The 144179-nt window shown below is 45.8% G+C and overlaps 10 protein-coding genes, 1 long non-coding RNA gene and 3 other non-coding genes across 14 annotated transcripts; 8 read left to right on the top strand and 6 right to left on the bottom strand.

The window, feature by feature from the left end:
* The first annotated feature begins 2600 nt into the window (after positions 1 to 2600).
* LOC140717600 (histone H1-like) lies at positions 2601 to 3314 on the top strand. The gene has a single exon (XM_073031172.1). It carries the CDS (start codon positions 2632 to 2634, stop codon positions 3268 to 3270), a length of 639 nt encoding a protein of 212 aa, XP_072887273.1. The 5' UTR covers positions 2601 to 2631; the 3' UTR covers positions 3271 to 3314.
* Positions 3315 to 4100: 786 nt separating this feature from the next.
* Positions 4101 to 4539, bottom strand: LOC140717868 (histone H3). The gene has a single exon (XM_073031588.1). The coding sequence runs from the start codon at positions 4537 to 4539 to the stop codon at positions 4129 to 4131; it is 411 nt and encodes a 136-aa protein (XP_072887689.1). The 3' UTR covers positions 4101 to 4128.
* A 679-nt stretch (positions 4540 to 5218) lies between these two features.
* LOC140717867 (histone H4-like) lies at positions 5219 to 5530 on the bottom strand. The gene has a single exon (XM_073031587.1). It carries the CDS (start codon positions 5528 to 5530, stop codon positions 5219 to 5221), a length of 312 nt encoding a protein of 103 aa, XP_072887688.1.
* A 24471-nt stretch (positions 5531 to 30001) lies between these two features.
* trnag-ucc (transfer RNA glycine (anticodon UCC)) lies at positions 30002 to 30073 on the top strand. Its single transcript has one exon. It is a non-coding gene; the product is annotated as a tRNA-Gly (tRNA).
* Positions 30074 to 36250: 6177 nt separating this feature from the next.
* On the bottom strand, positions 36251 to 36324 carry trnan-guu (transfer RNA asparagine (anticodon GUU)). Its single transcript has one exon. It is a non-coding gene; the product is annotated as a tRNA-Asn (tRNA).
* Positions 36325 to 56068: 19744 nt separating this feature from the next.
* On the top strand, positions 56069 to 56514 carry LOC140717599 (histone H2B-like). The gene has a single exon (XM_073031171.1). It carries the CDS (start codon positions 56090 to 56092, stop codon positions 56462 to 56464), a length of 375 nt encoding a protein of 124 aa, XP_072887272.1. The 5' UTR covers positions 56069 to 56089; the 3' UTR covers positions 56465 to 56514.
* Positions 56515 to 62778: 6264 nt separating this feature from the next.
* LOC140717598 (histone H2B 1/2-like) lies at positions 62779 to 63479 on the top strand. Its single transcript, XM_073031170.1, has one exon. It carries the CDS (start codon positions 62779 to 62781, stop codon positions 63151 to 63153), a length of 375 nt encoding a protein of 124 aa, XP_072887271.1. The 3' UTR covers positions 63154 to 63479.
* Positions 63480 to 64155: 676 nt separating this feature from the next.
* LOC140717596 (uncharacterized) lies at positions 64156 to 120416 on the top strand. Its single transcript, XM_073031169.1, has 3 exons — positions 64156 to 64549; positions 84470 to 84478; positions 119963 to 120416. Exons 1-3 carry the CDS (start codon positions 64170 to 64172, stop codon positions 120360 to 120362), a joined length of 789 nt encoding a protein of 262 aa, XP_072887270.1. The 5' UTR covers positions 64156 to 64169; the 3' UTR covers positions 120363 to 120416.
* On the top strand, positions 69991 to 70747 carry LOC140717595 (histone H1-like). Its single transcript, XM_073031168.1, has one exon. It carries the CDS (start codon positions 70006 to 70008, stop codon positions 70666 to 70668), a length of 663 nt encoding a protein of 220 aa, XP_072887269.1. The 5' UTR covers positions 69991 to 70005; the 3' UTR covers positions 70669 to 70747.
* LOC140717578 (histone H3) lies at positions 71769 to 72188 on the bottom strand. The gene has a single exon (XM_073031149.1). It carries the CDS (start codon positions 72186 to 72188, stop codon positions 71778 to 71780), a length of 411 nt encoding a protein of 136 aa, XP_072887250.1. The 3' UTR covers positions 71769 to 71777.
* Positions 72846 to 73182, bottom strand: LOC140717594 (histone H4). Its single transcript, XM_073031167.1, has one exon. It carries the CDS (start codon positions 73180 to 73182, stop codon positions 72871 to 72873), a length of 312 nt encoding a protein of 103 aa, XP_072887268.1. The 3' UTR covers positions 72846 to 72870.
* Positions 86026 to 99998, bottom strand: LOC140717597 (uncharacterized). The gene is made up of 2 exons (XR_012096577.1): positions 99837 to 99998; positions 86026 to 86496 (listed from the first exon to the last, which is right to left on the bottom strand). It is a non-coding gene; the product is annotated as an uncharacterized lncRNA (long non-coding RNA).
* Positions 106427 to 106498, top strand: trnad-guc (transfer RNA aspartic acid (anticodon GUC)). Its single transcript has one exon. It is a non-coding gene; the product is annotated as a tRNA-Asp (tRNA).
* LOC140717593 (histone H2B-like) lies at positions 118605 to 119041 on the top strand. The gene has a single exon (XM_073031166.1). It carries the CDS (start codon positions 118667 to 118669, stop codon positions 119039 to 119041), a length of 375 nt encoding a protein of 124 aa, XP_072887267.1. The 5' UTR covers positions 118605 to 118666.
* Positions 120417 to 144179: the final 23763 nt, after the last annotated feature.

Raw genomic sequence — 144179 nt, 5'->3', positions numbered from 1 at the left:
GAAACCCATTGATTGATCACCTTCTGACTAAAGAAATTACTCGTCTATTCTAGAGGGGCATCATGTATTGGGGGTGTAGTCTGGTTCTAGATTCTTCCATTATTGGAAACATCCTCTCATATCAACGCTACCTAGGCCTTTCAACATTCAATGTGTTTCTATACGATGCTCCCTCATTCTTCTAGACTGCAGTGAGTACAGGCCCAGATCATCAAATGATTGTTATATTCTAACTCTTTCAGACTTGGGATCATTCTCGTGAATTTCCCCTGCAGCCTCTGCAATGTCAGCACAACCTTTCTTAGAAAAGTGACCCAAACCTGCTCATGATACTCCAAATAAGGTCTGACTAAAGCTTCAGCATTAGATGCTTGCTTTTATATTCTAGTTCTCTTGGAATGAATGCAAATATTGCATTTGCCTTCCTTACTACATCTAAACGTGCACATTAACCTTTAGGGAATCCTGCACTCGGACCCCCAAAGTCCCTTTACACATCTGATATCTGTTCTCTCCCTGATTAGATGGAGTCTATGCCTTTATTCCTCCTCCCAGAGTACATGACCACACACTTCCTTACACTGTATATTGTCTGGCACTTCTTTGTCCATTCTCTAAATCTGTCCAAGTGCAGATTCCCTGCTTCCATAACACTGCCTGCCTCTCTGTCTATTTTTGATTTATCCACAAACTTGGCCTCAAAACTGTCAATTCCACATTAATCACTCTCCAATCATGTCTAACCTCAAATGGTGCCTGTGATGGAGCAACAATTTCTCCCGTGGCCTCCACAGTGTATTCTCTAACTTCTCACAAAGTACAAGAATGTACCTGATAAGGCCCTGGAGATTCAACAACCTTAATCCATCTTAAGGCTTCCAATATAGTTCCCTGCTAATTTGAATGTGGTCTAAGATATCACAGCTGATTCCTGCCATTTTGGTAACTCCATCACTTTCCATAATTTTCTCAATGGTGAAATAAACGTCAGAAACATTCATGGAAAGCCTCTCCCATTTCCTTCAGTTCCACACACAGATGGCCATCCTCATCTCCAAGCAGAACAATTCTGTCCAAATTCCCTTTTCCTCTGAATGTACCGAGAGAATCTCAGGGGATTTTGTTCACTTTTCCTTCCAAATCCTGATATATTGTCCTTTTACACTTCTAATTTTTATGAGAGATCCTACGGCTAATAATATTCTCAAACAATTTCCTGAGCATTGATCCAAGCCTCATCAGTCAATAATTTCCTGGTTTGACTGTATTGCCTGAGGAACAACATGCCCTGGAATATCAGCAATCCCTTCTCTGATCTCACTATCCTCTATGACCACATTGATGAATACTTATGTGAAGTACTGGTTCAGTCCTTCACCCACTTCAGACATACACTCTCACCTTTGTCCTTTTGTTGTTGTACCCTCTCCATAGTGCCCCTTCTCCCCACAGTCATTTCTTGTCCCCATTTGAAACTTCTGATCCTGTTTATCTTCTCTCTTGCTTGCTTCATATTGCCAGAGGCCATCTCCAATTTATACACCTGAAACATTCTTTATCTTTTTCTTTCAGACTGAATTCATGACATCTCTTACCATGCCCGTCTGCCAGACTTTACCATCCTTGTCTTTCCTCCACACATAGAAACAGTCTGAATTCTGACCTGATTGCCTTTAATAAATAGTCACATGTCAATCACAAAATACTCTGCAGATGCTGAGGTCAAAGCCACACGCACAACACAGGGTGTCGGCCCGAAACAATGTCTTCTATGACCACCTTCCCTGGTTAGACTATCCACTTCTATGTTAAGAAACATCCCAGTATTCAAGGAATCTGTCATTTTATTTTGACGGCAGTACAATGCGATGAAGGTGCAGATGTGGACATTGTGTCAGCAGAACGCCAAGAGATTCTGGGAATCGCGAACAACGCGGACAAAATGCTGGAGGAACCCAGTAAGTCAGGCAACATCTCCCACCAGAGTCCTGATGAAGGGTCTCAGCCCGAAATGTCGGCTGTTTATTCCCACCATTGATGCTGCCTGACTTGCTGATTTCCGCCAGCATTGAGTGTGTATTGTGTCAGAGAGAGTGAGTTAAAGGAGCGGGCGGCTTAGACCAGTGTCACTGTGTTTGTGGGTCCGAACACATCGTAGGATTTCTCAGCGCCTCCTGTAGAAAATGAAAAGATTTTTCTGTTACGGAAGCGCCCCACTCCCCAGCTCAGTCCCGAAGAGGAAATTAACCGCAAAGTTTTAATTAGATTAAATATTTCAGCCATAAAACAGAGAACAGGTCAACGATCGGGAGAGAGAACGCGGGCAATGCAGTAATGAAACGGGTTAAAATAGAAAGCGCTGCCTTTAATCCCGATTAAACTTTCTTTCCAGCGAACATTCCGGTCTCAGGGACGGACAGGGACTAGTCCGAGTCTCCGTAGCGTCCGATTTGAATTGGAATCGGCGAATTTTTGAGGAAAGAGAAACACAGAAAAATGAAGCCGCCGGGAGCTGACAGCAGGATGTCTCCGCCCCGTCCGCTCGCTGTCTTTAAATTGCTCTGTGCCGCCGCCTTTCGCTTCATTTCTCATTCGTTCTGATTGTGAGAAGGATTTACCAGAGTCGCCGACATGACTGAGACAGCACCCGCCGAAACGGCTCCTCCAGCCGCACCCGCCGCCGCAAAGAAGACTCCCAAGAAGAAGGCGGCTGCCCGGAGCAAACCAACCGGTCCCTCGCTGGGCGAACAGATCGTTAAGATCGTGGTGGGTTGTCGCGATAGGAAGGGTATGTCCGGTACGGCCATCATTAAGGCTCTGGCCGGCAGCGGTGTCGATGTGGTGAAACTTCGCCCCCAGATCAAGATGAGCATCAAGAGGAAAGTGGAAAGCGGCTCCTTGGTTCAGGCCAAGGGCTCGGGTATTTCGGGATCCTTTAAATCCGGTAAAGGAAAAACTGCCGTGAAGGTGGTGAAGAAAGCGAACAAGCCAGCGGCAAAGAAATCTCCCAGTAAGAAGCTTGGCGCCAAGAAACCAGCGGCTAAGAAAGTGGGAGGTAAGAAACCAGCGGCTAAGAAAGTGGGAGGTAAGAAACCCGCGGCTAAGAAACCAGCAGCTAAGAAACCCGCGGCTAAAAAAGCGGCAGCTAAGAAACCCGCGGCTAAGAAAGCGGCGCCGAAGCCCAAGAAAGCCGCAGCCCCGAAGACGAAGGCGGCCAAGAAGCCGAAGTCGAAATCTGCGAAACCCAAGAAGACAGCAGTCAAAAAGTGAATTGAGAATACACCATTTGTGTGTATCTGAACCCAACGGCTCTTCTCAGAGCCACCCACATCTCAGAAAAGAGCTGATTCAGAGTGTTGTGATTCCCGCGCCGGGTCCGATTGAGTTTTCCGGGGGAACTTCTCACATGGAACCCGAGATTACCGGTACCTCTGACATTTGGTGCGGCCGTGCCGTCTCAGTGTCTGAAATGAGACGTGGATGCCCGAGCTGAGATTGGGAGATATGGGATGTGGGCAGTTTCAGGCCCAATTCCTTCTCCGATCCGGGAGAGAGTGACTGAGACATTGACACCAGCGGAGATTCAGCTGAGTTGATTGGGAACTGCTGAAACCTATGCGAGAGGGGAGGGGGCGTGTTGAGAGAGGGATCCGTCTCTGGGGACGGACTGCAGCGGGAGGATATGTGATAAACTACCCGGTGGCATTGCCGACGGACCTTCATTCAGGCCCCAGCTACAAAACTACATAGTTAATTTACACAAAACACCAATACCAAAAATGTACAAGAGAGTGAAATCTAATGTAAAAAATCACTATTTCCTGGTAGTCACCACCCCCCGAAATCCCCCACTGTACCCCTCGCGTCGGCATGCTCCCACTCCAAGCACAGCGGGCACGAACGTATCCCCATGTCCAAAGCAAACAAAACGGTAACAGCCGCACCAGCTGTACATGACAGGTTTGTGGGAGAAGTGAAGGGCCAGATGAGACCCTGACGGGGAGCACGGGGCAATTAGTACAAAACCGATCGCTACTACAATAATGATCAGCAAGCTATAGTCCTTTCCTTTGCCGAAGTATTGGCTCTTAAAAGAGCCGTTTCTGGTGTTCGGTGTGTAGACTGGGCTTAGGCGCGCTCCCCGCGGATGCGGCGGGCCAACTGGATGTCCTTGGGCATAATGGTGACTCGCTTGGCGTGGATGGCGCACAGGTTAGTATCCTCAAAGAGCCCGACCAGGTAAGCCTCACTTGCCTCCTGCAGGGCCATGACGGCCGAGCTCTGGAAACGCAGATCGGTTTTGAAGTCCTGAGCGATCTCCCGGACCAGGCGCTGGAAGGGAAGTTTGCGGATGAGCAGCTCGGTGGATTTCTGGTAGCGCCGGATCTCCCTCAGAGCCACGGTGCCGGGCCGGTAGCGATGAGGCTTCTTCACTCCGCCGGTGGCAGGAGCGCTCTTCCGCGCCGCTTTGGTCGCCAACTGTTTGCGAGGAGCTTTTCCGCCAGTCGATTTACGCGCTGTCTGCTTGGTGCGGGCCATTCTGCTTCAGGACTGAGAACACAGGCTGAAATACAGGAATAAGATAGACGAAACGGGCTCCAGAACAGGCTTTTATACAGCTGGGAAGGCCGTCCCATCGATTGTGATTGGCTGAACAACAACTGTCTATTAAAGGATCTAGTTGCTGCGATTGGTTAATTATTTCATGCAGGCTGGCAGCGAATAACAATTTACGATAAAATGGGAAAATGTTAATTGGCGGTCGGACTTCATCCAATCAGAATGCGATGTTATTGGCGCCCGATTAATTTCAAATCGCCCGCCAATTTCAGAGCACCCAGGAATGGTGTTTGATAACTTTTTATTTACAATTAATTCTATCAGGGATCATACATTTTCAGTTTCATTTAATTCCCTCAGTTAAGATTTTCAATGCATAATTACGGAATCGATTCTCTAAACGAGTCAATTCAGTTATGTCCGAGACGGATAGGATTAAGATCGATCTAAATGCATCCAGGATTTACGGTAATCACCGTCTGGAAAGGCAGAATGGCAGCAATATACATTTCAAGGGGAAACTATTAATCTATTTCAAATGGAACCAGATGAATATATCGATAAAAACAATTAAAAGGTTGTGGACACGGCTCCGTCTGTGAGGCGGTGGGTGGCTCTTAGAAGAGCCTTTGTGTTCTCGGGAGGAAGTGGGGGGTTTTCAGCCGCCGAAGCCATAGAGAGTGCGGCCCTGGCGTTTCAGAGCGTACACCACATCCATGGCAGTGACCGTCTTGCGCTTGGCGTGTTCAGTGTAGGTGACCGCATCCCGGATTACATTCTCCAGGAAAACCTTCAGTACCCCGCGGGTCTCCTCGTAGATCAGACCTGAGATCCGCTTGACGCCGCCACGGCGAGCCAGACGGCGGATGACCGGTTTGGTGATGCCCTGGATGTTATCACGGAGCACTTTGCGGTGCCGCTTGGCTCCGCCTTTGCCCAGTCCTTTGCCTCCTTTCCCTCTGCCAGACATGATGCTGCTTCACTCAGGTCGCTGCTCAGTGACAAACCGGCTGCTGTTGTCTCCTTTTATACACAGCGCCCGGACCTGCCCGAGAAAGGCGCAGAGAGACAGAGGCGGGGAGGGGAGGAGACAGAGTCAGAGTGACGGACAGAGCCGAGAGCGGCCTCTCATCGTCCAGCCCCGCCTTCACTTTACCACACCCGCCAATTTCCAACGGTCTATCCGACACAAAGCGCTCCAGCGAGAAAAGCTCCCTCACACACCACGTACATAGGGGGATTTCTGGAAATTTGCTGATCAGCCAGAAAAAGCGGCACACCTGAGGACTGGGAGAAATTCAGAGTCCAGCAGAGGAGGACGAAGGGCTTAATTAGGAAAGGGAAAAAAGATTATGAGAGAAAGCTGGCTGGGAACACAAAAACTGACAGTAAAAGCTTTTATAGATATGTGAAAAGAGAAAAAAAAATTGGTTGAGACAAATGTGGGTCCCTTACAGTTAGAAACTGGTGAATTGATCATGGGGAACAAGGACATGGCAGACCAATTGAATAACCACTTTGGTTCTGTCTTCACTAAGGAGGACATAAATAATCTTCTGGAAGTAGTAGGGGACCGAGGGTTTAGTGAGATGGAGGAACTGAGGGAAATACATGTTAGTAGGGAAGTGGTGTTAGGTAAATTGAAGGGATTAAAGGCAGATAAATCCCCAGGGCCAGATGGTCTTCATCCCAGAGTGTTTAAGGAAGTAGCCCAAGAAATATTGGATGCATTAGTGGTAATTTTTCAAAACTCTTTAGATTCTATATTGGTTCCTGAGGATTGGAGAGTGGCTAATATAACCCAATTTTTAAAAAAAGGAGGGAGAGAGAAACCGGGGAATTATAGACCGGTTAGCCTGACATCGGTGGTGCGGAAAATGCTAGAGTCAGTTATCAAAGATGTGATAACAGCACATTTGGAAAGTGGTGAAATCATCGGACAAAGCCAGCATGGATTTGTGAAAGGACAATCATGTCTGACGAATCTTATAGAATTTTTTGAGGATGTATCTAGTAGAGTGGATAGGGGAGAACCAGTGGATGTGGTATATTTCGATTTTCAAAAGGCTTTTGATAAGGTCCCACACAGGAGATTAGTGTGCAAACTTAAAGCATACGCTATACGGGGTATGGTATTGATGTGGATAGAGAATTGGTTGGTAGACAGGAAGCAAAGAGTGGGAATAAACGGGACCTTTTCAGAATGGCAGGCAGTGACTAGTGGGGTACTGCAAGGCTCAGTGCTGGGACCCCAGTTCTTTACAATAATGATTTAGACGAGGGAATTAAATGCAGCATATCCAAGTTTGCGGATGACATGAAGCTGAGTGGCAGTGTTAGCTGTGAGGAGGATGCTGAGAGGATGCAGGGTGACTTGGATAGGTTAGGTGAGTGGGCAAATTCATGGCAGATGCAATTTAATGTGGATAAATGCGAGGTTATCCACTTTGGTGGCAAGAACAGGAAAACAGATTATTATCTGAATGGCGGCCGATTAGGAAAAGGGGAGGTGCAGCGAGACCTGGGTGTCATTCTACACCAGTCATTGAAAGTGAGCATGCAGGTACAGTAGGCGGTGAAAAAGGCAAATGGTATGTTAGCATTCATAGCAAGAGGATTCCAGTACAGGAGCAGGGAGGTTCTACTGCAGTTGTACAAGGCCTTGGTGAGACCACACCTGGATTATTGTGTGCAGTTTTGGTCCCCTAATCTGAGGAAGGATATTCTTGCCATAGAGGGAGTACAAAGATGGTTCTCCAGATTTATTCCTGGAATGGCAGGACTTTCATATGAAGAAAGACTGGATTGACTAGGCTTATACGCACTGGAATTTAGAAGATTGAGAGGGTATCTTATTGAAACGTATAAAATTCTAAAGGAATTGGGCAGGCTAAATGCTGGAAGATTGTTCCCAATGTTAGGGAAGTCCAGAACGAGGGGTCACAGTTTAAGGATAAAGGACCTTTTAGGACCGACATGAGGAGAAACTACTTCACACAGAGAGTGGTGAATCTGTGGAATTCTCTGCCACAGGAAACAGTTCATTGGCTAAATTTAAGAGTAAGTTAGATATGGCCCTTGTGGCTAAAGGGATCAGGGGGTATGGAGAGAAGGCAGGTACAGGGTTCTGAGTTGGCTGATCAGCCATGATCATACTGAATGGCGGTGCAGGCTGGAAGGGCCAAATGGCCTACTCCTGCACCTATTTTCTATGTTTCTAGGTTTAAATTACAAATACAAATACTTTATTGTCACCAAAGAATTGATACTAGAGCGTACCATCATCACAGTGATATTTGTTTGTGCGCTTCGCGCTCCCTGAAGTACAAATCAAAGTAAATATAATAAAAATTTAAATTATAAATCATAATTAGAAAAGGGAAAGTACAGTAGTGCAAGTCAGGTCCGGATATTTGGAAGGTATGGCCAGGATCTGTTCAGCAGTCTTATCACAGTTGGAAAGAAGCTGTTCCCAAATCTGGCCGTACGAATCTTCAAGATCCTGAACCTTCTCCCAGAGGGAAGAGGGACAAAAAGTATGTTGGCTGGGTGGGTCGTGTCCTTGATTATCCTGGCAGCATTGCTCCGACAGCGTGTGGTGTAAAGTGAGTCCAAGGATGGAAGATTGGTTTGTGTGATGTGCTGGGCTATGTTCACGATCTTCTGCAGCTTCTTCCGTCTTGGACAGGACAACTTCCATACCAGGTTGTGATGCACCCTAGAAGAATGCTTTCTATGGTGCACCTATAAAAATTAGTGAGGGTTTTAGGGGACAGGCCAAATTTCTTCAGCTTTCTCAGGAAGTAAAGGCGCTGGTGGGCCTTCTTGGCAGTGGACTCTGCTTGGTTAGACCAAGTCAGGTCATTTCAACCACCGACTGCGACTCCAGCCTTGAACTTCAGGCCGGGTCTTCACACGCTGCGATTGTGTCTCCTGTCTCCCCTTCCCCCACCACACTCTGCCATCCCCTTTCCCTCAGATCCCATCGTCAGCTCTTCGGCCCTCAGAGGCTCCATCTTCCTCTCAAACAATTGATACTAGAGCGTACAATCATCACAGTGATACCTTCCCTCTCCACTGACACTACCAGCCTCCCTCCCCCCTCTGATCCCATCTCTCATCTGTGCCGGGTATTTACTATTCCCTCCGACCTTCAACTCTTTGAGGCAGAGCACTCTGTCCTCAGTAAGGGCCTCAGCTTTGTCCCCCTTCGCCCACACCTCAGCGAGTTCCGCGTACGCCATGACGCTGAACTCTTCTTCCGCCGGCTCCATCTCCGACCTTACTTCTTTGACAAGGACTCTCCTACCCCTACCGATGAACACTTCTCCCATCTTCAACCCTCCTCCTCTTCATGGACACCCCGCTCTGGTCTTCTGCCTGCTCTGGATCTCTTTATTGCTAATTGCCGATGGGACATCAACCGTCTCGACTTCACTGCACCCTGTTCCAATTCAAACCTAACTCCTTCCAAACGCTCTGCTGTCCGCTCACTCCGCACCAGTCCCAACCTCACTATAAATCCTGCTGATAAGGGGGGAGCTGTTGTTGTCTGGCGTACTGACCTCTACCTGGCCGAGGGACATCGACAACTCTCTGATACCTCCTCTTATTTACCCCTTGATCATGATCCCACTAAGGATCACCAGGCCATTGTCTCCTATACCATCACCAACCTTATCAGCTCTGAGGATCTCCCATCCACTGCCACCAACCTCATAGTTCCCACACCCCGCACTTCCCGTTTCTACCTCCTACCCAAGATCCACAAACCTGCCTGTCCAGGTAGACCTATTGTCTCAGCTTGCTCCTGCCCCACTGAACTCATTTCTGCATACCTTGACACTGTCTTATCACCCCTTGTTCAATCTCTTTCCACCTATGTTTGTGACACTTCTCATGCTTTGAATTTTTTCAGTGATTTTAATTTCTCTGACCCCCACCGTCTTATTTTCACCATGGACGTCCAGTCCCTATATACCTCCATTCCCCACCAGGACGGTCTCAAAGCTCTTCGCTTCTTTTTGGATTCCAGACCTAACCAATTCCCCTCTACCACCACTCTCCTCCGTCTAGCGGAATTAGTTCTTACTCTCAATAATTTCTCCTTTGGCTCCTCCCACTTCCTCCAAACCAAAGGTGTAGTCATGGGCACCTGCGTGGGGCCCAGTTATGCCTGCCTTTTTGTTGGCTTTGTGGAACAGTCCATGTTCCAAGTCTATACGGGTATCCATCCCCCTCTTTTCCTTCACTACATCGACGACTACATTGGTGCTGCCTCCTGCACGCATGCTGAGCTCGTTGACTTCATTAACTTTGTTTCCAACTTTCACCCTGCCCTCAAATTTACCTGGTCCATTTCCGACACATCCCTCCCCTTTCTTGATCTTTCTGTCTCCATCTCTGGAGACGGCTTATCTACTGATATCTACTATAAGCCTACAGACTCTCACAGCTACCTGGACTATTCCTCTTCCCACTCTGTCTCTTGCAAAAATGCTATCCCCTTCTCACAATTGCTCCAGGCTTTTCATTCCAGGACGAAGATGACTTCCTTTTTTAAACAAAGGGGCTTCCCTTCTTCCACCATCAACTCTGCTCTCAAACGCATCTCTCCCATTTTCCACACATCTGCCCCCACCCCATCCGCCCACCACCCCACTCGGAATAGGGCTCCCCTTGTCTTCACCTACCACCCCACCAGCCTCCAGCTCCAACGTATAATTCTCCGTAACTTCTGCCACCTCCAAAGGGATCCCACTACCAAGCACATCTTTCCCTACCCCCCTCTTTCTGCTTTCCGCAGTGATCGCTCCCTATGCGACTCCCTTGTCCACTCGTCCCCCCATCCCTTCCCACCGATCCCCCTCCTGGCACTTATCCTTGTAAGCAGAACAAGTGCTACACCTGCCCTTACACTTCCTCCCTCACCACCATTCAGGGCCCCAGACAGTCCTTCCAGGTGAGGCAACACTTCACCTGTGAGTCGGCTGGTGTGATACACTGCGTCCGGTGCTCCCGGTGTGGCCTTTTATATATTGGTGAGACCCAACGGACTGGGAGACCGTTTTGCTGAACACCTACGCTTGGTCCGCCAGAGAAAGCAGGATCTCCCAGTGGCCACACATTTTAAATCCACGTCCCATTACCACTCTGATATGTCTATCCATGGCCTCCTCTATCGCCAATATGAATCCAAACTCAAGTTGGAGGAACAACACCTTATATACCGGCTGGGTAGCCTCCAACCTGATGGCATGAACATTGACTTCTCTAACTTCCGTTAATGCCCCTCCTCCCCTTCTTACCCCATCTCTGACATATTTAGTAGTTTGCCTGTTCTCCATCTCCCTCTGGTGCTCCCTCCTCCCGTTTTCTCCTGAGGCCTCCCGTCCCATGATCCTTTTCCTTCTCCAGCTCGGTATCACTTTCGCCGATCACCTTTCCAGCTCTTAGCTTCATCCCACCCCCTCCGGTCTTCTCCTATCATTTCGCATTTCCCCCTCCCCCCACTACTTTCAAATCTCTTACTATCTTTCCTTTCGGTTAGTCCTGACGAAGGGTCTCGGCCCGAAACGTCGACAGTGCTTCTCCTTATAGATGCTGCCTAGCATGCTGTGTTCCACCAGTATTTTGTGTGTGTTGTTTGAATTTCCAGCATCTGTAGATTTCCTCGTGTTTGCTCATTAAATTATAGGAAGTGCTTTGCAAATACCCGAGGAGCTCGGTCTGTCCCTCCCCAGTCCCATGACAAGGTAAACAGGCAGAATGATTTTGCCATGGTAGAAATATCAAATATGAGAAGGCGCAGCTTTAAAATGACTGGGTGAGAATTTAAAGGGGGATGTTAGGGCAGGTAAGATTTCTGTTTCCGTACAGAGAGTGGTGAGGGCTGGGTTTGGGCTGCCATGGGGAGTGGTGGAAGCAGATATGATAATAACAGTTAACAGGGTTTTAGATAAACACATGAATATTCAGAGAATTGAAGCACATGAATTATACGCAGGCTGAAGGGATTTAGTTCCATTTGACATTGTGTTCAGCACAGACATCATGGGAAGAAGGGCCTGTTCCTGTGCTGTACTGTTCTGCGTTCTCGGCGAGCCTCAGTGACGGGTGAGTCTTTAGCCGGGGTCACAGACAGGTGTATCTGTGGCAAGGAGAGAGACTGCAGGATGGTGCATTACCTCCCTGGTACCAGGGCCAAGGATGTAACTGAACAAGTACAGGCCATTCTGAAAGGGCAGGGTGAGCAGCCAGAGGTCATGTCCAGATTGGTTCTAACAAAAGAGACAAAGTCCTGCAAAGAGACTGAGGGAGTTGGGGAAAAATTTAAGTAGAAACTCTGTGTTGGGGGGGGGGGGGGTAATCCCAGTGTCACCTGCTAGCGAGGGAAGAAAGAAAAAGGTGGTACAGTTATATGTGTGGCTCACAAGCTGGTGCAGGACGGAGGGTTTTTGTTACATGGATCATTGGGCTCTCTTTCAGGAGAGGAGATGGGAAGAGTGAAAGGTCAGTAGTGCAGTTGATGGATGTGGATTAACACAGAAAGTAAGTCCAAATAGATAAATTAGAGTGTCTCAGTAGTACTACGTGCACAGATAACAAATATTAGAAATAAGAGAAAGAATAAAAAGTAAGTCTAGTCTGACGGGGGTGGGGGTGTCATCACTTCCCCGGCTACAGGTTGACTCATTACAGAGCCTAATGGCCCAGTGTAAGGATGACTTCATACAGCGCTCCTCGGAGCAGCACAGTTGTCTTAGTCTGTTACTGAAGATGCTCCTCTGTTCAGCCAAGGAGGCATGCAGATGGTGAGAAACATTGTCCAGTCCGTAGGGTCCTTTGTTCTACCACAGCCTCCAGTGTGTCCAGTTTCACTCCTATAACAGAGCCAGCCTTTCTAATCAGTTTATTCTCGGAAGGCATCACCCGTGTTGATGCCATTTGCCCAGTACACCACTGCATAGTTAATGAGCACAGTGGCATTGAGGGGCTGAAGTGTGTTTGTATCAGTGCCGGGTGTGGAACAGTTAATGCAGACGTACTTACAGCCTGGATTAGTACATGGCACAGTGATTCAGCCATTACAGAAGGGCAGGGCAGGACTGGTAGCTAACCATTCCAGGATTCAGATTCAGACAGTCCAGAGGGAGGTGAATGAGGATTGGGGAGCTGTACTGCTGATCAGGCAGAATGTCACAAATTCAAGGTCATCCCGGAGGCTCATCCAGTGAGACAATGCGGGTAGAACTCAGGAATAAGAAGAGTGCAATCACTGTGATGGGATTATACTGTAGGCCTCCAAATAGCCAGTGTGAGAGAGGAACAGATATGTCGGCATGTTGTGGATTGATATAAAAATCTACAGTAGCTCCAGTGGGTGAATAATCTCCCCAGAATGACTGGGACTCCCTAACCACCTGAGGCTTGGATGTGGCATTATGTGTGTTCAGGAAGGTTTCCTGAAACAGTATGTAGATGGTCCACCAGGGAGGGAGACATTCTTGACTTCACCTTGGGAAATATGAGACTCACCACAGTGGTGGCGGGGAAACCAGTGTTCAAAGAGGAATTAGACAGGTCCTTCAGAGAAAATAACCTGCAGAGCTGTGGGGACAGAGTGGGGAATGGGACTGTGGAAATGTTGTAGCAGGAGTTGATATAAACTTGATGGGTCAGAGTCTAGATCATCCCAGAATGATCCTGTGACTAATAATAGTCTGAAAAAATTATTCTGGTCTCCAGTGAATTTTCCAAGCTCCAGGGTGGACAAGATCAATTGTGTAATAAGGACACACTTCTGTAAAAACACTGACACTGTATTCCAAGCACACTGAGCTGCCAGAGCACAGCACCGGCCAGTGAGGACACAGACCAGTACAACACCCGGCTCTCTACTACAAAGTTCAAAGCTGAAAGTAAATGTATTATCAAAATACATTTCTGTCACCATAAGCAACCCTGAGATTATTTTTCTTGTGGGCATACTGCTGGTTTGTTAGAGCAGTTGGGGAGGGTTTAATCTAATTTGGTAGGGGCGTGGGAACTGGAGTGAAATGACTCAGGCAGGGACAGATGGTAAAACTGCAAAGATAGCATGCAGCCACACTGTCAGGAAGGGCAGGCAGATGACAGGACATAACTGCAGCCAGCAGGGTGAGTATCAGTGCATGAGGGATGCAGACTCAGTAAGGGTAGCAAATGCAGTACTCAGTGGTTTTTCACAATGCACAGAGTATAAGAAATAAGGTGGATAATCTTATTGCCCTATTATGGATTGTCATGTATAATGTGACCATCACTGAATCACAGCTGAAGAATATTTGTAGTTGGGAGCTAAATGCCCAAGTTTTTCTTTCCAATATCATTATTAGTTTCTATATAGAAGAATACAGAGTATAAGAAAGTGTATATAAAAGGTCAAAAAGGATTTTTAAAAAACTAAATTCATCTGTCCATAACAACAATCTCATTACCCCATATTCATGAAAGTTAATCAATATTTATATTGAAATATACTAATTTATTACAAAAGAGAAAGAATCTAACCCCTACCAGGACCAAAGCTGTTCATTAAGGAATAAAGGTGGTAAAATACCTTCTCATATAATAAAAAATAATAATAGCCAACATCTGAGTTTAAACAACAAATTGAAGGTTTTGAAAATAATTCAGAAAAGATCCCCACAATGTTTGAAAGTCTTGACGAGATTTTGGCTTTCTTTGTTTTATGACAACCTGTTTGAAACAAACCTCAAAGTTGTAGAATGTATACGTACTGATAATAAATTTACTTTGAATTTTGGTTCAAAATCCTGATGGTTGAGGGATAAAATAAGGACAAAAATTTAACAAAACTCAAAACTGATGCTCTTTTAATTACAGGCCAGGATACAGAAGAGTATAAAATGACAAATATTCTTCCCCTTTTTAAGAACTGCAATAGGGACCTGCTGAATCTTGCATTTATAGGCATCTGTTAGTCCTGTGAGACCATTGATTTGCGCTTTGGAAGGTTTCCAGGACACAGGCCTGGGCAGGGTTGTATGGGAGACCGGCAGTTGCCCAAGCTGCAAGCCTTCCCCTCTCCACGCCATCGATGTCCCAAGGGAAGGGCACTAGGACCCAAGCAGCTTGGTCCCGGTGTCGTCGCAGAGCAGTGTGTTGTTAAGTGCTTTGCTGAAGGACACAACACGCTGCCTCAGCTGAGGCTCGAACCAGTGACCTTCAGATCACTAGACCTGATGCCTTCTACACTAGGCCACGCACCAACACATCTTCCATTAGTGGTAGGGATATTATTGGCAAAGATTTTTAACACTGGGATCAACTTGTACCTGAGAAAGCATAAACACTTTCAAAGTAGCCAATATCACTTTTCAAGTCTTGCAAACTTGGTTGAACGTTTTAAGTGACAAATTCCACTGATGAGAGCTGGGTAGTGGGTATAGGAACAAGGACTTTGGCAAAGCTTTCAACAAGCGTCCCCATGGTGGGCTGATCCGGAGCATAGAGCCACGTGGGCTGAATACAAACTTGGTGTAATACATTCTAAACGTAGCTTGGTCAGAGAACACAGGGGAACAGAGGGATGCGATGCTGAACGGAGACCTGTGAACAGCGGTGCCCTACAAGGATCAGTGCTGGGAACTCTGCTCTTTGTGAAATGATCTGGACCAAAATGAAGGAGGGCTGATTTGTAGTTCTGCAGAGACACACAAACTGGTGCAGTTGCTTATAGAGGGGAAAGTTGCCAAAGGATTCAGCAGAACATAGACCTGCTGGAAATGCTGGCAGAGAAATGGGAGATAGGTCGGTGTACTCTGGGAAGTCAAATGCCAGAGGATTTCTTTGGAATTCTTCTCCCTGTTGAAGCAGCTGGAATTACAGTAATGCCATTGACATGCTCCATCACAGGATGTGGGAGGTCAGGGAGTCAGTCAGTGTCCCTGATAACTTCACATGTCAGAAGTGCTCCAGTTGCAGCTCCTGACTGACTGTGTTAAGGAAATGGACGGACCGAGAGTTTCCAGGATGCTGAGACCGGGGATTCAGTGAGTTGGTCACACTTGAGGTCAGGCTGCAGATTGTTGGGTGACCACCATGACGGAAAGGGGAAGAGACACACGGTGCAATGTCTCCCTGTGGCCGTGACCCTCAGCAACAAGTACACTCCTTTGGATACCCCTGGGATGACGACCCAGAGACAGCAGCCCGTCAGGTTGGTGGTACTGAGACCCCAGACCGATGCTCCACGGGAGGAAAGGTCAAGCAGAGCAGTGATGACAGCAGACTCACAGTACAGGGGATGTGCAGGAGATTCTGTGGCAGCAACAGAGATGACACGATGGTGTGTCGCCTCTTGGGTACTGGGGTCAGGTCCGTCTCAGAGGTGCAGGATTTCCTAAAGATAAACTTGCCAGTCGAGTCTATGGTAAGGAAACCAAATGTCGGCATTCATTGTGAGAGGACTACAATACAAAAGCAAGGATGTAAGCATTGGTCCGATCCCACTTGGAGTATTGTGAACTGTTTTGGGCCCCTTGTCTAAAAAGCTACATGCTCGCATCGGAGAGGGTCCAGAGGAAGTTCACAAAAATGATCCTGGCAATAAAAGGGTTAATGCACGAGGATTGTTTGATGGCTCTGGGCCTGTACTCTCTGGACTTTAGAAGAATGAGGGAATCTCATTGAAACCGATCAAATATTGAAAGGCCTAGAATGGAGTGGGGAGGGTGTTTCTGATAGTGGGGCCGTCCAGGACCACAGGGCACAGCCTCACAATACTAGGACATACTGTTAGAACAAAGTTAAGGAATTATTTTCTTAGTAAAGGACAGTGAATCTGTCCTGCCTATGTCAGGATGTTGTTCACTGACTAGAGCTCAGTGTTTAACATCACCATTCCCACAGACCTGATCAATAATCTACGGAACCTGGTCCCTCTGCAATTGGATCCTTGACTTCCTAACTGGGAGACCACAATCTGTGCGGATTAATGGAGATGGGCTAACCCCTATTGACATCAATGGATCTGGGGTTGAGAGGGTAAACAGCTTTAAGTTCCTCTGCATCAACATACCTGAGGATCTCACGTGGTCTTCACGTACCTGCTTTGTGGTGAAAAAGGCACAACAGCGCCTCTTTCACCTCAAACGGTTGATCTTCCTGGTGCTGGATGCATTGCTGTTTTCCACCTGTATTAACGATCTGGATGAGAATGTGGTAAACTGGATCAGCAAGTTTGCAGATGACACCAAGATTAGGGATGCAGTGGACAGTGAGGAATACTAGCAAATCTTGATCTGGGATGTGGACCAGCTGGAAAAATGGCAGATGGAATTTAATGCACACAAGTATGAGGTGTCTGCAACATCAATTTAACAAGAGAAATGTGTGGTTTAAAGAGGATAGGAGGAAAACTGTCCTCTCTCTCCAGAAGGTGGTTACAATCGGGAACACACTGCCTATGGGGGTGGTGCAGGCTGGTATTTAAGGACCATCTGACTGAGCATTTGAATCACCAAGGCAGGGTAGGAGACAGACCAAGTGCTAGTTTTTTTTAGTTTTTTCATTTGGGCTGATTTTAAACTACAAAAATGTCTGCTATGTCATCACTTCCGGGTCCGCCCCTTATTTTTGTTCCTCTTCCCGGTGCATGAGTTCATAATTTGTTTAACCCTTTATATACCAAAGGGTTGATTTCGGAAATATGGCTCAGACTATTAATTTTGTCTCTTGGAATACTAATGGCTTAAACCAGGGGTGTCAAACTCATTTTAGGTCACGGGCCGGATTGAGCAAAATGCAGCTTCATGCGGGCCAGATCAGTCGGACGCGTGCGAACGCAGTTTTCGTTGCCTCCGTTTTTTCAGCCTGCTCTCATGTGTCTCAGTCTCTGCTGTAACTACAAAGTGTTTCACTTTACAAATTCCGTTTCTTATGAAGAAGACTGCCGAATAAACACTAAAAACCCTGAAAACCTGGTACCTGAATAAACTCAGCATTAGCCATATCATACGCCATAGGCGCTTCGATTACTGGGGCCAGCTTTAATAGTAATTAGATATTATCTCGCGGGCCAAAGATAATTCCACCGCGGGCCGAATTTGGCCCGCGGGCCTTTAGTTTGACATATATGGCTTAAACCATCCGATTAAACGGAAAAAGATTTTCAAAGTATTCCAATGACTTAATGCTAATATTATTTTTGTACAAGAAACTCATGTGAGGAAAGAGGATAATTATCGCTTTTTTAGGTTTTGGAGGGATCAACTGTTTCATTCAAATTCGAATGCCAAAGTAAAGGGAGTTTCAATTTTTATTGACTCCTCTATTGCATTTGTCCAACATGATATCTTTTCGGATCTGAATGGTAGATTTTTGTTAATTACTGGCTTACTTTTTAACAAAAAGGTTGCTATGGTTAATGTTTATGCTCCAAATGTGGATTGTCCCGACTTTTTTAAGTCCTTATTTACTTCTTTACCTAATCTAAATGAATATAAGTTAATAATGGGTGGTGACTTCATAAGTCCTTGTGAGAGGTAATTACGTTATTAAGATGTGCAGTGACCCAAAGGAGTTAAATATTGAGCTTCTGCTAAACTGCTAACACAAGGATGACTAAGGGGGATGGTGGGGGGGGGGGAGTAGTCGCTAAAGCTGCAAATGTGTAACCATGGAGACTGTGAAATAAGCTACTGATAATAACATGGAGGATGTAACGGTGGACTGCAGGTTGTAAAAGAAAGACACCTCCAATTAGGGAATGGAAAAGTACTGAGTACTAAGCTCAAGAATGTGCACTTCCCAGCTCTTCTGAGCTGGGAGGGGAGGAGTTAAGAGAGACATATAAAAGTTGGAACTGTGTAAGGCTCGGGGTCCTTTGTTTAAAGGCACCCAGCTCTGCAGACCTGTTCTAATAAACTTTGTTTCCTTGAATTTGTCCTTTGCCATTATTCAGGGGCAGGACGTTTCTGACAGTCCTTATTTACTTCCTTACCTAATCTAAATGAATATAAGTTAATAATGGGTGGTGACTTAAATTGTTGTTTAAATCCTTTGATGGACAAATCTATATCTACTCAGACTTTACCTAATAAGTCGGCCACTTGTATTAACTCTTTTTTGACTGATAATGGAATTTTTGATATTTGGAGATTTCGGCATTCTAAGGACAAAGAGTTTTCATTTTTCTCACATGTTTATCATTCCTACTCGAGAATTGATTATTTTTTTATTGACTCTTGTTTTATTCCATCGGTAATCGGTTGTAATTATGATATTATAGCCATCTCTGACCATGCTCCATTAAAACTTTCTATTAAATTTACGGATACAGCTTCTAGTGCTAGACAATGGCGATTTGATTCTACCTTATTGCAAGATCTGGATTTTATTAAATTTATGAAGGAACAGATCGATTTCTTCTTTTCAACTAATTCCACGGATGATATTTCTTGCGGAACACTTTGGGACACTTTTAAAGCATATATACGTGGACAGATTATCTTCTATTCTGTTGGTCTGAGAAAACGCATTAAGATGAAAACTCTTTTATTGGTTGATAAAATTAAAGAGATTGACAAGAAATATTCGATTACTCCTAGCAAGGAGCTTTACAAACAAAGGGTTGAACTTCAAATGGAAATGAAAACCAGTTCTGATTTTTATATACATAGTGATAAATCGGGTAAACAGTTAGCTAGTCAATTGAAGAATGCTTTGGTTAAACGTCAAATTACTAAGATCCGTTAGCAGAAATGGGATCTGACAGTTAACCATTATGAGATAAATAAATCATTTCAAGATTTTTATACCTCCCTGTATCATTCCGAATTCCCTAATGATCGTAATACCATGTGTGATTTTCTTGGGAAATTGAATTTTCCAAAATTATCATCAGATGATCTTTCTGATCCTATTACGGATGCAGAAATTAAAGGGGTTATTTCCTCTATGAATTCTGGGAAAGCACCAGGTCCAGATGGGTATACAGTAGAATTTTTAAAATGTTTTTCCGCTACTCTTTCTCCTTGGTTATGCAGGGTTTTTGAAGAAGCAATTAGATTGGGCAATCTGCCACAATCTTTTTATAGAGCTTCCATTTCTTTAGTACAGAAGAAAGATAAAGACCCTACTGACTGTGCATCCTATAGACCAATATCTTTATTGAATGTAGATTCCAAGATCTTTTCCAAGTTACTGGCATCCAGGCTGGAGAAGGTATTACCCCAAATTATTTCGGAAGATCAAACCGGTTTTATTAAACATCGCTATTCTTTTTTCAATGTTAGGAGATTATTGAATATTGTTTATACTCTTTCACATAGCACTTCAGAATGTGTTATTTCATTAGATGCGGAGAAAGCATTTGATAGAGTTGAATTGCCATACTTATTTTATGTGCTTGAGAAGTTTAATTTTAGTCGGACATTCATTTCTTAGATTAAACTGATATATCATACTCCAGTAGCCTTGGTGCTTACTAACAACCTAAGATCTCCCTTTTTTTGTTTATTTCGGGGTACTAGACAAGGTTGTCCTCTTAGTCCATTATTATTTGATATTGCTTTAGAACTCTTGGCAATTGCTATCAGAGAATCACAGAACATTATTGGCATTAATCGTGGGACAGATATACATAAGTTATCATTATATGCAGATAATTTATTATTATTTGTTTCTGATCCTGAGAAATCCATTCCTGCAGTTTTATCATTGTTGGTTCAATTTAGTGATTTTTCTGGGTATAAATTAAATCTTAATAAGAGTGAATTGTTTCCTTTAAATAGACAGGTTCCAATTTATGGAAATTTACCTTTTAAATTAGTTAATGACTCTTTTATTTACTTAGGGATTAAAATCACAAAAAAACTATAAAGACTTATTTAAGGTTAATTTTTTACCCTTAATTGATCAAATTAAATGTTTGTTTACTAAATGGTCACCACTATCTTTATCTCTGATAGGTCGGATTAATGCTATTAAGATGGTTATTTTACCCAAGTTTTTATATATATTTCAAGCGGTACCAATTTTTATTCCGAAATCTTTTTTTTGCTAATGTTGATTCAAAAATTTCCTCATATATATGGCAGAATAAAAATCCTAGGTTAGGTAAAATATATTTACAGAAGGCAAGGAAGGAAGGTGGATTGGCATTGCCTAATTTTAGATTTTATTATTGGGCAGTTAATATCCGATATTTGATATGTTGGTTAGGGGATTGGGATATATCTTTTAGCCCTCATTGGGTGAACCTGGAAATTAAATCTGTACAAGGATTTTCATTGGGTTCTATTTTAGGGACTTCTCTTCGCTTTGCTCTTTCTAAATTGCCGAAACGAATTGACAACCCGATAGTTAAACATACTTTACATATATGGTTTCAATTTCGGAAATTTTTTGGGTTGACTCAGTTTGTTTTAAATATTCCTATTGTATCCAATTGCATTTTTATCCTTCTATTATAGACCAAGCTTATTCAGCTTGGAAGACTAAAGGATTATTACGATTTTCCGATTTATTTTTGGATAATTGTTTTATGTCTTTTGAGCAATTATCTAATAAATATAATTTGCCTAGATTTCATTTTTTTTTAGATATTTACAGATTAGGAATTTCTTAAATACTGTACTTCCTACTTTTCCAAATTTTGTGTCTTCAGGTATTTTGGAGAATTTGTTTGAACTAAATCCTTTTCAGAAAGGGCTAATATCAAAACTTTACAATATCATTATGAAGATACATTCAGAGCCCTTTTATAAGACTAAAAATGATTAGGAAAGAGAACTTAACCTTATTATCCCTATTGAGAATTGGGATAAAATTCTTCAATTAGTTAATACATCATCTATATGTGCTAAACATTCATTAATACAGTTTGAAGTTGTGCACAGGGCTCATATGTCCAAGGATAAATTGGCTCGTTTTTATTCCTATATAAATCCTATTTGTGACAGATATCATTCTGAGATAGCGTCTTTAACTCATATGTTTTGGTTGTGTCCGTTTTTGAAAAAATATTGGAAAGATATTTTTGATATTATTTCTGCGGTATTGAACATTGATTTACAACCTCATCCTATTACTGCAATTTTTGGTTTACCAATGATGGACTCACTCCATTTATCCTCTTCCGCTTGTCGAATGATTGTATCTCTTACATTAATGGCTAGAAGATCTATTTTATTGAATTGGAAAGAAATTAATCCTCCTACCGTATTTCATTGGTTTTCTCAAACTATGTTATGTTTAAATTTAGAAAAAATTAGGTGTTGTATTTGATACTTCTATTAAATTTGAAAAGATATGGAGACCATTTATTCAATATTTTCATATGATGTAATATGACCCTGTTCCAAGCCTATTTGTTTTTCCAGTTTTGATTGTATATATGTTGAGAGGATCGGAGTTGACGACACTGATGATTTTCTATTGTTTTGAGATATTATAAACAGCCCTTTTTTCTATTTTTTTCTTTTTCTCTTCCTTCTTTTTTTGTTTTTTTTCTCTATTAGCTATTAGATTATTAGATTAGTTTATTGCATAATTTTTTTTCTTTTTTCTGTTTTTAAAAAAATATATATTATGATATACCTAGGTTTGAATTGTTTATTTGTATATTGTATCGTTCATGATTTGGGAATACTCATTTATACTGTAATCATTGCTTATGTATTCTCTCATGTTTAGTTGGAAAGTGTATGTTTGTAATCCCATTATCTATGTATCATTTTATTTTGTTGATATTAATAACAATAATAAAAAGATTGAAAAAGAAAGGTTTGGGCAGTCATGACGATGACAAGCCGGCCAGAGAGTGCTGTGGCCCCGCCCCTAGATTCCAAGATCTATCCCGCATGCGCGGTCACTCGCAGCATGTCGAGAGAGGCAGCTGAGAGCGAGAGCAGTTTAAATCTGGCCAGTTTCGATTTGGCCGAGACGTTTTTACCGACCCTGTACCACGAGGGTTTAGAAGGTGGTAAAATGAAGAGTAGTAAAGTGAAAGAGGGTAAGGGAGAGGAGGTAGATCTCCCCTTTAGCGAGGAGAAAGGTTCTAGAGGCAGAAAATAAAGATGAGGAACCGTTAGAGCGGTTAAGAGGTCCAGAGTTGGACAGGGATGATCTGTCTGGTTTGGCAGAACTGTTTGAAGAAGATGAAAATTCTAAAGGTGTTCCCGATAATGAAATGAGGGCAATCCTAGATGAAAAGGGTGCCCTTGCCTTGAAGAGGTCTGCTGGGTTGGCAGATGAGGTTGTTTCAGCCCGCGGGGTTGAGTTTACTCCGGAAGGGAGTTGCCCAGAGAGTAACTGGGAGGATCGGGGGAATTTAGAATTTGAAAAGGGTACGGGTATTGAAAGCCTGGAAGAGGCCAATGTCCCATTTGAGTGTGTCCAAGATGGGGATGCAGGTGGCACTGAACCTAGTAACGGAGCTCAGAAAAAGTCTGAGGTATTGGATTCAGTTGAACGAGACGGCCGTCCTTGTGGGTCAGATAGACTTGGTTCAGTGAAGAAAGGGTTAACCTTGATAATAGTGGGAAGTGAGAGTTCCCAGGTGTTTGTGCCGGAAGGTGTGTTAAAAGTTAATGCGGAGCTCAAAAATGGGAAGATAAATATTATTATTGAAGGAAACGGGAAATCTGTAGTTCCCAGATCGAATGAAGAAATTTTAAACCCTGCAGATCGCTTACAGATTAAGCCGGGAGATGACGGGGCCCCCCGTACTATTGTTATTTTAGAGTGTGGTGTGAAAAGGCAGAATTTGAAATGCTGCTTGAACAAAGAGTTCGACCTGAAAACACATAGCCTGAAGGGTCCTGACGAGAAGGCTAGCCTCCTGTGTAAAATTAAAGAATTGGGTGGAAATTCAGAAGGTGGTCTAAGTTTGGGACACGGTGTTGATAAAATAATTCCTATGGAAAAAGCGGGCGAGAGTTTATTTCGCCAAAATACCCAGGCTCCCCACGTGGGAACTAACCGGAAAAGAGGTGACTGTTAATGGGGACGCCATTTTTAAATAGCAAAGCCGGTTGTACGGGATTTCGACAAAGCATGTGAATAATAAAGACAAACCCAATGGAAGCCTGCCTGTTAAGTTTGAAAACGACCGAAAGATTAGTATTTACATAAACTTTTGTAAATGCACGTAAGCTAAGATCACACCTCCTTAGTTTTGTTGCTGAGGGGAGGAAATAAAAATAGGTGGTTATTAGATTGAAGTCTGATGCTACAAGACTTTAGTAAGGTACAAGACGTTAAGATATTAAAGGAAGTGACACTGGAATCATTAACTGTTTAGATGCTGAATTGACTGTATAACTGTATTCCTCTGTAGTGAAAAGGAAAAGCTTTTGTATTGTGGTAGATTCCACAATCCTGTAAAACTCTGTACTACTTCGTTTTAACCGCTGGTAAAAACGCGTTGAAGAAAGGGGGTGTTATGCCTGCAGCCCCCTCCTTTGTGAGAATCGCAGGGTCACTGTTGGGTTGGGTCAGGGGGCCCAGAAAATGAGAGAGAGACGTGCGGAATGTCTCGTTCCCCCGGCGATGTAAAGCTACGGGACATGGCCACTGTCTCCGGAAGGCGAATTTGTGGATTGGAGACTATGCTACGTGAACGCCCTCAGGCAAAGTGGGCTGGTTGAGGGAGGGATTGCATCACCCCCAACCTGATTGACATCTGCGGCCCTGCGAGTCAGGATAAAAGAGGGTGTGGGGGAACAGCCCCTCAGACGCACCAGAAGAAATGCTAGCGATCCTGTAATAGCGAAAGCCGGTGGAAGGCCACGTGCCTCCGCTTCCATTTGCCCGGAATCGGTGACCTTTGCCACGGAAAAACGGTTTTTAGCTAACAACGGGGAACTCAACTCTCAACGACTCTCGAAGGATTGACATCATAAACGGAATGGGCAAGTTTTAACCCGTCTCTATCCCTCTCCAACAATTGCCACACAGGGTCCCCAACAGCTGCAGCCTGTATGAACCGAACGAACTATATATTTCCATCGGACAATTCATTATCCCCTAGACAACGATACAGCTTATTTCTTATTGATTATTATTATACCCGCGCTTTTAGATTTAGTATTGACGACATATATTATCTGTGTGTTTGCATTGATATTATTTTTGTATATTTCTATCAATAAATACTGTTAAAAATAGTACCATCAGACTTCAACGGACCTCTCTATCTTTGCTGGTAAGTGACCCAGTTTCGGGCTACGTAACACCGCCCAAACAATAAAAAACGATACCCATTTGAAAACCTCCCACCAATAGCAAACTTACTGAGTCTAATCAAAAGCCTTTCCCTCCATAGAATATCATAAATTGTTTCAATGTCCAAAAACACTGCAACTACTGATTCTTTCAGCGTAAAATGATTTCCAAATATCATTCCCTGTAGTACAGGGGCATCATAGATCTCCCTTTACGAAACCCACATTGGGAGTGATGAAGTAATTCTCTCCTCTCCAAAACAATCATCAGCCTAATTGCTGCCATTTTTGTCATTATTTTACACAGTGAAGATGTGACAGCAACAGGGCTGTCACAACTGGACAGCATCGGATCCTTCCCAGATTTTACAATTGACTTCACCACAGACCTCTTCCAGTCTCCTGCAAACATTCCTTGCTTCCAGACCTTCTTATAAAACTCAAGCAACTTCTTTTAGGCTGCCTCAGGGAGATACTGGAGTATATGATAGCTTCCCATATCCTGTCCTGGGCTGTAGTACTTGTCCTATTGACAGCAAGTTTCAATTCAGCAAACGTAAAGTTATCATCCATGGCAATCTCAAACGCCTCTTGTTTGTCAAAAATCTTCCCACAGTTCATCAAAATACACTCTCATTTCTTAATATACTCATCCCCTAAATTGTCTGGTCTGTGTCTCTTTATAAATGTATTTTGCAGAAATTCTGCCTTTTCTTTGTCTATTGCAGCCAAATTTCCATTTTCCACCAATACTGGAATCTGGTTATAACCGCTGACACCATTCATTTTCTTCAGCATTCTCCACACCACTCCCAGGCCAGTTTCCTTCCCAATTGTTCAGTAAAATCCCTTCCAAGCTGCTTTTTCAGCATTCCTAATAACTCTCCTTGCTATTGCTCTTCTCCTCACAAATGCTTCAGCAAAGCTTCTTGCGTTGACCTGCGTGGCAAAACACAAAACGCCCCTCTCCAGTCTCTGATGGCCTCTGATCATTCCTGTGTCCAACAAGGAATATGTTCTTACCAGTTCTGCTGGACAACTGCTTGATGGGCAGGTCCACACAATCCAGAAATTACACTCTGTTAGTCTTCTTGCATGGTACTGCCTAGAGACAATTGATCAAATTATTTCTCACACCCAAAAGAATTTTCCCGTTTCCTCTCTTAAAACAACTTTTAGTACCACGACTCAATTTTGATACCTCCATGTGGATAAAATAATTCAATAATTGTGCATTCATTGTTTTTTGGAGAAGGCAGAATTCTTTACAATAAACCTTCACAATGGTAACACCCCTCCCCCACTGCTCTGTGTTTAGCCCACGAACTCATAACCCGGAATATTAAACTATAAATGTGATTGCAACAAGTTTCTGGTACACAGATAACACCCAAGGGAACACCAAAACTGATTCTTAAAATTCCTCTCCGTTGAATAAGATACTTCATGCATTCCAATGAAAAACTGTAATTTGATTGGAAAATATCAATGTCTAGCACCCTGTGTAGAATTATCTTCCACCACCAGCCCATTCCCTCTATAATCATCCCCCAATTACCCTCCACCACCAGCCCATTCCCTCTACAATCATCCCCCAATTACCCTCCACCAGCCCATTCCCTCTACTATCATTCCCCAATTACCCTCCACCACCAGCCCATTCCCTCTACTATCATTCCCCAATTACCCTCCACCACCAGCCCATTCCCTCTACTATCATCCCAATTACCCTCCACCACCAGCCCATTCCCTCTACTATCATCCCCCAATTACCCTCCACCACCAGCCCATTCCCTCTACTATCATCCCCCAATTACCCTCCACCACCAGCCCATTCCCTCTACTATCATCCTCCAATTACCCTCCACCACCAGCCCATTCCCTCTACTATCATCCTCCAATTACCCTCCACCACCAGCCCATTCCCTCTGCTATCATCCTCCAATTACACTCCACCACCAGCCCATTCCCTCTGCTAACATCCGCCAATTACCCTCCACCACCAGCCTATTCCCTCTACTATCATCCCCAATTACCCTCCACCACCAGCCCATTCCCTCTACTATCATCCCCAATTACCCTCCACCGCCAGCCCATTCCCTCTGCTAACATCCGCCAATTACCCTCCACCACTAGCCTATTCCCTCTACTATCATCCTCCAATTACCCTCCACCACCAGCCCATTCCCTCTGCTATCATCCTCCAATTATCCTCCACCACCAGCCCATTCCCTCTACTATCATCCTCCAATTACCCTCCACCACCAGCCCATTCCCTCTGCTATCATCCTCCAATTACCCTCCACCACCAGCCCATTCCCAATCACCCTCCAGCAGACTATTTACCAATCACTCTCAACAGGGAGTTTCCCTCTACTATCATTCTCTGAATCTACTCTCTAAAGTACTTCATGCACCTGTTGTGCAGTAATCCCCGCTAATCCCAAATACCTTCATGCCGTATCCGTCACTATTCTGAATCTATCAGATTTCATTCCCACCTACACTGTTCCATTAACCACAGCACGTAGAGCCACAATTTTTTTTTATTAAATCAACACCTCACTAGATGTCACATCTGCCACATTCCCCTGCACAACTTCTCTCCATCTGAATCCCAGTAGTTGTCTGTAGAAACCCGACATCCATCAGATGTGGACGAATCGCAGCTTCTCTCAGCTTCGGCATGAGAAATGCTGATCGCCGTTTTCACCTTCCGAGCTCCTTGAGCCTTTTGTAAAAACGGACAACCGAAGTAAATCCGCTTCCTCGAGTGTTACGTACGGTCAGTGCTGAGGTGTGGATCAGAAACATGGACCCCGGAGAAAGCTGACATGACAGAATTAATGCTTTTGAAATGTGGTGCTATCGACGACTGTTGGAGATCAGCTGGGTGGAGAAGGTTTCACATGAGAGGGTTTTGTCCGAAGCTGATAGACCACGGATACTGCTGGAGAAGAGCATGAAGGTAAAAGTTGCTTATTCTGGACACGTTACGCGGAGAGATAACATCTTGTCGGACTTGCTAGATGGAAAGTGGAGGGAAAGAAACGAAGAGGAGGACAAAGAACAACGTGGCTGGATAACATCAAGGATTGGACCAAGCTAGACAAGACTGGGGATGTTGTGGACAAGTGTCGGGACAGAGCGGCGTGGAGGGAAATCGTCCGCCAACTGGGAATTCCAGATGCGACCTAACGAGGACGACGGGCAACCTGGATAAGCAGCTCTCTGAGCATGCGCACAGTTGCAGCATCTCGCCTCAGCACCGACATCGCAATCCGAATATTCCTGTTCACCTCCGCATTTTGCATATCGCTATTTCCCGCCACGAGCAGCAGAAACACGCCCCACCCTTTGGCATTTGAAAACCCGCAACGGTGGAGGGTCAACCCGTCTGACAGATTAACTAATGCAGCCCAAATATACTTTTCAACGGTAGCCATTCACCAGAAAAGCACAACATAACAGGGAAACCCCTTCCCTTTCTCTCCGTCTGTAATCTCTTAGCCAAAGCTCTCTCTCTCACACACACACACACACACACACAGACACACACACACACACACACACACACACACACACACACACACACACACACACACACACACACACACACACACACACACACACACACACACACACACACACACACACACACACACAATGATTCCGAACCTCGTTTTCCCCACCAATGTACTGACAATTTTGCTTCCGTCCAGAGTCTGCATTTTCAGTATTTTCTCCTGTTGTTTCAAATCAGCACACGTAGCCTACTCCCGCTCATTGCTCAGACATATTGCTGACGTTACCAATATCCTTCTGAATACCCTTAGTTAATTTACCGGGATGAAGACGCTTATCACAAAAAAGATATAAAATTAATCATTACCGTGAAATCGACAGCATCTTCTACCCCAATCCTTCTTCCCTTACCGGGCGATCCTCCTCATCCAAACCCGTCCCTCCCGACTCATTATCCTTTTATTTCTTGCCAAAATCCATTCCATTCTATCACTGAACTCCCCATCTGAATTTCCCTGTCATCGGCTCCTCTCAGTCATTACAGGTGGTCAAACCGCCAGCAACCGTCACTGTCGCCCCAACACTCTCCGGTTGTCTCCCCCTCCCCCTGTCTCCGGTCTTCCAGAACCCAGTTCCGATTGCCGGGCCGAGGTGTCCCCCGGATCTCCCCGGCTCACCTCCTCAATTTACCGCTTCGGGCCCGGGTACTCCCCACTCACGGCTGATTCCAAGGCGCCGCTGCCGGTGGGCGAGGGAATGGGACTGCGCATGTCTTCAGCTGTGCACTGTCAATCAGGTCTAGGGGCGGAGCCTCACTGCGCATGCGTTCGAGCAATTCCTATGTCCACTTGGATTGTTCTGTGCCAAGTGTCTCAAGTGTCCCTTTGCCTGTCTTCTCCACACAGTCATGCAGACGTACTGAAGGAGACGTGCTCACAGCAACAGCCCCGGTTTAATGTGTTCGGACTGACGGATTCGGGACACTGAGTGTAACTCGGAACGGCGCTTAGATACCGACTCGCTGAGAGAATGTCTGAGGAAAGAGGTTGAACCCAACGGCCCATGTTCTCGGGAAACTCTCCCGTCCCATAGTCTCAATGATCACTTCAACACCTTATATTTGAAGCAGGAAACGGTGTCCCGATCGGGTGTCTCTCACATGACGGGCGGGGATTCTAACCACTGTACTGACGAGGAATATACGAGAATATGGAATCTGCCGCACGTTTTCAGGGTACAGAGTCACCCTGACGTTTGTTTGTTGAGTGTGGATCTGGCGCTTTTCACACATCCCCTTCTCACTGTGTAACTGGAGGGGTGTCGGGATTCTTTAGCGATCCCGTCACTTACTGTGTTCAAGGGCTCCCATCAGCGTGTGGTTTGAAAGGACAATTCCAATCAGGATTTGTTTATCCATTTGGTGATGCGTGAGGTAGGGAAGGATCCCATTAGTAGGGTCTACGACTCATTCAGGACTCGGTTCTAACTCAGTCTCATTCTTGGAGTATGCCCGCTGTGGGTTGCATAACTCCGGTTTGTTGGTGATGGTGACATTAATTTACCGGAACAGGACCTGCAGCAGAGTGAGGAATGTCCCGACAGACAGCAGCTTGGAGACTGATGGAGTCACACGGAACTATGGAAGACGCCTCACCACCTCAAATCCTTTGCAACATCATTGAGCGATGGTGGTATAGTGGTGAGCATAGCTGCCTTCCAAGCAGTTGACCCGGGTTCGATTCCCGGCCATCGCAGGTTGTACAGTTTTAGACTACAGAACAACTAAACCTCTTACATAGACACGGTCTACGCGGAACTCCAAGGGCCGAGTAATGACTCACGCTAATTGACGCTGCGAGTTTAAGATTGGTTCATTAGTTATCATCCACTGTGTCGTGGATCAGAGTTGGAATTAACGTCGCTCAAGAGTTTCCCGTTAAATCCTGTTTTGACTCTATTCCAGATTCAGCAAGAATGGACACTTCACAGGAAGGATTTATAAAGCGTTGCCCGGACGTTGCCTGATCAAAGTGTTTGAGCTTTCATTGGGATGTCAGAGCCTGAGAGGAAACTTGATCGAATTATGAGGTAGAAAATTATGAGAGACATGGGCAACACGAGTGAATCTGCAGATGCTGGAAATGAATAAAAACACAAAATGCTGGCAGAACTCAGCAGGCCAGACAGCATCTATGGGAGGAGGTAGTGACGTGGTCTGCCAGCATTTTGTGTTTTTATGAGAGTCATAGATTGGGCAGAGTCAGAATTGGTTCCCAGGGTAAGGATTTGAAATTCTAGCGGGAATGAATGTAAGGTCGGAGTGGGAGAGAGTTTAAAGAAGATGTGCGGCTCACGTTTTCAGACGGAGTGGGGTGGGTGCTTGGAACGGGCTGCCAGGTTCAGAGACGGAAGGGTGTACGATGTTCTTAGATCGGCACATGAATATGTGAGTGTGCAACGACATGGATAGAGGCACAAAGAGAAAATCGCAGGTGATGGAAAACCAAGCAACACAGAAAATGTTGGAGGAAGTCAGCAGGCCAGGTAGCACCTGTGGGAAAAATACAGAGGACGTTTCGGGCCGAGTCCCTTCATCCCGGCTGGAGAAAAAAACGACGAGGAATCAGAGCCAGACGGTGGGGAGGGAGGAAGAAACATGAGGTGACAGGTGAATCCGGCGGGGGGGGGGGGGGTGTCTGGTAAATTAAAGACCTGAAAATTTGATTGGTGAGAGAGATACTGGGCTGGATAACAGGGAAGGGGAGAAGGCCATGGAAGAAAGAAAAGAGGGAGGATCACCAGGGGGAGGTGACGGACAGGTAACGGATGTCAGAGATGGAAAAGAGAATGGGGCTTCGTGAAGGAGGGGGCATTACCGGACATTTGAGAAATCGATGTTCATGCCATCAGGTTGGAGGCTACCCAGACGGAATATAATGTCTTCCACCCTGGGTGTAGCCTCATCACGACAATACAGGAGGCCATGGGCTAATGGGCTGTTTTGTCGGAATTGGAATGGGAAGTGGAATTAAAATGGGTGGCCACTGGGAGATCTGGCTTGTTCTGGTGGACGGAGTGTAAGGTGCTCGCTGAAGTGGACTCCTAATCTGTGTCAGGTCTCACCGATATACAGGAGGCAACACTGGACAAACTGGACCTGGTAGATGATCCTGAAAGACTCACAGCTGAGGTGTCCCCTTACTTGGAAGGATTTCTTGGGGCCCTGAATGGTGATGAGGGCAGATGTGTAGGGGCACTTGTTTCACTTGCAAGGATGAGTGCCAGGAGAGAGATCAGTGGGAGGGACGAACGCACATGGGATTCACATGGGATCCCTGCAGAAAGTAGAGGGGGGAGGGAAAATGTGTTTCGTGGTGGGATCCCGCCGGAGATGGCGGAAGTTACCGAGAATTGTGTGCTGGAGGCGCAGGCTGTTGGGAGGGGGAGGTAGGTGACCACAAGACGAACCCTATCCTGGTGGAGGGCGCGAGGATGGGGTGAGGGCAGACGTGAGCAAAATGGGAGAGATTCTGTTGAGGGCAGCTTTGAAAAAAAAAATGATATCTCCTTTGCTCTTAAATGAATCTCCTGCGGACACGGAGGAATTGAGAGAAGGGGCTGGCATTTTTACAAGTAACGGGGTGGGGAGAGGTATAGTCCAGGTTGCTGTGGGAGTCTGTGTGGTTATAATAGGCATCAGTAGACAAGCTGTCTGCAGAGATAGAGACAGAGAGATCGAGAAAAGGGAGGGAGGTGTCGGATAGGGACCAGGTAAACTTTTGGGCTGGGTGGAAGTTACAAGCAAAGCTGATGAAGTGGACGAGTTCCACGCGGGTGCAGAAAGAACCGGCAATGCTGCCGTTTATGTATGTAGTACAGGAAAAGTGAGGGAGCGATACCAGTGATGGCTTGGAACAGAGACTGTTCCACGTAACCGACAAACAGGAAAGCACAGCTGGGACCCATGACAGCGTCCGTGGCTACACCGTGTGTTTAAAGGAAGTGGGAGGCCAAGTTCGGCCGGAAGAGGTGAATGGTGGTAGAGGGGAGCTGGCTGGGTTTGTTATACAGATGGAAGCGGAGAGCTTTGAGACCTTCCTGGTGCGGGGGGTGTGGAGTTGCTGGACGTGTATAGGGTTTGGACATCCATAGTGAAAATAAGATGGTCTAGGACCGATGTGGGATGAAACCAATTAGACTCCAACTGAATGACCAAATTAAATCAAAACCAAGACATTAGACCCGGCAAGTCGGTTAGTTCCAAGGATGTCGCTCGAGGCAACGCACACTTATGCACAAAGAGAAGCGGATCTTACACACTCATAGAACCATAGAACATTACAGCACAGAAACAGGCCTTTTGGCCCTTCGTGGCTGTGCTGAACCATTTTTCTGCCTAGTCCCACTGACCTGCACCTGGGCCATATCCCTCCAAACCCCTCTCATCCATGTACCTGTCCAAGTTTTTCTTAAATATCAAAGTGATCCCGCATTCACCACTTCATCTGGCAGCTCATTCCACACTCCGACCAGTCTCTGTGTGAAGAAGCTCCACCCCCCCATGTTCCCTTTAAACTTTTCCCCCTTCACCCTTAACCCATGACCTCTGTTTTTTTTCTACACTGGCCTCAGTGGAAAAAGCCTGCTTGCATTCACTCTATCTATACCCATCATAATTTTATACACCTCTGTCAAATCACCCCTCATTCTCCCACGCTCCAGGAATAGAGTCCTAACCTATTCAACCTTTCTCTGTAATTCAGTTTCTCAAGTCCCGGCAACATCCTTGTAAACTTTCTTTGCACTCTTTCAACCTTATTAATATCCTTCCTGTAATTAGGTGACCAAAACCGCACACAATACTCCAAATACGGTCCCACCAATGTCTTATACAACCTCACCATTACATTCCAACTCTCATACTCAATACTTTGATTTATAAAGGCCAATGTACCAAAAGCTCTCTTTACAGCTCTATCTACTTGTGACGCCACTTTTAGGGAATTATGTATCTGTACTCCCAGATCCCTCTGTTCTACTGCACTCCTCGGTGTCCTACCATTTTCCTGACAGAAAGATATCATGCACCCCGGGTATTATCTGTTTTCCCTTCTTCTATCCGGCTGAAGGTACAAACTCATGGGTAGCTTCAACTCCGCTGTTCTGTCGGTTGAATGGTGTCCGAGTACAATAAGATGGACCCTTGACCTCAGAATCTACCCGTTATGATGCGACACCTGATTATTTACCCGCACTGTGCTTTCTCTGTCGCAGTGACATTTTATTCTGCATTCTGTTATTGCTTAACATTGTTCTCTCTCTTTTCTTTTTACAATATTTTTATTCAGAAGAAAAAAACAAGATTTACATAGTGCAACACATAGATACATCTCAACAAAACTTGTGTACATTCATATATTGTAATAAAATTGATCAAAATGTTATAGTATAAGACATAAAGGTATACCACTCTGTAATCAAAAATTTAAAGATAGGTTATACATCATAAAATATTTTTTTATATAAAAAACACAGTCAACCCCCTACCAACCCTACTACCAAAGAAAAAAGCTGATGGATGATAATGGATAATTAGAAAAAAAACATATTCGCTTAAGAAGAGAAGATAAAAATATACATAAAAGTCTGTGGACTGTTAAACTTTATAAATTGGAAAAGTAATTTAGGAAAGGTCCCCAGATATCATAAAAAGATTGTTTCGAATTTAAGACTGAGCTGCGGATCTTTTCTAAATTTAAATAAGTCATAATATCACGTAGCCATTGAAGATGTGTAGGAGGGGTAGACTCCATCCATTTAAGCAAGATTGCTCTTCTTGCTAAAAGAGAAGTAAAAACTAAAACCTGTAGGTTAGGAGTATTTAAAGTTATATCTTCATTTGCAATAATACCAAACAAGGCAGTAAGGCATATGTGTCAAACTCAAGGCCCGCGGGCCAAATCCGGCCCGCGGTGGAATTATCTTTGGCCCGCGAGATAATATCTAATTACTATTAAAGCTGGCCCCAGTAATCGAAGCGCCTATGGCGTATGATATGGCTAATGCTGAGTTTATTCAGGTACCAGGTTTTCAGGGTTTTTAGTGTTTATTCGGCAGTCTTCTTCATAAAAAACGGAATTTGTAGAGTGAAACACTTCGTAGTTATAGCAGAGACTGAGACACATGAGAGCAGGCTGAAAAAACGGAGGCAACGAAAGCTGCGTTCGCACGCGTCCGACTGATCCGGTCCACATGAAGCTGCATTTTGCTCAATCTGGCCCGTGACCTAAAATGAGTTTGACACCCCTGCTGAGTAAGGGGATTTGGGTCAAATTGGACCCTATACTTCCCGCCAAAACTTTTCAATTTTAGGGCAAAACCAAAACATATGAATTAAAGAGGCATCAGCAGAGTTGCATTTATTACAAAGTGGAGAAACATTCGGATAAAAACTGTACAGCTTCTATTTAGAAATGTAAGCTCTCTGAACCACTTTAAAGTGTAGAAGAGAATGACGAGTACAGAAGGATGATTTATTAACCCGTTGAAGAATTTTATTCCATCTATCATCAGAAATCTGACAATTTAGGTCATCCTCCCAAGAAATAAAGAGATGGGTGGATTAGCCCTACCCAATTTTAGGTTTTACTATTGGGCTGCCAATATAAGGAATATTACTTTCTGGTCCTATTATATTTATCGTAAAGATTGCCCATCATGGGTCTCCTTAGAAGTTAATTCTGTAAAAAATTCCTCTATTGTCTTTCTTCTTGGATCATACTCTTCTTTTTCAGCAAATGAAATAACAGATAACATAATTGTTAAGCAAACTTTAAGGATTTGGTCTCAATTTAGGACATTTTTTGGTTTAGCGAATTTTTCATTATCATCTCCCATTCTCCTTAATTATTTTTTTTATCCCTTCCATGACTGACTAAGTCTTTAAGGATTGGGATGAACTAGGTATTAAGTGATTTTGGGACCTGTTTATCTCAGGATCTCTTGCTTCATTTGACCAATTGTCAACTAAATTTGCACTCCCAAAAACACATTTTTACAGATACCTTCAAATTAGAGATTTCTTATGTTCCCAATTAACTACTTTTCCTATAGGTCCTGATAAAAATTTACTGGACGATCTTTTAAATTTTAAACCTTTTGTTAATGGTTCTAATATGGAGCCAGTGATCATTAATGGAGAATGTGTGGAGCAGGTTAAGACCTACAAGTATCTGGGAGTACAGTTAGACGAGAAGCTAGACTGGACTGCCAACACAGATGCCTTGTGCAGGAAGGCACAGAGTCGACTGTACTTCCTTAGAAGGTTGGCGTCATTCAATGTCTGTAGTGAGATGCTGAAGATGTTCTATAGGTCAGTTGTGGAGAGCGCCCTCTTCTTTGTGGTGGCGTGTTGGGGAGGAAGCATTAAGAAGAGGGACGCCTCACGTCTTAATAAGCTGGTAAGGAAGGCGGGCTCTGTCGTGAGCAAAGTACTGGAGAGTTTAACATCAAAAAAAGTTGAATTTCCCCATGGGGATGAATAAAGTATCTATCTATCTATCTATCTATCTATCTATCTATCTATCTATCTATCTATCTATCTATCTATCTATCTATCTATCTATCTATCTATCTATCTATCTATCTATCTAATACTGGTATCTATAACTTGCTGATTGATTCTAGACAATCTTTTTAGATAAAATTAAAAAAAGCTTGGGAGGAGAACATTGTTCTCTCTCAATACACTGTGGAATGATCTGATCTCTCGGAACAGCGTGAAAGCGAAGCTTTCTGTATCTCGGTACGCGACAACAAACATTTTAAATGCCACTGAACGTGGTGAGGCAGTAGCAGGAACGCCGATCTCCGGACAGCTCAGGGTTTCCCAGCGGGCAATACAACGCACGGCAAAAGCTGCTGGACACCAGCGTCCCTGGGTGGGCTCGAACCACCAACCTTTCGGTTAACAGCCGAACGCGCTCACCGATTGCGCCACAGAGACTATCCAGAAAAGGCTTCTATAAATGGTCCACTCCAGCGTTGCAAGATGGTGACTAACAATTGATGCTGTGACCCGGCTTTTCACGGTCTACATGAATGGTTTGCACCAGAGGGTGACGGACGACATAAAACTGAAAACGCTGAAACCACATATGTTTTGAGAGGCAGGTGTTGAAGCAAATCAGCTCTTGTCTGAATGGTGACTTGGATCCTCTGCAATTCACCTACTGAAGCAACAGCAGATGTGTCTCGTTGGCTCTTCACACAACTCTGGAACATCTGGACACCAAAGATGCAAACATCTGGATGCCCTTTATTGACTACAGCTCAGCATTTAACACCATCATGCCCTCAGAACTAATCCGCACACTGCAAGACATGGGCTTCAATACCCACTTGTGCGATTGGTTCCTGGATTTCCTCAGTTGCAAACCGCAGTCAGTTCGGATTGGCAAACACATCTCCTCCACAATCTCTGTCAGCACAGGAGCATCACAGGGACGTGAGCTTAGCCCCCAGCTCCACTCGCTTTCGACCTATAACTGTGTGGCTAAGTACAGCTCCAACACAATATACAAGTTTGCAAACATGCAGGATCTCCCAGTGGCCACACATTTTAATTCCACGTCCCATTCCCATTCTGATATGTCAATCTATGGCCTCCTCTACCGTCGAGATGAAGCCACATTCAGGTTGGAGGAACAACACCTTATATTCTGTCTGGGTGGCCTCCAACCTGATGGCATGAAGACTGATTTCTCTAACTTCCGTTAATGCCCCTCCTCACCTTCTTACCCCATCACCTATCTATTTATTTATTTATTGTTTGCTTATTCATTCATCCATCCATCGACTTATTTATTTATTTATTATTTATTTTCGCCCTTTTCCCTCTTTTTCCTTTTTTTCCCCCTCTGTCCCTTTCACAATCACTCCTTGCCTGCTGTCCAGCTCCCTCTGGTGCTCCCCTACCCCTTTCTTTCCCTCAGCCTCCCATCCCATGATCCTTTCCCTTCTCCAGCTGTGTATCCCTTTTGCCAATCAACTTTCCAGCTCTTAGCTTCATCCCTCCCTCTCCGGTCTTCTCCTATCATTTCAGTTCTCCCCCTCTCCCTCCCACTTTCAAATCTCCTACTATCTCTTCTTTCAGTCAGTCTTGACGAAGGGTCTCGGCCCGAAACGTCGTCTGTACTTCTTCCTATAGATATTGCCTGGCCTGCTGCGTTCCACCAGCATTTTGTCTGTGTTACCATATACAAGTTTACTGATTACACTACTGTTGTGGGCTGTATCAAAGGGAGTTATGAATTATCATACAGGAGGGAGATCGAAAATCTGGCTGATTGACATAATAACAACAACCACTTACTCAATGACAGTAAACCAAGGGACTGATTGTGGACTTTAGGAGAGGAAACTGGAGATACCGGAGCCAGTACTCAAAGGACGAACTGAGTTGGAGAGAGTAAGTAACTTTAAATTCCTGACCTGTCCTGGACCTTATACAATGAAAGCACAACAGCACCTGTACTTGCTCAGGACTCTGCGGAGGTTCAGCATGTCATTGAAAACCTTGGCAAGCTTCTATAAATGTGTGGTGGAAAGTGTGCTGACTGGCTGTAATACAGCCTGGTATAGGAACATAGTGGAACATAGTGGAACATAGGCCTTTGAGTGGAAAATACCACGAAGGGTAGTGGATCCAGCCCAGGTATATCACAGTTAAAACATTCATTACCACTGAGCCCTTCCACATGAAATATTGCTGTAGGAAAGCAACATAAATCATCATAGATCCTCACCACCCAGACAATGCTCTTTTCTCACTGCTACCATCAGGCAGAAGGTACAGATACCTCAGGACTCGCAGCACCAGGTTCAAGAACGGTTACTACCCCTCAACCATCAGGGGCTTGAACAAAAGTGGATAGTTACATTCATTTCAGGATTGTGTTATATCATTAATTCCTGCTCGATATTTATTGCTATTTATTTTTCTGCATTTGCACAGTTTGATAACAGTTTATAGTTCCTCATATTTACAGTTCACAGTTACTGTTCTATAGTTTTGCTAATAATACCCGCAGAAAAAGAATCTCAGCGTTGTATCTGGTGACACGTCTGTATTGTGAGAATAAATTTTACCTTGTACTTTGGACTATATGGTGACATATGCGTATTGTGATAACAACTTACTTTGGATTAAATTTTTGGTTTTGCAATATTTTTCCGTAACTTTCTTTTTTCATGAAATGTTCAGTGATCTTGTTCCAATGTTTTTTACCCAAAATTATAAAAGATCATCGAAACAAAAATATACAAAATACAAACATTAAGTATTTATAAGACCGGAGTCAAATGAAAATATGAATATTACTGTCTATAACACACTGAAGTCCCAAGGGAGGGAGAGGGGTCACCATTCACCGAAATCCCCCACTATTCCCACTCTGTCACAATTCTCACTAGTTTTTCAGCGGCTCCACTGATTGACAGCTTCCTCTGCCCCGCCCCCGGGCTGCTGACTCACGTCACGTGTCACACGATATTGCTCCCCGTGACGCGCTGACGTCACAGTGTTTTTTACCGACGTCGTTTCCAGGGGAACGGTCCGGAATGGCGGTCACGGGGTTGTAGTAAAGTGGAGTCGATCTTGTTGGGGTTTCGGCTCCACTGTGGGAATCGGCCTCTCCTCTTCCTGCCCACGGAACAGTGAGTGTCTGTCAGCGCCTCACCGCACCGGCTCTCTGCCTCAGGTACAATATTTCAACCATATTTGCACAGTTACATGGATAGGAAAGGTTGAGAGGGACACGGGCCTAATGCAGGCGGATGGGACGAGTTCAGGTCGACAACTTGGTCGGCGTGGATGAGTTTTACCGAAGGGACGGTTTCAGTTCTGTATAAATCACTGACTCTGTTTTGGGAGGTTAATTCCGGATGCCAGCTATTCTCTGTGTGAAATATTTACCCCTCAGATCCCCTTTAAATGTGTCTTTTACAGTTCTGTACAATTCTAATAGACAATATACAATAGACAATAGGTGCAGAAGTAGACTATTCGGCCCTTCGAGCCTGCACCGCCATTTTGAGATCATGGCTGATCATCTACTATCAATACCCGGTTCCTGCCTTGTCCCCATATCACTTGATTCCCCTATCCATAAGATACCTATCTAGCTCCTTCTTGAAAGCATCCAGAGAATTGGCCTCCACTGCCTTCCGAGGCAGTGCATTCCAGACCCCCACAACTCTCTGGGAGAAGAAGTTTTTCCTTAACTCTGTCCTAAATGACCTACCCCTTATTCTCAAACCATGCCCTCTGGTACTGGACTCTCCCAGCATCTGGAACATATTTCCTGCCTCTATCTTATCCAATCCCTTAATAATCTTATATGTTTCAATCAGATCCCCTCTCAATCTCCTTAATTCCAGCATGTACAAGCCCAGTCTCTCTAACCTCTCTGCGTAAGACAGTCCGGACGTCCCAGGAATTAACCTCGTGAATCTACGCTGCACTTCCTCCACAGCCAGGATGTCCTTCCTTAACCCTGGAGACCAAATCTGTACACAATACTCCAGGTGTGGTCTCACCAGGGCTCTGTACAAATGCAAGAGGATTTCCTTGCTCTTGTACTCAATTCCCTTTGTTATAAAGGCCAACATTCCATTAGCCTTCTTCACTGCCTGCTGCACTTGCTCATTCACCTTCGGTGACTGATGAACAAGGACTCCTAGATCTCTTTGTATTACTCCCTTACCTAACTCTACACTGTTCAGATAATAATCTGCCTTCCTGTTCTTACTCCCAAAGGGGATAACCTCACACTTATTCACATTAAACGTCATCTGCCAAGTATCTGCCCACTCACCCAGCCTATCCAAGTCACCCTGAATTCTCCGAACATCCTCATCACATGTCACACTGCCACCCAGCTTAGTATCATCAGCAAATTTGCTGATGTTATTCTCAATGCCTTCATCTAAATCGTTGACGTAAATCGTAAACAGCTGTGGTCCCAATACCGAGCCCTGTGGCACCCCACCAGTCACCACCTGACATTCCGAGAAACACCCATTCACCGTTACCCTTTGCTTTCTATCTGCCAACCAGTTGTCTATCCATGTGAATGTCTTCCCCCCCCCCCCCCCCAATGCCATGAGCTCTGATTTTACCCACCAATCTCCTATGTGGGACCTTATCAAATGCCTTCTGAAAATCGAGGTACACTACATCCACTGGATCTCCTTTGTCTAATGAGAGGCAGTTCTTTGGCTGATAAGGCAAGTAGAACACACAACCCTGTCTACCTGTGATGCCACATACAGGGAACTGTGTAACAATATTAGAGACACATGCACAGGTACTTCAGTGAGCAAGGCTTGGAGGGATATGAAATTAATGCAGGAAAGTGCGATTAGTATAGCTGTGCGTGATGAGGAGCATAAATGTGATGGGCCAGAGGGTCTGTTTCTATCCTGGACAACCCTGGGAACAGCAGTCCTCCACTGCAGTGGGGTTTGTTACCTTCATTCTCAGCTGTGGGCTTGTTCCACTGAACCCCTTATCCTCTGAGAAGATATTTGCACCCTCCCACTTTGACCAAGCTGTTAGCCAGCTCCTAATATTACCCAGAGCTCCTCACCAAATTCCCATATAAAAGTCCTGTTACTGGTGCACAGGGAGTGGGAGCATTTTGGTAGCTTTTTGAGGGGGTTGGTTCACTATTTGACCATTAATACCTTTGTCCAACAGAAATCCATTGTCCTGGGTTCTGAGTGTTTTAGGTAAGTCCATCCTGAAGTTCTGTGTTCCAGGTTCCCACTAAACCAGTCTGCTTCTGATTAAATCTCTCATGACAATCACAGCTCCATTCTCATCTCTCTTTGATATTTCCCCTTTTGTGCTTTATCCCATCGGGAGGAACACCTGAGGATCTTGAGACCACTCCTCACTGTGTCTTCTTTCCCTTCGCTTTCACCATCACTGTCCCTACGTGTATAGTGCCTATGAAAAGTATTCATGCCCCATGTTTTATTGTTTTACGATATTGAATCACAGTGGATTACATTTGGCTTTTTTTAACTGATCAGCAGAAAAAGACTCTTGTGTCAAAGTGAAAACAGATCTCTACAAAGTGCTCTAAATTAATTACAGATAGAAGTCACAAAATAATTGTCTGTATAAGTATTCACCTCCTTTAATATAACACACCAAATCATCACTGGTGCAGCCAATTGGTTTTAGGAGTTACATTATCAGTTAAATGGAGATCACCATGTGCAGTCAAGGTGTTTCAATTGATTGTAGTAAAAATACACGACTGTTGGTAGTCAGTATCCTGGCAAAGACTACACCATGAAGACAAAAGAACACTCCAAGAAGCTCTGCAAAACGCTTATTGAAAAGCACAAGTCAGGAGACTGATACAAGAAAATTTCCAAGTCACTGAATACCCTTGGAGTCCAGTTTAGTCATAGAAACATAGAAAACCTACAGCACCATACAGGCCCTTCGGCCCACAAAGTTGTGCCGAACATGTCCCTATCTTAAAAATTACCAGGCTCACCTATAGCCCTCTATTTTTCGAAGCTCCATGGACCTATCGAAAAGCCTCTTAAAAGACCCTATCGTATCTGCTTCTACCACTGTTGCCGGCAGTCCATTCCATGCACTCACCACTCTCTGAGTAAAAAAACTTACCTCTGACATCTCTGTACCTACTCCCCAGTACCTTCAACCTGTGTCCGCTTGTGGCAGCCATTTCAGCCCTGGGAAAAAGCCTCTGACTATCCACACTATCAATGCCTCTCATCATCTTGTACACCTCTATCAGTTCACCTCTCATCCTCCTTTGCTCCAAAGAGAATAGGCTGAGTTCATTCAACCTATTCTCATAAAGTATGCTACCCAATCCAGGCAACGTCTTTGTAAATCTCCTCTGCACCCTTTCTATGGCTTCCACATCCTTCCTGTAGAGAGGTGACCAAAACTGAGCACAGTACTCCAAGTGGGTTCTGACCAGGGTTGTGTATAGCTGCAACATTACCTCTCGGCTCCTAAATTCAATTCCACGATTGATGAAGGCCAATACACCCTATGCCTTTTCAACCACTGAGTCAACCTGCGCAGCTGTTTTGAGCGTCTATGGACTCAGACCCCAAGATCACTCTGATCCTTCACACTGCAAAGAGTCTTACCATTAATACTATATCCTGCCATCATATTTGACCTATCAAAATGAACCACTTCGGACTTAACTGGGTTGAACTCCATCTGCCTCTTCTCAGCCCAGTTTTGCATCCTATCAATGTTCCGCTGTAACCTCTGACAGCCGTCCACACTATCCACTACTCCTCCAACCTTTGTGTCATCAGCAAACTTACTAACCCATCCTTCCACTTCCTCATCCAGGTCATTTATAAAGATCACGAAGGGTCCCAGAACTGGTGACCGACCTCCATGCAGAGTATGACCCGTCTACAACCATTCTTTTCCTTCTGTGGGCAGGCCAGTTCTGGATCCACAAAGCAATGTCCCCTTGGATCCCATGCTTCCTTACTTTCTCAGTAAGCCTTGCATGGGGTACCTTATCAAGTGCCTTGCATGGGGTACCTTATCAAATGCCTTGCTGAAATCCATATGCACTATATCTACTGCTCATCCTTCATGAATGTGTTTAGTCACATCCTCAAAAAATCCAATCAGGCTTGTAAGGCACATCCTGCCCTTTACAAAGCCATGCTGACTACTCCTAATCATATTATAGCTCTCCAAATGTTCATAAATCCTGCCTCTCAGGATCTTCTCCATCATCTTACCAACCACTGAGGTAAGACTCACTGGTCTGTAATTTCCTGGGCTATCTCTACTCCCGTTCTTGAATAAAGGAACAACATCCACAATCCTCCAGAACCTCTCCCGTCCCCATTGATGATGCAAAGAGCATCGCCAGAGGCTCGGCAATCTCCACCCCTTGCCTACCCCATGTAGCCTGGGGTACATTTCGTCCGGTCCCAGTGACTTATCCAACTTTCCAAAAGTTCCAGCACATCCTCTTTCTTAATATCTATATGCCCAAGCTTTTCAGTCTGCTGCAAGTCATCACGACAATCACTAAGATCCTTTTCCATAGTGAACACTGAAGTAAAGTATTCATTAGGTACCTCTGCTATTTCCTCCTGTTGCATACACGCTTTCCCACTGTCACGCTTGATAAGTCCTATTCTGTCATGTCTTATCCTCTTGCTCTTCACATACTTGTAGAATGCCTTGGGGTTTTGCTTAATCCTGCCCGCCAAGGCCTTCTGGCTCTCCTAATTTCCTCCTTAAGCACCTTCCTAGTAGCCTTATAATCTTCTAGATCTCTATCATCCAGAAGTGGAAAGAATATGGCACAGCTGTAAATCTACCTCGAGCAGACAGTGTTCAAAAATTGAGCAGCTGTGCAAGAAGAGAACTAGAGAGAGAGGCTACCAAAACACCTTTGATAACTCTAGATAACTCAACCTTTGATAACTCAAGCTTCCATGGCTAAAATGGGAGAGATTTTGCATACAATGATAGTTGCCCAGGTGTTTCACCTGTCACAGGTTTATCAGGGAGTGGCAAAGAGAAAGCCACTGTTGAAAAAAGCTCTCATGAAATCTCACCTGGAGTTTGTCAGAGGACAAGAGGGACTCTGAAGCCAGCTGGAAGAAGGTTCTATGGTCTGAAAGTAAAATAGAACTTTTTTTGCAATCAGACTGATCTCGTAAGTTTGATGTAAGCCAAACACTGCACATCATCAAAAACACACCATCCCTACTGTGGAGCATGGTGCATTGTGCTTCACTGCAGCAAGCCCTGGAAAGCTTGTGAAGGTAGAGGGTAAAATGAATGCAGCAAAATACAGGGAAATCCTGGAGGAAAACGTAACACAGTCTGCAAGAAAACTGAGAGTTGGGAGAAGATTTGTTTTCCAGCAAGACAATGACCACGAGCTTAAAACCAAAGCTGCATAGGAATGCATTAAAACAGCAAAGTTAATGTCCCGGAGTGGCCAAGTCAGAGTCCAGACTTCAATCTGTAGCTGGATTTGAAAAGAGCTTTTCACTCACAAACTGTATGCATTCTGACAGATCTTGAGTAGTTTTGTAAGGAAGAATGGGGAAAAATTGCAGTGTCCAGATGTGCAAAGCTGATAGAGACCTATCCACACAGACTCAAGGCTGTAATTGCTGCCAATGGTGCATCAAAAGTACTGGAGAGTTTAACATCGGTAGCTGAGCGAAGGGCGCTGAGTAGGCTACGGTCAATTATGGATAACTCTGAACATCCTCTACATAGCACCATCCAGAGACAGAGAAGCAGTTTCAGCGACAGGTTACTATCGATGCAATGCTCCTCAGACAGGATGAAGAGGTCAATACTCCCCAATACCATTAGGCTTTACAATTCTACCGCCAGGACTTAAGAACTTTTTAAAAGCTATTATTAATGCTTTTTGAGATAGTGATTTAGATGTATATCATATGTTTTACTGAGTTAAGTATTGTATGTAATTAGTTTTGCTACAACAAGTGTATGGGACATTGGAAAAAAGTTGAATTTCCCCATGGGGATGAATAAAGTATCTATCTATCTATCTATCAACTAAATACTGACTTGAAGGAGCTGAACACGCCTACCTGGACATGGTCCATTCCCTGTACGTTTGTGTGCCTGTCTTAATACATGACTCCCTTACTCAACACCCTGACTAGTCGGGACCAGCGTTCTGTACACCTTATCCCATTGTGCAGCCACGTTCAGTGAACTATGTGCCTGGATCCCAAGATCACTCTTTACACCAATGCTGGGAAGGAGTCAATCATTAACATTATACTTTCTTCTTTCATTTGACCTCCCAAAGTGCAAAACCGCATTCCCTCCCAGATTAAATTCCTTCTGCAACTTCTCTGCATATCTGTTTGTGATCTATATCCCATTGTGTGCATTGATCAATGTTTACACTGTCCACAATTCCACCAATCTTGCTGTCACCTGTAAACTTGTAAACCACCCATCAACATTTTCATCCAAACATCGATATATATCACAATCAGCATAATTCCCAGCTTCAATCCTTGTGGATCACCACTGTTCATGGACTTCCAGCACTACTTAGCTTTCTATGAGGAATCCATTTCTGAATTGAAATAGCAATTTATATTGAATCCCACGGGTCTTTTTCAAATGCCTTACTAAGCTCTATAGAGATCATGTCCACAGTCTTGCCCTCATCAAGCACCAAGATGTTGGGACTGATTCTTTTTACGTTATATGTCAATGATTTGAATGATGGAGTTGATGGATTTGTTGCAAAATATGCAGATGATATGAAGAGACAGGTGGATGCACAGGTATTTTTGAGGAAATAGGGAAAGACAGACAGATGAAGCGAATGGGCAAATAAGTGGCAGATGGAATACAGAATTGGGAAGTGTATGGTCATGCACTTCGGTTGAAGAGATATTAGGGTTGACTATTTTCTAAAGGGAGAAAAGATACAGAAAAAAGCCCACTTTTAGCAGCGGGCAGTGTTGGTGTGGGCAGCGGAGCGGGAGTAAGGAGTGCTGGAGGTCGACAGACGACTGGAGATCAGAGGATCGGAGTATCAGCCGTTGTAGGTAGGCCAAAACCGTCTGACCTCCCTGGGCAGTACCTGAGGAGGAAGGTAAAACTGCGCAGGTGCGGGTGACATCAGCAGCGAGCGCGGGGTTTAAAAAGAGGCCCACTTTTAGCAGCAGGCAGTGGAGTTCGTGGGAGTAGAGTGCTGGGCTTTAGCTCAGCAGGCTTCGGTGCAAGTGGACTTTGGTGAGAGGAAATCAGTGAGCCTGAGTACGTGCTTGCTGAGGTTAAAAAGGTAAGGTCAGTAGGTACTTTTTTCATCTATTCTGACTAATCTGGGATCAGGTAATGGGGGAGACAGTTAGAGCAGTGGTGTGCTCCGTATGCAGTATGTGGGAGGTCAGGGTCAACACAGTTGTCCCTGATGACCACACCTGCAAAAGGTTCATCCAGCTGCAGCTCCTATCAGACCGAGTTAGGGAATTGGAGCAGGAGCTGGATGAACTACGGATCATTCGGGAGGCAGAGGCAGAGATATATAAGAGTCATCGGGAGGTAGTCACACTGAAAAGACAGGAGGTAGGCAAATGGGTGACAGTCAAGAGAGGCAGGGGGAGCAGACAGAGAGAGCAGAGCACCCCTGTGGCCGTTCCCATCAACAATAAGTATACCGTTTTGGATACTGTTGGTGGGGATGACCTACCAGGAACAAGTTGCAGTGGTCCTGTCTCTGGCACTGAGGTTGGACCCTCGACTAGGAAGGGGAGGAGGGAAGAGAAGAGAGCGGTAGTGATAGGGGATTCTATCGTCGGGGGGCGGATAGGAGATTTTGTGGGGAAGATCGGGAGTCTCGGATGGTATGTTGCCTCCCTGGTGCCGGGGTCCGGGACATCTCAGATCAGGTGCAGGTTATTCTCGACAGGGAGGGCAAGAACCCAGATGTTGTGGTCCATGTAGGGACCAACGACGTGGGTAGGGGTAGTGAGGGGGTCCTGCGTAGTGAGTTCAGGGAGTTAGGTGTGAAGCTGAAGGGCAGGACCTCCAGGGTAACAATCTCAGGATTGCTACCTGTGCCACGTGTGAGTGAGGCAAGGAACAGAAGGATTATACAGATTAATACGTGGCTGAGAGGATGGTGCAGGAGGAAGGGCTTCAGGTTTTTAGATAATTGGGCTTTGTTCCAGGGAAGGTGGGATCTGTTCCGAAGGGACGGTTTACACCTGAACTGGAGTGGTACTAACATTCTTGCAGGAAAGTTTGCTAGTGCTTCTCGGGGGGGTTTAAACTAAATTTGCAGGGGGCAGGGATCCAGAATGTGAGAGAGGATAGCGAGATGAAGAATAAAGGGCAGGTGGGGGCTACATGGTTCCGGAATATTAAGTGTGTGGTAGAGAAAGGTGAGGCGGAACAAGTGATAAGGAGGACACATGTACAGGAGGATGGTCTGACGGAACATGGAGTTAAATGTGCAGTAAGAATAAGTAAATTTAGGAAGGACAACAAAATTCAAGGGGCGTATAGCCCGATGGGAGTTTGGGGAGCTGGGTTAAGCACAATAGGCAGCGATTTAAACAGAGAGAGGAGAAATGGGCTAAAAATTCTATATCTGAATGCACGGTGTCAGAAACAAGGTGGATGAGCTTGAAGCTCAGGTGCGAATGGGTAACTATGATGTTGTTGGGATAATGGAGACATGGCTGCAGGGAGATCAGACCTGGGAAATGAATGTACAAGGGTATACGTGCTATCGTAGGGACAGAAATGTGGGCAGAGGGGGTGAGGTGGCCCTGTTGGTGAGGAATGAGGTTCAGTCCTTTGCAAGGGGGGGGACATAGGATCAGGAGAAGTAGAGTCTGTGTGGATAGAACTGAGGAACAGTAAGGGCAAAAAGACCCTAATGGGTGTTGTCTACAGGCCACCAAACAGTAGCATTGATATTGGGTGCAAGTTGAATAGGGAGTTAACATTGGCATGTGGCAAAGGTAATGTTGCAGTAGTTATGGGGGATTTCAACATGCAGGTGAATTGGGACAATCAGGTTGGTGCTGGACCCCAGGATAGGGAGTTTGTAGAGTGCCTACGGGATGCATTCTTGGAACAGCTTGTACGAGAGCTGACCAGGGACAAGGCTGTTCTGGATTTAGACTTGTGTAATGAACAGGATTTGATAAGCGATCTTGAAGTAAAGGAGCCATTAGGAGGTAGTGACCATAATATGGTAAGTTTTTATCTGCAATTTGAGAGGGCAGATCGGAGGTGTCAGTGTTGCAGTTGAACAGGGGAGACTATGGAGCCATGGGGGAGGAGCTGGCCAAAGTTAACTGGACGGATATCCTAGCAGAGAAGACAGTGGAACAGCAATGGCGGGTATTCTTGGGAATAATGCACAAGGTGCAAAATCAGTTCATCCTCTGGAGAACGGAGGATTCAAAGGGGGGGAAGGGGCCACAGTGGTTGACAAAGGAAGTCAGAGTTTGCATAGCATTAAAAAAAAGGAAGTATGACAGAGCTAAGGTGAGTGGGAGGACAGATGATTGGGAAATTTTTAAGGAACAACAGAACTTAACTAAAAAGGCAATACGGGGAGAAAAAATGGGGTACGAATGCTAGCTAGCCAGGAATATAAAGGAGGATAGCAAAAGCTTTTTTAGGTATGTGAAGAGAAAGAAGACAGTTAAGAACAATGTTGGGCCCTTGAAGAATGAATTGGGTGAAATTGTTATGGGAAACAGAGAAATGGCAGAAGAATTTAATAAGTACTTTAGATCTGTCTTCACTAGGGAAGACACAAGCAATCTCCCAGATGTATGGATGGGCCAAGGACATAGGGTAACAGAGGAAATGAAACAGATTGACATTAGGAAGGAAACGGTGATGAGTAGACTGATGGGACTGAAGGCTGACAAATCCCCAGGTCCAGATGGTCTGCATCCTAGGGTACTAAAGGAGGTGGCCCTGGAAATTGCAGATGCATTGGTAATCATTTTCCAATGTTCCTTAGATTCAGGATCAGTTCCTGAGGATTGGAGAATGGTTAATGTTATCCCACTTTTTAAGAAAGGAGGGAGGGAGAAAACAGAGAACTTTCATTCTGTCAGCCTAACATCAGTAGTGGGGAAGATGCTAGAGTCCATTATTAAAGATGAAATAGTGGCATATCTGGATAGCAGTGATAGGATTGGGCCGAGCCAGCATGGATTTACCAAGGGCAAATCATGCTTGACTAATCTATTGGAGTTTTCCGAGGATGTAACCAGGAAGTTAGACAAGGGAGATCCAGTGGATGTAGTGTACCTCGATTTTCAGAAGGCACTTGTAATGTCCCACATAGGAGATTGGTGGGTAAAATCAGAGCTCGTGGCATTGGGGGGAAGATATTGACATGGATAGAAAACTGGTTGGCAGATAGAAAGCAAAGGGTAGCGGTGAATGGGTGTTTCTCGGAATGGCAGGTGGTGAATAGTGGGGTGCCACAGAGCTCGGTATGTTTTTCAGCCGCCAAAGCCATAGAGAGTGCGGCCCTGGCATTTCAGAGCGTACACCACATCCATGGCAGTGATATTCCATGTTCTCATCCTGATGAAGGTTCTCAGCCCGAAATGAAGGCATTGAGAATAACATCAGCAAATTTGCTGATGATACTAAGCTGGGTGGCAGTGTGACGTGATGAGGATGTTAGGAGAATTCAGGGTGACTTGGATAGGCTGGGTGAGTGGGCAGATACTTGGCAGATGACGTTTAATGTGAATAAGTGTGAGGTTATCCACTTTGGGAGTAAGAACAGGAAGGCAGATTATTATCTGAAAGGTGTAGAGTTAGGTAAGGGAGAAACACAAAGAGATCTAGGAGTCCTTGTTCATCAGTCACTGAAGGTGAATGAGCAAGTGCAGCAGGCAGTGAAGAAGGCTAATGGAATGTTGGCCTTTATTACAAAGGGAATTGAGTACAAGAGCAAGGAAATCCTCTTGCATTTGTACAGAGCCCTGGTGAGACCACACCTGGAGTATTGTGTACAGTTTTGGTCTCCAGGGTTAAGGAAGGACATCCTGGCTATAGAGGAAGTGCAGCGTAGATTCACAAGGTTAATCCCCGGGATGTCCGGACTGTCTTACGCAGAGAGGTTAGAGAGACTGGGCTTGTACAGGCTGGAATTAAGGAGATTGAGAGGGGATCTGATTGCAACATATAAGATTATTAAGGGATTAGACAAGATAGAGACAGGAAATATGTTCCAGATGCTGGGAGAGTCCAGTACCAGAGGGCATGGTTTGAGAATAATGAGTAGGTCATTTAGGACAGAGTTAAGGAAAAACTTCTTCTCCCAGAGAGTTGTGGGGGTCTGGAATGCACTGCCTCGGAAGGCAGTGGAGGCCAATTCTCTGGATGCTTTCAAGAAGGAGCTAGATAGGTATCTTATGGATAGGGGAATCAAGGGATATGGGGACAAGGCAGGAACCGGGTATTGATAGTAGATGATCAGCCATGATCTCAAATGGCGGTGCAGGCTCGAAGGGCCGAATGGTCTACTTCTGCACCTATTGTCTAAAGTGAGGTGCAAAGGGATTTGGGAGTCATTGTGCTGGTTCTCAAGATTAATTTGCAGGTGGAGTCTGTGGTGAGGAAGTCAAATATGTTAGCATTCATTTCAAGAGGACTAGAATATAAGAGCAAGGATGCAATGTTGAGACTTTATAAAGTACTGGGGTCTCACTTGGAGTATTGGGAGCAGTTTTGGGCCCTTTATCTTCAGAAGGATGAGCTGAAACTGGATGGGTTTCAAACGAGATTCTCAAAAATGATTCCAGGATTAAACAGCTTGTCATATGAAGAGTGTTTGATGGCTCTGGGCCCTTATTCCCTGGAAGTTAGAACAATGAGGGATGACGAATTGAAACCTATCGAATGGTGAAAGGCCTTGATAAAGTTGATGTGGAGAGGATGGGAGTGTCTAAGACCAGAGGACACATCCTCAGAAGAGAGTGGCATCCTTTTAGAATGAAGATGAGGAAGTATTTCTTCAGAGAGTGGTGAATCTGTGGAATTCATTGCCACAGGTGGCAGCTGTGGAGGCCAAGACTTTAGGTATTTAAGGTGGAGGTTGATTGGTTCTTGATTGGTCAGTGCATGAAGGGATACAGGGAGAAGTTCAGGAGATTGGGGCTCAGAGGAAAGATGTATCAGCCATGATGAAATGACAGAGCAGACTTGATGGGCCAAATGGCCTAATTCTACTCCTGTATCTTATAACCTGTATCACCACCACCAAACCCTCGATCAATGTTGCGTGATCTGCCCACACAAAACCATGCTGATTGTCCCTAAGCCTTTTCAAATGTGGATAAATCCTGTACCTCAATATCAAACTCGGATCTGCTGGTCTTTAAACAACTCCCACATGTCAGGCCTGGACTTGTCTAACAGTGGCTGCTCCCAATCAATGCCCCTTGGCTTCTGTCTTACTGCATTCTAACTTGCCCTTCATTTAGTACTAGATTTAGTACCTTCATACAAGATCTAATTTTATTCCTACTCATAAGTAAGAGAAATATAAGATCCTAAAAAATTTTCACTGACTCTCAGCTGTCAGCTGGCCTGGTTCATTTCTGAAAAACTAATTCCCGTCTGTTCTGAACTCTGATTGGGCTCTACATAATGTTTCAAACACTCCTCAGATTCGCTGAACCAGTCTGGAATATCTTAGCAATAAGCAAGTTGCAGTCAATTCTGTGGAAGATAAAGTCCCCCACTTGTTACTGCGGAGGGGCATTTCAATAATCCCGTCAGTGTAACTGAAGTTTGCCTTTGTAAATGAACCCTCCAGTTTGCTGTGACATTCCCAGTTGTGTAATCTTTGCACTTTTTAACCCCCTCACATGTAAAACAATCAAACCCAGGAATGTTGAGCTGCCAGCCCTGTCCATCTGACACATATTCCTAATGTTTAAATAAACTCATTTCATCCCATCAGTCCCACCATTGGCCTGACATTGGCTCTCGTTCTTTGCAGACTGTCTTGTCACACATACATTCTCCCACTTGCTACTCCAGTTCAAACTCCGCCAAGTGACACCAACAAACCTCCTGGTTAGGATAAACCGTTGGAAATTGGCGGGTGTGGTAAAGTGAAGGCGGGGCTGGACGATGAGAGGCCGCTCTCGGCTCTGTCCGTCACTCTGACTCTGTCCCCTCACCTCCCCGCCTCTGTCTCTCTGCGCGTTTCTCGTGTAGGAGTAGTGGCAGAGGATTGGAGGATGGGTTATGTTATCCATTCACGAAGGAAAACCAAACAAGACATTGTTCAGATTCTGGAGGGTCTCGGCCTGAAACGTCGGCTGTTTACTGTTTCTCACAGATGCTGCCTGGCCTGCTGAGTTCCTCCAGCACTGTGCGTGTATCGCTGCAAGGAAAAGCCTGCGAGCTGAGTCAGGTCTGCTGCTGCAGTTCATTCATTACAGACTCGGCTGACAATGTCAATGCCCGGCTCAGCAAATATGCAGATATCACTAAAGTGTGAAAAAATGTAACCAGCAATACAACAGGACGGTGATCAATGAGGTCACTGATTTGAGTAATGACAGGTAAATGTGAGATAGAAAATAGGTGCAGGAGTAGTCCATTCGGCCCTTCGAGTCTGCAAACAAGAACAAGAGTTGTTCCATTGTCATTGACGAACCAGGGCAGAACTGCCGTGGGGAATGGTCAGTCCCTGGGAGTGTTGTAAAACAGAGAGATATCGGGGTGCAGATATCGAATTCCTTCAAAGTGTAAACACAGGTAGGCAGGACGGTGAAGAAGGTGTTTGCCACACTTGCATTCATCGGGAGAGTATTGGACACTGGACCGTGACGTCACATTACAGCTCTACCAGCCTTGGGGAAACTACTCTTGGAGCACGGCGTACAGTTATAGTTGCCCTGTGATGAGAGGGTGACATTAAACTGGAGAGGGTGCAAAAGAGATTTAACAGGAGGCTGTATAGGCTGGAACATTCTCATCAGAGTGTATGTGACATTAGAGAGGCCGATAAAATAACGGCAGGCATTGATACGGTCAATAGTGAATCTGTTATCTCCAGGGTCATGGAGTTGGAAGCTAGAGATTACAGGTATAAAGTCAGAGAGGAAAAATTTAACTGGGACCCTGAGGAGCAGGTTTTGTTCACAGAATGTGCTGTTTACATGGAACAAACTACCTCCAGTGATGGTATGGGGGGCAGAGTTGCAATATCTCTTGGACTGTGGAGAGGGAAGTTTCACAGGGACATGGGCCAAATTCAGGTAACTGACAATGGTTTTGTTTGGCCGCTTGGTCAGCATGGATGTGTTGGGCTGAAGGGTCTGTTTCTGTGCTGCATAACTCAGTGACTAGGTCTGTTGCTGTGGCAGAGCAGGAGGGACAGGGTCAGTAGTGAGAAGGTTTGGGAGATGTAGACAGGAGAGTGAATGGTTTAGGATGGGGCAGATGGAACAGAATGTGGGGAAATGTGAGATCACCCATCCCCAGGAACAAACTGTAAGAGTTATTTCCACACGGGATGTTCAGAGGGACCTGGGCATCCTTGTAAACAAATCACTTGAGTTAACATGCAGATACAACAAGTAATGAGAGAGGCAAACAGTATTTTGTCCTGTGATCCAGGAGGAGTGCAGAAGAGGGGTACAGATGTCTCACTGGGAGTCTATAGGGCCCTGGTGAGAGCACACCTTGAATATAGTGTCCGGGTTTGGTCACACTTCCTCAGGAAGGATATCCCTGCAATAGAGGGAGTTCAGTGACTGTTCCCCACACTGATCGGGCTGGTGGCTGGTTCCAGGGATGGAGGGTTGGTTATGTGAGAGGAGAGTGAGTAGGCTGGGTCTGTATTCCTGCAGTTAATGAGAAAATGAGGAAATCTGTTAGATTCTTTCAGGATGTGACAGACAGCAGGCAAGGAGGATCTTTCCCCTGAATGAGAGCTCCATTACTGAGGAAAATACCCTCAGAATGAGGCGTAAATTACAAACACCAGAGAATCTGCTGATGCTGGAAATCCAAAGCAACACATACAAAATGCTGGAGGAACTCAGCAGGACAGGCAGCCTTTCTGGAAAAGAGTAAACAGTCGACACTTTGGCCCGAGACCCTTCCAGCAGATCTCTCCCTGGTGAACGTTCTCAGCCTGAAGCATCGACTCGTTACTCTTTCCCATAGATGCTGCCCGGCCTGCTGACTTCCTCCAGCATTTTGTGTCTGTTGATCAGAGTGAGTTGACAAGCATTCAGGATGGAAATGAGATCATATTTATTTAATCAGAGGACAAAGAACATCTGTATTCCTTATATAAGTAATCTGGAGCCTCAGGTGCTAGGTTGTGTCAAAGCTGAGGGAGAATTTTAGTCACTAAGTAAGACCATCAGATTTAGGAGCAGAATTCGGCCATTTGGCCCATTGAGCCTGCTCTGCCATTTCATCATCACTGATCAATCTTTCCTGTTAGCACCAATCTCTGCCTATATCCAGTGATTTGGCCTCCACAGCTGCCTGTGGCAAAAAATTTCACTGATTCACCACTCTCTTGCTGAAGAAATTCCTCCTCATCTCCATTCTAAAAGGATGCCCTTCTATTTTGAAGCTGTGTGGTCTGGTTTTAGACACTCCCACAACAGGAAAAGTCCTCTCCACATCCACTCACTCAAGCCCTTACACTATTTGATAGATTTTAATTTGGTAACCCTTCTTTCTTCGAAATTCCAGTGAATAGAGGCCCAGAGCCATGAAACGCTCTTCATTAGACAAGCCATTTAATTCTGGGTAAAATTCTCCATTTGTGATGTCATGTCAGCACAAAAACTTCTGGATTTCAGAGATTTTTGCGTTTTGGAATCATGGATCAATCTGCCCAACATTAATCACTAGTTTGTACTGCAGTAAAATCTGTTAATTTAACCCACGCAATCCCAGGCACACAGATGCAAAATAAAGACAGGTGTAAATTTAGAGTAGGGAAGTTGAACCGTACTTGGAGGAAAAGCCTGATTACTAGGCCTCAGAACATTCTACTCCCCAAATGGTCAAAATAATGCCAAGTAACAAGGTCTAAAATCATACAACATGCAGAATTACATGCTTCTCGTTATCTTGCTCCCTGGGATAAACACAAACCGGGCCTGATCCACCCTGGCTGGGTCGCCTGGGCGAGATGGTCTCATGATTAAAGACCCGAAACACCCAATGACCCTAAGTTGTATTATTGATGATGTGTCACTTTGCACACCCGGTTCCCTCAGCCAAGTGGTGTTGAACCACGATAATGAAAGGCATCAGCCACTGTGTGGCTCCACTACACTACCCCATCCACCGTAGCCCCACATATCTCACCATACTAAACTCTACAGCCTTATCTCTCCCAGCATATATACATCCACCAGGCCTACCCTCAAACCTAATCCAGAGGTCCAAGGGGACACACAGCCCCACAAACCCGATGACTAGTGTCAGGAGGAGGAAGACCAATAAAGGCAAGTGTTGGACCTGGTGAATGAAGGCATGGGCCAGATCAAAGTGGCAGCGTTGCGTGACACTGAATCGAGAGTGACGAGATGAAGAAGCACAAGAGGGGCGATTCTCCCACTGCCCGCATAATCTCTTTGTTATTTTGATTTTGTTCTTATAGTCCTCTGTCTATTTGAATATGTTGGTATAATTCATATTTAATTCCAGTGTTTCTGGTCAATGTTGTGTCTGATGCAATGTGTCTGTGATGCTGCTACAAATCCGTTGTTCCTTTCACCTGTGCATAAATAAACTCGATTTGAACTTTACATTGAAATGTCCAAATCTCTCCTTCGCTCTCCTGCTGCCCTGTGTCATGAACTGAACGTCTTATTGTTTAATTTTACAATATTTCATCTGATTTTATTTTCATTCTGCTTTTGAAATTTGCGTTTCCGTTTTCAATGTCAGCCCGCACCCCCGCCTGTCTCTGCCCTTCTGTACTTCCTCCCGCATTAAACGACAGCGGTAACCGCCACACATTGGCGCCGCTTCCCATCCTCCAGCGTTCTGATTGGTGATTCATTTCTCCAAACAGCCAATGGGAATGCCATCCTCATTAACATACCACTTTGGGCGCTGCCTATTTAATCCGCGCTCCGGACAGCTTCTGCTTATTATTGTGTTTGAAACCGACGAGGAAATGCCTGATCCACCGAAACCCGCTCCCAAGAAGGGCGCCAAGAAAACTCTGGCCAAACCGGCGAGCAAGTCTGGCAAGAAGCGCAAGAGGTCGAGGAAGGAGAGTTACGCCATCTACATCTACAAAGTGATGAAGCAGGTTCACCCCGACACCGGCATCTCCTCCAAGGCCATGAGCATCATGAATTCATTCGTGAACGATATTTTCGAGCGCATCGCGGGTGAGGCTTCCCGCCTGGCCCACTACAACAAGCGGTCTACCATCAGCTCCCGGGAGATCCAGACCGCCGTGCGCCTGCTGCTGCCCGGGGAGCTGGCCAAGCACGCCGTGTCCGAAGGGACAAAGGCGGTGACCAAGTACACCAGCTCCAAGTGAAGACAAGTTTGCTGACAAAACAAACCCGAAAATCAAAGGCTCTTTTAAGAGCCACTCACGGTTTCATGAAAAGAGTTACTAAATATTGAAACATGGATTTGAGGTAAAGTTGGACATTTCTTGTTGATGAGCTCATTCAGAATCTTATCTCCGTCAATCAGAACTTGCTGTCCGCTGCTCAGTATAATCCCGATTTCTCTGTTACATTCCTGTGTACCGGCACGGAATCGTTAAGCACCCCTTCCCCATCATTTCCCTCTCTGTCATCAGATTTCTCTGACGTGACACTAATTATTGTTTCTGGTATAATTACTGTGGGGAATGCGGATCATTAGCTTTGCCACATTTTGGTTACTTCTCTTAACCCCATTCCAACGCGAGAGCTGAACACTCACGGTTCGTTCAGAGTATTGTTTAAAGCTCCACTTTCTGAAGGGTAAACTGACAGTTTACACAATGACCGATCGCGAACAGAAGCTGAGAATCTGTTTTATTCCAATCGTTCATCAATTGAATGAAATCGGTGAACTAAATTCCCAGACACCATCGCAATATTAACTACACTTGGTTTAAATGTGTTGGACTTCATTAACGGGGGTAAAGGGTCGACAAACAAACCTGTTGTAGTTTAATTTCAGCAACAAAGGCTCTTTGGCGGTCTTTTACAAATTTCAGTTTATTTCGGCGGTTGGACAGTTATTTTCCGCGCTTCTGCCGTTTCTGTCTCTTGATTGGTGAAAAAGCAGCTCTCTGATTGGAATATTTGCTGTCCAATCAGATAAGGCACTGTGTCACCAATCATAAACGCCCCGCTACATTACTGCAGACGGTACAAGAAGGGCTACTGCGCGCATTTCCAGAAGCCTGATTTCTAATGATCAAGACTTCAAGTTGATTTCTGATTTATCAAATTTATCTGAAGTTGTATGTATTCAGGAAACCTGTTGTTAACACATTTAATTTCTTCCTTCCAGAATTATATCGTTATTAGGCGTGATTTATTTATAAGTCTGTGTTTAGATTTATATCGGGGTCAAGAGGCCACTTTCAGTAGGTGGAACTTTGGTAAAGCAAATCGGGAGAAGTTTTAACGTTTTATGTGATGAACAGAACGTCTGTCTGGACTGAATGGTGAGGATGATGTGGATTTATTCAAAGAAAGGTCACATTAATCATCAAACGATGGTGGAAGAGATTCATATTAAGAAGTGGATTAATAGGAGAAAGGCTGTACCATGGTGTATGGAGGAGTGTGCAGAGGCAATTATTGAGAGAAATGTGGCATTTTGGAAAGTTATGAAGTATCACTCTCCGCCTGATCTTATTAAGAGAAACAGGTCACAGGCCGTGGTGAGGAAAGTAGTGAAGCTTGTGAAAAAGATTTACTAGAGGTCATATTGTGAGAGTATTGGAAGGACTATTAAACTTGGAGATATTTGGGGAATGATTAAGAAAATGGGGGTGTGGGATTCATAGGGTACCCAGTATTGATGGAAGAAGGTAATATAATTGTTACTGAAAGAGAGAAGGCTGAGTACTGGCTCGGTCATTTGCTGCAATTTATTATCAAAATAATGAAGAGACTCAACAATGTAGAGATAAAGCTTTAAGAGAATAACTCAATGTGTTGGAAACCAGCTGTAGCAATGATAGCGATGTAAGGTTTGCTTTGTGTGAATTTAAGAAAACTATTAATAGTACAGGCCAGATGGCTCCAGGACAGGATGATCCATGTTACTGTATGCTTAGACACATGGCCAGCAACTCTCTTAAGATAATATTACATTTTGTGAATCATAATTGGAGTTAACGGCCATCTTCCGTCCTCATGGATAATCACAATTGTAACGTCTATTCTAAAACCTGGGAAACCCCAGTTGGATCCTTCTAGTTAAATGTCCCATTTGTGTAAATTTATGGAATGTACGGTAATAGAGTAGTTGAATTATATTTTGGAATAGGGAGGTGTTAACATACTGGATTAATTTTGTCCCAAAAGCAGTCAATGTTATAATGCAGAAAACTCACCCAGCTACTTCAACACAGCGAGCTTCCACAAACTGGTGTGAACTGACTGGTGTTGTATGGGCTCATGTGACTGAATGAATCCCGTCCCACACACGGAGCAGGTGAAATGCCTCTCCCCGTGTGAACTGACTGGTGTTGTATGGGCTCATGTGACTGAATGAATCCCGTCCCACACACGGAGCAGGTGAAATGCCTCTCCCCGTGTGAACTGGCTGTGTGTCTGCAGGTTCAGTGGCCTGGTGAATCCCTGGCAAAATGAGAGGCAGTGAATGTCAGCACACTGGTATCAACTCTGTGGCCATTTATCAGGTCAGATCAAGGACCTGTCCGTGTATTGGGGTTCTCCTTGCTCAGACTGGTGTGCTGTCTTCTCAACCATCTCCTCCTTCACATTCAATGATTGGTAGCCTTCAAATGCTGGGGAACTGACAGACACATCAGACCTGACACACTGTTGTGTTTGAGATTCTCAGTCAGAAATTCTTTGCCTTTTCTATCCTGTGAAATATTTGCAAAGAAGATCAACAGGTGAAAGACAACATTTTAGCTGAGATTATTTCAGTTTTTGTGTTGATGTCTGATGTCACTCTGTTACAGTAAGGCTGAGCACTATTCGGAGGAACAACACTTCTAACCGGCCAGAGTTCAGACATAAGGAAACAACATCAAATTCTGTTTTCCTCTCTGCCCATCAAGCCATGACTTGGCTCAGTTTGTCTCTCTCCATTAATATAAGCTTCAAATTCTGGGTATGTCCCACAGACCTCCGAAGACACACAATACTTACAGGGTTGCTTTGTAAGAGTTTCTGCTGATTGTGACCCTGCTGGCATTCAATGGTGGTAAACTCAGAGTCAGCAATGCCATTGAACCTGAAGAGAATGTGATCGGGCTTTCTCGTTACAGACTGACACTGCGGTATTCTTGCGGTGTGAAAGCTACTGGTCACTTGTTACCCAGTACGTTACTGTGGGTTTTCACAAATAAAATGAGATGAGGCATTTTCTGTTCGAGGAACACCATAACTCATTTATTGTCCTCCAAACACAGAAATGTAAAAACAGTTTAAATAAAACTTCATGTAATTGCATCATAACATCAGCCCTGCTTCTTAAAGAAAAACACAACTCAATGTCGGTGGTCGTTAATTATGGACATCTCCACCCATTACATTACCCGACACAGACACCCACCCCCCAAATCCTCTCACTGCTCCCCCTCTTTGATCTTAGCAGTTTATTTCCCTTCAATGTCACTTGCAGGATGATATGTACAGACACAGCAAGGTCCCTCAGTGTATCAGCGCTCCTAAGGGTGTTGCCATTTACTGTGGAGTTTCCTCCAACATTTGACCTGTAAAACTCCTCACACGTCCAGATTAAACTCTGTCCCCTATTTCTCCGTCCCCGTTCCCAACTGGTCTACATCCAGTTCTGTCCATTTGATAACCTTCCTCAACACCCACAACTGCACCAACATTCATGTCATCAGTGATCTGATCAGCCCGTGTGTATTTTAATCTGATCATACAGAGGCCCCATCACTGATCACTATGAACACACTGGTTACATATCTACAGTCAAAATCATTCTCAACTCCATCAGCCCGAATGTTGTTACACAATACACACCATTCAAACCCTCCCACAGAGTCTCGAGGGAAGTTACATATTTATCACAAGCCCAGAGTTGGATTCAATGGTCTGGTCTTGTTGCTCTGGATGCTCTGCTGCAAAGTCCATTCAGAGTAGTTCAATGTAACCAGATACATCATCCCTGAGATACCAATATACAACATTGTGTCACAAACAAGAGAAAGTCTGCAGATGCTGGAAATCCAAGCAACACACACAAAATGCTGAAGGAACGCATCAGGCCAGGCAGCATCTATAGGGAAAAAAGTAGTCAATGTTTCAGGCCAAAATCCTTCAGCAGGACTGGGGAGGAAAAGCTGAAAAGTAGATTTAAAAGTTGGGGGTAGGGGAGAGAGAAAACAAGGTGTGAGGTGAATCCTGAAAGGGGACGGGTGAAGTAAAGAGACTGAGAGGTACAGAATGAACCCCATACTCCCACACTGTACCAGAGACTGACAGGTACAGAATGAACCCCACACTCTCACACTGTACCAGAGAGTGACAGGTACAGAATGAACCCCACACTCTCACACTGCACCAGAGAGTGACAGGTACAGAATGAACCCCACACTCTCACACAGTACCAGAGAGTGACAGATACAGAATGAACCCCACACTCTCACACTGTACCAGAAAGTGACAGGTACAGAATGAACCCCACACTCTCACACTGTACCAGAGACTGACAGGTACATAATTAACCCCACACTCTCACACTGTACCAGAGACTGACAGGTACAGAATGAACCCCACACTCTCACACTGTACCAGAGACTGACAGGTACAGAATGAACCCCACACTCTCACACTGTACCAGAGACTGACAGGTACATAATTAACCCCACACTCTCACACTGTACCAGAGACTGACAGGTACAGAATGAACCCCACACTCTCACACAGTACCAGAGAGTGACAGATACAGAATGAACCCCACACTCTCACACTGTACCAGAAAGTGACAGGTACAGAATGAACCCCACACTCTCACACAGTACCAGAGACTGACAGGTACAGAATGAACCCCACACTCTCACACAGTACCAGAGACTGACAGGTACAGAATGAACCCCACACTCTCACATTGTACCAGAGACTGACAGGTACAGAATGAACCCCACACTCTCACACTGTACCAGAGACTGACAGGTACAGAATGAACCCCACACTCTCACACTGTACCAGAGACTGACAGGTACAGAATGAACCCCACACTCTCACACTGTACCAGAGACTGACAGATACAGAATGAACCCCACACTCTCACACTGTACCAGAGAGTGACAGGTACAGAATGAACCCCACACCCTCACACTGTACCAGAGACTGACAGATACAGAATGAACCCCACACTCTCACACTGTACCAGAGAGTGACAGGTACAGAATGAACCCCACACTCTCACACTGTACCAGAGACTGACGGGTACAGAATGAACCCCACACTCTCACACTGTACCAGAGACTGACAGGGACAGAATGAACCCCACACTCTCACACAGTACCAGAGACTGACAGGTACAGAATGAACCCCACACTCTCACACAGTACCAGAGACTGACAGGTACAGAATGAACCCCACACTCTCACATTGTACCAGAGACTGACAGGTACAGAATGAACCCCACACTCTCACACTGTACCAGAGACTGACAGGTACAGAATGAACCCCACACTCTCACACTGTACCAGAGACTGACAGGTACAGAATGAACCCCACACTCTCACACTGTACCAGAGACTGACAGATACAGAATGAACCCCACACTCTCACACTGTACCAGAGAGTGACAGGTACAGAATGAACCCCACACCCTCACACTGTACCAGAGACTGACAGATACAGAATGAACCCCACACTCTCACACTGTACCAGAGAGTGACAGGTACAGAATGAACCCCACACTCTCACACTGTACCAGAGACTGACGGGTACAGAATGAACCCCACACTCTCACACTGTACCAGAGACTGACAGGGACAGACATTGTGTTCTTTAATAAACCTGGAGAAACCACATCACACCTCAGTACAGCACCACTTTGACCACTTTACACAGCAAAGGACTGTCTTGAGATTCTTGCTCAAATTCTCTTCTATCTATAATTCTGTACAGTATGTTTATATTTTGTGAATGTTGTGTCTCCGATATGACTACAAACTCGACTTTCAACCTCACTCAGAAATAGGTCTCTCATGATGACAATTTGACCTTCGATCTCCTGCTGCCCTGTTTCATTACATAAACGTTTCATATTATCAAGTGTGTGTTTTTCTCATTCCATCTGCTTTTCTAGCGGACACCATGGGTCGAATGGCCGAATACTGCGCCTGTACTTTATGGTCCATTTTGTATTTTAGATTTCCTTCCTGCCGAATTAACCGGCAGCGGCAACTCACCAGATCAGCGCCAGTTCCCAGTCCACGGTGTTAGCCAAAACGACAATGGGCAGCGGAGAGAGAGGTCAGATTGGTTGAATGTGTTCTACAGATATCCAGTGAAATGAATTGACTGCATGAATCTTTTCTTCGAATAGCCATTGGGAATCCAAAGCATTCCCATCGCTTATTAGCATACTGCTCTTGGTGCTGCCTATTTAACTCGTGTTCACGGCCGATTCCGCTTATTTCTGGGTCTAAAACGGTCAGACGAAATGCCTGAGCCAGCGAAATCCGCTCCGAAGAAGGGCGCCAAGAAAGCTCTGCCTAAATCAGCGGGCAAGGCAGGTAAGAAACGCAAGAGGCTGAGGAAGGAGAGTTACTCCATCTACATCTACAAAGTGATGAAGCAGGTTCACCCCGACACCGGCATCTCCTCCAAGGCCATGAGTATCATGAACTCGTTCGTCAACGATATCTTCGAGCGCATCGGGGGCGAGGCTTCCCGCCTGGCCCATTACAACAAGCGGTCCACCATCAGCTCCCGGGAGATCCAGACCGCCGTGCGCCTGCTGCTGCCCGGGGAGCTGGCCAAGCACGCCGTGTCCGAAGGGACAAAGGCGGTGACCAAGTACACCAGCTCCAAGTAAAGCTCCCCAGTGAGATGATCGAAAACACAACGGCTCTTTTAAGAGCCACTCACAATTTCAATGAAAGAGTTGTACTAGCATTTAGGTAATAAATTACACATACTTTATGTCTGGTGACTTTTACAAGAGCTAAATCGTGGTTGGAATAAACTCCCAGTGAACTGACAAGGAATTGTTACCCCCCACGCTTCCCCATCAGTCCGTCCCACTCGGTATCCATGCCAAGCGGAGGATTGCTGCCGTTGTTGTTTTATTTGTGGCTTCAGGAGTTTATTGGTTCCAGTTGGGTAACTCCTGAATCTCATTTCAACTCGAGCCTGAAAGACATCATGGCTCTTTCATATGGAGAAGCGTCGACACTGCTTCTTATAGATGTTGCCTGGCCTGCTGTGTTCCACCAGCATTTTGTTTGTGTTGTTTGAATTTCCAGCATCTGCAGATTTCCTTCTGATGGCTCTTTCATATAAAAACTTTATAACATTGCAGACTAGACTCTGGTCAAAGTTTGAGAAGAGCCGTTTTCCATAACCTGATAACGTTCACACAGAGACCGACCGCGGGCAGAAGCTGAGGGTCAGTTTTATTCGGTTCCGTTACGGGTTGAAAGAAATTAAAGAATTGAGTTCCCAGACACTCCAATATCAACTACACTTAAATCAAATGTGCCCGGTTTCAGTAACAGAGGGAAATGCGAAGACCCAATCTTAAAACAGATCTGCAATTATTTAACTTGAAAATACATTTGAACAATAGATTTATTCTCTGGCGGGCTTTTTTCCAGATTTCAGTGCACTTTGGGGAGGAGACGGTTATTTTCCGCGCTTCTACCTTTACGGACTGCTGATTGGTGATTAAACAGCTCTTCGATTGGAGCATTTTACTTCACCAATGAGAATAAGCAGGATCACACCAATCACAAACAGCAGTTTGCATTCTCAAAGAGGGTATAAAAAAGGCGAGTTGGGCGGGTTTGAACATTCCTTCATTCTCTTTGGAGTAATATCGTTACTGTGGAAATGTCTGGACGTGGAAAAGGCGGCGCTGGCAAAGCTCGGTCCAAGGCCAAATCTCGCTCGTCTCGGGCTGGACTGCAGTTCCCGGTCGGCCGGGTTCACAGACTCCTAAGAAAGGGCAACTATGCTGAGCGGGTGGGTGCCGGAGCCCCGGTCTATCTGGCTGCTGTGCTCGAGTATCTGACGGCCGAAATCCTCGAATTGGCCGGCAACGCGGCCCGGGACAATAAGAAGACCCGCATCATCCCTCGGCACCTGCAGCTGGCCGTCCGCAACGACGAGGAGCTGAACAAGCTGCTGGGAGGGGTGACTATCGCTCAGGGCGGTGTGTTACCCAATATCCAGGCCGTCCTGTTGCCCAAGAAAACCGGCGCTGCCAGTAAGTGAAGCGACGTAAGCTGAATCTATTTACCCAAAGGCTCTTTTCAGAGCCGCTCACAATATCTGTGGAAGGGCTGAGCGGCGGGTGTTTTCCGTCTGTTTGATATCCTGCATCTGTCAATGTCTCGACATGTTTCTTCCGCGAATAAACCAATATAAATCTGCAGGGAAACCGGTTCGTTTCAGTCCCGGCTCGTTTTCCCCTCTCAGCCGACCGAATGTAGCTCTCTCCCCTTGCAGAGAGTCAGCGGGTTCACTAGGCGCAGAGTCGTGAAATGAACTTCCGGAGTCAGCCCCGAGAGGGAGAATTTAATCTCCGATCACTGAACGACTCCGCTCTTCATCACCCAGAACCGCGTTGTCTGGGTTCCACATTGCGGGTTGACCCCGGACCGTTCCGGTGTGCAGAAGGCGGGAACATCGCCTGTTCGTTGCTTCATGAGCGATTCCCATCGCCTCACAGAAAAATAACATTTGCGTTTTACATTTCAGAATCAAGTTTATTATCACCGGCATGTGGCGTGAAATTTGTTAACTTAGCAGCAGCAGTGCAATGCAATACATAATCTAGCAGAGAGAGAAAAATAATAATAAATAAAATAACACATAATGAAAAAACAAGTAAATTAGTTACGTATACTGAATACACTATTTTAAAAATGTGCAAAGACAGAGAAACTGTATATTGGAAAAGTGAGGTATTATCCAAAGCTTCAATGTCCATTTAGGAATCGGATGGCAGAGGGGAAGAAGCTGTTCCTGAATGGCTGAGTGTGTGTCTTCAGGCTTCTGTATCTCCTGCCTGACGGTAACAGTGAGAAAAGGGCATGCCCTGGGTGTTGGAGGTCTTTAATAATGGACGCTGCCTTTATGAGCACCGCTCCCTAAAGATGTCCTGGGTACTATCAGCAGCTTCTTTCGGTGCTGTGCAGTAGCCCCTCCACACCAGACAGATGCAGCCTGTCAGAATGCTCTCCGCGGTACAGCTACACAGGTCTCTGACTGTCTACAAAGGTACGTTTACCCTGTGGAACCGACCGTATTTGCTGAAAAAAACTCGTCCACCCAGGCCTCTGAATATAAATGAACATTTTGCGAAAGAGACCCTACTGACTGTCTTCATGCCAAAGAAACCCATTGATTGATCACCTTCTGACTGAAGAAATTATTCATCTCTATTCTAGAGGGGCATCTTTGTATTGAGGGTGTGGTCTGGTTCTAGATTCTTCCATTATTGGAAACATCCTCTCATATCAACGCTATCTAGGCTTTTCAACAGTCAATGTGTTTCTATACGATTCTCCCTCATTCTTCTAGATTCCAGTGAGTACAGGCCCAGATCATCAAACATCCCAGTATTCTTCTAACATATGCAGTGATATCTAAGCCCCTGAGTCTAAGGGAGTCCCAGTCAACATTGGGGAAATTAGTCACCCACTACAATGACCCTGTTGCTTTTACATCTTTCATTCCCTGCTACGTTTCAGTTTCTTTACCTCCTGCTGGCATTTGGGAGGCCTGTAGCACAACTCCGTCAGTGAATGCACCTCTCTTATCCTGAGCTCTATTCACACTGTCTCACTGGATGAAGCCTCCAGTGTGTTCTCTCTTAGTCCCTCACCCACAATTCCATGCAAAGGCTGATCTGCCTCTTGTATGTCAATCCCAATTCCCTGATTTTATTAACATTTATCTTGCTTCTCTTTAAATCTTTTTGGTCATCCAGCATCTCCATTCCTCTCAGTTAGGGATTCTAGTGTTTGTTATACGTGTTTTGTTTGTTTTATCATTTGTGGCCTTGTGGAACAGTGCAGGCATGTACTTTGGTTTCCTGCATTTCACAATTTTGTGTGCCACAGTCATATGATTATGCAAAGGCAGAGGGAGTTTAAATGAAGTGAACATGGGCATTTGGCGTTTGATTGTGCATAGTTATGCACTTACCAAGATCCAATAAAAAGAAGTTAGATTTTAACAGAGCGGACATTCAATGAGTGGGCCAAAAATTGGAGTGGGGAGTTGAGGCTTCGGCACTTCTGAGAGGTGTAGGCTGTAGGAAGATATGTTTTTCTTTATTCTTTATTTCCTCTGTATTACACATTTGTAGCAGAAAGGATGCCAGACAAGTTTCTGCCTAATGTCAGTGTCACAAAATTGTCTTGGTGGAAGGAGACAGAGGGTGTTCGTGGCAGCTTGTCATTCAGGTTGGAGGCCTCTGACCAGTGACGTTCACAGGGATTGGTTCTGGTACTGTCATTTGTCATCGATGTGAACAGTTTCTCTGACATTGTTGTGAATGCAATTAGTGAGGTTGCAGATGACAGCAATGTTGTTGGTAGAGTAGACAGTGAAGATTCTTTGAGAGTACAATGGGATCGAGATGACCTGGGGAAGTCGGCCAAAGAATGGCAGATGAATGTTGAAGTGGACAAGTGTGAGCCCTTGCATTTTGAGAAATCCAACCAGGGAAGGACCTGCACAGTAAATTCTTGTTCCTTGGAGAGTATTGCAGACAGAGTGTCCATGGAATACAGGAACATCATTGACTGAAAATGACAACACAGGTAGTCAGGATGGTGAAGATGATGTTTGGCCTATTTGTCTTCATTGGTCAGGGAACTGAGTTACAGGATTTGGGATGTCATATGACAACTGTAATCATCAAAGTGAGATTGCACTGTATTGTGCAAAGTTCTAGTCACCCAGCTACAGGAAGGATGTCATGAAGCTGGAAAGTGTGGAGGGAAGTTTGATGAGAGTGTAACTGACACTGGAGGATTTGAATTATTGGCAGATGTTTGGACAGACTGGGACTCTCTTTCTCACCAGAGAGATTAAGGAGCTGTCTGGTGACCATCCAAAGGTTTCCAAAATAATTAGGCAATCACTCTTTGTGTCAGGGTAGGGAAGCATAAATTTACAAGACAATTGTTTAAGGTGATGGTGAAACATTTAAAGGCTACCTGACAGGTGGGGGGATGTTGCATGTTTGATTAGGGAGACCAACACTACAGTAATAAGTGAGGGATTTGATGAGGTCTTGTAAGTAGAGGTTTTAAATAAAATGATGAATGGTGATTTTGATGGGATTACACTGCTGGCCTCCCAATAGGCTCAGGTATTGTGGAGCAGACATGTTGGTAAATCACACAGAGGTGTAATGGGAACAGGCTTACAGCAGTCGGGCATTTTGACTTCCCCAGCATTAACCAGATTACCTTTGTATGAAAAGCTTGAGTTTCCAGGAGTAATTTGACAGATGCAGGATCAGTTCATCCCTCAGCAGAAACAATATTTGAAAGGGAGAATGAGGCAACCATCAGCAACAACGGAAGACAAAGGCAGCATAAAGGAACATGAGAGAGCAGAGAATATCACAAAAGTTAGTGGGAAGCTAAAGAACTTAAAAAGAACAGAAGGTAACTAAAATAGTAATATGGAGATAACAGATAAATTATTAAAGTAACTGGCCAATAGTATAAAGGGGAATAAGGATTTCTTTCAGGTAGTTAAAGAGTAAAAGAGGCAAGAATGGATCAGGTTTCAGGTTTCCCATTCTCACCTTCGGAATCACATCCCTCCCTGATCCTCTTTTACACTGTTTAGTTTATTCTGTATTTCTTATTTAACTGGGCAATCTTGATAATTTAGCACAGCGTGATAAATGCATTTCAATGGTGAGGCAGTGCACATTGCAATAGACAATAGAGAGTAGGAGCAGGAGTAGGCCATTCGGCCCTTCTGGCCAGCACCGCCATTCACTGTGATCATGGCTGATCATACATAATCAGTACCCCATTCCTGCCCTCTTCCCATATGCCTTGACACCGCTATCTATAAGAGCTCTATCTCACTCTCTCTTGAAAGCATCCAGAGACTTGGCCTCCACTGCCTTCTGGGGCAGAGCATTCCATCTATCGACCACTCTCTGGGTGAAAAAGTTTTTCCGCATCTCTGTTCTAAATGGCCTACCACTTATTCTTAAACTGTGGCCTCTAGTTCTGGACTCACCCATCAGCGGGAACATGCTTCCTGCCTTCAGTGTGTCCAATCCCTTAATAATCTTATATGTTTCAATCAGATCCCCTCTCATCCTTCTAAATTCCAGTGTATACAAGCCCAGTCGCTCCAATCTTTCAACATATGACAGTCCCGCCATTCCGGGAATTAACCTTGTGAACCTACGCTGCACTCCCTCAATAGCAAGAATGTCCTTCCTCAAATTTGTTGACCAAAACTGCACACAAAGTCAAACCAGTGTAGAACTTACACTGTGAATGATCGGTCATTAGGGAGTGTAATGGGCCGGAGAGATTTAGGGGTAAATCTCTCACACACAGTTCATTGAAAGTGGTGTCACTGGTAGACAGGGTGGTGAAGAACGGGTTTAACATGCTGGTCTTCATTAGTCAGGGGATTGAGTATATCAGTTGCGACATTATGTTACAGTTGTGTAAGTGACTGGAGGCCACACTTGTATTGTGTACAGCTCTTGTCACCGTTTTAGGAAACGGGGTTAAACTGGGGAGAGTGTAGAAAAGATTTCCAAGGATGTTTCCCGGATCTGAGGTTCTCAGTTACACAGAGAGGTTGGTCAGACAATGTCCGTTGTCCTTTATTCCTTGGAATCAGAATCATTGATCACCGTTTTATATGACAAGGAATCTGTCATTTTATTTTGACAGCAGTACAATGCGATGAAGGTGCAGATGTGAACATTGTGTCATGAGAACGCCAAGAGATTCTGGGAATGGCGAACAACGCGGACAAAATGCTGGAGGAACCCAGCTAGTCAGGCAGCATCTCCCACCAGAGTCCTGATGAAGGGTCTCAGCCCGAAATGTCTGCTGTTTATTCCCACCATTGATGCTGCCTGACTTGCTGATTTCCGCCAGCATTGAGTGTGTATTGTGTAAGAGAGAGTGAGTTAAAGGGGCGGGCGGCTTAGACCAGTGTCACTGTGTTTGTGGGTCCGAACACATCGTAGGATTTCTCAGCGCCTCCTGTAGAAAATGAAAAGATTTTTCTGTTACGGAAGCGCCCCACTCCCCAGCTCAGTCCCGAAGAGGGAATTAACCGCAAAGTTTTAATTCGATTAAATATTTCAGCCATAAAGCAGAGAACAGGTCAACGATCGGGAGAGCGAACGCGGGCAATGCAGTAATGAAACGGGTTAAAATAGAAAGTGCTGCCTTTAATCCCGATTAAACTTTCTTTCCAGCGAACATTCCGGTCTCAGGGACAGACAGGAACTAGTCCGAGTCTCCGCAGCGTCCGATTTGAATTGGAATCGGCGAGTTTTTGAGGAGAGAGAAACACAGAAAAATGAAGCCGCCGGGAGCTGACAGCAGGATGTCTCCGCCCCGTCCGCTCGCTGCCTTTAAATTGCTCTGTGCCGCCGCCTTTCGCTTCATTTCTCATTCAGTTCTGATTGTGAGGATTTATCAGAGTCGCCGACATGACTGAGACAGCACCCGCCGAAACGGCTCCTCCAGCCGCACCCGCCGCCGCAAAGAAGACTCCCAAGAAGAAGGCGGCTGCCCGGAGCAAACCAACCGGTCCCTCGCTGGGCGAACAGATCGATAAGATCGTGGCGGGTTGTCACGATAGGAAGGGTATGTCCGGTACAGCCATCATTAAGGCTCTGGCCGGCAGCGGTGTCGATGTGGTGAAACGTCGCCACCAGGTCAAAATGAGCATCAAGAGGAAAGTGGAAAGCGGCTCCTTGGTTCAGGCCAAGGGCTCGGGTATTTCGGGATCCTTTAAATCCGGTAAAGGAAAAACTGCCGTGAAGGTGGTGAAGAAAGCGAAGAAGCCAGCGGCAAAGAAATCTGCCACCAAGAAATCTCCCAGCAAGAAGCTTGGCGCCAAGAAACCCGCGGCTAAGAAAGTGGGAGGTAAGAAACCAACAGCTAAGAAAGCGGCAGCTAAGAAACCAGCGGCTAAGAAAGCGGCAGCTAAGAAACCAGCGGCTAAGAAACCAGCGGCAAAGAAACCCGCGGCGAAGAAAGCGGCGCCGAAGCCCAAGAGCCCCAAGAAAGCCGCAGCCCCGAAGACGAAGGCGGCCAAGAAGACGAAGTCGAAATCCGCGAAACCCAAGAAGACAGCAGTCAAAAAGTGAATTGAGAATACACCATTTGTGTGTATCTGAACCCAACGGCTCTTCTCAGAGCCACCCACATCTCAGAAAAGAGCTGATTCAGAGTGTTGTGATTCCCGCGCCGGGTCCGATTGAGTTTTCCGGGGGAATTTCTCACATGGAACCCGAGATTACCGGTACCTCTGACATTTGGTGCGGCCGTGCCGTCTCAGTGTCTGAAATGAGACGTGGATTCCCGAGCTGAGATTGAGAGATATGGGATGTGGGCAGTTTCAGGCCCAATTCCTTCTCCGATCCGGGAGAGAGTGACTGAGACATTGACACCAGCGGAGATTCAGCTGAGTTGATTGGGAACTGCTGAAACCTATGCGAGAGGGGAGGGGGCGTGTTGAGAGAGGGATCCGTCTCTGGGGACGGACTGCAGCGGGAGGATATGTGATAAACTACCCGGTGGCATTGCCGACTGACCTTCATTCAGGCCCCAGCTACAAAACTACATAGTTAATTTACACAAAACACCAATACCAAAAATGTACAAGAGAGTGAAATCTAATGTAAAAAATCACTATTTCCTGGTAGTCACCACCCCCCGAAATCCCCCACTGTACCCCTCGCGTCGGCATGCTTCCACTCCAAGCACAGCGGGCACGAACGTATCCCCATGTCCAAAGCAAACAATACGGTAACAGCCGCACCAGCTGTACATGACAGGTTTGTGGGAGAAGTGAAGGGCCAGATGAGACCCTGACAGGGAGGGAAGCGCGTTAATCTCTGGATGCATTCAAGAGAGTTAGTTAGAGCTCTTATAGATAGCGGGGTCACGGGATATGGGGAGAGGGCAGGGACCGGGTACTGATCGTGTATGATCAGCCATGATCACAGTGAATGGCGGAGCTGGCTAGAAGGGCCGAATGGCCTACTCCTGCACCTACTGTCCATTGTCTATTATCTCCTGTTCCTTGCTGAATTACCCTGTCTGCACAGAACTGATGCTCGGGGTCAATTAGAGCAAAACCGATCGGGAAGGCAGATCGCTACTACAATAATGAACAGCAAGCTACAGCCCTTTCCTTTGCCGTGGTAGTGGCTCTTAAAAGAGCCTTTTCTGGTGTTCGGTGTGTAGACTGGGCTTAGGCGCGCTCCCCGCGGATGCGGCGGGCCAACTGGATGTCCTTGGGCATAATGGTGACTCGCTTGGCGTGGATAGCGCACAGGTTAGTATCCTCAAAGAGTCCGACCAGGTAAGCCTCACTTGCCTCCTGCAGGGCCATGACGGCCGAGCTCTGGAAACGCAGATCGGTTTTGAAGTCCTGAGCGATCTCCCGCACTAGGCGCTGGAAGGGAAGTTTGCGGATGAGCAGCTCGGTGGATTTCTGGTAGCGCCGGATCTCCCTCAGAGCCACGGTGCCGGGCCGGTAGCGATGAGGCTTCTTCACTCCGCCGGTGGCAGGAGCGCTCTTCCGCGCCGCTTTCGTCGCCAACTGTTTGCGAGGAGCTTTTCCGCCAGTCGATTTGCGCGCTGTCTGCTTGGTGCGGGCCATTCTGCTTCGGGAGTGAGAACACAGGCTGAAATACCGGAACAAGATAGACGAAACGGGCTCCAGGACAGGCTTTTATACAGCTGGGAAGGGCCGTCCCACCGCTTATGATTGGCTGAACACCAACTGTCTATTAAAGGATCTAGTTGCTGCGATTGGTTTATTGATTTCATGCAGGCTGGCGGCGAATAACAATTTTCGACAAAATGGGAAATTGTTAGCTGGCGGTCGGACTTCATCCAATCAGAATGCACTGTGATTGGCGCCCGATTAATTTCGAACCGCCCGCCAATTTCAGAGCACCCAGCTTGATAACTTTTTATTTACAATTAATTCTATCACAGATCATGGATTTTCAGTTTCATTTAATATCTAATTCCCTCAGTTAAGATTTGAATGCATGATTACGGAATCGACTCTCTAAACGAGTGAACTGATTTCTGTCCGAGATGGACAGAATGATTAAGATCGATATAAATGCATCCAGCATTTACGGTAATCACCGCCTGGAAAGGTACAATCGTAGCTATATATATTTGAAGCGGAATGATTAACCTATTTCAAATGGAACCAGATGAATATATTGATAAAAAATAATTAAAATCTTATGGACACGGCTCCCTCTGTGAGGCGGTGGGTGGCTCTTAGAAGAGCCTTTGTGTTGTCGGGAGGAAGTGGGAGTTTTTCAGCCGCCGAAGCCATAGAGAGTGCGGCCCTGGCGTTTCAGAGCGTACACCACATCCATGGCAGTGACCGTCTTGCGCTTGGCGTGTTCAGTGTAGGTGACCGCATCCCGGATCACATTCTCCAGGAAAACCTTCAGCACCCCGCGGGTCTCCTCGTAGATCAGACCCGAGATCCGCTTGACGCCGCCACGGCGAGCCAGACGGCGGATGGCCGGTTTGGTGATGCCCTGGATGTTATCACGGAGCACTTTACGGTGCCGCTTGGCTCCGCCTTTGCCCAGTCCTTTGCCTCCTTTCCCTCTGCCGGACATGATGCTGCTACACTCAGGTCGCTGCTCAGTGACAAACCGACTGCTGCTGTCTCCTTTTATACACAGCGCCCCGACCTGCCCGAGAAACGCGCAGAGAGACAGAGGCGGGGAGGGGAGGAGACAGAGTCAGAGTGACGGACAGAGCCGAGAGCGGCCTCTCATCGTCCAGCCCCGCCTTCACTTTACCACACCCGCCAATTTCCAACGGTTTATCCGACACAAAGCGCTCCAGCTCTATTTGTGTCCTCTGATCCTAGACTTCCCCACTATAGGAAACATCTTCTCCACACCCACTCTATCTGTGTCCTCTGATCCTAAACTCCCCCACTATAGGAAACATCCCCTCCACATCCACTCGAGACAGACAGAGAAACATACTTTATTGATCCCGGGGGAAATTGGGTTTCGTTACAGTCGCACCAACCAAGAATAGTGTAGAAATATAGCAATATAAAACCATAAATAATTCAATAATAATAAGTAAATTATGCCAACTGGAAATTAGTCCAGGACCAGCGTATTGGCTCAGGGTGTCTGACACTCCGAGGGAGGAGTTGTAAAGTTTGATGGCAACAGGCAGGAATGACTTCCTATGACGCTCAGTGTTACATCTCGGTGGAATGAGTCTCTGGCTGAATGTACTCCTGTGCCTAACCAGTACATTATGGAGTGGATTGGAGACATTGTCCAAGATGGCATGAAACATGTACAGACTGGAAGATTTCTGGAAATTTGCTGATTCTCCTGCTTTAAATTACCAGGAAGTGCTTTTCCATTCCGCAAATCCCCGAGGACCTCAGTCTGTCCCTCCCCGGCCCCATGACCAGTGCGAGCGTCCTCACACACAGCAGTTGGTGGGCGAGGGTGCAGTCACTTCCAGTGATGAGAGGGTTAATTCATTAGAACAATTGTTCCTCTGGGTCGCGAGGGAAATGAAAGTCCGGTCACATAAAGGAACAGGATACATCGGCAGATAGAAGGATATACAGACCTCGCCTTGGCGCCTTCTAAAGCCGAGGTAAAGAGGTGGCTGAGGAGCTGGTGTGAGGTGGGTGAGGGCTTTAGGTACGAGGATCATTGAGGTCCCGAGGGAAAGGTGAGATGGGTCCAAGGAGAGGAGCTCAACATCTCTAGGTTTCATTGTTTTACATGTGAGTGGGGGGGAGGAGGGTTATAAGATGCAGAGGTTACCCCACTGGGAATGTCACAGCAAACTGGAGGGCTCACTTACAGAGGCAATCTACAGTCACACGGATTGGATTATAGTATTGGCCCCCAATAACCACCGGGAGGTGGAAGAACACAAAGGTTTATGTTTATGGAGAGGTGCAGAACAGAACTGTCATAGTGGGGGACTTTATCTTCCCTAGAATTGACTGCATCTTGATCAATGCTTAGATGCTCAAGATTTCTTCAGCGATTCCGAGGAGTGTTTGAAACATTATGTACAGAGCCCCACCAGAGGCGAGAACAGACGGGAATTAGTTCAGGGAAACAAGCCAGGCCAGCTGACGATCACAATTTATTTTGTTCGTTAGTTATGAGTAAGACAGAAGCCAAGGGGCATTGATTGGGAGCAGCCACTGTCAGACAAGTCCACATCTGACATGTGGGAGTTGTTTAAAGACCAGCAGATCAGAGTTCAGGATCAGCATGTTCCTGTAAGGATTAAGGACAAGGATGGTAAGGTAAGGGAACTTTGGATGAATGGAGAGATCCTGAATTTAGTCAGAAGTATATGGAAGGTTTAAGAAGCTAAAATCAGACTGGGTATCTTTGGAATATAAAGACAGCGGGGAAATGCTAAAGCTGGTGATAGGAAAGGCCAAATGGAGCCTCAAACTGTCCTTGTGGAGTGGGATCACAGATAATCCCAAGGCCTTTTGATTTATATTAGTTAAACAGGGATAACCAGAGACTGGAAAGGTCCACTCAAGATTAAAGGAGGAATGATGTGGTTGAAGTTAGATGAAGTGGCTGAGGTACTAAATGAGTCCGTTGTGTCAATATTTACCGAGGAGAAGGAATTGAATGTCAATGAAAACAATGTGAGACATGCTAATGTGCAGAGACGTGTTGAGATTAAGGAGCAGGCTGTGCTGGGACGTCTGAAAAGCAATAAGATGGATAAGACTCCAAGAACTGAACACATATATCCTACAATAGTGAAGGAAGCAAGTGAGCAGATTGCTGGGGATTTGACAAGGATCTATGTCGGGGTCCCCAACTTTTTTTGCACCGCGGACCCATTTAATATTGACAATATTCTTGCGGACCGGCTGGCGGGGGGGAGGTTTGTTAATATATACCAGAATACAGGTGAAACTATAAGTCACTTATAAGTGGCTAATTAATACACTCAATTTTGTTTCTAAAAGGGTTTATCTAAAGAATTTAATATTAAACACACAGTGCATATTTTCCTCCCATGCATATAGTGATAAGTCAATTATAGGGCACTTATAAGTCAATAGCATCATAACATGTTAAGTAACATTTGGATATTAAACACACAGCACATATTTTCCTCGTATGAGCATATAAAATCATTGCAACACACCAATATTGGTGAATCAGTAAGAGCCCAGGGCTTGTTTCCCTGCAATAAGGCGGTCTCATCGAGGTGTGATGGGAGACAGCAATACTTAAAGGGGGTTCCTTATGTCCTGACGAAGGGTCTCGGCCTGAAACGTCGACAGTGCTTCTTCCTATAGATGCTGCCTGGCCTGCTGTGTTCTACCAGCATTTTGTGTGTGTTTGAATTTCCAGCATCTGCAGATTTCCTCGTGTTTGCTCCTTATATCCAGTCTATTCCGCAATTTAGTTTTTGTTGCATTCGTTGCAGAAAACCCCGCTTCACAGAGATATGATGTTGGAAACGGAAGCAACGTTTTCAGTGCTTTCGTGGCTATCTCAGGATATTCAGCCTTGACTTTGATCCAGAATGCCGGCAGAGATGTTATGTCAAACATATTTTTCAGCCCATCGTCATTTGCAAGCTCGAGGAGTTGATCTTCCCGCGCTGAATTGGATAGTTGTCATTCTCCCCTGAAGTGACAAATTGAGTTCATTGAGCAGGTTGAAGATGTCACACAGATAAGCGAGTTTTGCTATCCACTCCTCGTCAAGTGTGCTGCCAGTGGTGACGTTTTTCCTGAAAGAAATCTCTGTAGCTGCTCTCTTAACTCAAAAACCTTGGCCAGGGCTCTCCATCTTGATAGCCACCTGACTTCAGTGTGAAAGAGAAGGCGTTTGTGCTCTGTATCCATTTCTTCACAAAGCTGCTCAAACAGACGTGAGTTAAGGGCTTTTACTTTGATGTGATTGATAACTTCAACAACGTCACTAAATACGCTGTTAAGATCAGGTGACATTTTTCATGGAGAGGACATTGATGGGCTCACAGAGTGCATCACTGGTTACATCAGCTTCTGTGTGGACTGCAATGTTCCAGCAAGAACTGTCCTTCGTTATTCAAATAACAAGTCATGGGTAACAAAGGACATTAAGGACAACCTGAACGCTAAAAAGAGGGCATTTAGGGATGGAAATAGGGAGGAGTTGAGGACAATTCAGAGGGACCTGAAAGCCAAGATCAGGGAGGCTAAAGACAGGTGTAGGAGGAAGCACGAGGAAATCTGCAGATGCTGGAAATTCAAACACACACAAAATGCTGGTGGAACACAGCAGGCCAGGCAGCATCTATAGGAAGAATCACTGTCGACGTTTTGGACCGAGACCCTTCGTCAGGACGCTTGAGTGGAAACTCCAGCAGAACAACATGAGAGAGGTCTGGAGTGGGATGAGGACCATCACTGGGTTCTGGCAAACTAGCAACAGAGGAGCTGAAGGCAGTGTGGCCAGGGACAACAAACTTAACCTGTTCTTCAACAGATTTGACACTGTGGCCCCTGCCCATCCCCCACATGATTCATCTGTTGTCGGCCCCCAACCAACACATACTCCACTCTCCCCTCCTACCCCTCCTCACAGCCCCCCACCCTGCTCTCAGGACTACACCCCTCCCCCACCTGAAACCACCACGGTGGGCTTCACAGCTGAACAGGTGAGAAGACAGCTGAAACGTCTCCACCCAAGCAAGGCTGCAGGCCCGGATGGTGTCAGCCCCAGGGTGCTCAAAGCCTGTGCCCCCCAGCTATGTGGAGTACTTCACCATGTCTTCAACCTGAGCCTGAGTCTCCAGAGGGTTCCTGTGCTATGGAAGATGTCCTGCCTCGTCCCTGTACTGAAGACGCCGTGCCCCAGTGGCTCCAATGACTACAGACCGGTGGCATTGACCTCCCACATTATGAAGACCCTGGAGAGACTTGTTCTAGGGCAGCTCCGGCCTATGGTTAGGCCACAGTTATAGAGGGTCAGAGCCGTCTCTATTTCCTAAGGAGACTGAGGTCCTTTAACATCTGCCAGACGATGCTGAGGATGTTCCACGAGTCTGTGGTGGCCAGTGCTATCACGTTTGCTGTTGTGTGCTGGGGCAGCAGGTTGAGGGTAGCAGACACCAACAGAATCAACAAACTCATTCGTAAGGCCAGTGATGTTGTGGGGGTGGAACTGGACTCTCTGAAGGTGGTGTATGAAAAGAAGATGCTGTCCAAGTTGCATGCCATCTTGGACAACGTCTCCCATCCAATGCATAATGTACTGGTTAGGCACAGGAGTATATTCAGCCAGAGACTCATTCCACCGAGATGCAACACTGAGCGTCATAGGAAGTCATTCCTCCCTGTGGCCATCAAACTTTACAACTCGTCCCTCGGAGTGTCAGACACCCTGAGCCAATACGCTGGTCCTGGACTTATTTCCATTTGGCATAATTTACTTATTATTATTTAATTATTTATGGTTTATATTGCTATATTTCTACACTATTCCTGGTTGGTGCGACTGTAACAAAACCCAGTTTCCCTCGGGATTAATAAAGTATGTCTGTCTGTCTGTGTCCTCAATTGCAACATATGAGGTCCCTCAGTACTGGAGTGTAGCAAATGTTGCAGCTTTGATCAAGAAAGGAAATAACAAGAATCTAGGGATCTATAGGCAAGGCAGCCTCATTTCAGTGGTGGAGAAGCTACTGGGGAGGATATTGAGGTACAGGGTTTATGCTCATTTGGAAAGGCACGGCCTGCTTAGGGACAATCAGCATGGCTTTGTGCAGGCAGATCACACTTGATAAAGCTGATTGAGGTTTCTGAGGAGGTGATACAGACTCTAAGATATAGGATCAGAATTAGGCCATTAGGCCCATTAAATCTGCTCCGTCATTTCATCATGGCTAATCCATTTTCCCTCAAAGCCCCAATCTCCTGCCTTCTCCCCGTAACCCTTCATGATCTGACCAATCAAGAATCTACCAACCTCTGCCTTAAATATACATAAAGTTTTGGCTCCACAGCTGCCCGAGGCAACAAATTCCACAGATTCACCACTCTCTGGCTAAAGAAATTCCTCATCTCCACGTTCTACGAGGATGGTGCTCTATTCTGAGGCTGTGTCCTCTGGTCTCAGACACTCCCATCCTCTGCACATCCACTTTATCAAGGCCTTTCACCATTAGATAGGTTTCAATTAGGTCAGCCCTCATTGACCTAAATTCCAGTGAGTACAGGCCCAGAGCAATCAAACGCTCTTCATATGCCCAACTGTTTCATCCTGGAGGCAATTTTGAGAATCTCCTTTGAAATGCATCCAGTTTCAGCTCATCCTTCCTAAGATAAAGGGCCCACAAATGCTCACAATACTCCAGTGAGACCTCACCAGTCCTTTATAAAGTCTCAGCATTGTTATGATTGGTGCAGATATTGTGGACTGAAGGGCAGGTTGCCATCTGTTCCATATTGTGTACTGACAAATATGTTTGATCTACCAGCTATTGCAGGGACATGGTTACAGAGACTTGGACTGGGAATCTGACATTCCTACATGTTTAATGTTCCACATGGAATCAACAAAATGGAAAGGAGCAGGGTGGATTTGTTCATAACGTGCTGGTGAAGGAGTGGATACAGTGCCATCAAAAGTATTCAGTCTCCTTTGGAGGTTTTCATGTTTATTGTTTTGCAACGTTGATTCACAGTGGATTTAATTTGGCTTTATTTTCCCACACTGATCAGCAGAATGGACTCTCTGGTGTCAAAGTGAAAAACAGATCTTTCCAAAGTGATCTAATTAATTGCAAATATAAAACACAAAATAATTTAATTGCATTGGTATTCACCTCCTTCAAGTCAAGTTGATGCACCTTTGTTAGTAATTACCGTTGGCTCTGTATGGATAGGTCTCTATCCGCTTTGCACATCTGGACACTGAAAATTTTCCCCATTTTTCTTTACAAAACTGCTGAAGCTCTGGCAGATTGCATGCGGTTCATGAGTGAACAGATCTTTTCAAGTCCAGTTACAAATTCTCAATTGGATTGAGGTCTGGACTCTGACTTGGCCACTCCAGGACATTAACTTTGGTTTTAAGTCAATCCTGTGTAGTTTTGATTTTATACTTGCAGTCATTCTCCTGCTGGAAAATGAATTTTCTCCTAAGTCACAGTTCACTTGCAGACTGAATTAGGTTTTCCTCCAAGATTTCACTGTATTAGGCTGCATTCATTTTACCCTCTACTTTTATGAGCCTTTCAGGGCCTGCTGCAGTGAGACAGCCCCACAGCATAATGCAGCCTCACCATGCTGGGATGGTGTGTTTCTGATGCTGTGCGGTGTTTGTCTTGCGCCAAGCTTAGTGTTTAATCTGATGGCCAAAATGGTCAATTTTGTTTCATCAGACTATAGAACCTTCTTCCAGTTGACTTCAGAGTCTTCTGGCAAACCCCAGGTGAGATTTCATGAGAGCTTTTTTCAACAATGGCTTTCTCTTTGCCACTCTCCCATAAAGCTCTGACAGGTGATGCATCTGGGCAACAGTTGTTGTATACACAGTCTCTCCCATCTCAGCCACTGAAGATTGTGATTTCTCTAGAGTTAGCATAGGTCTCTTGGTGGCCTCCCTCACTCGTCCCCTTCTTGCACAGTCACTCAGTTTCTGAGGATGGCCTGATCCTGGCAGATTTACAGCTCTGCCATATTCTTTCCATTTCAGGATGAGTGACTTAACTGTACTCCAAGGGATATTCAGTGACTTGAAAATTTTCTTGTATCCATCTCCTGAATTGTGTTTTTCAATTACCTTTTTGCAGAGCTGCTCAGAGTGTTAATTTGTTTTTATGGTGTAGTTTCTCCCAGAATACTGACTACAAACAATCGTGTATTTTTACTACAATCAATTGAAACACCTTGACTCACACAGAGACCTCCACTTAACTGATAATGTAATTCCTAAAACTACTTGGCTGTACCAGTGATGATTTGGGGGTGAATATTTATACAGTCAATTATTTTGTGTTTTATATCTGTAATTAATTTAAAGCACTTTGTGGAGATCTATTTTCACTTTGACACAAAAGTCTTTTTCTCTTGATCAGTAAAACAAATGCCAAATTCAATCCACTGTCATTCAAAGTTGTAAAACATTAAAACATGAAAAGTTTAAAGCAGCATGAATACTTTTCATAGGTACTTTACATGTAGGGACAGTGATGGTGAAAGGGGAGGGAAAGAAGACACGGGGAGGAGTGGTCTCAAGATCCTCAGGTGTTCCTCCCGATGGGATAAAGCACAAAAGGGGAAATATCAAAGAGAGATGGGAATGGAAATGTGATTGTCATGAGAGATTTAATCGGAAGCAGATTGGGGTACCACTACATCGAGTACCTTTGCTCTGTGAGCTGTAACAACCACAATCTGCCAGTGGCAATGCATTCTAGTTCCATTTCCCATTCACATACTGACATATCGGTGCCTTATAGGTGTCTTAACCAGTGGTGGGGTGGTAATGGGGACAAGCTGTCACTTCCTATTAATTGCTGCTTCAAATTGCCTCTGTCAACCAAGTCCAGCTCCTGGCTTTTACATATGGCTTAGCTACGAAGCCCGACAGACTCTTTCTTAGTGACAGGGGAGGGTCTAAATGGGTTTACTGGCATCATATAACTAACTGCTATGGGCAGATGGGGCTTTCACCCATGGTTGGCAACTCATCTAGTGGAAGGAAAATTCTGATCTGAAACCTCTTCCGGTTTGTGGCTCGACCCATTCATGGGGAAGGCTTCGGGAGTAAACCCCGAGGAACAATCCAGTGCTGGATTCCCTGTCAGTCGGATGTTCAATGCAGACTGGCAATCCTGTGACACCGTTGGTGCCTGACCCCACCGGTCTCTGTCGTTGATCTGGATTCATCAGCTGTGTGGAGAGCAGGAGCCCCTGCATGGGCAACAGCTTGCTTTACGTATCGTACTACCCTGGCTTGAATGTTGACTTTCACAGCGAGGGTACAATATCCATGGTCGACCCTGACCCAGCAGAGGGCCATCACTAACATGTCTGTCCATGGCCTCCTCTCCTGCTACGATGAGGCCAAATACAGGTTGGACGAGCAACATCTCATATTCTGATATTGATTTCTCCAAATTTCAGAAATCACTGCCCTCTATTTCCACACATTCACCAAACTACTATTTATCTTCTGACTTTTCCCCCATTCTGGTGCCATTTACCGCCTTTACCTCTCCTCACGCACCGTCATGACTTGACCACCAACTCTCTCTGGTTTTCCACCTCCTTCGTGTCATCCCATGGTCCAACGTTCTCTCCTTCTGGATTCCTTTCTCTTCATCTCTTTGCCTTTCCTGTCTGTCACCCAGGTCCTCTCATCATCATCCCTCCACAAATCACACCCTCCCCCACTCACTTGTCCTCCTCCCCATCCCCAGCACCTTATTCTGGCTTTTGTCCCTTTCTTTCTAATCCTGATGAAGGTTCTCAGCCCGAAATGTCGACTCTTTGCTGAGTTCCTCCAGCATTTTGTGCGTGTTTGCGTCAGTCTGTGTGTTGATTAAGCTGATCAAACTGGTACAGTGGAAGAGGAATTTGTGGAGTGGTCAGAGACAGTTTCTGACAGCAGGATTTTACCCAGGAACAGGCCATTTCAGATGTAATCTGTGTAATGAGGTGGGATTACAGAGAGATCTTGTGATGAAGGATCCCTGAAGAAGTGATCACAATGTGGGAGAACTCCAGACCACAGATTGAGGGTGAACACCAGGGTCCAGAACCAGTGTCCTCAACCTAAATAAAGGCAATTACAGAGACGTGACAGTGGAGTTGTCTGGGGCAGATGGGGTAAATATGCTCAGGGACAGGTCAGTAATGAGCAGTGGCGATGTTTAAGGAGACTGTTCATAACAGTCAGCAGACATTGATCCCGATTCTACAGAGGGATCGCAGAGAGCAAAGAACATTCTGTGGTCAATGGAGTTCAAGGGAAATATTAAATCAAAGAGCATAAAAAGAGGCAAGGGTTGGCAGTAGAAAAGAGGATCAGGATTTTTCCAGGAACCAGTGATGAGACAAAAGCTAAAACTAACAAGGAAAAAGCAGATAGGTTAACTCAATAATTTTAATTAGTGTTCACAGTGGGGACACAGCAAACATCCCAGAGATATCTAACAGTGACATTTCAACATTGTGCCATAATGTGTAACAATCACCATCAGGATGGAGAAACTAATGAGACTAAATGCAAACATTTCCAGGTCCCAATGACCTGCAGTGGAGGGTTTTACAGGAAGTCTGGAGAGAAAGTAGAGACATTGAAGTCTGTCAAAACTCACTGTTACAGAAAGGTCCCAGTGGAGTTGAAAACCATTGTTGAAGAAGGGTGGAAGATAAAAACCAGGTGACTGTAGTCCAGTTAACTTCACTTCAAGTACGGTACTGGAGTCTATAATCTGTGAAGAAATAGCAAGTCATTTAGAAAAGTTTAATGTCATTGAATTAAGTCAACAGGGTTTACAGTCAGATTCACACAGCACAGAAACGAGCCCGTCAGCTCAAATGGTCCACGCTGACCAAAGTTCCCATCTGAGCTTGTGGTCTGTAACCCCCTCACCACCACATTAAGAACAAGGCTATCCTCCTCCTTAGCCCATATCCTTCAAAACTTTTCCTTCCCATCTACCTGTCCAAGTACCTTTTTTAAACATACCTGACTCAACCACTCCCCCCGGCAGCTCACTCCATACACTGACCAGCCCGTGTGTGGAAAAGTTGCCCTTCAGGTTCCTATTAAATCTCATCTCAAACCAATGCCCTCCAGTTCTTGATTCCCCAACCCTGGCAAAAACATTGTTATCTTTGACTCAACCCAGGCCGCTTATTATTTAATACAGCTCTGCAATATCAGCACTCATTCTCCAACTTTCCGAGGAAAATTATCCAAAACGCTTTCCACAAATCAGTCCTTCGAGATCCAGTAACATGCCCATAAATCACCTCTGCACTCTTTCCAGCTCAATGGTGTCTGTCATACTGCATGCTCAATAAAACTAAACACTATTTATGAAATGCGGCCAAACCAACGTGTTGTACAACTGCACCATTTCATCCCAGCTTCTATATTCGGTGCCCTGACTGAAGGCCGGTGTTCCAAAAGCCTCTTCACCACCCTGTCCATCTGGAACCTGGTTTTTGTCCCTGTAACCTGGGTTACTGAATGTTAAGTCATGTTTGACAAACATACCAGAGATTTGAGACTTTACAGGGGAAGTTGGAGAAGTGGTGATTTTGGATTTTCAGGAGCAATTTGCCAAGGTCGCACATGAAAGGCTGGTGCACAAGACCAGATCTCAGTACTGGGAAGGAAGTGTGTTCATACGAACTGAAGACTGGTTATCATACTGAGACAGAATAACAGGTCTGTTTCAGGCTGGGATGACATAACTACTGGAGTGTCGAGGTGTTGCCTGCACAACAAAATAGAGACAGGTGCAGTGAGGGGTTCATAAGACCATATATGACCAAAGTTCAGAGGTGAATGGTTCATTGACATTTATTGCTAGGGCATTAGTGCAGAGAAACAGAGAAGTGTTGTTACAGTGTCAGACAAATGCACAATGATGGATTTTGGGAAGTTAAAGCAGGTTAGGACATACCCAGTGAATGGCAGGGTCCTGAGGAGTGTTAATGAAAAGATAAACCTGAGGCACAGGTACATAGTTCCCGGAAAGTGCCAACACAGGTAGAGAAAGTGGTGAAGAAGGTGCACAACATGCTTACCTTCATCAGCAAAGACTCTGAGAGGAGTTGGGACATCACATTACAGTTGTACAAATCAATAATTACACCAGACCAGGAGTACCCTGTGCAGTTCTGGTCACCATGAGAGGAAGGATGTGATTAAGCTGGAAAGATGCAGAAACAATTCACAGGAATGTTACCTGGACTGGGGGCTTGAGTTACAAGGAAAGATCAGACTGACTGGGACTGTTTTCCCTGGAGTGAAGGAGGCTGAGGGGAGACCTGACAGAAGTTTATAAAACTATGAGAGGTGCAGACAAGGTAGACAGTCAGAATCACTTCCTCAGGTTAGAAATATCAAATATGAGAAGGCACAGCTTTAAAATGCCAGGGTGAGAATTTAAAGTGGGATGTCAGGGCAGGTAAGATTTCTGTTTCCGTACAGAGAGTGGTGAGGGCCGGGTTTGGGCTGCCATAGGGAGTGGTGGAAGCAAATATGATAATGACATTTAACAGGGTTTTAGATAAGGCCATGAATATTCAGAGGATTGAAGCACATGAATTATACGCAGGCTGAAGAGATTTAGTTCCATTTGACATCGTGTTCAGCACAGACATCATGGGAAGAAGGGCCTGTTCCTGTGCTGTACTGTTCTGTGTTCTCGCTGAGCCTCAGTGACAGGGGAGTCTTTAGCCGGGGTCACAGACAGGTGTATCTGTGGCAAGGAGAGAGACTGCAGGATGGTGCATTACCTCCCTGGTACCAGAGCCAAGGATGTAACTGAACAAGTACAGGCCATTCTGAAAGGACAGGGTGAGCAGCCAGAGGCCGTGTCCATATTGGTTCTAACAAAAGAGGCAAAGTCCTGCAAAGAGAACTTAGGGAGTTGGGGAAAAAATTAAGTAGAAACTCTGTGGTGAGGAGGGGGGCAATCCCAGTGTCACTTGCTAGCGAGAGAAGAAAGAAAAAGGTGGTACAGTTATATGTGTGGCTCACAAGCTGGTGCAGGACGGAGGATTTTTGTTACATGGATCATTGGGCTCTCTTTCAGGAGAGGAGATGGGAAGAGTGAAATGTCAGTAGTGGAGTTGACGGATGTGGATCAACACAGAAAGTAAGTCCAAATAGACAAATTACAGTGTCTCAGTAGCACTACAAGTGCACAGATAAACAAATACCAGATAGGCCTCAAATTTACATTTAATTTTTAAAAATGGATCTGAAAGAAACAACACAATTTTTGGTCTTTAATGGAGCAATCGGGAAAGGATCATGAGTTTTTAATCAAAAAGTACTGATGATAAGCTTGTTATGCCTACTTTTGAGTGGGGAAGGATCAGGAAATATCCTAAATAAAGCCTTTAAAACTATCTATATATCTAGATCTCTGAACCAGCATTACTTATTTTTTGTGATGAGGCAATCACAATAATGTATGCAAGTCTTTGAAGTCCTTTGAAACTCTTAAGTATTTGAAAGAGAGAGAGCTAGAAATGATAATTAAATGGAGAAAAGTTGAGAAGGTTTGTGAGGCATAAATTCCAGCCTGACTGGGCTGAATAGCAAGTTTCTGTGTGCTGTATTACATCTTGTATATAATTTCCAGATAAAATATCAGAATACCAAAGTTTCTTAAAATTACTTCCTCAAAGGGATTTTATGATATTTTGTCAATAATCAATGATGCTCAAAGTTGGTGTATTTTCAAAGTTCAAGATAAGTTTATTATCAATGCATATGTCACCATATACAACCCCAAGGACATTCACAGTAAAAACTAAAAAAAACAATAGAATCATTAAAAGACTGCACCCAACAGGACAGACAAACAACTGTTGTGCAAAAGACAACAAGCTCTGTACAAACAAAAGGAAAGAAAAATAAATAAACAAACAATAAATATTGAGAGCATGGGATGGAGTCCTTGAAGGTGAGTCCACAGATTGTGGGAAGAACTCAGTGATGGGGCAAGTGAAGTTATCCCTTTTGGCTCAGGGGTCTGATGATAACTTTTCCTGAACCTGGTGGTGTGGTCCCTGAGGCTCTCTGACCAACTCCTTGATGGCAGCAATGAGAGGAGAGCTTGTCCTGCGTGTTGGGGGTTCCTGATGAATGCTACTTTCCTGCAATAGCATTTTGTGTAGATATGCTCAGTGGTAGGAAGGAATTTACCTGCAATGGACAAAATTTACAAAATACCGTAGGTTTTAGTGTTTATAGGAATATTTTATTTAGAGATAAAGCACAGAAAAGGCCATCAAGCACCACTACTTAGCAGCCTCCAATTTAACCCTAGTCTATTCCTGTGGCAATTTGCAATGACCAATTAACCAACTAACCGATTTGTCTTTGGACTGTGGGAGGAAAGCTGGGCGGCGGTGTTAGCTGTGAGGAGGATGCTAAGAGGATGCAGGGTGACTTGGATAGGTTAGTTGAGTGGGCAAATTCATGGCAGATGCAATTTAATGTGGATAAATGTGAGGTTATCCACTTTGGTTGCAAGAACAGGAAAACAGATTATTATCTGAACGGTGGCCGATTAGGAAAAGGGGAGATGCAACGAGACCTGGGTGTCATTGTACACCAGTCAATGAAGGTGGGCATGCAGGTACAGCAGGCAGTGAAAAAGGCAAATGGTATGTTGGCATTCATAGCAAAAGGATTTGAGTACAGGAGCAGGGAGGTTCTACTGCAGTTGTACAAGGCCTTGGTGAGACTGCACCTAGAATATTGTGTGCAGTTTTGGTCCCCTAATCTGAGGAAAGACATTCTTGCCATAGAGGGAGTACAGAGAAGGTTCACCACATTGATTCCTGGGATGGCAGGACTTTCATATGAAGAAAGACTGGATCGACTAGGCTTATACTCACAGGAATTTAGAAGATTGAGTGGGGATCTTATTGAAACGTATAAAATTCTAAAGGGATTGGACAGGCTAGATGCAGGAAGATTGTTTCCGATGTTGGGGAAGTCCAGAACGAGGGGTCACAGTTTAAGGATAAAGGGGAAGCCTTTTAGGACCGAGATGAGGAGAAACTTCTTCACACAGAGAGTGGTGAATCTGTGGAATTCTCTGCCACAGGAAACAGTTGAGGCCGGTTCATTGGCTATATTTAAGAGGAAGTTAGATATGGCCCTTGTGGCTAAAGGGATCAGGGGGTATGGAGAGAAAGCAGGTACAGGGTTCTGAGTTGGATGATCAGCCATGATCATACTGAATGGCGGTGCAGGCTCGAAGGGCCGAATGGCCTACTCCTGCACCTATTTTTTATGTTTCTATTAGAAATAAGAGAAAGAATAAAACATTACCGCAAACAGACTAACATGAGGGGTGTCGTCACTTCCCCGGCTATAGGTTGACTCATTACAGAGCCGAGGGTCAGAATGACTTCAACCCGTGTTGATGCCATTAGCCCAGTACACCACTGCATAGTTAGGCCCAGTTAATGAGCACAGTGGCACCGAGGAGCTGAATTGTGTTTGTATCAGTGCCGGGTGTAGAACAGTTAATGCAGACGTACTTAGAGCCTGGATTAGTACATGGCACAGTGATTCATCCATTACAGAGAAGGGCAGGACTGGTAGCTAAACATTCCAGGATTCAGATTCAGACAGTCCAGAGGGAGGTGAATGAGGCTGGGGGAGCTGTACCGCTGATCAGTCAGAATGTCACAAATTCAAGTTCATCCAGTGAGACAATGCGGGTAGAACACAGGAATAAGAAGAGTGCAATCACTGTGATGGGATTGTACTGTAGGGCTCCAAATAGCCAGTAAGAGAGAGGAACAAATATGTCGGCAGGTTATGGGCTGATGTAAAAACAACGAGTGAATAATCTCCCCAGAGTGACTGGGACTCCCTTACCACCTGAGACTTGATTGGGGCATTATTTGTTAAGTGTGTTCAGCAAGGTTTCCTGAAACAGTATGTAGATGGTCCACCATGGAGGGAGACATTCTTGACTTTGCCTGGGGAAATATGGGACTCACTAGAGTGGTGGCGGGAACAACCAGTGTTCAAAGAGGAATTAGACAGGTCCTTCAGGGGAAATAACCTGCAGAGTGGGGAATTGGACTGTGGAAATGTTGTAGCAGGAGTTGGTATAAACTTGATGGGTCAGATAGTCCAGACCATCCCAGAATGATCCTGTGACCAATAATAGTCTGAAAAAATCATTCTGGTCTCCAGTCAATCTTCCAAGCTCCAGGGTGGACAAGATCAATTGTGTAATAAGGACACACTTCTGTAAAAACACTGACACTGTATTCCAAGCACACTGAGCTGCCAGAGCACAGCACCGGCCAGTGAGGACACAGACCAGTACAACACCCGGCTCTCTACTACAAAGTTCAAAGCTGAAAGTAAATGTAATATCAAAATACATTTCTGTCATGGTACGCAACCCCGGGATTTATTTTCTTGTGTGCGTCCTGCTGGTTTGTTAGAGCTCTTGGGGAGGGTATAAACTGATTTGGCAGGGGCGTGAGAACTGGTGTGAAAGGACTCAGGATAGTACAGTTGGTAAAGAAAGAAAAGATAGCATGCAGTCACACTGTCAGGAAGAGCGAGCTGATGATAGGACATAACTGCAGCCAGCAGAGGGATGCAAAATCAATAAGGGTAGCAAATCCAATACTTGAAGTGTTATACCTCAATGCACAGCATATAAAAAATAAGGTGGACAATCTTATTGCCCTATTACGGATTGTCATGTATAATGTGATCATCACTGAATCACGGCTGAAAAATATTTATAGTTGAGAGCTAAATGCCCAATTTAGACATATCAGAGGGAAAGGAACGTAGGCAATGGGGAGGGTATGGCTCTGCTGGTAAAGAATGGTATCAAATCAGTAGAAAGATGTGCCATAGGATCGGAAGATGTTGAATCATTGTGAGTAGAGTTAAAAAAATCTGCAAGTGTAAAAGGACGTTGATGCAGTTATAAACAGGCCGTCAACAGTTGTTTGGATGTGGACCACAGATTACAACAGAAAATAGAAAAGGCATGTCAGAAGGCAATGTTATTGGAGATTTCATGGGAGATTTCAACATCCATGTCAATTGGGAGAATCAGGTTGGAAATAGATCTCAAGAGAGTGAGTTTGTTGAATGCGTAAGAGATGGCTTTTTAGAGCAGTTTGTCGTTGAGCCTACGAGGGAATCAGCTATACTGGATTGTGTGTTATTTAATGAACAGGAGTCCTGCCATGTGCAGAAGTTCGCTGATGACACGGCCATAGTGGGTTGTGTCAGGAATGGACAGGAGGAGGAGTATAGGAAACTGATACAGGACTTTGTGACATGGTGCAACTCAAACTACCTGCGTCTCAATGTCACCAAGACCAAGGAGATGGTGGTGGACTTTAGGAGATCTAGGCCTCATATGGAGCCAGTGATCATTAATGGAGAATGTGTGGAGCAGGTTAAGACCTACAAGTATCTGGGAGTACAGTTGGACGAGAAGCTAGACTGGACTGCCAACACAGATGCCTTGTGCAGGAAGGCACAGAGTCGACTGTACTTCCTTAGAAGGTTGGTGTCATTCAATGTCTGCAGTGAGATGCTGAAGATGTTCTATAGGTCAGTTGTTGAGAGCGCCCTCTTCTTTGTGGTGGCGTGTTGGGGAGGAAGCATTAAGAAGAAGGACGCCTCACGTCTTAATAAGCTGATAAGAAAGGCGGGCTCTGTCGTGGGCAAAGTACTGGAGAGTTTAACATCGGTAGCTGAGCGAAGGGCGCTGAGTAGGCTACGGTCAATTATGGAAAACCCTGAACATCCTCTACATAGCACCATCCAGAGACAGAGAAGCAGTTTCAGCGACAGGTTACTGTCGATGCAATGCTCCTCAGACAGGATGAAGAGGTCAATACTCCCCAATGCCATTAGGCTTTACAATTCAACTGCCAGGACTTAAGAACTTTTTTTTTTTAAAGCTATTAGTAATGCTTTTTGAGTTAGTGATTTAGATGCATATCATATTATTACTGAGTTAAGTATTGTATGTAATGAGTTTTTGCTACAACAAGTGTATGGGACATTGGAAAAAATGTTGAATTTCCCCATGGGGATGAATAAAGTATCTATCTATCTATCTATCTATCTAATTAGGGTACTTAAGGTAAAAGAACCCTTAGGAGGCAGTGATCACAGTATCATTGAGTTCAACTTGAAATTGGACAGGGAGAGAGTACAGTTTGACATGGCAGTGTTTCAGTGGAGTAAAGGTAGTAACAGTGGTATGAGAGAGGAGTTGGCTAAAGTAAATTGGAAGGAGATGCTGGCAGAGATGGCAGCAGAGCAGCAATGGTGAGAGTTTCTGAGAACAATGAGGGAGGTGCAGGATAAATATATTCCAGAAACAAATAAATACTCAAATGGCAAAACAGTACAACTGTGGCTGACAAGGAAGTCAAAGCTAATGTAAAACCAAAAGGGAGGGCATGAAACAAAGAAAAAAATAGTCAGAATACAGAGGATTGGGAAGCTTCTAACACCTTACAGAGAGCAACCTAAATTGGATAAAGATTAAATATGCAAGCAAGCTAGCAAATATTATCAAAGTGGATCGTTGAAGCTTTTTCAAGTATGTAAAACATAAAGGAGAGATGAGACTGGATATTGGATTGCTAGAAAATCAGGCCAGAGAAATGATAACAGGGTGGTGGGGGGAAGGAGATGGCAGATGAACTAAATTAGTATTTGGCATCAGTGGAAGTTACTAGCCGTGTGCCAGATGTTGAAGGGTGTGAGGGGAGAGAAGGGAGTGCAGTTATTATTATAAGGGAAAGGTGCTCAAAAAGCTGAAAGACTTGAGGGTATATCAGTCACCTGGACCAGATGAACTGGACCCTAGGGTTCTGACAGAGGTAGCGGTAGAGATCGTGGTACCATTAGTAATGATCTTTCAAGACGTATTGGACTCTGGCATGGTGCTAGGGGACTGGAAAATTGCAAATGTCACTCCACTCTTTAAGAAAGGAGGAAGGCGGCAGAAAGGAAATTATAGACCAGTTAGTCTGACCTCAGTGGTTGGGAAGATGCTGGAGTTAATTGTTAAAGATGAGGTTATGGAGCATTGGAAAGACAGGACAAGAAAGGACAAAGTCAGCATGGTTTGCATCAGGGGAAGTCTTGCCTGATGAACCTGTTGGAATTCTTAGAGATTACACACAGGATAGATAAAGGGGATTCAACGGATGTCATATATTCGGACTTTCAAAAGGCCTTTGACAAGGTGCCACACATGAGGCTGCTTACCAAGTTAATAGCCCATGGTATTACAGGAAAGTTACTGGCGTGGTTAGAACATTGGCTGATTGGTAGAAGGCAGCAAGTGGGAATAAAAGGATCCTTTCCGGTTGGCTGCCAGTGAGTAGTGGTGTTCCGCAGGGGTCGGTGTTGGGACCACTTCTTTTTATGCTGTATATCAATGATTTAAATGATGGAATAGGTGGATTTGTTGCAAGTTTGCAGATGACAAGAAGGGCAGGTACTCTTCAGGAAACAGGTAGGCTGCAGAAGTACTTTGACAGATTAGGAGAATTGGCAAGACAATGGCAAAGGAAATACAATGTTGGGAAATGCATGGTCGTGCACTTTGGTAGTAGAAATAAACGTACAGACTATTTTCCAAATAGGGAGAAAATCCAAAAACCTGAGATGCAAAGGGACCTGGAGTCTTTGTGCAAACCAACCTAAAGATAACTTGCAGGTAGAGTCGGAGGTGAGGAAGGCAAAAGCAATGTTAGCATTCACATCAAGCGGTTAGAATACAAGAGCAGGGATGTGATGCTGAGACTTTATAAGGCATTGGTGAGGCCTCACCTTGAGTATTGTGATTAGCTTTGGCCTCCTCATCGAAGAAAAGATGTGCTGGCATTGGAAAGGGTTCAGAAGAGGTTCACAAGGGTGATTCTGGGAATGAAACGGTTATCATACGAGGAACATTTGATAGCTCTGGGTCTGTACTCGCTGGAAGTTCGAAGGATGGGGGGGGTGGAATCTCATTTCAAATGTTGAAAGGCCTAGACTGAGTAAATGTGGAAAGGATGTTTCCTATGGTGGGCGAGTCTAGGTCGAGAAGGCACAATTTCAGGATAGAGGGCTGTCCATTCAAAACAGAAATGCGGAGAAATTCTTTAGTCAGAGGGTGGTGAATTAGTGCAATTTATAACAACAGGCTGCTGTGGAGGCCACATTCTTGGGTGTATTTAAGGCAGAGCTTGATAGTCACATGATTGGACATGGCATCAAAGTTTGCAAGGAGAAGGCCAGGGAGTGGGGCTGCACAGAGAGAAAAGAGTCAGCCATGATTGAATGACAGAGCGGACTCGATGGGCCAAATAGCCTAATTCTGCTGCTATGTCGTACAGCGTTACTCAGAAAATCCAAGAACCACAACAGAAAGACCGCACCCAACAGGGTGGCTAAATCACCAATGTGCAAATGACAATAACTTGTGTAAATACAAGAGAGAAAATAATAATATTGTGGTGACTCACTTCCCAGCGCACTCAAACCGGCTCACAAAGTGGCGCACGCCGGCATTGAGGCCAGTCCCAAAAAGGGCACCAAGCCTGCTTCACCAGCAAGGGGGACGGGACTGAGGGCGGGAACAGGAAGGCTTTAAAGCGAGGCCGCGAAGTTTGAATAAACCTCTTTTGCAACTGCAGCTCACTGACTACGTGTCGTTATTTCAGCGCTGCGTGTAGCCGCATCTGTTCATGCGGTTTCGTTAAAACTGCCAAGCTTCAGGACGCTGCGACCTCACCTATGGTTCCAGCAAGAAGAAGCCCAATTCCACATTCGGCAGATAACCTTGGATGCCACACGTTACTACTACGTGGTGAGCTCCCTCGACCAGGAGACAGCCGCCCAGGTTGAGGAGTTCATACAGTCACCCCCGAAGGATGGCAAATACACAGAATTCAAAGCCCTGCTCATAAGGACTTTCGGACTCTCACGGCGCGAGCGAGCTGTCCGCTTACTGCACCTGGATGGTTTGGGGGACAGGCCTCCGTCGGCTTTGATGAACCAGATGTTGTCCCGAGCCGGAGGTCACAAGCCCTGCCTCATGTTTGAGCAGGCGTTCCTGGAGCAGCTGCCCGAGGACATACGTCTGCTGCTGTCCGATGCAGATTTCAGCGACCCCCCCCGGAAGGTGGCGGCCCGGGCAGACGTGCTGTAGAAAGCCAAGGAGAGTGGGGCGTCCGTCGCATAGCTCACCAGGCCACGCTCCCAGCAGCATACCAGACCAGGCTTGGCCGCAGAGCCCACTAACCCCAGAGACAGGGGTGAGGAGACCAATGGACAATGGTGCTTCTACCACCAGCGGTGGGGCGCAGAAGCCTGCCGCTGTAGCCCGCCCTGCAAGTTCCCGGGAAACGCCGGGGCCTGCCGCCGCTGATGGCTACAGCGGCTGGCCATCGGGATAGCCTCCTGAATGTCTGGGATAAGCAGTCGGGACGCTGCATTCTGGTTGACACCGGAGCCGAGATCAGCATCTTACCTCTGACAAGTTACGACACCCGCCACAGAGAACCGGGTCCCACACTGAGGGCCGCGAACGGCAGCACAGTAAGGACCTGCGGGACCCGTACGGTGCGGCTACAGTTCGGTTCACGTGGGACTTCACACTGGCCGCTGTAGCCCAACCGCTCCTGGGAGCAGATTTTTTGCGAGCTCACAGCCTACTGGTCGACCTGCCAAGGAAGAGACTGGTCCACGCTGAGACCTTTCAAACGTTCTCCCTGGGTGAAGCCCAGTTGCCGGCCCCACACCAAGACTCCATCACGCAGTCCGACAACGACTTCACCAGAGTCCTGGCGGGTTTCCCATCGGTTCTGGCGCCGCAGTTCACGGCAGCCATGCCCAGACATGGCGTACAGCACCACATCCCGATACAAGGACCATCCCGTGCTCGAAGGCTTCCCCCGGACAAGCTCCGACTGGCGAAGGAGGAGTTCAAGAGGATGGAGGAATTGGGGATCATACAGCGGTCCGACAGCCCATGGGCCTCCCCCCTGCACATGGTGCCCAAAGCAACAGGGGGCTGGAGTCCATGCGGCAACTACCGCAGGCTGAACGAGGCTACAACACCGGACCACTACCCTGTGCCGCACATTGAGGACTTTGCAGCAAACCTGCACGGCGCACGGATCTTCACCGAGGTAGACCTCGTCCGGGGATACCATCAAATCCCGATGCATCCGGACAACGTCCCCAAAACGGCAGTCATCACCCCGTTCGGCCTTTTCGAGTTCCTCCGCATGCTGTTCGGCCTAAAGAATGCCGCACAGACATTTCAGCGGTTAATGGACGCGGTGGGACGCGACCTGGACTTCGCTTTCATCTATTTGGACGACATCCTCCGTCAACTCTACGCCCGACTGAGTGAATACGGCCTAACAATCAACCCGGCCAAATGCCAGTTCGGGTTCAACACCATCGACTTCCTGGGCCACAAGATTACTAAAGACAGGGCAACCCCTCTGCCCGCCAAGGTAGACGCGGTCCATCATTTCCCCCGACCCAACATAATCAAAGGCTTTCAGGAATTCGTGGGTATGGTAAATTTCTACCACCGCTTCCTCCCTTCAGCAGCCCGAATCATGCGCCCCCTGTTCGCCCTGATGTCGGGTAAAGGCAAGGACATTACCTGGGATGAGGAGTCCGCCGCCGCTTTCATTAAAACGAAGGATGCCTTGGCGAACGCCGCAATGCTAGTGCACCCCAGAACGGACGTCCCTACCACCCTCATAGTGGACGCATCTAACACGGCAGTCGGTGGAGTGCTGGAACAACCCATCGAGGGTCGCTGGCAACCACTGGCATTTTTCAGCAAACACCTATGACCACCCGAGCTCAAATACAGTCCTTTCGACCGGGAACTGTTGGCGCTATACCTGGCAATCTGGCATTTCAGGTACTTCTTAGAAGGTAGGCCCTTCACCGCGTTCACAGACCACAAACCTCTTACATTTGCGTTCACGAAAGCATCCGACTCCTGGTCGTCCCGCCAGCAGCAACATCTGTCCTACATCTCCAAATACACGATGGATGTCCGGCATGTCTCCGGAGAGGACGATGTTGTGGCAGACGCCCTCTCCTGCCCTAACATCCAAGCCCTGTCCCAGGGGGTAGACTATGAAGCGCTGGCGGAGGCGCAGCAGGCAGACGAGGATATCCCTAGTTACAGAACAGCAGTCTTCGGTTTGCAGCTCCAGGACCTCCCTGCAGGCCCAGGTGAGAGGACCCTACTCTGTGACGTCACCACCGGCCAACCCCGCCCCGTCGTCCCGGCAGCCTGGCAGCGGCACGTTTTCATCTCCATCCACAACTTAGCGCACCCCTCCATCAGGACAACTGTCCGGATGGTAGCAAACAGGTTCGTTTGGCACGGACTCCACAAGCAGGTCAGTGAATGGGCCAAAACGAGCATGCACTGCCAAACAGCCAAGGTGCAGCGGCACACCAAAGCCCTGCCGCAGCAGTTCCACCCCACCCACCGGCGTTTCGACCACATTCATGTGGATATCGTGGGCCCCCTGCCAGTGTCGCGAGGAGTGCGGCACCTATTGACTATTGTGGACCGGTTCACAAGATGGCCAGAGGCAGTCCCGCTCACCGACACCGCCTCCAAATCTTGCGCCCGAGCACTGATTGCAACCTGGATATCTCGGTTTGGTGTACCGGCCCACATTACCTCCGACAGAGGCGCCCAGTTCACCTCCAGCCTGTGGTCAGCTGTGTCCAGCCTTTTGGGGACACAGCTGCACCACACAACTGCCTACCACCCACAGTCGAACGGACTAGTGGAGCATTTCCACCGTCACCTGAAGTCGGCTCTTATGGCCCGCCTCAAAGGGCCTAACTGGGTGGACGAGCTTCCCTGGGTCCTGCTCGGAATCCGCACGGCGCCCAAAGAAGATCTGCACACCTCGTTGGCCGAGTTGGTGTACGGCGCACCCCTGGTCTTCCCAGGAGAGTTCATACCAGCCTCAAGGGGGCAAGAGGAAGAACCCACAGCAGTCCTGGGCAGACTACGCGAGAGGCTTGGTAACCTGGCCCCCATACCCACTTCACAGCATGGACAGAACCCGACCTGCATACCCAAAGACCTGCAAAACTGTAAGTTTGTTTTTGTATGACGGGGTGGACATCGGGCACCACTACAGCGGCCCTACGAGGGGCCGTTTACGGTGATCAGAAACAACAGGTCCACATTCGTGCTGGACATTGGGGGGCAAGAGGAGGTTTTCACAGTGGACCGACTCAAACCAGCCCGTGTGGACTTGGCGCAGCCGGTCGAGATTCAGGCACCGCGGCGCAGAGTCAGACCTCCCAAACAGAGTCCGACCCAGACTGAGGACATTGGGGGGTGTATCGCCGGTTCGGGGGGGGGGGGGGGGGGTTATGAGGTGACCCACTTCCGAGCGCACTCGAACTGGCTCACAAAGTGGCGCGTGCCGGCATTGAGGCCGGTCGCAAAAAGGGCGCCAAGCCTGCTTCACCAGCAAGAGGAAAAGCCCGCACGCGGGACAGGACTGTGAATAAATAGAGAACATGACATGCAGAATACTTGAAAGTGAAGTGATACATTGTGGGAAACAGTTCAGTGGTGAGTTAAGTGAAGTTAAATAGAGTTATCTCCACTGGTTCTGGTTTAAAGTGACACCAGTGAATCTCTTTTTCTGGTAAACAAATAGCCTGTAACTTTCCTTTCAACTTGGACGCAATTTGATGTGGCAGAACCAAGGTGAGGAAGACCCGAAGTACGGATGGTTTAAACTCCGGGCTGAAATGGAAAAGTCAGGTACAGGCCAAATCGAGGTGGCGGGGACCAGGCCCCAGATCGCATCAAAGCAACTGAACCCAATGTTTGGATGACGATTTAGACGCAGGGCCAGAACGAAAAGGTCAGGTTGTTCTGCCCGAGGCCAGGGACAAAAGATATTTAACGATAGGATCAGCTTGCATCTGAAAAAGCATAAACAAGTTCAGAGTAGCCAATATCGCTTTGCATGGGCAACGTCAAGTCTTGCAAACTTGGCCGAACGTTTTAAGTGACAAATTCAGTTGATGAGAGCTGGGTAGTGGGTACAGGACACAAGGACTTTGGTAAATCTTTCAACAAGAGTCCCCATGGTAGGCTGATCCACAGCATGGAAGCACATGGCTCAAAAGAAATTTGGTAGAATGTATTCAAAATGTACTTGGTCAGAGAACACAGGAGGTAATGTTTGAGGGGTGTGATTCTGACTGGAGACCTGTGAACAGTGGGGCCCCACAAGGAATTCTACTCTTTGTGAAATGATTTGGATGAAAATGAAGGAGGGCTGATTTGTTGGTCTGCAGAGACACAGAAATTGGTGCAGTTATGGATCGTGAGGAAAGTTGCCAAAGGATTCAGCAGAACATAGACCGGCTGGAAATGTGGGCAGAGAAATGAGAGATAAGTCGGTGTACTCTGGGAAGTCAAATGTCAGAGGATTTCTTTGGAATTCCTCTCCCCATCAGAGTGGCTGGAATTACAGTTACGGCAGTGACATGCTCCACCTCAGGATGTGGGAGTCACTCAGTGTCCCCGATAACTTCACATGAGGGAAGTGCACCGAGGTGCAGCTCCTGACTGACCGTGTGAAGGAAATGAAGATGGAGATGGACAGACCGAGAGTTTCCAGGATGCTGAGACCAGAGATTCAGTGAGATGGTCACACCTGAGGTCAGGATGCAGACTGTTGTGTGACCATCACGACGGAAAGGGGAAGAGACAGACAGAGTAATGTCTCCCTGTGGCCGTGACCCTCAGCAACAAGTTCACTCCTTTGGATACCCCTGGGAGGATGACGACCCAGAGACAGCAGCCCGTCAGGTCGGTGGTACTGAGACCCCAGACCGATGCTCCGCGGGAGGAAAGGTCAAGCAGAGCAGTGATGACAGTAGACTCACAGTACAGGGGATGTGCAGGAGATTCTGTGGCAGCAACAGAGATGACACGATGGTGTGTTGTCTTCTGGCTACTGGGGTCAGGTTCGTCTCAGATGTGCAGGATTTCCTAAAGATAAACTTGCCAGTCGAGTCAGTGGTCAGTTATCAGAACAAAGGCAAGGAGCAAATTCCTTGGAAAAATGTAGTGAATCTGTGTAGCCTATGTCAGGATGTTGTTCAGTGACAAGAGATCAGCATTTAACACCGTCAATCCCACAGTCCTGATCAATAAGCTATGGAACCTGGTCCCTCTGCAAATGGATCCTTGACTTCCTAACCGGGAGACCACAATCTGTGCGGATTAGTGATAATCCACACAGATTGTGTAGATTCATGGAGATGGGCTAACCCCTTTGACATCAATGGATCTGGGGTTGAGAGGGTAAACAGCTTTAAATGAGTTGGTTACAATCTGGAACACACTGTCTGAGGGAGTGATGCAGGCTGGTATTTAAGGACCATCTGGCTAAACATTTGAATCACCAGGGCAGGGTAGGAGACAGACCAAGTGCTGAGTTAGTGGAGACAGACTATCAATGGTCAGTATAGACATGCAGAAACCACTGACTGTGAAAGTTCAGAGGGAACCTGGAACACAGAACTTCAGGATGGACTTACCTAAAATACTCAGAACCCAGGACAATGGATTTTTGTTGGACAAAGGTATTAATGCATTAGGGTTAATAGTGAATCAACCCCATCAAAAGGCTACCAAAATGCACCCATTCCACAGGCACCAGTAACAGTACTTTTAAATGGGAATTCAGTGAAGAACACTGGTTAATAGCAGGAGAGATGGCGGACAGCTTGGTCACAATGGAAGGGTGCAAATATCTTCTCAGAGTATAATGCGTTCAGTGGAACAAGCTCACAGCTGAGAATGAAGGTAACAAACCCCACTGCAGTGCAGGACTGCTGTTGCCAGGGTTGTCCAGGATAGAAACAGACCCTCTGGCCCATCACATTTATGCTCCCCATCACGCACAGCTATACTAATCCCACTTTCCTGCATTAGTTTCATATCCCTCTGGGCCTTGCTCACTGAAGTACCTGTGCATGTGTCTCTAATATTGTTACACAGTTCCCTGTATGTGGCATCACAGGTAGACAGGGTTGTGTGTTCTACTTGCCTTATCAGCCAAAGAACTGCCTCTCATTAGAATTGTACAAAACTGTTTAAAGACAGATTTACAGGGGATCTGAAGGGTACACACTTCACACAGAGAATAGCTGCTATCCTAAATCAGCTGCCTGAGGAGGTGTGGGGGCAGAAACCCACAAAGTCTCTGTTCATTAAACCTTCCCAGGAACCTGTCATTCACTGTGTACATCCTGCCCTGGGTGAACCGCCCAGAATAGAGTCAGTGATTTATACAGAACTGAAACCGTCCCTTCGGTAAAACTCATCCACGCCGACCAAGTTGTCGACCTGAACTCGTCCCATCCGCCTGCATTAGGCCCGTGTCCCTCTCAACCTTTCCTATCCATGTAACTGTGCAAATATGGTTGAAATATTGTACCTGAGGCAGAGAGCCGGTGCGGTGAGGCGCTGACAGACACTCACTGTTCCGTGGGCAGGAAGAGGAGAGGCCGATTCCCACAGTGGAGCCGAAACCCAAAGTAGAGACCGACTCCACTTTACTACAACCCCGTGCCCACCATCCCGGACTAACCGCCCGCCCCGGACCGTTCCCCAGGAAACGACGTCGGTGACGGTGGGACCACTATGACGTCAGCTCGTCACAGACCGGCATTACGCAACACGGTATCACGTGACGGTGACCGCCAGCCCGGGAGGCGGGGCAGAGAGAGCTGTCAATCAGTGGAGCCGCTGAGAAATTGCGAGCTTTGTAACAGAGTGGGTACAGAGGGGCATTTCCGGGAACAGTGACCCCCCCCCACCACACCCACGGGAATTGAGTGTGTTATAGACAGTAATATTCACATTTTCATTTGACTCTTCGGTCTTATAAATAGTTAATGTTTGTAATTTGTATAATCTTGTGTATATAATTTTTTATAACTTGGGGTGAAATAACGTTGTATCTGGATCACTGAACCTCTTCATGAAAACAGAACGTTATGGAAAAATATTGTCAAAGTCAACATTTTAATCCAAATTAAGTTAGTAGAAACATAGAAAACCTCCAGCACAATACAGACGCTTCGGCCCACAATGTTGTACTGAACATGTCCCTACCTTAGAAGTTACTAGGCTTACCCATAGCCCTCTATTTTTCTAAGCTCCATGTACCTATCTGAAAGTCTCTGAAAAGACCCTATCTTATCCGCCTCCACCACCGTTGCCAGCAGCCCGTTCCACGCACTCACCACTCTCTGAATAAACAACTTGCCACTGACATCTCCTCTGTACCTACTCCCCAGCACCTTAAACCTGTGTCCGCTTGTGGCAGCCATTTCAGCCCTGGGAAAAAGCCTCTGACTATCCACACAATCAATGCCTCTCATCAACTTATACACCTCTATCTGGTCACTTCTCATCTTCTGTCGCTCCAAGTAGAAAAGGCTGAGTTCACTCAACCTATTCTCATAAGGCACACTCCCCAATTCAGGCAACATCTTTGTGAATCTCCTCTGCACCTTTTCTATAGCTTCCACATCCTTCCTGTAGTGAGGCAACCAGAACTGAGCACAACACTCCAAGTGGAGTCTGTCCAGGAACTTATATAGCTGCAACAATACTTCTCAGCTCCGAAGCTCAATCCTACGATTAATGAATACCAAGGCACCGTATGCCTTCTTAACCACAACGTCAGACTGTGTAGCATCTTTGAGTGTCCTATGGATTCAGACCTCTGATCCTCCACACTGCCAAGAGTCTTATCATTAATGCTACATTCTACCATCGAATTTGAACTACCAAAATGAACCACATCACACTTTCCTGCCACTTCTCAGCCCAGATTTGCATCCTATCAATGTCCCGCTGTTATCTCTGACCGCGCTCCACACTATCCACAACACCCCCAACCTTTATGTCATCAGCAGATTCGCTAACCCATCCCTCCACTTCCTCATCCAGGTCATTTATAAAAATCACAAAGAGTAGGGGTCCCAGTACAGATCTCTGGGGCGCACCACTGTTCACCAGCCTCCATGTAGAATATTACCACTCTATAACCACTCTTTGCCTTCTGTGGGCAAACCAGTTCTGGATCCACAAAGCAACGTCCCCTGGGATCCCATGCCTCCTTACTTTCTCAATGTGCCTTGCATTGTGTTCCTTATCGAATGCCTTGTTGAAATCCATATACACTACATCTACGGCTCTGCCTTCATCACTGTGTGCAGTCACATCCTCAAAAAATTCAACCAGGCTCGTAAGGCACGACCTGCCTTTCACAAAGCCATGCTGAATATTCCTAATCATATGATGCCTTCATAAATCCTGCCTCTCAGTATCTTCTCCATCAACTTATCGACCTCTGATGTAAGACTCACTTCTTGAGACTTGGTCAGAGCACAGCAACAGATCGATTTTGTTTTGCATCGGCCTTGTCTGAGAACCTGGACCTTGGAGTCAACTGACTTTGAAGACTCGCGCTATTCGTTCAATAATTAGATGTTCTTTTGAGCCCGTTACCTGTTTGAGAGTTTTGGTTACTAGTCCTGTTTTTGCCCAACATTTACTGATTTATTTTCATTTGAACACTGTTCACATGAAAGATTTGTGAACTATCGACCCGCTTCAGTGTCTCTCACATTGCACTTTGGCCATATCCAAACCAGGGCAACAAAACAAACCCCTTTTCAACAATGTATCGGATCACTGAAATATCACACCTTAGAATTAATGTCTTTGCTGATGTATGGAACCCACAGATGAACCCAATACTCTGAGAAACAGAGAAAATACTGAATAGTTCAGGCGGCATCTGTGTAAAGTTAATGTTGCGTATGGAGTCGTTAATTCAGCTACTCTTGTCTGCTGAGTGATGTGTGTCTTCATCACTGTCAGTTGCGGTTTTCACATTCCTTTTCTTCCACACAACCCAAAACACCTTGACCTGTCACACAACCCCCAAACCCCACGCACTACCGCCACAGTGTGTAAAAGGACATACTCACCAGGACTCCCTCGCTTTGCTTCCCAATATAAATCCAGGACTAAATCAGCCCGATTCTACTGAAATAGGAAATTCCATTTTCACTGGTAGGTTTGCAAATGCTACATTACGTTAATCAAGGTTGCTTTCAAGTTTAACAGAATTGCTTCAATAGCAATTCCTACCCACAATCGTACGGCTGTGGATCGTATCTGATCTCAGAACCTCATATTATATTCAATAACGCTGAACAAACAGCATCGTTTTGGGCCATTCGGAGGGCAGTTTTTCAACTGATAACTTTATCTCTCCAGGCATCTGGTGTAGCCTCCTGAACATTCCCAGGGTTCCTTAGTCTCATTTTGAACTTAAAAGAAATTCATAGAATCAGGTAGAGGCAGTCACCAAGAGAAACTCGCTTATGAACTACTGCGCCCTGATATTGAAGATCTCGGACAGCAGGCCCACAGGTGAAGTATTGAATGGTGGGAATTGAAAGTGACCGCACTGGTTTCCTTTGGTAGACCAAAGTCCAGCTGGATGGTCTGTCTGCGACTCTCTTTCTTTCTCTCTCTCTCTCTCTCATCTATTTTGTATCTTATGCTTGTCTGTTACTCTTTCACTTCCAGCATCTATTCCTCTCCCAATTTCAAGCACAATTTTTATTTTACAACAAACAAACAATACTGAGTTAAAGAGTCATTGCTAGTGAGTGCAGAGGTTGCTCGGGGTTGAAGTGAGTGAAGTTATTCACGCTGCATCATCCAGCTACCCCCTGTATTTTGCACATTCAGGAGATGGACACAGTGTCTATAGAAGCGAGACAAAGCTACATCTATTTCATGGACCCTATACAGATTACAGAGGTGGAGATATGTGCTCTCCTCAGATAAATGAGGATAGATAAATCCCCAGGGTGTTCCCTCAGACTGTGCAGGAGGGAAGTGCAGAGAGTGCCAGAACTCTACCAGAGATAGTTAAATCATGCTTTGCAACAGATGTGCTACCAGAGGACTGGAGGGTAGCAATGTTGTTCTGCTCTTTAAGGATGGCTCAAAAATTAAACCTGGAAATGATAGGCCCTTAAGCCTGACATCATTATTTGCAAAGTAAATGGAATATATTTAGAGGGGCTGGATTTACAAGTATTTGGATAAACATGAACTGATTAAGGATATTCATCATGGCTTTGAGCGTGGTAGTTAATGCCAACTAATCTTACAGAGTTTTCAAGGAAGTTATCAGAAAAGTTCACAAAGGGAAGGAAGTGGATGTTGTCTACATGGACTTCAGCAAGGTATTTGACAAGGTCCTGCATAATGGTTTGGATAAGACGTTTCAGGGATTGGTGCTGGGTCTATTGCTGTCTGTCATCTATATCAATGATCTGTGTGATAATGTGGTGAACTGGATCACAAATATATGGCTCATATCAAGATTAGGGCTGCTGTGGACAGCGAGGAATGCTATCATAGATTGCAGTGGGATCTGGAGCAGCTGGTAAAATGGGCTGAAAATGGCAGATGGAACTTAATGCTGACAAGCGTGAGTTCTTACACTTCTGTGGTGTACGGTGAACAGTGGGGAAGTAAGGAGTATGCTAGAACAAAGGGAACTGGGATTACATGTCCATAATAGTTGAAAGGGGTGTCAAGGTAGATAGTGTCATAAAGAAAGCTTTTGGCATATCAAAGTATCGAGTGCAGGAGATGGGATTATTTTGAAGTTGAATAAGTCAGTGGTGAGGCATAATTTGAAGTATTGTGTGCAGTTTTGTTTGCCAACTCACAGGAATGCAAATAAGTTTGAAAGAGTGAAGGGAAATATTACAAGGACGTTGCTGGGTCTGGAGGACCTGAGTAATAAGGAAAGATTGAATAGATTAGAACTTTATTTCTCGGAAGGTAGAGGATTGAGAGGATATTTGAAAGGGGTACACAAAATTATGAGGGGTATTGTTCGGGTACATGCAAGCAAGCTTTTCCCCCTCAGGTTGGGTGGGATGACAACCGGAGGTCATGGGTTGAGGGTGAAAGGTGAAAGGTTTAAGGGATCATGAGTGGAAAGTTCGTCACTCAGAAGGTTGTGGAAAATACAAGTGGTATATGCAAGCTCGATTTCAATGTACCAGAGAAGTCTGGATAGGTTCATGGCTGATAGGGCTATGGAGGTCAATAGCCTTGGTGCACGCAGATGGGATTAGGCAATTTAAATAGTTATGGGGTGAAGGGTTGTTTCTGTGTTGCACATTTCTGTGACATTATGGCCTCACCAGTACCCTGTAAAGTTGCAGCATAACCTCCCTGCTCTAAAATTCAATTTCTCTAGCCAACATTCTATTTGCAGGTTGATAACCAATTGAACGAAACGTTTGCAATCGCGGTCCCAAGTCACCCTGCACAGCAGCTTACTGCATTTTTTCGGCATTTAAATTATCATCTGAACTGTATTTTTTCTTACAAATGGATGACGTTGCTCTTGTCAGCATTTTACTCCATCTGCCAGACAATTCCCCATTGGTATCGATGTTGTCAGCTCATCCCACCACCCCTTAGAATGATCTCTGACTTCTCTGACCCTGCTACCTTGTTTGGCAACATATTGGCAACGCACTCTAGTCCGGTCTGCTGCGTAAGTCTAGGGAAGACAATATACGGCCCGGCCAAACATCTGAGATAGAGGTGCAAGCCCAGCTCAAACCCCTGTTTATGTGGATGCTGAGTGATTTGTTACCGTGTTCAAAATGTACCACGGAATAACAGGTAGTACACCATATACAATTAAACTATTTAGCTTTATAATTCTTAATTTGACTAAAGGGTTAGTAGGAAAAACAAAGAAAATGGCCAATTTTAATAAAACAGTCTGAAGTGCACAAGTTAGAGCTGATAGTTTCCCATTCGCCGATCCTCCTCCTACGTCCGCGGACGATGTTGAATCATGGTCCCACTCCGGGTCCTTCCCTCCGGCGTCTCCTTCCTTCATCTCCCGCCGAACAGAAGACCCGGCTCTACACCGGTGTCAGGCACACAACACGAAAACACACAGCCTTCATTGGGCGGTTTACATTCCAAATCACTCGTTATTGACCGGCGGAGGCAGGTACACTCACAACATTAGAGAATTGTCTGGGCGAGTACTTGAATTATCAAGACTCTGAAGGAAATAGCTGCTGAGCGAGGTCGTTTTTGTTATGATCGGTACTTGATCGTCAGCACGGACATTGTGGGCCGAACGGCCTGTTTCAGGGTTGCATGATTCTGTGACTGTATGTTGCATTTATTAATCACAATAAAGGGGTTAGTTTACTCTCGTAGTGGGGGGGGGGTGTGATGAGAGAGTGGATGGTGAGTAGACTGACAGCACTCAGTGTGAACACATCATCCGACATGTTTTGTTGTTGGTTGTGGGAAGCTGGGTTAGAGTGAGAGCAGGAAGCTGCCGAGATCGGTTGACCGGGGAAAATGTGAGGGAGAGCAATTCCATCGTTGATGGACTGGCCTGGCCAGCCCATAATAATTTTCGAGTGACCCATGGATTGAAATGACTTGTGGAATTGGTAGGCGAGTTGTGAGGGTTGGAGCAGTGGGACGCTGGAAGTGCATGAGTGTGGCTGGAGGTGATTCTGAATGTTGTCGGTCGGATTCTTCAGTGTGGTGCAGTTCGTGTTATGTCCAGTTGGGGTCGCGATCGTCCGACAGAGCGGAGATACAGAAGCCGTGTTTGAGTGAAGTTGATTGAAGTGGGACTGATGGCTTCAGAATTGGATGGGCTACATGTCGTTTCCCGCCTGTGGCATTACGAAAGCAGAAATATAAATGTATAACTGTGATGAAAATGTTGATTGGAAGACGGAGTTGGGCTGGAATGAGAGCACCTGGTTTGGCTAATCGTTGAAGATAATAGGTGACTGAAAGGCTGGAGAAAAGTGAGACTCTGCTGTGGGAAGGACACGTGTGAAAGGCTCCAGTATCGCAGTGAACATCAAGATGATTTTGTTCACTGTGGTGTGTTCTGAAACGTGCATAAACTAGGGCATGAATTCCTCGTTAGTATAGTGGTTAGTATCCCCGCCTGTCACGCGGGAGACCGGGGTTCAATTCCCCGACGGGGAGTTACAAATTTTACTGCATCATTCAAGGGGAATTTTGAATTAAGAAGACAAATTAAAGTGGACAAAGAATTTGAGTTTACGCTAAATCAGTTCATTCGGCATTGGCAAGCTGGAATATAGTTCGGACTGCTGTGAGCGCGGGACAGTAGAGCATCCCAGCAAGGAATGAAGCTAATCGTGGTGGGGGTGGGGAGTTCATTATAACATAATCACTCAGTACAATTGAGGGGTTCAGACTCCACTGTTAACCCACCTTCCGTATTTATGGGCCCCCTACAACACACTCAACAACTCGAGCGTTTAGTACCAACATGCGTTCATAAGGGTCGTGTTCTTTGAGTGGAACAGGAGCCTCATCTATGACATGAGGTGCACGAACCACATATCCACTAACATTTTCTCCAGTATCATATCAGGCGAAAAAGCCATCAAGGCCGAAAATTGAGAGGCAGGCTTACATCATGAGGCATTTTACAGCGGGCAGAATTACAATTGTACAAATTCTACAGTACAGTTTGGGAAAGGATTATTTAAAGTAAACTTCATAGTCTGTGGTGGTTGTGGCGGCTGAGGCTGAAACTGACTGTTAGCAAAGTTGCTTTGGCGCTGAGGGCATCTTTGAACTCAGTGGCGAGACTGTCCACAAACAATGTGCACCTCTCACTGACGCCTCCACCTTTTACCAGTAACTGTCCTCCGCCATCTCCCCATGTTTCTTGAAGTGAATCAAAGAACTGCAAAATCCATAATTTAGAATAGCTGTTTTATTTCTAAATAACACTATACAATGTTCGGCACAAAATAAATACCAGTCACAAGTGGGTGACAAGTCAAATGCATTTAAAGCAGGTAACGTTCAAACAAAATTTAGAATGAAATTGTAAACAGATTTAATCTAGTAATGATGAGCAACAATGTGGTCACTGTCATCTTTATTAAATATAAAACAGAATACAAGTTAAAATAACATTCAAATCATACAGGGCAGCTGTCACAATATTTTTATACAACGGTCAATATTAATGAGACAATGGTAGAGCAGTCCAGGGAGTCTCCAGTCCTCACACAAATATTATCCACTCCCTTAACAGCTTGAAGCACTTGATTTCATCTGAAATTATTCAGAATTTTACTTACCTCTTTTCATCTCACACAAGTAACAATCTACATTTCCTTTAACCCGGACTCATTTAATCATCATTTGCAATAACATTCATTACAATCGAGTAAATCTGTGTATTTCTGAAATACCTTGTTTATCTACTTTACAAATTTATTAAGGTGCCCATCTGCTTTTTGTGCAATACGGTGTATCGTATGTCACTGTGGAGTGTGAAGGAAACACTTCAGTATAACATGACATTTTAGTTCAAAGTGCATAAAAGTCTCCATATTGCTCATTCTCCTATCGAGCTTTTGAGAGATTTACACCAGCCTCATCAAGAACTGAAGAGACACTACTGGGGTGGGCTTTGTTGTAATCATACCTGTGGAGGGCAGGGGTAAAACAGGTTCCTACTACTTCCTACTCAGACATTAGTACGAGTTGTGTCTTGTTAAACATAGAATAGTACAGCACATTACAGGCCCTTCGGCCCACAATGTTGTGCCGTCCCTCAAACCCTGCCTCCCATATAACCTCCCCCCATCTTAAGTTCCTCCATATACCTGTCTAGTAGTCTCTTAACACTGAAGTAGGCTCGATTACATTTTCCTCTTCTTTCCGACTCTTTTTCTCTAACTTTTTTTTCATGTTCTCTGCTCGTACTGTGAGGAGCAACCAATTATTTTTGCATTTCTCTCCAGGTGAACACCACAGGGCACCTGAAAGTTTCCTCTCTCCTTTATCTGTACTTCTGCAAGCACTCACTTCTTCCACTCCACCCACTTCTCAACATACTTAATTCTTTCTGCTCCACAATGTACGAATAAACAAGTCACCGGAGTCGTCTTAGATGTCCAGTAAGGGACTCTCACGTGACTATTCAGACACACAATCAAGTCACTCACTCATACTTCAGACTTCCCTTTCTTTCGTGCATCAAGGGATCAAATCCACCCCAAGGCATATGCATCATGACCAATGGGATTCAATCCAGCATGAGGCATCCTCTTTTCCCGTAGACTCATGAGATCAAGCCCGGCCCGAGGCAGCCACAGTTTCCCTCTATTCACTCAGCTGATTCAAACCCACCTAATGCTCCTTCTTTACTGTTGCAGCTTTCCTACATTTGACAAAGGTGATGGACTACTCCACACACGAGGAATTCTGTTTGAGGACCGATTGGCTTCTGGGGCTGAATTTATTTCTCTTGTACAACAAAGCCAAGGGTTCAGTTTCTCAGAGGAAACTCCATGTTTCTACCATCACCCATTAGCTGGAATCTGAAAACTCACACTCGTTCTTCAATCAAACCTTAGTTACCTGTGCACAAGGAGAACAACATGGCCTCTGAACCAAACTGTTCTCAAATTTGATCAAAGAAATATCACTTTTTACAGAGTTGTTTATTCGGAGACTGATAATGTCCAAATGGTAATCTCCTCGCCCACCCCCACTCTCCACTTCCCGCAGCGATTGCTCCCTATGTGACTCCCTTGACCACTCATCCCTCCCGACTGATCCCCCTCCTGGTACTCACACTTGCAAAGTGTCATACCCACCCCTACCCCTCCTCCCACACTATCATTCAGGGCCCTAAACAGTCCTTCCAGGTGAGGCAAAAATTCACCTGTGAGTTTGTTGGGGTTGTCTACTGTATCCAGTGCTCCCAGTGTGGCCTCCTGCATATCAGTGCATCCTGATGTAGATTGGAGGACACTTCGTCAAGCATCTTCGCTCCGTCTGCCAGGAAAAGTGGCATCTCCCCATGGCTATTATTTCAATTCCACTTCCTATTCCCTTTCCAATATGTCAGTCCATCACCACCTCTACTGCCGCAATGAGTCCACACTCAGGTTGGAGGAGCAACGCCTTATATTCCAAAAGGGTAGCCTCCAACCTGATGGCATGAACATCAATTTTGTGCACTTCCACTAATTGCCCCCTGCTCTCCTTCACCATTCCACATTCCTGTTTCCTTCTCCTACTTAATCTCCTTACCTGTCCATCCCCTCCTTCTTCCCTTTCTTCTACGGTCTTCTCTTCTCTGCTATCAGATTCCCCTTCCTCTAGCCCTTCATCTCTATCACCAATCTATTTCCCAGCTCTTTCCTTAGCCCCTCCCCCTCCCAGTTTCACACATCACCTACCATCTTTTACTTCTTCCTTCCCTCCCCCACCTTCTTAATCGGACTTCTCTTCTTTTTTCAAATCATGATTAAGGGCCTCGCCTCAAATGCACATTGAATCTTTACTCTTTATCATAGATGCTGCTCGGCCTGCTGAGTTCCTCCAGCATTTTGTGTGTGTTGCTTTGGATTTCCAGCATCTGCACATTTTCTCATGTTTGAAATGGAACTTGTTTATGTTCAAATTCCTTATCTGTCTGTTTAATCCACATTGAAACTACGATAATACAGTATAAATAGCCAAAACAATCTGCACATTAAATGCCAATAGTAATCCAGAATTAGTAAAGCAACTGTTACACGGTAATCTGTCACTTGCATCATTATCTTGTCTTGGAATGTAAAATGGGTCCATCCCCTGCTGTGCAAAGGGAAGCTCTGCTCTTCAACACCCTTTCTGCCGAGGTTGACTGCACCTACCTGTAAACTATCCTTGCCTGAGCAGTAACTTTACCCTAGCCTTGTTACAACCTCAACTGGCTCAGCCACTGAAAAGTCAGTCACCTGGCTCACTTCTCAGAACAGGACAGACCTCCCAACTAGTTGGACCACACACACACTGCTTAAAGAATCCCTTTTAGACATGGCTAACAAATTCTGCCGCATCGAATATTGTGCTCCGTTGAATTCCTAGTCAGTGCTCAAAGTTCAAAAGTTTAAAGCACATTTATTACTAAAATTATGCTGACATTATACAACCTTGAGATTCCTCTCCTAACAGGCAGCCATGAAACAAAGGAACATAAAAGGAACAAAACAAAAATGAAAAGAGGACCGTCAAACACTCAATGTGCAGAGAGAAAAAATAACATGCAAACAAACAGAGAGCCCAAAGTTCAGCGCAGGGCAGAGTAAACATCGTGGAGCAGTGATCTGAACCAAATTGTTCAGTCGGATATGGGTGCCTCCTGGAAGAGAGCTTTCCTTGGCCTGGACCAGATGGACTGAAAGTTCCATTTTCATGCAGTGTGTCGCTGCAAATCTGAACATTGTTCACTCGGTTTGATGACATTTCACTTCTTTAAATGACTTGTAATTTCCTCATAGATCAGACTCCAGCATCTTGCCCTCAACACTTGTGAAAGTAACAGGACGACAATTACCTTCTGTTGTATTCTAACTTGAACAATGGAAGCAGTTGAGGTTTTTCACTCCAATGGGACCTTCCTGGAACACAGTGTGTTCTGGCAAACAGCAGCTTCTACCCGTACTTTCTCTCCAGCCACTTCCCTGTTAAACAATCGAGTGCAGGTCATTGTGACCTGGTGATGTTAACTTTAGTCTCATTAGATTTTTTTCTCATGATGGTGAGTGTTGTAAGTCATTGCACAGTATTGAAATGTCAGCCAATATATCATTGAGATGTGTTCCATGTCCCCAATGTGAATGATATTCACATATTGAGTTTAATTTATTGCAATTTTATTTGTTAGAGTAGCTTTGAGTCTCTTGCCACTGGTTCCTGAATTATTCTCAGTCTGTTAGTCTATCTCTAGGCCTTGTCACTATCTGTGCTCTAGGCTTTGATTTAATGTTTCCCTTGACCCCATTGGTCCATCATTCTCCTGGGTCCCTCTGTCTAATTGGGATCAATGTCTGCTGAGTGTTATGATCCAGTAGTTTAAACATCCACTACTGCTCGTCTGTTGAGCTGTCATGATCTTATTTACCCTGTCGACCCCAGGCAACCCCACCTTCACATCTATATAATTGTCCTTAATTATGTTGAGGACATTGGTTGTGGACGTGGGTGTTCACCCTCAAATTGTATCTGGAATCCTCCCATGTTTTGTTGACTTCTTCTTCAGGTATCCTTGACCACAGGATCTCCTATTAATCCCACACCATCACATCTGAAATGTCCAGTTCCTGGATAAGTTCTGTAACATTATGCTGGAGGAAGCAGTCTCTGGCCACTCCACAAATTCCTTTTCCTGTGCCAGATTGATTAGTCTTATCAATGAACAAAGGCACCCTCCTCATTTCACTTTTGCAGACTTGTGTGGAACATTGCATATGCTGGAATACTGAGTTCCCAGTCCCAATCTGTCTGCAACCATATCCCTGGAAAACCTATAGCATCAAACACATTTGTCACAATACAATGCAATTTTCACACTGTATTTTCGCATTTATAAGAAATAGTATATAACTTCAATTCCTACATTTTGCTTATTTTAATGTAACATTCTTCCTCATTTGTAATTCTTATTTCACTTCCACGCTGAAGGAATTTGCATTCAAAGTCAACAGCATCTCCTCCACAATTACCATCAGCACTGGTGCACCACAAGGCTGTGTCACTCTATACCTGTGATTGTGTGGCTCAGTACAACTCCAATGCCACATTTAAGTTTGCAGATGACACCACTGTTGTTGGATGAATCAAAGGTGGTGGCAAATTTGCCATCAGGAGGGAGATGGAAAATCTAGTTGAATGGATCCTCAACAATAATCACTCACTCAACATCAACAAAACCAAAGAGTTAATCATTGACTACAGGAGAAGGGAAGTGCAGGTCTATGTGCCTCTTATCATCAGGGAATTTGAGGTGGAGAGAGTCGGTAACTTTAAATTCCTTGTCGTTATCATTTCAGAGGATCTGTCCTGGGACGGACAGTAAATGCCATCATAAAGAGGGCATGGCAGTGACTACTTAGAAGTTTGCCTATAATCCCCATGATATTGAAAACTTTGACACACTTCTATAGATGCACAGTGGAGAGTATCCTGACTGGTTGTTGCAACACAGCCTGACATGGAAACACAATGATCAGGAATGGAAAAGTCTGCAAGAACTGGTGGATACATCCCAGTCCATCAGTGGCAAAGCCCTCCCCATCATCCAGTACATTTACAGGAAGTGCTTCTACAAGCAAACTGCATCCATCATCAACAACTTCCTTCATCCACCTCATGCCCTCTTTGCACAGCTGCCATCGGGGAGGACGACCAGGAGCCCCAGTTCCCACAGCACCAGGTTCAGAATGAGTTATTACCCTACACAGGTCATGCTCTTGAAACAGAGTAAATAACTTCTCTGAGCTGATTCCATAACTTGCAGACTCACTTTCAAGTATTCTACAACTGAATTTCACAGTAATATTTATTTTTTTATTTTTCCACAATTTGTCTTCTTTTACACATTAGTTGTCTGTCAGTCTTTGCTGTTTATATTTTTTCATCAATTCCATGGTATTTATTTTCCTGTAAATACCTCAAAGAAAATGAATCTGAAGTAGTAACCTTTTACATCAGAGGTCCCAACACACTAGGCCACTGCTACACCACGATAAGGAATGCCTATTGTTGTTAAGTCGGATCATTTGACTGTACACCTGCTACCTGCATACAGACAGAGCCTAAGGAACAAGGCTCCAGAGATCCAGATAACCAAGGGTTGGTCATGAGAGGCAGAGGAACAGTTACAGGATTGCCTTGAGTCAGCAGGCTGAGCCATGTTCAAGAACTCATCTAACTGTCTGTCTGATTAGGCCAGGGTCATTACAGAGTTCATTAAAACATCTGTGGAGGTGTGTGTCCCCACAAAATCACTCAGGGTTTTCCCAAATCAGAAGCTCTGGATAAGCACTGAGATCCAGAACCTGCTGAGCACCAGATCAGTGGCATTCAAGTCTGGAGATCAGGAGTGTTACAAGAGGTGCAGGTATGATCTCCAGAAAGCCTCTTGGGCAATGTGCAGATTCCAGACTAGACTGGAATCAAATAGGGATTCTTGACAGTTGTGGCAGGGTTTGAATGCCAGAACCTCCTGCAAAGGTAAATCCTGTGACAAAGGGGACAGCAGAGCTTTGCTTCCAGATGAGCTCAATGCCTTCATATCTTCAACCTTCCTATCTGGCAGTGTGTGGTACCCTCCTGCTGGAAGAAAGCTTCAATCATATCGGTGCCCAACAGCAGCATGGTAACTTGTTTAAGTGAATATTGCCCAGTGGCTGTTACATCCACAGTGATTAAGTGTGTTGAGAGGCTGGTGTTGAAGCATATCAGCTCTTGTCTGAATGGTGACTTGGATCCTCTCCAATTCACTTACTGAAGCAACAGCAGATGTGTCTCGTTGGCTCTTCACACAACTCTGGAACATCTGGACAGCAAAGATGCAAACATCAGGATGCCCTTTATTGATTACAGCTCAGCATTGAACACTGTCATACCCTCAAATCTAATCAGTAAACTCCAAGACTGGGACTCAATACCCACGTGTGCGATTGGATCCTGGATTTCCCCAGGTGCAGACCCCAGTCAGTTCAGATTGGCAAAAACATCTCCTCCACAATCTCGATCAGCACAGGAGCACAACCGGGAAGTGAGCTTAGCCCCTTCTCCCCCACCTACTCACTTTTCACCTACAGTATGACTGTGTGGCCAATTACACTGCCAACACCATTTACAAGTTTGCTGATTACACCATTGTTGTGGGCTGTATGAATCAGCATACAGGAGGGACACGGAAAACTTGGCTGTGTGCCATAATGACAACTCAATGTCAATAAGACCAAGGGACTGATTGTGGCTTCAGGAGGGGAAAACCCGAGGTCCATGGACCTGTAATCAAAGGACGATTAGAGGTGGAAAGGGTCAGTAACTGAATTTCTGTGTGTCACTCTTTGAGGACCTGTCCCAGACTGATCATATAAACATTATTGTGAAGAAATCCCAACTGTGCCTCTACTTCCTCAGGGCTCTCAGAGATTCAGCATGCCATCGAAAACTTTGCCAAACTTCTATATATGTGTGGTGACTGGCTGCATTATGGCCTGGTAACCAACACCAACACTAATCCTACAAACTGTAGTGGATTTGGCCCTGTATAGCACTCACAACCACTGAGCACAGCAACATGAAACACAGCCGTAGGAAAGCAGTGTCCATCATCAAAGATCCTCACCCCCCAGACAATGCTCTTTTCTCACTGCTACCATCAGGTACAATGTACAGGTACCTCAGGATTTGCACCACCAGGTTCAAGAACAGTTACTACCCATCAACCATCAGGGGCTTGAACAAAAGGGGATAGCTACACTCATTTAAGGACTCTGTTATATTGTTATTTCATACTTGTTATTCACTTGTTCAAGAGCTGTGAGGTAAAGACCTTGGTCAGACCCCACGGAGTTAAAAACATAGAAACATAGAAAACCTACAGGCACAATACAGGCCCTTCGGCCCACAAAGTTGTGCCAAACATGTCCTTACCTTAGAATGACCTAGGCTTATCCATAGCCCTCTAATTTCCTAAACTCCATGTATCCATCTAGGAGTCTCTTAAAAGACCCTACCATCTCTGTCTGCACCATGGTCACCGTCAGCTCATTCCATGCACTCACCATGGATAGGAAAGTTTGAGAGGGACACGGGCCAAATGCAGGCAGATGGAACGAGTTCAGGTCGACAACTTGGTTGGCGTCGATGAGTTGTACCAAAGGGATGGTTTCAGTTCTGTATAAATCACAGACTCTATTTTGGGAGGTTAAACCAGGGCAGGATGTACACAGTGAATGACAGGTTCCTGGGAAGTTTTCATGAACAGTGACTTTATTGGCTTCTGCCCCCAGTCCTCTGCCAGCTCATTCAGGATACTAGTTATTCCCTGTGTGAAATATTTACACTTCAGATCCCCTTCTCACTGATAGGCTGGAACATTCTCACCAGAGTGTGTGTGACATTAGAGAGGCCGATAAAATAATGGCAGACATTGATACGGTCAATAGTGAATCTGTGATCTCCAGGGTCATGGAGTCAAAAGCTAGAGATTACAGGTATAAAGTGCGAGAGGAAAGATTTAACTGCGACCCTGAGGAGCAGATTTTGTTCACAGAATGTGCTGTTTACATGGAACAAACTACCTCCAGTGATGGTATAGGGGGGCACAGTTGCCAAATCTCTTGGACTGTGGAGAGGGAAGTTTCACAGGGACATGGGCCAAATTCAAGTAACTGACAATGGTTTTGTTTGGCCGCTTGGTCAGCATGGATGTGTTGGGCTGAAGGGCCTGTTTCTGTGCTGCATAATTCAGTGATTAGGTCTGTTGTTGTGGCAGAGCAGGAGGGACAGGGTCAGTAGTGAGAAGGTTTGGGGGATGTAGACAGGAGAGTAAATGGTTGAGGATGGGGCAGATGGAACAGAATGTGGGGAAATGTGAGATCACCGATTCCCAGGATCAAACTGTAAGAGTTATTTCCACACGGGATGTTCAGAGGGACCTGGGCATCCTTGTAAACAAATCACTTGAGTTAACATGCAGATACAACAAGTAATGAGAGGGGCAAACAGTATTTTGTCCTGTGATCCAGGAGGAGTGGAGAAGAGGGGTACAGATGTCTCACTGGGAGTCTATAGGGCCCTGGTGAGAGCACACCTTGAATATAGTGTCCGGGTTCGGTCACACTTCCTCAGGAAGGATATCCCTGCAATAGAGAGAGTGCAGTGACTGTTCCCCACACTGACCGGGCCGGTGGCTGGTTCCAGGGATGGAGGGTTGGTTACGTGAGAGGAGAGTGAGTGGTCTGGGTCTGTATTCCCTGCAGTTAATGAGAAAACAAGGAAATCTGTTAGATTCTTTCAGGATGTGACAGACAGTAGGCAAGGAGGATCTTTCCCCTGAATGAGAGCTCCATAACTGAGGAAAATACCCTCAGAATGAGGCGTAAATCACAAACACCAGAGAATCTGCTGATGCTGGAAATCCAAAGCAACACATACAAAATGCTGAAGGAACTCAGCAGGACAGGCAGCCTTTATGGAAAAGAGTAAACTGTCGACACTTCGGCCCGAGACCCTTCCAGCAGATCTCTCCCTGGTGAAGGTTCTCAGCCCAAAGCATTGACTCGTTACTCTTTCCCATAGATGCTGCCCGGCCTGCTGACTTCCTCCAGTATTTTGTGTCTGTTGATCAGAGTGAGGTGACAAGCATTCAGGATGGAAATGAGATCATATTCCTTTAATCTGAGAACAAAGAACTTCTGTATTCCTTATATAAGGAATCTGGAGCCTCAGGTGCTGGGTTGAGTCAAAGCTAAGATCAACAGTCTCTGGAAAAATTTTAGTCTCTAAGTGAGTCCATAAAACCATCAGATTTAGGAGCAGAATTCGGCCATTTGGCCCATTGAGCCTGCTCTGCCATTTCATCATCACTGATCAATTTTTCCTCTTAGCCCCAATCTCTGCCTATATCCAGTGATTTGGCCTCAACAGCTGCCTGTGGACACAAATTCCACTGATTCACCACTCTCTGGCTGAAGAAATTCCTCCTCATCTCCACTCTAAAAGGATGCCTCTCTATTTTGAAACTGTGTGGTCTGGTTACAGACACTCCTACCACAGGAAAAGTCCTCTCCACATCCACTCACTCAAGCCCTTTCACTATTTGATAGGTTTCAATTCAGTAACCCTTCTTTCTTTGAATTTCCAGTGAATAGAGGCCTAGTGACATGAAACGCTCTTCATTAGACAAGCCATTTAATCCTGGGTAAAATTCCCCATTTGTGACGTAATGTCAGTACAATAAATTCTGGATTTCAGAGATTTTTGCATTTTGGAATCATGGATCAATCTGCCCAACATTAATCACTAGTTTGTACTGCAGTAAAATCTGTTAATTTAACCCACGCAATCCCAGGCACACAGATGCAAAATAAAGACAGGTGTAAATTTAGAGTAGGGAAGTTGAACCGTACTTGGAGGAAAAGCCTGATTACTAGGCCTCAGAACATTCTATTCCCCAAATGGTCAAAATAATGCCAAGTAACAAGGTCGAAAATACCCACAACTTGCAGAATTACACGCCTCTCATTATCTTGATTCCTGGGATAAACACCTGATCTACCCTGGCTGGGTTGCCTGGGTGAGATTGTCTCATGATTAAAGACCCGAAACACCCAATGACCCTCAGTTGTATTATTGATGATGTGTCCCTTTGCACACCCGGTTCCCTAAGCCAAGTGGTGCTGAACCACGATAATGAAAGGCATCAGGCACTTTGGCTCCACTACACTACCCTATCCACCGTAGCCCCACATATCTCACCATACTAAACTCTACAGCCTTATCTCTCCCAGCCCCACATATACATCCACCAGCCCTACCCTCAAACCTAATCCAGAGGTCCAAGGGGACACACAGCCCCACAAACCCGATGACGAGTGTAAGGAGGAGGAAGATCCAATAAAGGCAAGTGTTGGGCCTGGTGAATGAAGGCATGGGCCGGATCAAAGTGGCAGCGTTGCGTGACACTGAATCGAGAGAGACGAGATGAAGAAGCACAAGAGGGGTGATTCTCCCACTGCCCGCATAATCTCTTTGTTATTTTGATTTTGTTCTGATAGTCCTCTGTCTATTTGAATATTTTGGTATAATCCATATTTAATTCCAGTGTTTCTGGTCAATGTTGTGTCTGATGCAATGTGTCTGTGATGCTGCTACAAATACGTTGTTCCTTTCACCTGTGCGTAAATAAACTCGATTTGAACTTTACATTGAAATGTCCAAATCTCTCCTTCGTTCTCCTGCTGCCCTGTGTCATGAACTAAACGTCTTAGTGTTTAATTTTACAATATTTCATCTGATTTTATTTTCATTCTGCTTTTGAAATTTGCGTTTCCGTTTTCAATGTCAGCCCGCACCCCCGCCTGTCTCTGCCCTTCTGTACTTCCTCCCGCATTAAACGACAGCGGTAACCGCCACACATTGGCGCCGCGTCCCATCCCCCAGCGTTCCGATTGGTGATTCATTTCTCCAAACAGCCAATGGAAATGCTCAGCATTCCCATCCTCATTAACATACCACTTTGAGCGCTGCCTATTTAATTCGCGCTCCAAACAGCTTCTGCTTATTATTGTGTTTGAAACCGACGAGGAAATGCCTGATCCACCGAAACCCGCTCCCAAGAAGGGCGCCAAGAAAGCTCTGGCCAAACCGGCGAGCAAGTCTGGCAAGAAGCGCAAGAGGTCGAGGAAGGAGAGTTACGCCATCTACATCTACAAAGTGATGAAGCAAGTTCACCCCGACACCGGCATCTCCTCCAAGGCCATGAGCATCATGAATTCATTCGTGAACGATATTTTTGAGCGCATCGCGGGTGAGGCTTCCCGCCTGGCCCACTACAACAAGCGGTCCACCATCAGCTCCCGGGAGATCCAGACCGCCGTGCGCCTGCTGCTGCCCGGGGAGCTGGCCAAGCACGCCGTGTCCGAAGGGACAAAGGCGGTGACCAAGTACACCAGCTCCAAGTAAAGCTCCCCAGTGAAACGATCGAAAACAAAACGGCTCTTTTAAGAGCCACTCACAATTTCAATGAAAGAGTTGTACTAGCATTTAGGTAATAAATTACACATACTTTATGTCTGGTGACTTTTACAAGAGTTATTCGCGGTTGGAATAAGCTCCCACTGAACTGACAAGGAATTGTTACCACCCCCCCCCACCCCTTCCCCATCAGTCCGTCCCACTCGGTATCCATGCCAAGCGGAGGATTGCTGCCGTTGTTGTTTTATTTGTGGTTTCAGGAGTTTATTGGTTCCAGTTGGGTAACTCCTGAATCCCATTTCAACTCGAGCCTGAAAGACATCATGGCTCTTTCATATGGAGAAGCGTCGACAGTGCTTCTCCTTATCGATGCTGCCTGGCCTGCTGGGTTCCACCAGCATTTTGTGTGTGCTGTTTGAATTTCCGTTTTCCATAACCTGATAACGTTCACACAGAGACCGACCGCGGGCAGAAGCTGAGGGTCAGTTTTATTCGGTTCCGTTACCGGTTGAAAGAAATTAGAGAATTGAGTTCCCAGACACTCCAATATCAACTACACTTAAATCAAATGTGCCCGGTTTCAGTAACAGAGGGAAATGCGAAGACCCAATCTTAAAACAGGTCTGCAATTACTTAACTTCAAATTAAATTTGAACAGTAGATTTATTTTTTGGCGGGCTTTTTTCCAGATTTCAGTGCACTTTGGGGAGGAGACGGTTATTTTCCGCGCTTCTACCTTTACGGACTGCTGATTGGTGATTAAGGCAGTTCTTCGATTGGGGCATTTCACTTCACCAATGAGAATAAGCAGGATCAGACCAATCACAAACATCACTTTGCATTATCAAAGAGGGTATAAAAACGACGAGTTGGGGCGGGGTGAATATTCCTTCATTTTCGTTGGAGTAGAATTGTGATTGTGGAAATGTCTGGACGTGGAAAAGGCGGCGCTGGCAAAGCTCGGTCCAAGGCCAAATCTCGCTCGTCTCGGGCTGGACTGCAGTTCCCGGTCGGCCGGGTTCACAGACTCCTAAGAAAGGGCAACTATGCTGAGCGGGTGGGTGCCGGTGCCCCGGTCTATCTGGCTGCTGTGCTCGAGTATCTGACGGCCGAAATCCTCGAATTGGCCGGCAACGCGGCCCGGGACAATAAGAAGACCCGCATCATCCCCCGGCACCTGCAGCTGGCCGTCCGCAACGACGAGGAGCTGAACAAGCTGCTGGGAGGGGTGACTATCGCTCAGGGCGGTGTGTTACCCAACATCCAGGCCGTCCTGTTGCCCAAGAAAACCGGCGCTGCCAGTAAGTGAAGCGACGTAAGCTGAATCTATTTACCCAAAGGCTCTTTTCAGAGCCACTCACAATGTCTGTGAAAGGGCTGAGCGGCGGGTGCTTCCCGTCCGTTTGATATCCTGCATCTGTCAATGCCTCGACATGTTTCTTCCGCGAATAATCCGATGTAAATCTGCACAGAAAACAACACACAGAAAATGCTGGTTGGTGGAACACAGCAGGCCAGGCCACATCTATAGGGAGAAGCGCTGTCGACGTTTCGGGCCGAGACCCTTCGTCAGGACGTCGACAGCGTTTCTCCCTATAGATACTGCCTGGCCTGCTGTGTTCCAGCAGCATTTTGTGTGGTTGCTTGAATTTTCCAGCATCTGCAGATTTCCCCGTGTTTGCTCTTTAAATCTGCACGGAAACCGGTTCGTTTCAGTCCCGGCTCGTTGTCCCCTCTCAGCCGACCGAATGTAGCTCTCTCCCGTTGCAGAGAGTCAGCGGGTTCACTAGGCGCAGAGTGGTGAAATGAACTTCCGGAGTCAGCCCCGAGAGGGAGAATTTAATCTCCGATCACTGAACGACTCCGCTCTTCATCACCCAGAACCGCGTTGTCTGGGTTCCACATTGCGGGTTGACCCCGGACCGTTCCGGTGTGCAGAAGGCGGGAACATCGCCTGTTCGTTGCTTCATGAGCGATTCCCATCGCCTCACAGAAAAATAACATTTGCGTTTTACATTTCAGAATCAAATTTATTATCACCGGCATGTGCCGTGAAATTTGTTAACTTAGCAGCAGCAGTTCAATGCAATACATAATCTAGAAGATAGAGTTATAAAATTAATATTTAAAATAAAACATAAAGAAACAAGTAAATCAGTTACGTATATTGACTGTTATTTTTAAAAATGTAAAAAAACAGAAATACTGTTTATTAAAAAAGTGAGGTAGTGTCCATAGATTTAATGTCCATTTAGGAATCGGATGGCAGAGGGGAAGAAGCTGTGCCCCCGGGTATCCTTTTCACCACAATGAATGTACAGAATTCAGAGCGGTTATCTTTAATCCTATTCATCAGAGATTTTTCATCACTGTTTCTCACTCTCCAAATGTTCTTGTGTTCCCTTCTGTGTTTTAAATATAGTCCTCAAACACCCTGTTTGATTCCAGCTTCCTAAGCCTTGCATATGCTTCTCACTCTTCCTCGACTAAATTTACTTCCTCTCTCATCATCCAAGGTGCCTGAACCTTGCCATCCTTGACCCTCCCCCTTACAGGAACAAACTGGCCCTGAATCACTGTGCAGCTGGTCTTTAAACAAACTCCTGTCAGATGTGGATTTGCCTCAAAATCCATCCTTACAGTATTAAGCATCAAACTTAGCGTCAATCTCTCCATTCAGTGACTGGTGTTCCGGTTCACATCCCCCTTTCAATCTCATTTCAACCCTCCCAGGGAGCAACAATGAACCTCATGATACTGACCCCACTCCTGTGAAGGTGCAAACCACCCCCCCCCCTTGTAAATGTCACCTCTGGACCTGAAGAGGTTCCAGTGTTCTGGAATCCTGAAACCCTGTCCCTGCACCAGCTCCTCAGCCACACATTCATCTGCTCTAACTTTCTGTTCCCACCCGTACTACCGCAGAGCATTGGGAGTAACACAAAAATTATAACCTTTCAGGCCCTGCTCTTTAACTTGTTCCCTAACTCCCTGTATTCACTGTGGGACCTCATCCCTTTTCTACCTGTCCACTGCTACTGACGTGAACCACCACCTCTGTCTGAGTGAACATTGTTCAGTAGCTGCTCTGAGACGTCCCTGACACTCAGTTATACGATTTACAAAACTTTGAAACCGACTAAAAAAGTCATTGAGAGGAAAAAATGAAATACGAAGGTAAGCTAGCCATTAGTATTAAAGAGGATACCAGAAGTTTCTTCAGATATACAAAGTGTAAAAGAGAGGCAAAAAGTAGATGATGCTGGAGAGGTAGTAATGGGGTACAGGGAAGTGGCAGAGAAGCTGAGTAAGTATTGTACATCAGTCTTCACTGTGGAAGACACTGGCAGTCTGCTGGAAATTCAGGAGAATCGGGCAGAAATGAGTGAATTGGCCTTTACTAGGGAAAAGCTGCTTGGGAAACTGAAAGATCTGAAAGCAGATAAATCAGCTGGACCGGATTTTGTACACCAGTGCTATGAAAGAGGTGACTGAAGAGATAGTGGCAGTTTTAGGAATAATCTTTCTATAATCCCTGTATTCTGGCGTGGTTCTGGAGAAGAGGAAAATTGCAAACATTATTCCACACTTGAAGAAGGGAGAAGGGCGGAAGAAAGGAAATCATAGGCCAGTCAGTCTGACCTCAGTGGTTGGGAAGATGATGGACTGGATGTATTTTCGGGCTACTTGGCGACGCATGATAAAATAGGACAAAGTCAGCATCATTTCCTTTAGGCCCAAGGTGTACAAGATGATGAGAGGCATCGATCGTGTGGATAGTCAGAGGCTTTTTCTCAGGGCGATACTGGCTGCAACAAGAGGACACAGGTTAAGGTGCTGGGGAGCAGGGACAGAGATGTCAGGGGTAAGTTTTTTACTCAGAGAGTGGTGAGTGCGTGGAATGGGCTGCCCGCAACGGTGGTGGAGGCAGATACGGAAGGGTCTTTTAAGAGACTTTTGGATAGGTAAGCCCAGTAATTCCTAAAGTAGGGACATGTTCAGCACAACTTTGTGGGCCGAAAGGTCTGTTTGGTGCTGTAGGTTTTCTATGCTTCTATTAACTTACTTTGGATTAAAATGTTGACTTTGACAATATTTTTCCGTAACGTTCTGTTTTCATGAAGGGTTCAGTGATCTAGTTACAACATTTTTCTATCCCAAATTATGAAAGATTATCCACACAAAAGTATAGAAAATACAAATATTAAATATTTATAAGACCGAAGAATCAAATTAAAATGTGAATATTACTGTATATAACACACTCAATTCCCGTGGGTGTGGGGTGGGGGGGGGGGGGTCACTGTTCCCGGAAATGCCCCTCTGTACCCACTCTGTTACAATGCTCGCAATTTCTCAGCGGCTCCACTGATTGACAGTTCTCTCTGCCCCGCCTCCCGAGCAGTTGGCTCCGCGTCACGTGATATCGTGATGCAAATACCGCTCTTTGACGAGATGACGTCATAGATGTTGCACGTCACCGACGTCGTTTCCAGGGGAACGGTCCGGGTCGGGCGGTTAGTCCGGGATGGTGGGCACGGGGTTGTAGTAAAGTGGAGTCGGTCTCTACTTTGGGTTTCGGTTCCACTGTGGGAATCGGCCTCTCCTCTTCCTGCCCACGGAACAGTGAGTGTCTGTCAGCGCCTCACCGCACCGGCTCTCTGCCTCAGGTACAATATTTCAACCATATTTGCACAGTTACGTGGATAGGAAAGGTTGAGAGGGACACGGGCCTAATGCAGGCGGATGGGACGAGTTCAGGTCGACAACTTGGTCGGCGTGGATGAGTTTTACCGAAGGGACGGTTTCAGTTCTGTATAAATCACTGACTCTATTCTGGGCGGTTCACCCAGGGCAGGATGTTCACAGTGAATGACAGGTTCCTGAGAAGTTTTAATGAACAGAGACTTTGTGGGTTTCTGCCCCCACACCTCCTCTGGCAGCTGATTTAGGATAGCAGCTATTCTCTGTGTGAAGTATGTACCCTTCAGATCCCCTGTAAATCTGTCTTTAAACAGTTTTGTACAATTCTAATGAGAGGCAGTTCTTTGGCTGATAAGGCAAGTAGAACACACAACTCTGTCTACCTGTGATGCCACATACAGGGAACTGTGTAACAATATTAGAGACACATGCACAGGTACTTCAGTGAGCAAGGCCCAGACGGATATGAAACTAATGCAGGAAAGTGAGATTAGTATAGATGTGTGTGATGGGGAGCATAAATGTGATGGGCCAGAGGGTCTGTTTCTATCCTGGACAACCCTGACCACAGCAGTCCTCCACTGCAGTGGTGTTTGTTACCTTCATTCTCAGCTGTGAGCTTGTTCCACTGAACCCCTTATCCTCTGAGAAGATATTTGCACCCCTCCTTTGTGACCAAGCTGTCCGTCATCTCTCCTAATACTAACCAGTGTTCTTCACCAAATTCCCAGTTAAAAGTCCTGTTGCTGGTACATGGGGATTGGGTGCATTTTGGTAGCCTTTTGAGGGGGTTAATTCACTATTAACCCTAATGCATTAATACCTTTGTCCAACAAAAATCCATTGTCCTGGGTTCTGAGTGTTTTAGGTAAGTCCATCCTGAAGTTCTGTGTTCCAGGTTCCCTCTGAACTTTCACAGTCGGTGGTTTCTGCATGTCTATACTGACCATCGAGAATCTGTCTCCACTAACTCAGCACTTGGTCTGTCTCCTACCCTGCCCTGGTGATTCAAATGTTCATCCAGATTGTCCTTAAATACCAGCCTGCACCCCCCCCCCCCTCAGGCAGTGTGTTCCAGATTGTAACCTTTATTTTTCCAGCTGGTCCGCATTCCACATCCAGATTTGTTAGCCGACTTTACTGTTCATCATACCCCTAATCTTGTTGTCATCTACAAACTTTCTGATCCAGTTTACCACATTCTCATCCAGATCGTTTATACAGATGGAAAACAACAATGGACCCAGCACCGGGAAGTTAAACCAGGGCAGGATGAACACAGTAATAACAGGTTCCTGGGAAGTGTTCAGGAACAGAGACTTTGTGTGTCTTTGTCTCCGCCACCTCCTCTGGCAGCTCATTTGGGATACCAGCTATTCTCTGTGTCAAATATTTACCCTTCAGATCCCCTTTAAACACACCCTCTTACCTTACAACTATTCCCTTTAGCTTTATACAGCCACACCACGGGAAACAGCCTCTGGTTCTCTGACCTTTGTATGCCTCACATAATTTTATTCCCCTCCATCAACTCACCCTTCAGATTCCCTTTCAACCTCCACCCTGTCACATCAAAACTATCCCGTGCAGTTTTAGGACGGAGAAAACTGTTGCTTCCCTAAAAGACCCTGGGGAGTGAACAGTTTCTGCCTTCCCATCCCTAGAAGATGTCCGATTGATCCATGAAACAGGCGCTCTGCCCCCTGCACCAGCTCCTGAGCCACACATTCATAAGTGGTATCTCTATATCTCCCCCCACTAACAAGTGTCACTGGGTGTAATACAGAGCTTACTACTTTTTAGTTTCTGTCTGATTTCTCTAAATTCACTGCACAGGACCATATCCCTCCTCCTCCCTACGTTGCTATTACCAACATGCACCGTCCACCACGATGTCCGGCTGCTCAACCTTCCCTTTGAAATGTCCTGCAGCTGCTCCGAGACCATCGGACCATAAGACACAGGAGCAGAATTAGGCCATTTGGCCCATCCAGTCTGCTGCCCCATTCTGCCAGGAATAAGAGATCATGACAGATCTCTTAACGCTCTCAAACACTCTTATCCCCCCCCCCCCCACACAATCGAGAACCTCCACATTCAATATACCCAGTGAATTGGCCACATCCGTCTGTGGGGATGAATTCAGAGTCAGAACCAGAATCAGGTTTATTATCACCGGCAGGAGTCAGGAAATTTGTTAATTTAGCAGCAGCAGTTCAATGCAGGACTTGATAATATAGAAACAATAAATAAATTACAGTATATATGTATATGGATATGAATATTAAGTGGATTAAAATAGTGCAAAATCAGAAATATTATAAATAATATATAGAATACATCTACAGCGATTTTTGGGTGTTTTAAAGTGACAAACCAAATATCTTCAAACTCCTGATGAAATATATCCACTGTCTTGCCTTCTTTATACTGTAGCTGCATCAATAGATCCTCAGAGATAGTGACACCCAGGAACTTGAAATTGTTCACTGTCCACTTCTGATCCCTCTGTGAGGATTGGTTCGTGTTCCCTCGTCTTACCCTTCCTTCAATCAGCTGTTTTGTCTCACTGACATTAAGCACAAGTTTGTTGCTGCGACACCACTCAACCAGCTGGTATATCCCACTCCTGTTTGTCCCATCATCTCCATCTGAGATTCTACTGAGAATGGTTGTATGAGGCATATTTATAGATTGCATTTGAGCTATATTTAGTCACAGAGTCATGGGTTTAGAGGGAGTAGAGCAGTTGGCTAAGCACACATCCTTGAGGTGCACCAAGGCAGTATTGATCTTCAGAGAAGAGGAGATATTTGAATTGACTTTATTTCTTGCGTCTTTCACGTACATGAGGAGTAAAAATCTACATTATGTCTCTGAATATGCAATGTGCAATCATAGTGATTTATAATAATTGATAATAAATAGAACAGCCAATGTACATAGAGGTACCCTCAAATCAGCGTGAGTTAATCAGTCTGATGGCCTGGTGGAAGGAGCTGTCCAGAAGCCTGTTGGTCCTGTCTTTTATGCAGCAGTACCGCTTCCCGGATGGTTGCTGCTGGAATAGATTGTGCTTGGGGTGACTGGGGTCCACAATGATCCGTCGGGCCCTTTTCTCACACCTGTCTTTGTAAATGTCCTGAATCATGGGAAGTTCACAACTGCAGATGCGCTGGGCTGTCCGCAACACACTCTGCAGAGTCCTGCGATTGAGGGAAGTACAGTTCCCATACAAGGCAGTGATGCAGTCAGTCGGGATGCTCCCAGTTGTGCCCCTGTAGAAAGTTCTTAGGATTTGGGGGCCCATAGCAAACTTCCTCAGTTGTCTGCGGTGAACGAGGCGCTGTTGTGCCTTTTCCACCACTCTGCAGGTACGTACAGACCACATGAGATCCTCGGGTATGTTGATGTCGAGGAATTTAAAGCTGTTTACCCTCTCAACCCCAGATCCATTCATGTCAACAGGGGTTAGCCCATCTCCATTAATACACACAATCTGTGTGGATTATCACTAATCCGCACAGATTGTGGTCTCCCGGTTAGGAAGTCGAGGATCCATTTGCAGAGGGACCAGGTTCCATAGCTTATTGATCAGGACTGTGGGATTGACGGTGTTAAATGCTGATCTCTTGTCACTGAACAACATCCTGACATAGGCTACACAGATTCACTACCCTTTTCTAAGGAATTTGCTCCTTCCCTTTGTTCTAACCACTGACCACTGACTCGACTGGCAAGTTTATCTTTAGGAAATCCTGCACATCTGAGACGAACCTGACCCCAGTACCCAGGAGGCGACACACCATCGTGTCATCTCTGTTGCTGCCACAGAATCTCCTGCACATCCCCTGTACTGTGAGTCTACTGTCATCACTGCTCTGCTTGACCTTTCCTCTCGCGGAGCATCGGTCTGGGGTCTCAGAACCACTGATCTGACGTGCTGCTGTCTCTGGGTCGTCATCCTCCCAGGGGTATCCAAAGGAGTGTACTTGTTGCTGAGGGTCACGGCCACAGGGAGACATTACTCTGTCTGTCTCTTCCTCTTTCCGTCGTGATGGTCACACAACAGTCTGCAGCCTGTCCTCAGGTGTGACCATCTCACTGAATCTCTGGTCTCAGCATCCTGGAAACTCTCGGTCTGTCCATCTCCATCTTCATTTCCTTCACACGGTCAGTCAGGAGCTGCACCTCGGTGCACTTCCCTCATGTGAAGTTATCGGGGACACTGAGTGACTCCCACATCCTGAGGTGGAGCATGTCACTGCCGTAACTGTAATTCCAGCCACTCTGATGGGGAGAGGAATTCCAAAGAAATCCTCTGACATTTGACTTCCCAGAGTACACCGACTTATCTCTCATTTATCTGCCCACATTTCCAGCCGGTCTATGTTCTGCTGAATCCTTTGGCAACTTTCCTCACGATCCATAACTGCACCAATTTCTGTGTCTCTGCAGACCAACAAATCAGCCCTCCTTCATTTTCATCCAAATCATTTCACAAAGAGTAGAATTCCTTGGGGGCCCCACTGTTCACAGGTCTCCAGTCAGAATCACACCCCTCAACCATTACCTCCTGTGTTCTCTGACCGAGTACACTTTGAATATACTCTACCAAATTTCTTTTGAGTCATGTGCTTCCATGCTGTGCATCAGCCTACCATGGGGACTCTTGTTGAAAGTCTTTCTCTCCTATACCAACTACCCAGCTCTCATCAGTCGAGTCTGTCACTTAAAACGTTCGGCCAAGTTTGCAAGAGTTGACGTTGCCCATGCAAAGCGATATTGGCTACTCTGAACTTGTTTATGCTTTTTCAGATGCAAGCTGATCCTATCATTAAAGATCTTTTGTCCCTGGCCTCGGGCAGAACAACCTGACCTTTTCAGTCTGGCCCTGCGTCTAAATCGTCGTCCAAACATTGGGTTCAGTTGCTTTGATATGATCTGGGGCCTGGTAACCACCACCTCGATTTGGCCTGTACCTGACTTTGCCATTTCAGCCCGGAGTTTAAATCAACCGTACTTCGGGTCTTCCTCACCTTGGTTCTGCCACATCAAATTGCGTCCAAGTTGAAAGGAAAGTTACAGGCTATTTGTTTACCAGAAAAAGAGATTCACTGGTGTCACTTTAAACCAGAACCAGTGGAGATAACTCCATTTAACTTCACTTAACTCACCACTGAACTGTTTCCTACAATGTATCACTTCACTTTCAAGTATTCTGCATGTCATGTTCTCTATTTATTCACAGTCCTGTCCCGCGTGCGGGCTTTTCCTCTTGCTGGTGAAGCAGGCTTGGCGCCCTTTTTGCGACCGGCCTCAATGCCGGCACGCTCCACTTTGTGAGCCAGTTCGAGTGCGCTCGGAAGTGGGTCACCTCATAACCACCCCCCCCCCGAACCGGCGATACACCCCCCAATGTCCTCAGTCTGGGTCGGACTCTGTTTGGGAGGTCTGCCTGTGCGCCGCGGTGCCTGAATCTCGACCGGCTGCGCCAAGTCCACATGGGCTGGTTTGAGTTGGTCCACCGTGAAAACCTCCTCTTGCCCCCCAATGTCCAGCACGAATGTGGACACGTTGTTTCTGATCACCGTAAACGGCCCCTCGTAGGGCCGCTGTAGCGGTGCCCGATGTCCACCCTGTCGTACAAAAACAAACTTACAGTTTTGCAGGTCGGGTTCTGTCCATGCTGTGAAGTGGGTATGGGGGCCAGGTTACCAAGCCTCTCGCGTAGTCTGCCCAGGACTGCTGCGGGTTCTTCCTCTTGCCCCCTTGGGGCTGGTATGAACTCCCCTGGGACGACCAGGGGTGCGCCGTACACCAACTCGGCCGACGAGGCGTGCAGATCCTCTTTGGGCGCCGTGCGGATTCCGAGCAGGACCCAGGGAAGCTCGTCCACCCAGTTAGGCCCTTTGAGGCGGGCCATGAGAGCCGACTTCAGGTGATGGTGGAAACGCTCCACTAGTCCGTTCGACTGTGGGTGGTAGGCAGTTGTGTGGTGCAGCTGTGTCCCCAAAAGGCTGGGCATAGCTGACCATAGGCTGGAGGTGAACTGGGTGCCTCTGTCGGAGGTAATGTGGGCCGGTACACCAAACCGAGATACCCAGGTTGCAATCAGTGCTCGGGCGCAAGATTCGGAGGTGGTGTCGGTGAGCGGGACTGCCTCTGGCCATCTTGTGAACTGGTCCACGATAGTCAGGAGTTGCCGCGCTCCTCGCGACACTGGCAGGGGGCCCACGATATCCACATGAATGTGGTTGAAACGCCGGCGGATGGGGTGGAACTGCTGCGGCAGGGCTTTGGTGTGCCGCTGCACCTTAGCTGTTTGGCAGTGCATGCACGTTTTGGCCCATTCACTGACCTGCTTGCGGAGTCCGTGCCAAACGAACCTGTTTGCTACCATCCGGACAGTTGTCCTGATGGAGGGGTGCACTAAGTTGTGGATGGAGATGAAAATGTGCCGCCGCCAGGCTGCCGGGACGACGGGGCGGGGTTGGCCGGTGGTGACGTCACAGAGTAGGGTCCTCTCACCTGGGCCTGCAGGGAGGTCCTGGAGCTGCAGACCAGAGACTGCGGTTCTGTAACTAGGGATCTCCTCGTCTGCCTGCTGCGCCTCCGCCAGCACTTCAAAGTCTACCCCCTGGGACAGGGCTTGGATGTTAGGGCGGGAGAGGGCGTCCGTCACAACATCGTCCTCTCCTGAGACATGCAGGACATCCATCGTGTATTTGGAGATGTAGGACAGATGTCGCTGCTGGAGGGACGACCAGGGGTCGGATGCTTTCGTGAACGCAAAGATAAGAGTTTTGTGGTCCTTGAACGCGGTGAAGGGCCTACCTTCTAAGAAGTACCTGAAATGCCAGATTGCCAAGTATAGCACCAACAGTTCCCGGTCGAAAGCACTGTATTTGAGCTCGGGTGGTCGTAGGTGTTTGCGGAAAAATGCCAGGGGTTGCTAGCCACCCTCGATGAGTTGTTCCAGCACTCCACCGACTGCCGTGTTAGATGCGTCCACTGTGAGGGCGGTAGGGACGTCCGTTCTGGGGTGCACTAGCATCGCGGCGTTTGCCAAAGCTTCTTTGGTTTTAATGAAAGCCGCGGCAGACTCCTCGTCCCAGGTAATGTCCTTGCCCTTACCCGACATCAGGGCGAACAGGGGGCGCATTATTCGGTCCTTACTGTGCTGCCGTTCGCAGCCCTCAGGGTGGGATCCGGTTCTCTGTTGCGGGTGTCGTAACTCGTCGGAGGTAAGACGCTGACCTCGGCTCCGGTGTCGACCAAAAAGCGACGTCCCGACTGCTTATCCCAGATGTACAGGAGGCTATCCCGATGGCCAGCTGCCGTAGTTCCCTAATTGCCTCCTGTTCATTAAATAACACACAATCCAGTATAGCTGATTCTCTATGTGGCGTTTCCCGGGAACTTGTAGGGCAGGCTACAGCGGCGGGCTTCTGCGCCCCACCACTGGGGATAGAAGCACCATTGGTCTCCTCTGGGGTTAGTGGTGTTATGCCGTTGGCCCCCTCCTTTGTGAAAATCGCAAGAACTCTAGTTAAGGGGGGGTCAGCTGACCCAAAAGAGAGACGTGCGGAAGACCACGTTCTCTCAAAGAAGCAGAATAAAAAGTGACTTTGACTATTGTCTCATGGAGACCACCTGAAAAGCCCTCGGGCAAAGTGGGCTGGTTGAGAGAGAGATCGCATTACCTGCAACTTGATTGACACCTGCGATCCCGTGAAGAAGTATAAAGGCGGGTCTGAGGGGAGGACCCTCAGACGCACCAAGGAGACACCAAGGAAGCATGATACCGATTCCCGTGGGAGCGGGAAGCCATTTTTTTTTAGGAGGCCACGTGCGTCAGATTCCGGGTCGGGAATCTGTGGCTGAAGCCAAAGGAAAATCGCTTTTAGCTAACAACTGATTCCAGGGAATTGTTTCGCAAAGACAACGGGCAAGTGTTCTTTCTTTCACCAGTCCTCTCTCTCTCCAACACGTGAAATGCCAGCGGTTCCCAAACGGAAAAGACTGCAGATTTCTAAGTGCTTTAATATTCAATTGGACTCAGTATTACCCCTAGACAACTATAGAGCTTATTTCTGATTAATTATTATTACACCGGTGGTTTAGATTGAGTATTGACGACGTATATGATCTGAATGTTTGTATTAACCTTACGTTTGTGCCCCTTTTTGAATAAAACGTTTGAAAATAGTAGCATCAGACTCAGCTGATCCATCTATCTTTGCTGGTAAGTTACCTGGTTACGGGGTTTTCGTAACAAGTGGGGTTCTCGTCCCGGATTTGAAACCAAACGGGAGGGTCAGTGAATCGGGCTGTAAGTCCAAACGTAAATCTGGTTACGCAGGTAGCCAGACAGGAAACCAGCAAAGATGGACGTGGGTGAATTTATGAAAAGCCCAACTATGGAGGCGCTAGAGATGGCCACCAAATCAGACTTGTTAAATTTGGGGAAGGGGTTAAACCTCGCAGAGGTGAAGTCGTCCATGAAAAACCGGGAGGTGCGAAGGGCCATAACTCAGTATTACATTGGGGAGAATGTGTTTGAAGCAGAGGAGTTGGAAAATATCCCTGAAAAAGTACCCGCTGGTACGACGGATCAGTTAGAGATAGAGAGATTACGGTGGGAACATGAAATTAAGTCAAAAGAGCTAGAAGTGGTCGGGAGAGAGAAGGAACGAGCAGAGACAGAGAAACAAAGGATCCATGAATTGGAGCTGGACAGGCGAAGGCAAGAGCGAAGCGCTCAAGGGATAGAGAGAGAGGAGGGGTTTGATGTTAGTCGGGAGCTGAGATTAGTACCTCCGTTCGAGGAGACGGATGTTGATAGTTATTTCTTGCTTTTTGAAAAGGTGGCAGTGAACCAGAAGTGGCCACAAGAGCAGTGGGTCGCGTTGTTACAAAGTGTGTTAGCAGGAGGGAGGATTTGGGCAGCCACGATGCCGACCCGCCGACCGGCGAGTACGGTGGCCCCGCCCCTGGAGTCCCAAAGCTGTCGCGCATGCGCGGTCACTCGCAGCCTGTCGAGAAAAGCAGCTGAGAACGAGAGCAGTTTAAATCAGGCCAGTAGTGATTTGGCCAAGACGTTTTTACCGACCCTATACCACGAGGGTTCCGAGGGTGGTAAAACAGAAAGTAGTAAAGTGAAATGGGGTAAGGGTAAGGAGATAGCCCTCCCCTTAGTGAAGAGAAAGGTCCTAGAGGTAGGAAATAAAGATGAGAAACGGATAAAGCTGTTAAAACGTCCAGAGTTGGACGTGGTTGATCTGTCTGGTTTGGCAGAATTGTTTGGAGAAGTTGAGAGTTCTAAAGATGTTCTCGATGGTCCCGAGAGTGAAATGAGGGCAGTCTTAGAGGAGAAGGGTATCCTTGCTGTGGAGAAGTCAGCTGACATGGCCGAGGAGGTTGTTTCAGCTCGCAGGGTTGCGCCTTCCCCAACGGGGGGCTGCCTAGAGAGTAACTGGAAGGATCGGGGGACGTTAGAATTTGAAAAAGGTACGGGTGTTGAAAGCCTGGAAGAGGCCAATGTCCCGTTTGAGTGTGTCCAAGATGGTGATGCACGTGGTGCTGACCCTGGTAACGAAGCTCAGGGGAAGTCTGAGGTATTTGATTCGGGGGAACGGGGCGGCCGTCCTCGTGAGTCAGATAGACCTGGTTCGGGGAAAAAGGGGTTAACCTTGGGAAGTGTGAGTTCCCAGAGGGTTGTACAGAAGGGGGTCTTCAGAGTTAATGTGGAGTTTACAAATGGGGAGATAACTGTTGTTGTGGAGGGAGACGGGAAATCTGTAATTCCCAAATCGAAGGAAGAAAATTTAATGTCTGGATTGATGTCAGAAGCAGCAACCAGGCTGCAGAGACAATGGCTTGGTAACACGGTGCCTGCGAATCAATTACAGGTTGATTTGGAATGTAAAGGTGCCCCACACGCTATTGTTATTCAAGAGGGTGCTGTGAAAAGGCAGAATTTGAAATGCTGTTTGGACCAAGAGTTTAAACTGAAAGCTAATAACATGCAGGGTCCTGAAGATAAAACCAACAACTTGCTTAAAATTAAAGAATTGTGTGGAAAAATCGGAAAATGGTCTAAGTTTGGAACACATTGTTGATAAAATAACTCATATGAAAGGAGCAGGCGAAAGCCTATTCCACACTGGTGCAGAAGCTTAACTGGAAACGGGGCGAGGGTTGACGGGATGCCATTTTAAATAACAGGATCTGGTTTTAAGGGATTTCGACAAAGTATGTGAATAATAGACAACCCCATGGAAGATTGACTGTTAAGTTTGAAAGTAACATAAAAATTTGTCTTTTGCATGAACCTTTGTAGATGTATGTAAGCTAAGATCACACCTCCTTAGTTATGTTGCTGAAGAAAGCAAATAAATAAGGTGGTTATTGAGCTGAAGTTTGATGCTACCAGGCGTTAGTATGGCACATGAGGTTAAGGTATTAAAGAAAAGGGGCACTGTACTTGTTACCTGTTTAGATACTGACTTGAATGTATAACAGTAGTACTCTGTGAAGAGAAAAGCTTGTGTAGTATGTAGATTTTAAAAAAAAATAAATTCCTGTGTCAACCTGGTTTTAACCGCTGGTTAAAAACCCATTATGGGGGGAGGTGTTATGCCGTTGGCCCCCTCCTTTGTGAAAATCGCAAGAACTCTAGTTAAGGGGGGGTCAGCTGACCCAAAAGAGAGACGTGCGGAAGACCACGTTCTCTCAAAGAAGCAGAATAAAAAGTGACTTTGACTATTGTCTCATGGAGACCACCTGAAAAGCCCTCGGGCAAAGTGGGCTGGTTGAGAGAGAGATCGCATTACCTGCAACTTGATTGACACCTGTGATCCCGTGAAGAAGTATAAAGGCGGGTCTGAGGGGAGGACCCTCAGACGCACCAAGGAGACACCAAGGAAGCATGATACCGATTCCCGTGGGAGCGGGAAGCCATTTTTTTTTAGGAGGCCACGTGCGTCAGATTCCGGGTCGGGAATCTGTGGCTGAAGCCAAAGGAAAATCGCTTTTAGCTAACAACTGATTCCAGGGAATTGTTTCGCAAAGACAACGGGCAAGTTCTTTCACCAGTCCTCTCTCTCTCCAACACGTGAAATGCCAGCGGTTCCCAAACGGAAAAGACTGCAGATTTCTAAGTAACTTTAATATTCAATTGGACTCAGTATTACCCCTAGACAACTATAGAGCTTATTTCTGATTAATTATTATTACACCGGTGGTTTAGATTGAGTATTGACGACGTATATGATCTGAATGTTTGTATTAACCTTACGTTTGTGCCCCTTTTTGAATAAAACGTTTGAAAATAGTAGCATCAGACTCAGCTGATCCATCTATCTTTGCTGGTAAGTTACCTGGTTACGGGGTTTTCGTAACAGTGGACTCTGCGGCCAGGCCTGGTCTGGTATGCTGCTGGGAGCGTGGCCTGGTGATCTGTGCGACGGATGCCCCACTCTCCTTGGCTTTCCACAGCACGTCTGCCCGGGCCGCCACCTTTGAGGCGGTCGCTGAAGTCTGTGTCGGACAGCAACAGACGTATGTCCTCGGGCAGCTGCTCCAGGAACGCCTGCTCAAACATGAGGCTGGGCTTGTGTCCTCCGGCCAGGGACAGCATCTCGTTCATCAAAGCCGACGGTGGCCTGTCCCCCAAACCATCCAGGTGCAGTAAGCGGACAGCTCGCTCACGCCGTGACAGTCCAAAAGTCCTTATGAGCAGGGCTTTGAATTCTGTGTATTTGCTGTCCTCCGGGGGCGACTGTATGAACTCCTCAACCTGGGCGGCTGTCTCCTGGTCGAGGGAGCTCACCACGTAGTAGTAACATGTGGCATCCGAGTTTATCTGCTGAATTGGGCTTCTTCTTGCTGGAACCATAGGTGAGGTCGTAGCATCCAGAAGCTTGGCAGTTTTAACGAACTTGCATGAAAAGATGTGACGTCATTCATCTCCGGTCCAAATATCGTTTGGGCTGTCGGGGTCACCAATTGTAGCGGTGTGCTGCACGCAGCGCTGAAATAATGACACATAGTCAGTGAGCTGCAGTTGCAAAAGAGGTTTATTCAAGCTGCGCGGCCTCGCTTTAAAGCCTTCCTGTTCCCGCCCTCAGTCCCGTCCCGCACGCGGGCTTTCCCCTTGCTGGTGAAGCAGGCTTGGTGCCCTTTTTGGGACTGGCCTCAATGCCGGCACACGCCACTTTGTGAGCCGGTTCGAGTGCGCTGGGAAGTGGGTCACCACAATATTATTATTTTCTCTCTTGTATTTACACAAGTTATTGTCGTTTGCACATTGGTGATTTGGCCACCCTGTTGGGTGCGGTCTTTCTGTTGTGGTTCTTGGATTTTCTGAGTAACGCTGTACGACATAGCAGCAGAATTAGGCTATTTGGCCCATCGAGTCCGCTCTGCCATTCAATCATGGCTGATTCTTTTCTCTCTGTGCAGCCCCACTCCCTGGCCTTCTCCTTGCAAACTTTGATGCCGTGTCCAATCATGAGCCTATCAAGCTCTGCCTTAAATACACCCATGAACGTGGCCTGCACAGCAGCCTGTTGTTATAAATTGCACTAATTCACCACCCTCTGACTAAAGAATTTCTCCGCATTTCTGTTTTGAATGGACAGCCCTCTATCCTGAGATTGTGCCTTCTCGTCCTAGACTCCCCCACCATAGGAAACATCCTTTTCACATCTACTCAGTCTAGGCCTTTCAGCATTTGAAATGAGATTCCCCCCCCCATCCTTCGAACTTCCAGCGAGTACAGACCCAGAGCTATCAAATGTTCCTCGTATGATAACCGTTTCATTCCCAGAATCACCCTTGTGAACCTCTTCTGAACCCTTTCCAATGCCAGCACATCTTTTCTTCGATGAGGAGGCCAAAGCTCTTCACAATACTCAAGGTGATGCCTCACCAATGCCTTATAAAGTCTCAGCATCACATCCCTGCTCTTGTATTCTAACCGTTTGATGTGAATGCTAACATTGCTTTTGCCTTCCTCACCTCCGACTCTACCTGCAAGTTATCTTTAGGTTGGTGTGCACAAAGACTCCAGGTCCCTTTGCATCTCAGGTTTTTGGATTTTCTCCCTATTTGGAAAATAGTCTGTACGTGTATTTCTACTACCAAAGTGCACGACCATGCATTTTCCAACATTGTATTTCCTTTGCCATTGTCTTGTCAATTCTCCTAATCTGTCAAAGTACTTCTGCAGCCTACCTGTTTCCTGAACAGTACCTGCCCTTCTTGTCATCTGCAAACTTGCAACAAATCCATCTATTCCATCATTTAAATCATTGATATACAGCATAAAAAGAAGTGGTTCCAACACCGACACCTGCGGAACACCACTACCCACTGGCAGCCAACCAGAAAGGATCCTTTTATTCCCACTTGTTGACTTGCTGCCTTCTACCAATCAGCCAATGTTCTAACCACGCCAGTAACTTTCCTGTAATACCATGGGCTATTAACTTGGTAAGCAGCTCCACGTGTGGCACCTTGTCAAAGGCCTTTTGAAAGTCCAAATATATGACATCTGTTGCATCCCCTTTATCTATCTTGCGTGTAATCTCAAAGCATTCCAACGGGTTCATTATTCAAGATTTCCCCTGAAGTAATCCATGCTGACTTTGTCCTTTCTTGTCCTGTGATTCCAAAGCTCCAGAACCTCATCCTTAACAATTAACTCCAAAATCTTCCCAACCGCTGAGGTCGGACTAACTGGTCTATAATTTCCTTTCTGCCGCCATCCTCCTTTCTTAAAGAGTGGAGTGACATTTGCAATTTTTCAGTCCCCTAGCACCATGCCAGAGTCCAATACATTTTAAAAGATCATTACACCACAACCTCTACCGCTACCTCTGTCAGAATCCTAGGGTCCAGTTTATCTGGTCCAGGTGACATATATACCCTCAGGTCTTTCAGCTTTTTGAGCACCTTTCCCTTATAATAATAACTGCACTCCCTTCTCTCCCCTCACACCCTTCAACATCTGGCACACGGCTAGTAACTTCCACTGATGCCAAACCCCACCCCGTTATTATTCCTCTGGCCTGATTTTCTAGCAATCCAGTATCCAGTCTCATCTCTCCTTTATGTTTTACATACTTGAAAAAAGCTTCAACGATCCACTTTGATAATATTTGCTAGCTTGCTTGCATATTTAATCTTTATCCTCTTTAGGTTGCTCTCTGTAAGGTGTTAGAAGCTTCCCAATCCTCTGTATTCTGAGTATTTTTTTCTTTGTTTTATGCCCTCCCTTTTGGTTTTACATTAGCTTTGACTTCCTTGTCAGCCACAGTTGTACTGTTTTGCCATTTGAGTATTTATTTGTTTCTGGAATATATTTATCCTGCACCTCCCTCATTTTTCTCAGAAACTCCCACCATTGCTGTTCTGCTGCCATCTCTGCCAGCATCTCCTTCCAATTTACTTTAGCCAACTCCTCTCTCATACCACTGTTACTACCTTTACTCCACTGAAACACTGCTATGTCAGACTGTACTCTCTCCCTATCCAATTTCAAGTTGAACTCAATGATACTGTGATCACTGCCTCCTAAGGGTTCTTTTACCTTAAGTTCCCTAATTGTCTCCTGTTCATTAAATAACACACAATCCAGTATAGCTGATTCCCTCGTAGGCTCAATGACAAACTGCTCTAAAAAGCCATCTCTTAGGCATTCAACAAACTCACTCTCTTGAGATCTATTTCCAACCTGATTCTCCCAATTGACCTGGATGTTGAAATCTCCCATGAAATCTCCAATAACATTGCCTTTTGACATGCCTTTTCTATTTCCTGTAGTAATACTCACAATGATTCAACATCTTCCGATCCTATGGCACATCTTTCTACTGATTTGATACCATTCTTTACCAGCAGAGCCATGCCATCCCCATTGCCTACGTTCCTTTCCCTCTGATATGTCTAAATTGGGCATTTAGCTCTCAACTATAAATATTTTTCAGCCGTGATTCAGTGATGATCACATTATACATGACAATCCATTAGAGGGCAATAAGATTGTCCACCTTATTTTTTATACTCTGTGCATTGAGGTATAACACTTCAAGTATTGGATTTGCTACCCTTATTGATTCTGCATCCCTCTGCTGGCTGCAGTTATGTCCTATCATCTGCTCGCTCTTCCTGACAGTGTGACTGCATGCTATCTTTTCTTTCTTTACCAACTGTACTATCTTGAGTCCTTTCATGCCAGTTCTCACGCCCCTGCCAAATTAGTGTATACCCTCCCCAACAGCTCTAACAAACCAGCAGTATGCCCGCAAGAAAAGAAACCCCGGGGTTGTGTATGATGAGAGAAATGTATTTTGATATTACATTTACTTTCAGCTTTGAACTTTGTAGTAGAGAGCCGGGTGTTGTACTGGTCTGTGTCCTCACTGGCCGGTGCTGTGCTCTGGCAGCTCAGTGTGCTTGGAATACAGTGTCAGTGTTTTTACAGAAGTGTGTCCTTATTACACAATTGATCTTGTCCACCCTGGAGCTTGGAAGATTGATGGGAGACCAGAATGATTTTTTCAGACTATTATTGGTCACAGGATCATTCTGGGATGGTCTGGACTATTTGTCCCATCAAGTTTATACCAACTCGTGCTACAGCGTTTCCACAGTCCCATTCCCCACTCTGTCCCCACAGCTCTGCAGTTTATTTTCCCTGAAGGATCTGTCTAATCCCTCTTTGAACACTGGTTGTTCCTGCCACAATCTGGTGAGTCCCATATTCCAAGGCAAAGTCAAGAATGTCTCCCTCCCTGGTGGACCATCTACATACTGTTTCAGGAAACCATGCTGAACACACAACAAATAATGCCAAATAACCAAGTCTCAGGTGGTAAGGGAGTCCCAGTCACTCTGGGGACATTATTCACTCAGTAAAGCTACTCTGTTGTTTTTACATCAGCCCATAACCTGCCGACATATCTGTTCCTCTCTCTTACTGGCTATTTGGAGCCCTACAGTACACTCCCATCACAGTGATTGCACTCTTCTTATTCCTGAGTTCTACCCGCATTGTCTCACTGGATGAACTTGAATTTGTGACATTCTGCCTGATCAGCAGTACAGCTCCCCCTACCTCATTCACCTCCCTCTGGACTGTCTGAATCTGAATCCTGGAATGGTTAGCTACCAGTCCTGTCCTTCTCTGTAATGGCTGAATCACTGTGCCATGTACTAATCCAGGCTCTAAGTACGTCTGCATTAACTGTTCCACACCCGGCACTGATACAAACACACTTCAGCCCCTCGGTGCCACTGTGCTCATTAACTATGCAGTGGTGTACTGGGCAAATGGCATCAACACGGGTTGAAGTCATTCTGACCCTCGGCTCTGTAATGAGTCAACCTATAGCCGGGGAAGTGACGACACCCCTCATGTTAGACTATTTGCGGTAACTTTTTATTCTTTCTCTTATTTCTAATATTTGTTATCTGTGCACTTGTAGTGCTACTGAGACACTCTAATTTATCTATTTGGACTTACTTTCTGTGTTTATCCACATCCATCAACTCCACTACTGACCTTTCACTCTTCCCATCTCCTCTCCTGAAAGAGAGCCCAATGATCCATGTAACAAAAATTCTCCGTCCTGCACCAGCTTGTGAGCCACACATATAACTGTACCACCTTTTTCTTTCTTCCCTCGCTAGCAGGTGACACTGGGATTACCCCCCCCCCCCCCCAACACAGAGTTTCTACTTAACTTTTTCTCCAACTCCCTCAGTCTCTTTGCAGGACTTTGTCTCTTTTGTTAGAACCAATCTGGACATGACCTCTGGCTGCTCACCCTGCCCTTTCAGAATGGCCTGTACTTGTTCAGTTACATCCTTGGCCCTGGTACCAGGGAGGTCATGCACCATCCTGCAGTCTCTCTCCTTGCCACAGATACACCTGTCTGTGACCCCGGCTAAAGACTCCCCCGTCACTGAGGCTCACCGAGAACGCAGAACAGTACAGCACAGGAACAGGCCCTTCTTCCCATGATGTCTGTGCTGAACACGATGTCAAATGGAACTAAATCTCTTCTGCCAGCGTATAATTCATGCGCTTCAATCCTCTGAATATTTATGTGTTTATCTAAAACCCTGTTAAGTGTCATTATCATATCTACTTCCACCACTCCCTATGGCAGCCCAAACCCGGCCCTCACCACGCTCTGTATGGAAACAGAAATCTTACCTGCCCTAACATCCCCCTTTAAATTCTCACCCTGGCATTTTAAAGCTGTGCCTTCTCATATTTGATATTTCTACCCTGGGGAAGTGATTCTGACTGTCTACCTTGTCTGCACCTCCCATAGTTTTATAAACTTCTGTCAGGTCTCCCCTCAGCCTCCTTCACTCCCGGGAAAACAGTCCCAGTCAGTCTGATCTTTCCTTGTAACTCAAGCCCCCAGTCCAGGTAACATTCCTGTGAATTGTTTCTGCGTCTTTCCAGCTTAATCACATCCTTCCTCTCGTGGTGACCAGAACTGCACAGGGTGCTCCTGGTGTGGTGTAATTATTGATTTGTACAACTGTAACGTGATGTCCCAACTCCTCTCAGAGCCTTTGCCGATGAAGGTAAGCATGTTGTGCACCTTCTTCACCACCTTGTCTACCTGTGTTGGCACTTTCAGGGAACTATTTACCTGTGCCTCAGGTTTATCTTTTCATTAACACTCCTCAGGACCCTGCCATTCACTGGGTATGTCCTACCTGCTTTAACTTCCCAAAATCCATCATTGTGCATTTGTCTGACACTGTAACAACACTTCTCTGTTTCTCTGCACTAATGCCCCAGCAATAAGTAATGCACCATTCACCTCTAAACCTTGGTCATTTATGGTCTTATGAACCCCTCACTGCACCCGTCTCTATTTTGTTGTGCAGGCAACACCTCGACCCCTCTCTATTTCTCTCATTTACAATTTATCTCCACATAAATAGTAGTGAATTTTGATTCCTCCTACCACATGCCATCACACTTCACCGCATTAAACTCCATTTACCAAGTATCCGACACCAGCTTCCCCATATCCTGTTGTAGAGACCAAATGTGCAATCAGAACATGCCTGTCCCACATTCCTGTCATTGACAATCGGGGATTCCTCACTCTCTGCCCCTCCTCCAGGTCATTAATATCAATAGTAAATAATGGAGGGTCCAGAACAGTTTGCTGGGACACTCCAGTAGTTATGTCATCCCAGCCTGAAACAGACCTGTTATTCTGTCTCAGTATGATAACCAGTCTTCAGTCAATATTAACACACTTCCTTCCCAGTACTGAGATCTGGTCTTGTGCACCAGCCTTTCATGTGGGACCTTGGCAAATGGCTCCTGAAAATCCAAAATCACCACTTCTCCAACTTCCCTGTAAAGTCTCAAATCTCTGGTATGTTTGTCAAACATGACTTAACATTCAGTAACCCAGGTTACAGGGACAAAAACCAGGTTCCAGATGGACAGGGTGGTGAAGAGGCTTTTGGAACACTGGCCTTCAGTCACGGCACCGAATATAGAAGCTGGGATGAAATGGTGCAGTTGTACAACACGTTGGTTTGGCCACATTTCATAAATAGTGTTTAGTTTTTGTGACCGTGCTATATGACAGGCACCATTGAGCTGGAAAGAGTGCAGAGCTGATTTATGGGGATGTTGTTGGATCTCGAAGGATTGATTTGTGGAAAGCGTTTTGGACTATTTTCACTGGAAAGTTGGAGAATGAGTGCTGATATTGCAGAGGTGTATTAAATAATAAGGGGCCTGGGTTGGGTCAAAGATAACAATGTTTTTGTCAGGGTTGGGGAATCAGGAACTGGAGGGCATTGGTTTGAGATGAGATTAATTAGGAACCTGAAGGGCAACTTTTCCACACACAGGCTGGTCAGTGTATGGAGTGAGCTGCCGGGGGAGTGGTTGAGTCAGGTATATTAAAAAGGTACTTGGACAGGTAGATGGGAAGGAAAAGTTTTGAAGGATATGGGTCAAATGCAAGGAAATGGGAAAATGAGGAGGATAGTCTTGTTCATAATGTGGTGGTGAGGGGGTTACAGACCACAAGCTCAGATGGGAACTTTGGTCAGCGTGGACCATTTGAGCTGAAGGGCTCATTTCTGTGCTGTGTGAATCTGACTGTAAACCCTGTTGACTTAGTTCAATGACATTAAACTTTTCTAAATGACTTGTTATTTCTTCACAGATTATAGACTCCAGTACTTGAAGTGAAGTTAACTGGACTACAGTCACCTGGTTTTTATCTTCCACCCTTCTTGAGGCAATGAAGCCCTCAAAACTGCTTCGGCATCTTGAGTCCCAGCACCCTGCACTTAAAGACAAATCAGTTGAGTTTTTTGAGTGGAAAAAACGTGAGCAAGAGGGACAGAAGCAAGTGCTGAGAGCCACCACCTTCACAAATGCTGCTGTTCTGAGAGCGTCATAGTTAGTGGCTAGCCGTATTGCGAAGGCTAAGAAGCCTTTCACTGTTGGGGAAGAATTGATTCTGCCTGCTGCCAAGGACATGTGCTGTGAACTGTTGGGAGAAGCTGCAGCTAACAAGATGGCACAGGTTTCTCTTCCAGTTTCAAGGAGAATTGATGACAAAGCGGGGGACATCGAAGCACAGATGTTAGAACGGCTTAATGAGTCACCATGGTATGCTATCCAGGTCGACGAGTCTACCAATGTCGACAACAAGGTAACACTGCTGGTTTATGTGCGATATATATTTCAAGACGATGTGCATGAGGATATGCTGTGCGCACTGCCACTGCCAACTAACACAACTGAGGCAGAACTGTTCAAGTCTTTGAATGACTACATGTTAGGCAAACCGGACTGGTCATTCTGTGTTGGAATATGCACAGATGGGGCTGCAGCTATGACTGGACGGCTGTCTGGTTTCACTACCCGAGTCAAAGAGGTTGCTCCTGAATGCCAGTCTGCAAACTGTCATAAACAGGGAGATGCTGGCTAGCCGAAAAATGTCACCTCATCTTAACAGCGTATTTAGTGACGTCATTGAAATTATCAATCGCATCAAAGTAAAAGCCCTTAACTCATGTCTGTTTGAGCAGCTTTGTGAAGAAATGGATGCAGAGCACAAACGCCTTCTCTTTCACACTGAAGTCAGGTGGCTATCAAGATGGAGAGCCCTGGCCAAGGTTTTTGAGTTAAGAGAGCAGCTACAGAGATTTCTTTCAGGAAAAACGTCACTACTGGCAGCACACTTGACGAGGAGTGGATAGCAAAACTTGCTTATCTGTGTGACATCTTCAACCTGCTCAATGAACTCAATTTGTCACTTCAGGGGAGAATGACAACTATCCAATTCAGCGCGGGAAGATCAACTCCTCGAGCTTGCAAATGACGGTGGGCTGAAAAATATGTTTG

The sequence above is a fragment of the Hemitrygon akajei genome, chromosome 28, assembly GCF_048418815.1.
Source record: "Hemitrygon akajei chromosome 28, sHemAka1.3, whole genome shotgun sequence".
NCBI classification, from domain to species: Eukaryota; Metazoa; Chordata; class Chondrichthyes; order Myliobatiformes; family Dasyatidae; genus Hemitrygon; species Hemitrygon akajei.
The sequence above is the reverse complement of the archived record's forward strand: the minus strand, read 5'-3'. Positions and strand labels throughout refer to the sequence as shown.

What these genes read in the sequence shown, in the direction of transcription:
- LOC140717600 (XM_073031172.1), top strand. Translation starts at nt 2,632, where the DNA reads ATGACTGAGACAGCACCCGCCGAAACGGCTCCTCCAGCCGCACCCGCC.
- LOC140717868 (XM_073031588.1), bottom strand. Translation starts at nt 4,539, where the DNA reads ATGGCCCGCACCAAGCAGACAGCGCGTAAATCGACTGGCGGAAAAGCT.
- LOC140717867 (XM_073031587.1), bottom strand. Translation starts at nt 5,530, where the DNA reads ATGTCTGGCAGAGGGAAAGGAGGCAAAGGACTGGGCAAAGGCGGAGCC.
- LOC140717599 (XM_073031171.1), top strand. Translation starts at nt 56,090, where the DNA reads ATGCCTGATCCACCGAAACCCGCTCCCAAGAAGGGCGCCAAGAAAACT.
- LOC140717598 (XM_073031170.1), top strand. Translation starts at nt 62,779, where the DNA reads ATGCCTGAGCCAGCGAAATCCGCTCCGAAGAAGGGCGCCAAGAAAGCT.
- LOC140717596 (XM_073031169.1), top strand. Translation starts at nt 64,170, where the DNA reads ATGTCTGGACGTGGAAAAGGCGGCGCTGGCAAAGCTCGGTCCAAGGCC.
- LOC140717595 (XM_073031168.1), top strand. Translation starts at nt 70,006, where the DNA reads ATGACTGAGACAGCACCCGCCGAAACGGCTCCTCCAGCCGCACCCGCC.
- LOC140717578 (XM_073031149.1), bottom strand. Translation starts at nt 72,188, where the DNA reads ATGGCCCGCACCAAGCAGACAGCGCGCAAATCGACTGGCGGAAAAGCT.
- LOC140717594 (XM_073031167.1), bottom strand. Translation starts at nt 73,182, where the DNA reads ATGTCCGGCAGAGGGAAAGGAGGCAAAGGACTGGGCAAAGGCGGAGCC.
- LOC140717593 (XM_073031166.1), top strand. Translation starts at nt 118,667, where the DNA reads ATGCCTGATCCACCGAAACCCGCTCCCAAGAAGGGCGCCAAGAAAGCT.